This window comes from Lactuca saligna, chromosome 9, assembly GCF_052625555.1.
Source record: "Lactuca saligna cultivar CGN05327 chromosome 9, ASM5262555v1, whole genome shotgun sequence".
NCBI classification, from domain to species: Eukaryota; Viridiplantae; Streptophyta; class Magnoliopsida; order Asterales; family Asteraceae; genus Lactuca; species Lactuca saligna.
The window spans coordinates 1,624,022-1,768,200 of record NC_136425.1 but is presented as its reverse complement, the minus strand read 5'-3'; the positions used below and the strand labels follow the sequence as shown (position 1 = coordinate 1,768,200).

The following is a 144,179-nucleotide window of genomic DNA, read 5'->3' as shown; positions in this document are numbered from 1 at the left end:
AACACGCGACCAAGTCGCGACTCTACTCGCCGAGTCACTCTTTCCCAAATTACACCTTTAGTCCTTCAACTCAACTCTTGCTATTTCGGGATGTTACAATTCTCCCCCACTTGAATTAGGCTTCGCCCCCGAAGCCTACAACAATACATCTCCAAGGATGTTCCCACAACACGCCATATGACCTTAACCGGACCAGGTCCCACAAGGCATACCCGTCGAAACTCGAACACACTTTCCCTTCCTTTACGGTGTCCTGACCACCGTCTCGAACCGAGCACCGACTGTACCCTCTGATGATCACACTCGATAACCGAGAATTACCCAAGATACATTACTGCCCCAAATCTCAATAATCATTCGACCCATAAGGGTTAGAAAACTTTGAACCGTCAGATCCCCGATCCGAATCCCACTTTATCCAATCCGGGATGACTGAGAGACCCATTCTCAATCTCAGAGCAACTCTCACGAGTTCTCCCCTTGCAACCGCATACACATGCTGAACTAGCTCTAACACCCTCAGGTTGGGAAAACCTGATACACTAATAATATCCTCAAACATTCCCCCGGATAAGCCACTAATACATACCCCCATACCCTGATCAGAATCACAATGAGAGTCCAAGACTCTCGCCCTGCATCCCTTCCGAGCCTCTTGGCTCTACACTTGCGGAATTCCTTCCGCGGCCTCAGCAGACATCCCAAACCGGATGAGCTTCTATTCCACTGCCGCAAACCTGCTGCTCAACAACCATACTCGAATCACTTCTAATCATAACTCTGCTCTGCCGCGTTCACTTCCGTGAACTTGCACTCCCTCTCGGAGTTACCCCTCACTCTCTCTTCCTTTACCAAGGAATCCACTCGACTACATTGTCACTCTGACAAGTGCCACGGTGCTCGCCCAACGCTATACCACCCTTTCATAGCGTATCCGCTATCCATCCAACACACATACTCTGACTCTCATCGCAGGGACTCTTAGCCCATGCACTATCTTAACTCATCAAGATCACTACCCGGGGCCAGACCTTCTAATGCAAACACACTGTGACATACCCAATCCATATCCTCAAACTGATCCAACAATACCTGCAGAGTCTTCAGCATGACTGGACCGTCCTACCAGGCCTTCAGCCCATTCTGGACCGCTAGCATTCATCATTCCGGGCTATCACCCCCGGAAACCCTCCCATGCATACCGTTCTAGCCCTCTGGGGGTTCTGAACTCTAATTCCATCATACATACTCGATCCCGGCCTACTCCCCGGCCTCCACAATCAAGTGCCCTAGGTCTGTATCCCGCCCCGCATGCCCGACACTCGCTCCTATCAGCCTATACTCTAGACTGACAGGACACTGCTGAATCCCAACAGCTAAGCACTCTAAAATACTCATCGATCTCCCAGAGAGTTCTCCAATTCTCCCCCACTGATAGCACTGATTAACAACCACCGGTCGCCATCACTGACCTTCCAGAACAACCCTACACAAAGAAAACACTTACAAGCGGACTGCTTCCCACAAGCATAAACAACCTTAACGAGATCTCATATCAACACTGATTAACCCGCTCGAAAGAAACTCAAACTGCATCTAACCACTCCTCGGAAAACCGATGCTACCTGGCCTTCAACCCAATGTCGCATCCCCACTAATAACCCTCACGAATGATAACCAACGAAAGCACAAAACGCCAAACTATAACCATACCAAACCCTCAGGGAACAACGGATACCAAGACAAAAACCCGAAACACGAATCCATAACCATGCCAAACCCTCAAGGAACAACGGATACCAAGACGAAAACCCGAAACATGAATCCATAACCATGCCAAACTCTCAAGGAACAACGGATACCAAGACGAAAACCCGAAACACGAATCCATAACCATGCCAAACCCTCAAGGAACAACGGATACCAAGACGAAAACCCGAAACAAGAATCCATAACCATGCCAAACCCTCAAGGAACAACGAATACCAGTACAAACAATACACCATAATAATCGCAAGATAACACGACATCAAGAAAGAAGCATACCCGCAGCTGCATCCGACACTGCTCTGACCTCCTCAGCCGCAAGCTGATAAGCACGATCCTGAGCCCTTGGGGGCTCCGCTCCACCCTGACCTTCTCCTGAAATCCTCAAAGTGGCCGGTGCTGGAGCCTGCACCGGTCCCGCGGAAAACTGTGGACAGTTGACCCTCATACGTCCAATCTGACGACAATGATAGCAAATCCTCAAATCCCGAACCGGCGCTGACCACCGACAATCCCTCGCATATTGTCCCTCCTTTCCGCACTTGCGGCATGCACCACCGAACCTGCAAATTCCGGTGTGACTCCTCCCACACTTCCCACAAGTGCGGCTGCTCCGATCCCCCATCCTAGAATCAACGGTCTTAGACCGTTTCGTTGCCGGCTCCGACTGAACCGGAGCTTGCCTCAGCTCACGCAACTGCAACTCAATCTCTAACTCACGCCGTCGGGCGGCCTCCTGCAACTCCAACAATGTCCCGCACCTCTGTGCGGACACAAACTGTCTGATGTCTCTCTTTAGCATACTCAGATATCGGGACATCTGAGCCTGCTCCGAAGCGAACTCAAGGCAGAACATCGCCCTCTCAGTGAACATTCTGGTGATTTCCGCCACCAACTCTGAAACCTGCTTCAGCTCGAGGAACTCCCGAGCAACCTCTCCCTCTCTACCTGCGGAACATAATGAGTACTGAACATCTCTCTGAACTGATCCCATGAAATCGCAGCCCTCTGCGCATCCAAATATGACCCCGTGGTCAACCTCCACCAATCCTTTGCCCCGAGCCTCAACAGGTTCAGAGCACACCTCACCCTCTGATCAGCAGGGCATGAACTCATGAAGAAACATCCCTCCACGTCCGATAACCATCCCATAGCAACAATCGGGTTCTGAACTCCATCGAAGGTGGGAGGCTCCGTATTATCAAAGTCCCGATATTGAAAATCCCTATCAGCTCCTCCCCCTGCCGCTGCTACAACCGCTATAGCCGCCGCGGCAGCCGTCTCTGCGAGGGCCGCATAGCGCTCATCAAAATACTCAACCATGGCGGTCTTGACCGACCCAAACAACTCCGGCAACTCAGCCCGGAACAATGCAGCAACCTCATCATGCAGGATCTCGCGGATCCTCACATCCAACTCGCACGAGCTCATCTGACCAATAATCTCGGGTGGTGCTGACCCGTCCGGAACTCCTCCTCCTGCACCCGATCCTAATCCGGATCCGCTTCCAGCATGCCTCGAAATCTCCATACTGAAAATATATTAGAACACCTCAGACTCTTCCCACTAACCCGGGAACCGACTCTCAACCCAACCATAGAGGTCATGGTTTCCCTGATACGCGTATGGGTCCTGTGCTTTCAGTAGTACGGGCCCATACTACCTTCCACACCTACCCATATTTGTATGAAGTACTACCACAACACCCTAGAGAAACATGCATAACAACGCTCAACCCTCACCACTAGGGGAACACTGAGAATCTCCCATAAGGAACCCTAGGCTACAGGCATCACAATCAGGCAACATTAACATGAAATCCTGAAGATCCCTAGCCTAACACTAGCATGGATTTCTATCAAAGCTCAATAAAACAATTTTCATGAATGGTAATTTGGGGTTACTTACTGGCTCCGGTTGATCGTACCTCCGCATCCTCCTTTACTTAATTTAAAAAAAACATTTTATTTCCTCTTTTTAAAACCCTCTTCGATTTGAGACTGGAGTCACACGAGTGTTCCTCCAATTCGCTCAAACCAAGACTCTGATACCAACTTGTAACAACCTCAAAATTTCGAAACAATTAAAACTTTTCAAAAACAACCCATTTTAATAACGTTATTACAAAAAGGTTTTCGATACATTATTTAACAGAGTATTTCCCAGGTCCATTTCATAAAACACCAACGCGAGGAACGGTACGATCATGCCTTTGCCTTGCCACAGACTCCTGAGAACCTGAAAACATAAAACCACAACTATAAGCCCGAAAGCTTAGTGAGATACCCCCAAAATACCAACCACATATACGCCCTTCCAGGCCACAACCTTCCGGTCCAAACATATCGCCTTCCGGCCCATTGCGTAATGCCTTCCGGCCCATAACATAATGCCTTCCGACCCATAACATATCGCCTTCCGGACCGCAACGTAAAAGCATATATATATATATATATATATATATATATATATATATATATATATATATATATATATATATATATATATATATATATATATCATGACAGAACATAGAACAACCGTGCATACCGGGTTACACTCCAGACCAGACGACCATACACATAACATGTAATCATATAGCAGTTCACAGTTAGCAAATCGATCAACAGATCACATAACATATCATTACCCTAACCAAGATACCAGCCTAGCCGATCACTAGCATAACATCACCCTACCACTCAGCCAACATAATAATTATGCACATACGCCTTTCCAGGCCATGACCTTCCGGTCCACATCGCATTGCCTTCCGGCCCGCAACATGTAATGCCTTCCGGCCCATATCCCGCAATATCATACAACAGACAATTACCCGGATTTCCATTCGATAAAAGGGTCGGCCTTGATGCCTTAAACCCTATAGATATAGTGAGGATAACTCACCTTGAAACTGCCGACTGAACAGATAACCCGAACTGCTCCGATCCCTGATACGATCTCCACCACTGGACAGCCACCAATGCACTGAACTCAAAACCATAACCAACAATTACCAAAATACTCCTAGAAACCACTGGTCAACCCTTGGTCCATTACTAGGTCAAAGTCAACCCCTGACTGACCCTACTCGCCGAGTCAACCCTATGACTCGCCGAGTTCCCAACTCAAAACTTCACTCAATCTGCGACCTAACTCGCCGAGTCACCCCGAGACTCGCCGAGTCCAACAACTCTGAGTCCATTCGCACATAACTCACCGAGTCATCCCTTGACTCGCCGATTCTTCGACTCAACCAGAAAATATTGGGACTCTTCGACAAGACTCGCCGAGTCCAAGAACAGACTCGCCGAGTCTAAGGCTATCTTCAACCTACTCGCCGAGTCGTTCATCCAACTCGTCGAGTTCCAGACCATCTTCATCCAAATCGCCGAGTTGTTCTTCCAACTCGTCGAGTCTCAGCTCGTCTTCAAGCAACTCGTCGAGTCCACCCATGTGACTCGCCGAGTACCACCGGTCTGAATCCATACAGAAGCATCCCAGGCCATGCAATTGGTCCAAAACATAGATCTAGCCTCCTACAACTCATCCATCACGTAAAGTGGCAAACTTTACGTGAATCCAAAGAGATCTACGCCTTATTCACTTTGGTTTAGGGTTTGGGACATGCAAGCTTCACTAAACACTCCAACACAGGGACTTTCATGCTCTCTAATTCTTCTTCATTCCAGATCTGAGGTAGCAACCTCAGATCTAACCTCTAGACCTCCAATTACATCCATAGACAAGTTCCCACAAACCCCAAAATGAAGAAACAACATATCAACAGACCAAGAACGAGATAATACCTCCAATGGACGCCCCAACTGTAATGAAATTCGAATCCAAGCAAAGCCCCTTGCTCCAAGCCTTCAATCTCCCAAATTTCCTTCAATAATTATCTCCTTCAAGCTCCCAATTGAGATAGGATCACTCACACACGAAGGCTAAGGGTTTCTGGACTTGGAGATGAATGAAGAGGCTGAGAGTGGGCTGTTATGTTCTTTATATAGGGCTCAACCCCGAGAATTAGGGTTTTCTTCACTCAGCGCCTACTCGCCGAGTCCATCTCATTGACTCGCCGAGTCGGCTATTTAACACGCGACCAAGTCGCGACTCTACTCGCCGAGTCCATCCATGGACTCGCCGAGTCACTCTTTCCCAAATTACACCTTTAGTCCTTCAACTCAACTCTTGCTATTTCGGGATGTTACATTACTCACACCAACGTGGCAAATGAGATGGATTAGTTTTATCTTCGTAGCATTACGTGGCATATGAAAACTGATGATTAGGATGGGGGTCACGGGGTGACCCCTTCGCATTTTCCATAAGGACCTTTTAAAACCTAAAAAAACAAGTTTGTACCCTTCAAAGGAAAAAAATCATGATAGACCATTTAAACTGATATACTATACATTATTGGGGTATAGTGATAATAACTACCCTACATTCTTTAGATTAAAAATTATGTATAGTGTGTAAACCTTGAACAAACTCCGATTAAACCCAAAATCCATGGCTTTATTTTTGTATATTAGAAAAAAGAAAAAGCAAACATTATTTAGATATATGAGAAGCAAGTATTCTTTTAACATATATCTAAGAGTAAATTACACGAATGGTCCATGTGGTTTTGTATAATATGCATGCTTGGTCCCTAATTATATTTTTAACTCAGACGGTCCTTATAATGCATTTTGGTTGCGGGTTTGGTCCCTAACAAACCTAAAAAGACTATATTACCCTTATTTTATTTATTTATTTATTGTTTATATCTTATATTTTAAAACCTTTTTATTATTTATTTGAATTTTGATGTTGAATGAGATCCACTCAACAACCCTTTCTCTACCCATTTTTTAACAGGTAACATCACACACACACACACTCTCTCTCTCTCTCTCTCTCTCTCTCATCCCATAAAAAAGAACTGAAGTACAAAAATCAGTTAATATTATGCTCAATCGGAAAAAGTGGTTGTGAGATGGAGACCTTAGAGGTCATCGGAAAACATGGCTACTCAGAGACTATTGATATCATGCTCAATCTCAAATGACCAGTTCTCATCTTTCACTTATCTAAATGATAAGATATTGCAAAATTCTAAGAACAACAAAGATTTGATCGCAATTGCCGAAAAATGTTTATGATCCTGTCCCCTTGTCGGAAAAGTGTTGATTTTCATATCCAAGGCACATTTTCCGAAAAACACCAATTTCCTTTTGCCTGAAAGCTCTACTCCCACGACAACCACCACATAGCAACCACATGTACCAGAAAAGGCGTTTAACCTGGTTCTATTTCCGGAAAAGTGTCGATTTCAGATGTAAGTTGTTCCGACTTCAGGGTTAGGGTTTACTTCTATTTCAGACCATTGTCAACGACGACTTGCCAAAGAATATCAACGTCACCAGAACGATAACAATGTTCCGACTTCAGGGGTTTGGGTTTGTTCACAGGAATTGAAAGATGGTGAGTAGAGGGTTCTTGCAGATGGCGATGCAGATGAATAAGAGAATAAGAAGAAGGCTCATGGTGACAATAGTGATGGTGTTAGCAAAGGTAGATCTAACCATTTTAGATGAAAAAAATGGTGCATTTTGGGTTTTGGTGGGAGAGGGATAATTTAGGAGTGGTAGGAGATGATTGAAATGTAATGATGGTAAGGGTTTATGTTGGGTCCTACCATATTAATTAATTAGATTTTTTTTTAAAACAAATAAACAATAAAAAATGGCAGTTTAGTCTTTTTTTTATATTGAGGGAACCAACATGCAATGGAAATACATTCGGGACGGTTTGACTTTTAAAAAATAATTAAGGATTAAAAATACAGATTACCCTAAACCATAGGGATCATCCATGTAATTTACTCTAAATTAAAAAAATGGCTAAAAATACTTTTTTGGTTAGATTTGTTTTTTGTTGGTATTTTAATGATTGCTGATTTTGGTTAAATTGTTGCTGTTTTGAACTTTTGATGTCTAAATATCTTTTAATTATTATTATTATTATTATTATTGATACATGTTACTAATGATTGAATGGTTGCAATATTGCATCAAATGGTCACTTATTTTTGTTATTTTGGATGTATGGAAAACAAGAATTACATTAGATGGCTGACTGATTTTTTTAATGTTGACAACGTTAAAGCATGTAGAATATTTTTTGTTATTTCGAACTTGGCACTATTGGGCTTGTTTACGCCCCTATTTTCAAATAGTAAAATGCTTAACAAATTTGTTAGGATTATACAATATATTTTAGTAGATTGGTTGCCATGTGTAGTCGTCGTCCTCAATGGCATGAAGTGAAATCCTGTCATATGTCAACCAACTACCAAGTCGTGGATGCCACTCTATTCATTAGTCGTTGTTGCGAAAACATATATATAAAACCTCTTCAACAAATGTCTCCTCTCAAGACGATTCAAATTCAAATTCTTAGAACATATACGGATCAATATGGCTTCCATCAAAATAACGAGGCTGAATAAGATCACTGAGAATATTTTAATGAAATGGAGAGGCGCACTTCGTATTTTCACAACAACCCTTCTTAGCCTCCTCCTTCCCCTCTCATTCCTCCTCCTAGCTCGTCTTTCCACCGCTGATTATCTTTTGTCCCTGAATGATTTCCCGGCGGCTCAGCCACCCTCTCTGGTCTTCTTCTCTCTCCTCCTAAATTCCATCCCACTCAGCCCTCTCCACATACTTGTTTCCCTTCTCTGCGTTGCTTCCCTTGTCCATACCTTGAATAATGGCCGGATCACTTTCCCAAGCTTTTCCGTTTCACCAGGGACCACCGTCAGACCGCGTTTGTACACAGCGTGGATTGTTCTCTGCACGTTGCAGGTTTGTGTTGGACTGGGGATCGAAGGGAGCATAGGGGCTGGCATCGATGGTTCGGGTTTTGGTCATGAGAGAAATTTTATATGCAGGATTGTGTTTTTCTTGGGGTTGTATGCCACGACGGAGTACTGGTGGCGAACGATAGTGAAGCCGGTGGTGGATGATACAATATATGGTTTTGAGGTGGAGGAGAGATGGGTAGAGAGGATGGTGATGGGGGTTAGTTTGGGTTGTTTGTGGTGGTGGAGGTTGAGAGATGAGGTGGAGTCGCTGGTGGTGGTGACGGAGATGAAGAGAGAGATGGATGTGGGTGTTGGTATGGTTGATTTCATGGGTTGGTGGTTGTATTATTTGGTGGTGACGATTGGGATGGTTAGGGTGTTGAAAGGTCTCATTTGGTTCGGCCTTATTTTACTTTATCGTAAGGTAGAACAAGTAAGAGATGAAAACGATTCCCTTCGAGTTGAAGAAAAAGTCTAATTATCACTTTTTTTTATAAGGTTTTTTTTTTTCAAATTTTTAAAACAAGAATTTCTTGGTCATATGATGTAATGTTCATAGATGGTTGGATGTTTAATTAAATCCCTTTTATTCAAACCCATTTATTTTAAATTTTAATTATCGTGATTAAATTTTAAGGATTAATTATATATGGGTTGGATTCTATTCTTTCATAAACTCTAATCCGAACCAATAAAACTCTAAATCTAAAATTTTGTTAAGGTGTTATCATTAAAACATGTCATTGTTTGTTTAATAGGTTTATATATATATATATATATATATATATATATATATATATATATATATATATATATATATATATATATATATATATATATATATATATATATATATACTACTTATAAAAGAAATCTAACTATTTCTATAAATAGATTGAATATAATAATAATATTTTTTTAAGACGTTCAAACTATTAAGCTTGAAGTACAACCCATTTATAATATAATAATATTAAAACTTTAACCCTATCATTTATCCCCTAAAAATCTTGTATCAAATTAATAGAAGAATTCATTTGCAAATTGAACCCGTCAATCTCAACACTTCAGCCATTTGAAGCGGTCAATATCAACAATTCATAGAGGATCTCTTCTCTCACATTGGTAACAAGTCATCTCATAATATCTATCTTCGTAATCCCTTCAAAGTAAGAAATATACGCACACTCTCTCGAAGAACCCTAACCAGTAACCAAGACAGTATAACCACCACCACCACAGCCGCTCTGCCTCCTTCCTCCTTCAACCAACCACTATCACGACTACCGCCCTTCCTCTCACCCACGACATAAATTTTCTTTTGGAACATAACATTTTTCTTTAAAAAAATATCATTGAAAGAAACTATTTGTCCCCGCCGCTGTGCGCGGGTAACGGCTAGTATATATATATATATATATATATATATATATATATATATATATATATATATATATATATATATATATATATTCTAATCATCACTTTTTTTTATAAGTTTTTTTTTCTTCAAAATTTTAAACTAAGAATCGTCATATGTTGTAATGTTAATAGATGTCCTCTTTGAGATCGAAGGTTCAAGTTTCGTCGTCGACATAGGTGGAATAGATGTTGTTAGCTTAGGAGTAGATTAGATATGTCGGTTCAAAAAAAATAGATGGTTGGATGTTTAATTAAATCCCTTTTATTTAAACCCATTTATTTTAAATTTTAATTGTTCCATTGATTAAATTTTAAGGATTAATTACATATATTGGCAACAAATTATCTGGATTTTATTCTTTTATCAAAACTCTAATCGGGTCCAATAAAACTCTAAATCTAAAACTTTGTTACGGTGTTATCATTAAAACATGTCATTGTTTGTTTAACTGAAATTTTAGTCCGGTTTATGTTTTAATCCTAAACTAATTTTTGTTTACGAAAAAGTCCCAAAAACCGCCAAAAGTTTACATTTTGACCCTTTTTGACTGGTTGGAACCGGTAACAAATTAATTTGGGATTATTTCATAAATAGACCCAAAATATTGAGACTTTTCTGCAAAAACAAAAAATATTAGGGTTTTTCTGCAAACAAAAACCTTATTATTATTATATTAAAAATATAAATAAGTATACTATTTTTAAACTTTGTTATTATTAATATTATTAATAATACATATAAATACATTTAAATTAAAAAAATATTAAAGATATTTTATAAAGGTAAAAGTTGAGCGGATGGTAATGCTTTAAGCTTTGAAATCATGAATGCATGTTTGTATATTCTAACTTTGTATATGGTCATTTCACGTTTGTTATTATTGTTTTTAATTCAAAATATTAACATTTAACAATTTAAAAGAAACTACTGATTTTTCAAATTGTTTACAAATAGTAAGCATGCAATATGCGTGTATGTCTTGTGTGTAAGTTTTTTTGAATTACTAACATGTGTGTTGCTCTTTTTCATTACTTTATTCTTGTGGTTTTTTTGGAAACATAGCAGATAGAGTGTGATAAAGCAAAATAAATCATATTACTTTCTATTAAATAAGATATTTTAATTAATATTTTCGAATTTTGATATGGGCCACCAATGTAAATATTTATTGTGGATCTGTTGGATTTGAAAAGAAATCATTCTACCTTAAGAAATTTTATATAAAAAGTGAGAAATCCTTTTATCTTAAACTATTTATACATAATTTTACAAATAGGCAACTTCTTTTAAATTGTTAAGTGTTAATATTTTGAATTGAAAACAATAATAAGAAATGTGAAATGAATATATACAAAGTGAGAACATACAAGCAATGATGTCAATGCTTAAAGCATTACCATCACCACCACCTTCACCTTTAAATAATTTCTTTAATATATTTTTATTTAAATGTATTTATATGTATTATTAAAAATATTAATAATAATGAATTCAAAAATTAGTATACTTGTTTATGATAATAATAATAATAATAATAATAATAATAATAATAATAATAATAATAATAATAATAAAGTTTTTGTTTGCAGAAAAGTCCTAATATTTTTTTTGCAGAAAAAATCCCAATATTTTAGGTCATTTTGTGAAATAGTCCTAATATTTTAGGTTAGTTTATGAAATAATCCAAAATTAATTTGTTGTCGGTTCCAACCGGTCAAAAGGGGTCAAAATGCATACTTTTGCCGGTTTTTAGGACTTTTTCATAAACAAAAATTAGTTTAGGACTAAAACGTAAACCGGGCCAAAATTTTAGGTTTTTATTGGAGATTTCTCTCTCTCTCTCTCTCTCTCTCTCTATATATATATATATATATATATATATATATATATATATATATATATATATATATATATATATATATATATATATATATATATATATAGAGAGAGAGAGAGAGAGAGAACTATAATTAATTAACGAATCAATTTTTTTTAAAACTTTTAGAACTTATTTTTTATATAAAAAAAAACTAAAAATACAGACATTCATAACTTTTTATCATTTTTCCAATGATATAAAATTCGATTTTTTTACGTTAAATTCACAATGTCAATCTTTGAAAATTCCCACGGTGAATCCGAAAAATATTTTTCACATTCACAATGTTAATATATGAATTTAGATATTTTTAGATTTTATTTTTTCGATAGAGAATAAGATATAAAAATTGAAAAAAATATTTGGTTCTTTGAAGAACCAATAATTATGGTTCTTTATTGAACTTTTCCATATATATATATATATATATATATATATATATATATATATATATATATATATATATATATATATATATATATATATATATATATATATATATATATGGGAAAAATGAATATACCCTCAAAGGTATATAAGCTTAGGTACCTAAACTCACCATAATATATCGTTTTGTTTGATATATTTATTATAATGTTCTTCAACTTCAATCTTTAACTTGATTTACTTTCAAGATTTTCAAATTTTCATTATTATCCTCCTCTTACATCACATCTTTTTAACGAACATCAATTAGACTATATATATTATAGTTGAAAATGAAAATTATGTAAGAGGAAAATAAATGTGAAATTTATAAAAATCTTTGAATGAAATCAAGTTAGAAGTTGAATTATAAGAACATTAGACAATTACAATGTATATATATGATACAAAACGACATAGTATGGTAAGTTTGGGTACCTAAGCTTATATACCCTTAAGGGTATATTCACTTTTCCCTATATATATATATATATATATATATATATATATATATATATATATATATATATATATATATATATATATATATATATATATATATATATATATATATATATATATAGAAGTGTTCAAATAAGAATATTTCTTATTGCAAGGAAAACAAATTTTGACCATACAATTTTTTTAATCAAAATTATAAAACAATATTCATAAAAATCAAAAAATAATTACAAACAATTAAAAAAGCTACTAACCAAAACCATTCACCGCCTACCAGCGCTACCTACCACCCTTCATCACCTCCACCACCCACCATACCCACCACCACTCATCACTACCGACCACCACTACTCATCACCACTACCCACCTCCACCACCCCCCGCTACCACCACCCCCGCTAATCACCCACCAAAACCACCACCTGCCACCACCATCACCACCTACCTCCACCACCCCACCCACCTAAATTACCCATCACCACCACCCGCCACCACCACCACCCATCACCACCACCACCTATCACTACCCATAACCACCACTCGCCACCTCCATTACCACCCACCACATACCACCGCCCAACCAACACCACCACCTGCCAGTGGCGGCCTTGGGGTGGTATCGGTGGTGCGGTCGCACCAAGCCTCCGATCTTAAGGGGTTTCCGATTTTTGTGATAATTTATAGTTATAGTATTGGTATTTTTGTAAAATATATTTTTATGTTTTATAAAAAGTAAGATTAGCCTAGTAACATTTGGTTCCAATTTTAGATGCATTTTAATTATGAAAAAAAATCAACAAAAATCAAAATCTAATCATAAATTTAAAATTTATCAACAATTAAAAAAAATGCAAATTTGTTTTCTTTATAAATTTTTGACAACGTTTTTATACTTTATAATCTCACCAAAAAGTAAGAAAAAATTAGACACTACCAAACCTAGTAATTGTGTTGCTCATCTCTCGTCTTTTGGCTTTTGCTGTTCTAAATATCTCTTTTATTGCTTACTGCAAATTAAGGGTAGTATTTCATCTCTTTTAATTTTTCAACCAACCTTGTCGCTTGATTGCACTGCTTTGCTTTCTGTCATATCTCCGTGTTTAATGCTCCATAAAGTTAGTGAATAATGAAGTTGTTATTGGTTTATTTTTTTATGTATTGGTTTGAAGAGGCTTTGGATTGTGCGAGAGCTATAGCTTCTGATTTGGAAATTGATCCAGTGTTTGTTGAGAAAAATAATAAAAGAAGAGTTGGGGTAATTTAGTAATTATTCAAAATATATATTTATGGTTATGTAGTGGGACCCAATTATTAATTGGGTGATGTTTTGATATTGACAGATCGGGAATCTGTCATCCGGCAACTGGGGTTGAATCTCTAGGACTTCAGCAGTGTGGGATTGAGTCTGTGGGACTTCAGCAGTGCCTGGTGAGTCTTCTCACTATGCTGTACCTGGAAGGGTATCTATGTGTGACCGAAAGGTCTGGTATGCTATAAGATATATGCATTGTATGTGATTAGTTACCTGTTTTGTATGTGTTATGTATGATATGATTGATATGGGCCGGAAGGCATTATGTTATGGACCAGAAGGCATTATGATGTAGACCGGAAGGTCAGGGAGTTATGGACCGGAAGGTCGACACGGGTAGGATCGGAAGGTTTACCGGGTTGGGACGGAAGTCCCCTGAGACACATGGACCGGAAGGTCATGGCCTGGAAGGATGTATGTGTGTAAGTGGTATTTTGGGATTACACTATGTGTTATGTGTTTCAGGTACGTTGTTTCAAAGGAAAGGAGTCGGCTTGGTTGTAGCGCATCACACTATGTTTCCGCACACTGGATCCTTGGGATTACACTCTAATATGGTTTTATGATACTTTGTTTGATTATTGACACTTTGGTTTTTGATATGAGAATTTATTATGGAAGTTTTTATATTGATCGGTTTTATTCAATAACTTAAAATAAAAATGAAATTTTTGGCCTTGAATTTTGGGACATTACATTTTTTTTTATGAGAATGACATTGGGTCATTAGAGCCGATACACGAACTTTCACCTCAATAGTCATTTAGGATTCAATATTTTGTGTACATAATTGATCAACTATTGGTTCATTGGAACGAACGTGTAAATATGAAGACATTGATGGTGATGATTTATTCAACAAACTAGAGTTGTTACAAAAACATTTACCGGCTGAACACAATACATCTAACAGAATACTAAATTTCTTAAAAATGATGAATACTTATCCAGTTTCTTATCTAACATACATAATATTATTGACTGTTCCTATTACAATTGCATCAGTGGAAAGAAGCTTTTCAAAACTAAAGCTTTTAAAATCTTATTTGCACTCGACCATGTCTCAAGAGATTTTAAACGCTTTGACATTGATTTTGATTGAGAAAAAGTTTCTTGAGAATATTGATTATGAAAGTCTCATAGATGAATTCTCTTTTAAAAATGCTAGAAGTTCGATGTTTAGAGAATAGTAATGCGTTTTTTTTTTTTTGAAAAGTTGTTTATAACAGTTTTATAGTTTTATTTGATTACCAACGAGTGAAGACATTATTTTGTGGTAGTGAATTTATGAGATATTTTTTAGAAACTTTATGTTTTGAATTAGTGGTAACAAATTTAGTCAATAATATTTACAATAAATTTTTTATGGGGTCTCACTTTAGTTTTTGCACAAGGTCTCCAAAATGTCAAAGTCGGGCCTGCCACCCGCCACCACTACCGACCACCACCTCCACCACACATCACTACCACCCGTCACCACCACCAACCACCACATCCAACCATGCACCACCACTCATCATTACCGACCACCATACTCATCACCATTACATACCTCCGCTATCGCCCGCTACAACCACCCCCACCCATCACCCACCAAAACCACCACTTGCCACCACCATCACCACTTACCTCCACCACCCATCACCACCACTCCCACCCACCTCAATCACTCATCACCACCACGACCCATCACCACCATCCGTCACCATCCACCACCCGCCACCAACTACCACCACCCAACCAACACCACCCACTACCACTACCTGCCACCCACCACCATCTCCACCACCCATCATGTAGCACCTGGTTCCCGGTACGTACTCCTTACAATTTACATTTTTAAAATAATGCATTTTTGCCTTGGACTCGGCAAGTTGATGGGCCAACTCGCCGAGTAGGAGTAGGATAAGGCGCGGGGACTGAACTTTAGACTCTGCGAGTCCGTCTCCGGACTCGGCGAGTAGACCCTGTTTGGGCAAAAACCCTAATCCGGGTGTTTGCACCCTATTTAAACGCTCTAACTTGGCCTCCTTTGTCCATAACACTTCCAGAGAGCTGTAGAGCGAAAACCTAGCCCCCATATTGTTCTTGAGAGTGTTTTTCGCTTTGTGAAGAAGGTTTGGAGCTTAGAAGAAGAAGGAAGAGGTTGAAGTGTGCAAGGAGGGGAGATAGATCTGGAATCTACACTGTGAGAAGCTTCCATTCAGGTAGAAAAGTTCTTACCTTGACCACTAGTTCATTAGATCCCCTTTTTGTCCCAAATTAGTGGTTTTCAATCCCTAAAACCTCAAGCTCCATGTGTTAATGCTCTATGTTCTAAAAGGACTCCAGATTTGGACCTTATGGGCGTATTAGAAGTATAAAGTTTATGTGGTTGAAGTGATTGAGGTCCCCATTGAGTATATGACCTCATTAAGAGCTTGGTTTTGCCTTTTTGAGCTTATAGGGCCAGGCATGCACGTAAAGTTTGCAACTTTACGTGATAAACATGTTGGATTAGTGTCTAAGTCCATAACTATTTTGGTATGTACTTGACCCGATGGTGCATGGTCCTTTTGGGTTGCCTTCACCAAAGCAACTTGATTGGAGAAATATATAGAGAGAGAGGATAATATGATTTATTAATATGTTATAAGAATAATATATTAAAGGAGAAATCATATTAGTTTAATCAATATTGGTCAATAATTAATTAAGAATTAATTTTGTGATCAAGTGTAATTAATTAAACTAGAGGGGCTGAATTGTAATTATGTGATAGTTACAAAATATGGTAATGGTTATCCTAAATATAGGTTGAACGAATTCAAGGAGATAAGGATCCTTGAAATCATCCAAAGGATAAAGGATAAGGGTTTTCAAAGCTTATCTTATGGTTGCTTGGTGGGCAAGCAACTAGATAAGGATAAGGACTAAAACCCTAATCCTAACCCTATATAAAGACCCCTAAGGCCTTAGAATTCGTGGACTTCTTCCCAAGAGGATCTAAGGACGAATTCCTACCCTCCTCCTCTCTCTTTATACCTTCTCCACTTGCTCTTGGTGTTTGTAAGCCATTAGAGGAGTGACACTTGTGACTCTAAGCATTCCAAAGTCAATACAAGGAGATTTGGGATTGTTATTGCTACATAACAATCAAGGTAATATTATAAACCTATTCTTATGTTAATATGATTACTTATATGCTAGTATTAGGGTTTCTTTATGTGTTCATAATGTTGTGTATCTAATAGTGAAAACATAGATCCAATTATAGGGTTGCATGCACACATAGGATTGTCTGTATAAAAACCAACAGTGGTATCAGAGCCATTGGTTTTTTGTTTTCAATTAGCATGATACAAATGTATGAACTTGAAAAATTAGGGTTTATGGCCAATAAACCCTAGGAAGCTTGAATTTTCGAAATTTGGGTTCTTGAACCCTGATTTTCGAAATTGGTTAGGGTTTCCTAAACCCTTTCCTTAGCCACCAAATTTTTCGAATTCTAGGGTTATCCAACCCTTGATTTTCGAGATTAGCCTCCTCCCCAAGATAAGATCCTAATTTTTAGGGATTTGGATTATCCGATATCTTGTAATTATCCTTTAATGGTTATATATGGTAATTAGAGATTATGAGTTATCCTATCCCATGATTTTCGAAATCTATAGAGATATTTAAGGGATTAGGATATCTTAATTGTTTAATTGGTAATTATCCTTTATGATTTAGATAATCCCTTATGATTTAATAATTTAAATTAATAGTTTAAGATAATTATTAAATCAAGAGTTTTAATATTTGAAATTTTAATTTAAATGGTATTAAATTTCGAAAATTTTAAAGTGAGATTGAAACCTAATTGTTTTGAAAAGTTTCAAAACTTGCCCTCAAGTTTTGGAATTTAAAAGTTGATTAGGAATGTTAAATTCTAAAACCCTAGTTTTGAAAAGTTCAAATACACCCTTATGGTTTTATTAATTAATTAAGGAGTATAATTAAAAGAGATTTAATAAATCCATAAAAGTTTAGGTTAACCATTTAATTGAATTAAAAGTGTAATTGTTAAAGTTAACCACATAGTATTTTAAAAGTATAAAATGCACCCTATACTATATATATAACATTAAAAGTCTAACATTATATATATGTATGAGTAAAAGTCAGTCTTACCGTTAGTAGGCCTCATTCACGAAGCTGGTCTATAAGGGGTGTTTAAGGAAATTGCCTATAATATGGCGATTGAATGGGCATCCACTCTTACCCACCGCACTCTTGACTAGTGGAGGGTCGTTAGCCGAACGGGTAGGATAGGATGAAACCTTCCATTATAAGTATAATGAAATACAAAGTAACTAAATGTTTTTCTAATTCCCAATCTTAGTTACTTAGGCAAAAGTGAATTGATGCAATTCTAGAAATTACACTTTGTGCCCTTGCGAAGACGTTAGTGGAGTGTGTGTGGTTTACCGGCACACTAAATGGTTCTAAGAAAAGGTTGCAAAGGGTGACTCAATGTTTGTCATACTTCGGTGGAGCGTGTGTGGTTTACCGACACATCGAATGGGTGATTGTAACATGTGAGGGCACCATGTAGTTTGCATGGTTATTCACACCCGCTTTGTGATCCTCGGTATCCCAGTCACAAACTAGAGGGGCATATCAAGATTTAAACATGCCATTGAAATGTTCAATGAATCTCAAAGGATCTATGAGTTTTCATAGATTTAAAACTTAAATTTATTTTTTGTTTTTTATGGTGGAAATTAGTGAATCGTCATTCACTTACCTTCAAATATTTTGCAACTAGATTACGGCATCCCTTTTCTAGGTTGTAGCATATTGTGTTGGGTCCTAGCCTTGGAATTTCATTTGGGTGATTTACCAAGGACTCAATCAATCAATTAACTTGAATTCGTTTTTCTCCCGTTTTGTAGATGTCAAAGTTCGACAACTATGGTCTTCCCGAATCCCGTGGAACAAGTATTCCACATGAAGATGATATTCCATGATTCGATCGAGGAACAAGAAATCATGCTTCACTTCCTCCTCCTCCTCCAATTATTCTCCCTAACCCACAAAATTGTAAAATTGAAAGGTTCAATATCACTCAAGCCCCTTTGGCAAGTAAACATAAAGAAGGAAAGTCGGTGTGTGCACACGTCCTAGGGATGAAGTCGCACATTGATAGACTAAAAATGATGGGATCCGTTGTTAGTGAAGTGATGTCTGTTGATTGGGTTCTTCAGTCACTTCCCAACTCGTATAGTGAGTTCGTAAGAGAGTACTATATGATGAACCACGACGTGACACTTATAGATCTCACCTACATGCGTATTGCTGCTGAATCAGCAATGGTTTGGTGCAATAGAAAAGAAAAGTTGATTGGTGAATCTGCCTTCAAGACCTCTATGGATATAGACAATGGCAATGAAAGACATGCAATGATCGAAAAGTTTGATCAGAAGAGAAAGGCGATGTCTGAAGTAGTTCCATGTGTTGTTCCAAAAGAGTCAATTTGCTTTTATTGCCAAGAGAAGGGGCATTGGAGACGAAGTTGCCCTAATTACCTAAGAGATCTAAGAGATGGGAGAGTCAGAAAGTATGGCTCCACTTTAGGTAAAATCCACTATATAACTCCGTTAAGTTCCTATTCATTGATTCTTAATACATGATGTAATAAGATTGCATTTGAGTGTTTTGCAGGATCAGTGAAAAGAAAGGAAGCTTGTTGAGAAAGCAAGATGAATCTAATCACCAAGAGATGGATCTCGATCGCATGAACTAGAAGATTAGATTTTGAGCTTAGATAGTTATGATAGAGTTGTTATAAATTTTCATTTTTTACATAGTTTTCAATGGATTTTGCATTGTAAGGACAAATGTTTTTCCGCTGCGTTTATAAATAAAATAAATTTTTTTGTTTGACTTATTTATTTATTTATTTGTTTATTTCCTTGCAATGAAATCATTATGAAAATTGATGTTAGCATATTTCTACAACGAATGGATATGATTCTTAGTTATGTTATTTATGGAAATGTCGAGAATTTACTAAATAGGGGGAGTTTCTCATCGCCCAAAGTTTCAATTGGACAGAAATTTGGAATCACGCAACTTTGTTGCATGATGAATGAGAAATTTCATATTTGGAAATTAGACTGATTCGTTGACAAAGTGTCAAGTGAAGAACTAGGAAATCAAGCACACAAAGTTGCGTGTTGATTAAGTGCACCATAAGAGTAACAAAGACTTTCGTCATGATTTACTAAAGGTTTAGTAAATATGATTATACTTATAGGATTAAGTGTAATTTTGTATTGATTGAAAAGGTTTAAATCAATAGCAAAACGAATAAGAAGAATCAAGTAGGCAAAAAGATAAAAGTTTCTCCATTCTAAGAAGAAGGGAGAGTAGATTTTATACTTTATGATAGGTCTTAATGATTAAGAACCATATCTCAATTGATCCTCTAAGTGAGTCTTAGTACAATTGTATGTTTAAGAAGAGGAATCAAGGATTGAAGAAATGGTTAAATCAAGAATTCTATCATACTTCGTTCCAATAACAAGTCTTAAAGTTAAGATTGTGACAATAAGTGAAAGGTTTTAAAGGTTTATAACATTCATCAAATGTGGAAAGTTGTGATGTCTTGGATAAGACAAAGACCAACTACGACCAATTTATGAAGTGTTTTGATAAAAACTACACTAACTCTTGAATATTTGTTTGTCAAGAAATGTTTATTGACAAAAGAAGCTTATATGTCAAGGAGTCAGTGGGAGTCTTAATGGTCTTGAAAAGTTTCAAGAACAAATCAAATAAACCTTATCAATCATCACTAGCGCACGAGTTGAGGTTCACGACCTATCGTGTTGACGTTATTTTGTTTCTATGCCATTCAAATTGAGTTAATTATGCATGTAAGTTCTATGAGTTCTCATTTGAACACATAAAAGGCAAAGCACCTTAATCAATGAAAAGTACATTGATAGGAAAAGATGAGATGCTTAACTACTTGGAAGACGTGGTGGGCAGCTGTGCTACCATGAGGCAAGAAATCAAGATTAAGAAAGTTCGGTTCATATGAGTCTGAATTTGTCGTAAACTTTGGTTTTAACAAATTCACATGGATAGGAACACATACACCGTTTAAAATCTAAGTGTCATAAGATTTCCTCCTTCATGAAAATGGTTGTGAGGAAATGCTTTCACTAAGAAAGATTTTAAGAAGATAGTGATTGTAAAATTGCATTCTCAAATTTGATTATGGTTACGGTATCCCTTTCCATGATTCGAATTGTGAGGTTTGGCAATTAGTCTTAATCGTTAAGACACACATATAAACTATCTAAGGAAAAGGTGTATAAGTTCAAGAAGCCTTGATAAAAGGATTATCAAAGCATTAAGTATTAGAAACATGAACTTAAGAAATTCAATAAGTATTATTTTTCTGGAAGTTAAGATGTTTATGAATACATGTCGAAGCTAGTGGGAGTATAAGTGTTATGTTTTATAGTAATCATCATGATAGTGGGAGCATAAAAGTTATGATTGTATGCTTATTATGGAAAGTATTGCAAGTTGGCAATATTAATTATAGAAAAACAAGAGTTATACCTTGCAAAGTCGTAAGAGTTGTAAAGTTGTTTTGCTATAATTAAGGGAGAGAATATTATGCTTCATTTCAAATCTAAAGGATTAGGTTGAGAAATGTTAATAAATTTAGTCAAAGGTACATAGTGTGTTCTTAAAATTTCGATTATGATTACGACATTCCTCTTCATAATTCGAATTTTGAGAACATAGCAAATAAAACATTATGCGTCGTGACTCATACGCTTCGGGTATAGGATCGATTGCAAATGCTTTAATATTTGACCATTCTAAAATTTTCAAAATGTCTAGCGCATTTAGAGGAAAAAGGGACTAGAATTGGTTTTGACTAAAATAATTAAACAACTAACAAAGGACAATCCAAAGTTCAATGAGGATTGGTTGCTTGTGAGTAGTTGGAAGTATAGTATTGGAAATTATGGAAATGTTTCCATATTGGATGGACCATATCAGGAATAGATAAGATTTTATTAAAAATAAGTTGTCATATGGAAAATATGGAAATGTATCTATATTGGGAATTGAATATTGAAAATCTATGTCTAGATTAGAAACTTTTATGCAAAAGGATGTTCAAAGGAATGTACTTTGAGTGAGAGACATCATATCTAAGGATTTGTCTTGTAACAATCTACGTTAGAGGACTTTGTAATATCATTGGCAATAGTCTTTGAGACTTTGGTGCAGTGACATTACAAAAGGATCGTTGCATAAAGTGTTAGAATCTAGTATATTCTATAAGTAACAAGAATTTGATATTCTTACACTTAAGAAAATGGATTTGGAGTTGTAAAATGAGAATGATTGGAAATGTGTTCAATTTGTTTATTTCACAAAAGTAAGAACCATAGGTAAACATTGTGTGCATGTTAGGAGCATGGGACAAGTGTAATAATTCAAGTAAGAAGTTGATTACCCGAAACGACAAATAATGAGTAATCGGTATGGTGATAAATAAAAGGAGTTTTATTTATACTCAAAAGTTTGAGGCCATATGGGATTAGTATTATTCTTGTGTTTCACTTTGCATGTTTTGACTTCCATAATAATTGAGTTTATTAAGAATAATCGAATTATTCGAACAGGCCACAGTCGTTCATATGTTGGAAGTAGATATGAATGAAGACTGTCATAAATAGGTGTGTGGATTGTCTAGAAAAGTATTAGACATAAGCAAATGTTTGCTGCAACGTTCATGAGTGCTTACGAATATGATTTGAGCATTGGATTAAACCCACGCTCACTTGGATCACTTCATGAATTGTATCACGAGTGATTTGTGAGACGATAACATCTTATATTCTTGAAACCGAGATGTGTGAGTTGTATCTTGCGAATCGGTTGCACATTGATAATATGTAAACGCACTAATAACTTGGTGTTATAAAACATATTGTTGTGTGCAATTCGGTGAGTGAGTGCAAGCGAGCATTGTATCAAAGTTTATCCGTTCCTTTTATCCAAAGTAGGATAAAAGCGATATCTTTGGGCCCCTCGATGGTTTAGTGATGACATACGTAAATGCTCGGCCGGGCTAGGTTTAATTTGATTTGTTCAATTAGTCTATCGTTATAAATCAGAAATCGAGAAGTAGTACAAAGAGAATGATTAGAAATCATATCTCATATGATATCTAGAATGGAGGAATATATGATCCCTTATCTAAGGACAAACGTATCTGATATGATCAGAGTTGACAGCGGCTTTGGAAAGCTACGATTGCAGATCGGGATCTGAAGTCATACGCAGAATAGTTATTAGACTTATCCAAGTGGGAGACTGTTGGATTAGTGTCTAAGTCCATAACTATTTTGGTATGTACTTGACCCGATGGTGCATGGTCCTTTTGGGTTGCCTTCACCAAAGCAACTTGATTGGAGAAATATATAGAGAGAGAGAGGATAATATGATTTATTAATATGTTATAAGAATAATATATTAAAGGAGAAATCATATTAGTTTAATCAATATTGGTCAATAATTAATTAAGAATTAATTTTGTGATCAAGTGTAATTAATTAAACTAGAGGGGCTGAATTGTAATTATGTGATAGTTACAAAATATGGTAATGGTTATCCTAAATATAGGTTGAACGAATTCAAGGAGATAAGGATCCTTGAAATCATCCAAAGGATAAAGGATAAGGGTTTTCAAAGCTTATCTTATGGTTGCTTGGTGGGCAAGCAACTAGATAAGGATAAGGACTAAAACCCTAATCCTAACCCTATATAAAGACCCCTAAGGCCTTAGAATTCGTGGACTTCTTCCCAAGAGGATCTAAGGACGAATTCCTACCCTCCTCCTCTCTCTTTATACCTTCTCCACTTGCTCTTGGTGTTTGTAAGCCATTAGAGGAGTGACACTTGTGACTCTAAGCATTCCAAAGTCAATACAAGGAGATTTGGGATTGTTATTGCTACATAACAATCAAGGTAATATTATAAACCTATTCTTATGTTAATATGATTACTTATATGCTAGTATTAGGGTTTCTTTATGTGTTCATAATGTTGTGTATCTAATAGTGAAAACATAGATCCAATTATAGGGTTGCATGCACACATAGGATTGTCTGTATAAAAACCAACAAAACATGCTCAAGGAACATGGATATATGGTTTGGAAGCGTTGCATGTCTCAGATTTAGTCTGTATGGGAAATGGGTCATAGGGACTCGGCGAGTCCTAAGGTGGAACTCGGCGAGTTCTATGAAGGTGCCCTTAGACTCGGCGAGTTGGATGAACAACTCGGCGAGTCATATGGATATTGCCTGGAACTCAACGAGTTGTTCTTGGACTCGGCGAGTCGGATCGCGAGTCGGTTCTATAGTCTCAAGTAGTGAGTTAAGGGTGACTCAGTGAGTGGGAAGAGGGACTTGGCGTGCAGGACCAGGTTAGTAGGAGAAGGACTCGGCGAGTCTGTGCCATGACTCGGCGAGTCCAGTCAACTGGAAGTTGACTTTGACCAAGGAGTTGACCTTGGACCAGGGGTAGGTCAGTCATTTGATCTGAGGGTATTTATGAGTGGTTAATCTATGTTTATGGATTTGTAGCCGAAGGATTTCCGGTGCAGCAGTCAGACGTCCGGCAGCCAGACTTTTGGTAGCTACTTTTCGAGGTGAGTTTCCTACCAGTAGGAACGGGTCTAAGGCACCTAGATAGCGGAGTGTAGGCGAGGCCCGTATCTTTTAGCTATTCATCATATGATTGTATGGTATGTGGTATTATGGGGGAACTCACTAAGCTTCGTGCTTACAGTTTAGAGTTTTGGTTTCAGGTACCTCTTCAGCGAAGGGGAAGGAACTGGCACGGTAGCGGCACATCATACACACCCCTTGTTTTCCGCATTATGAGATTGTTCTGGGATTTGTACTCTGACACTATGGTTGATTCCATGTATTGGTTTTCAGACACGTAACATGATTTAAGAAACGATATGATCGAATGTTGTTTATTTTCAAATGTTTTGCAAGGTGTTTAATTAAAAATGGAATTTTTGGACAAAAAAAAATAGGTCGTTACACATCATCACCACCCACCACCACCACCAACCACCACACCCATCACCACCACCAATCACCCATAACCATGCACCACCACTCATTACCACCACCCACCTTCACCACTACCCGCTACCACCACCCCCATCCATCACCCACCTACCTCCACCACCCATCACCACCACCTCCACCCATCACCATCAGTCACCACCACCACCACCACCAGCCCCCATCACTACCATTCATCACCACCATCTGTCACCACCACCCGTTATCAACCACCGATCAACACCATAACCACCGACCCACCTACCATCCGCTATAATCCCCATCACCACCACCACCACCACCACCACCACCGACCACCACCTCAATTGTTGTTCTTGTGTATATAATCACATACGATTATATGTATTTAATCACATCTGATTTATATAGACAATATATGTTTTTCCTAATAAAATCATATGTAATTAGATACACATAATGACATATGATTAAATGTATATAATCACATATGAATAAAATGCACAAAAAAAAAACAATTACTGAATCGAGAACGCGAAAATGAATACTGTCCACATAAAAATCATATGAGATACACATAATCACATGTGATTATATGTATCTAGTCATATATGATTTTTATATAAAATATTCATATGTGATTAAATACATATAATCATATGTAATTATATTTATCTAATCACATATTGTTTATATAGACAAGATTCATTTTCGAATTTTCGATTCAATAATTTTCTCATGCATTCAATCATATGTTATTATATCTATTTAATCAGATATGATTAATATGAATAAAGAACAACTTTTGAATAGAAAAACACATTTTGTGCACATAAATCATATGTGATTTGATAGATATAATCACATGTGATTAAAGATACGAGAACAAATATTAAATTGAAAACATGAAACAAATATTGTCTATATAAATCATATGTGATTAGATACATATAATCCAATCACATGTGAATAAATAATGAAAAAAACTATTTAATCGAGAAAGCAAAAATAAATACTGTCCTTATAAATCATATTTGATTAGATACATATAATTACATGTTATTATATGTGTATAATCACATATGATTAATATGAACAATATTCATTTTCGAGTTTTTGATTCAATAATTTTCTCATGTTTTTAATGACATATGATTACAAGTATCTAATCACAAATGATTTATATGGACAAACTTGAATCGATATTATCTGTATAAATCATATGTGATTAAATACAAATTATTAAATATACGATAAACAACTATTGAATCGAGAACAAGAAAATGAATATTGTCTACATAAATCATATATAATTAGATACATCTTATCATATGTATATATATATATATATATATATATATATATATATATATATAATCACATACGATTAATGTAGACAAAGAACAACTATTAAACCGAGAACTCAAAAATGAATCTTGTCCACATAAATCATAGGTGATTAGATACGTATAATCACATGTGATTATATGTATTTAATTGCATATAATCACCTACCAAAACCACCGCCCATCACCACCACCAAAACCACCAACCACCACCAACCCCCGCCACCCATCACCACCCCTAGCCTCCACCACCTGTAGCCAACACCCTACCGACCACCCACCTTCACCACCCCCACCACTCAGCTCCACTACCCATCACCAAAAACCACCACTACCACCCACCACCACCCACCATCATCGCCACACCCATCACCCACCACCACCACCACTTGCCACCCCCACTACCACCACCCACGACTAACACCACCCATCACCTCCACCACCTTGACCACCATCCATCACATCACCCCACTCACCATCCACTACCATCACCATCATCTCTTCCACAAACATCATCCCTACTTACCATAATCACCACCCATCACCTACCACCACCATCACCACCAAGCATCATCATACGCCATCACCACCACCTGTTATCACCTATCCATAAACACTACCACCACCGAACCACTTACCACCCCCATCACCATACCTTCATCACCCATGACCCACCACCACCACCATCACACCCCTAACTTCACCACCCATCACCACCACACGAACACCACCCACTACCTACAATCATTAACATTGTATGTGATCAAATACATAAAACGGCATAAATCATGTGTGATTATATGTATTTTTTATGTGTATTACATAAATCACATGTGATTAGATACATATAATCACGTGTGATTATATGTATATAATCACATATGATTTATAGAAACAAGATTCATTAAATTAAATATTTTCCAAATAAATCACATATAATTAAATACATATAATCATATGGGATTAGATACATACAATCACATGTGATTCAATTTTTTTAATCACGTATGATTAAATTTAACAAAGAATAATTATTGAATCAATAATGTGACAATGATTCTTCTCCATTAAAAACACATGTGATTAGATGTATATAATCACATGTGATAATATATATTTAATCAAACACGTGGACAATATTTATTTGCATGGTTTCCATTCAATAATTGGTCTTATGTATTTTATCCCGTGTGATTATATGTTTTTAATCACATGTGATTTATGTGGATAAGACTTGTTTTCACGTCCTTGATTCAATTGTTGTTCGTATGTACATAATCATATGCGACTATATGTATCTAATCAAATATGATTTGTATATACAATATTCTTTTTTCTAAATAAAATCATATGTGATTAGATACATATAATCACATGTGATTAAATTTATTAAATCACATATGATTAAAATGGACAAAGAATATATTAAAGTATTGTTATTATTCAATTTCAGGTTCAAGAATTTTATTATTCTTCATTAGTATTCTATAGAATAATATTCTAGCAAAACAATATCATAGAATAACATTTCTAACAAAATTAAAATTAAATTATTTAAAAAAATCAGAATTCAAAATTAAGATAATCAAAATCTCTAAAAATCCGAAAATTTCCTTTTTAAATTTGTGTTTCCTAATTTGAAAATAACATAAATGTACATTTTTATTCTTCTTTTAATTAAATGGTATTATTCTTTTTATTTATTTATTTATTTAATAATATGGATAAATGTCTTTCTTAAAATAACTAAAATGATTGCTCCACAATCATTCTTACATCCGCACAATAATTAGTTATAATACAATAATCCAAACATATATATATATATATATATATATATATATATATATATATATATATATATATATATATATATATAGACACACACACACACACACAGAGAGAGAGAGAGAGAGAGAAAGAGAGCGAGAAAGGGAGCTAGGGTAGGGAGTAAGGGTAGGGTAGGGTTATATTTTTTTTCTTTATTTTTTTACTTTTAATTATAAAAATATGAAATTAATAAAAAAGGGGGGGGGGGGGGAAGAAAATACCAAGGTCACATCCGCCATTTTAAATAATTGTAGGACAAAATTGCAAGATTGGTCCTTGTGGTATTCAAAAAACTTTGGATGGGGAGCAAAAACTTTTCCACTTGCATAAAAAGTAAAAAAAAAAAAAAAATCAGATAATTCCTGTGATTTTAGTCCCTAAAAGACTTGAAAAAGACCAATTTACCCTTATAATCACTTTTTATATTATTTTTATATTTTTTTAAGTATTTAAATAATTCAGAATGAATAATCAACCCACCATTATCCGCATCACACCCCTACCCCACCAATAAAAGAACATCTCTCTCTCCCTCTCTCTATCTATCTATCTATCTATCTATCTCTCTCTCTCTCTCTTTCTTTCTCTCTCTCTCTCTCTCTCTCTCTCTCTCTCTCTCTCTCTCTCTCTCTCTCTCCCTTGGGACTACAAATAAAACTCTACATATATAAGCACACTTAAATTTGAAACACACCCCCACCACTTGCATGTAGACAATTCAAAATTCCTAGCAACATAACTATACTCAGAACCATCACCACAACCTTTCATCTTACAGAAACAAGAAACCCCTATCTGGAGGTTTACACCAAATTCCTATCAAACCTTATTGAAATCACCGATTTAAACATAATGTTACCAATTACAAATTCGTTCAAACCTTTTTCACAGAATCGTATGTACCCGAATCTACAAATTAACCATATATAGCGTGACAAAATTTAATCACATCCTAAAAACCACATCACAGATACACTAATACCTAAGAATACACCAATTTCTAATGACAAAACGGATGGGTTTGAGCCACAAGCACATTCCTATGTGCACATGCAAACCCTGATGCTCAGATCTAGGTTTCTCTATTGTACATGCATTCATCCAAGACTTTCTAACCCTAGATCTAGTGATAATAACTCGAAATTTATACTGTGAGCAGCTCGAGTTTCAGTCAAAACCCTAATGGACAACTTAAACATTAAGCAGCCTATGGAACCTTCTGGAATATGGCCATGGATGAAAACATGATGGGCTCCCATCATAATTTCGTTCACTCCTTTGTCCCATTGGGTTTCCCAGCCCAAAATTCAACTATCACACATTTGACAGTTTAAGTCCCCTTTCTTCAATTAATCTCTTCTAGTCACCAAATTAATTCCTAATTAATTTATGACTAATATTAATTAAATAATATGATTTCTCTTTTAATATATTATTCTTATAATATATTAATAAACCATAATATCTTCTCTCTCCCCATAAATTACCCTGTCAAGTTGTTATGGTGAAGGAAACCCAAAAGGACCATGCACAACCGGGTCATGTACTTACCAAATATAGTTACAGGCTTAGACACTAATTCAACAAAAACTGGACAAATGGTCCCTATAGTTTGCTTAAAATTGTCACTTTGGTCCAAAAAGCTTTGGACTAGCACCGGAGGTCCAAAGTTTTCATTTTGTTTCTTGTTTGGTCCAATCTGTTTTTGATTTTTTTCAAAATGACGGATTTGCCCTGTTAATATGCTTTTCTTTCTTTCTTATTTGTTTTTCTGATTTTATATTTAAAAAAATAAAAAATAAAAATATAATAAAAATAAATATCTCTCTCTCTCTTATTTCTTTTTATTTTTCTGATTTTAGATTTTAAAAAATAAAAAATAAAAATAAAATCTCTCTCTCTCTCTCTCTCTCTCTCTCTCAAAGACCATCACCTGTCGCTGGAAATCATTGAAGAACCCTAAGGTTTTCTAAATCACTGAAATTGGAGTTTAAATTCTAATCGAACATGCTCTATTCGAGATCAATCGCTTCCATCTTCTTCATACCCCGAATTTCATCAGGAATTTCAAAACTTAAATCATTGAACGAGAGATCAAGCTTGTGGATATCAGGAAGAATAATGTTGGATATTGAGAAAAAATTTGTGGCTTAACGAAGTAATTTGCTTTCTCAAGCCGGATGGCGTATGATGCTTCCGGTGTGCTCACAGCTAAGTGGCCGATAATCGATCCCGTTAGTCAGAGTGTTGAAGATTTGAAATTCATGATCATAATCTCTAAGCTTATAGCATCTTCTTTCAAAGTTACAATGTGTTTGATTTCAATTTTGTCTTCTATATTGTTACTGATCAGTTCTTCTTAAGAACATTAGGGAAATTTCAATACATTCATACAAAGGAACAGAAAATAGATATCGTGAATTAAGTATTCACCTGAATTGTCTGGACTTCCTCCAACATTGCAAAGATTCCAGATAGTAGGAGACCATGAAATCCCTTCATTTTGCTTATCGTAAACTTTCTCCGAGGTTTGTGAAGGAAGTGTCATGGCCGCTAAATTCTGTTTCGAGGTAATCGACGTTGATAGGTGGGTGTGGAATCGAAGTGGCTCTTGGCAACTGGAAATTTGTGGTGGAGGCGTTGAAGTTATGGTGAAGTGGAATGAGATTTAAGGTGATTTTGGTGATGATGTTTGTTGAAGGTTGAAGATGGATGATGTTGAATGAGAAGATACACGAGAGAGACAGACAAAGAGAGAAAGAAAGAGAGAGAGAGAGAGAGAGAGAGAGATTTTATTTTTATTTTTTATTTTTTTAAAATCTAAAATCAGAAAAATAAAAACAAATAAGACAGAGAGAGAGAGAGAGAGAGATTTTTATTTTTTTATTTTTATTTTTTATTTTTTTAAAATATAAAATCAGAAAACCAAATAAGAAAAAAAATCATATTAACAGGGGCAAATCCACCATTTTGAAAAAAATCAAAACATATTGGACCAAACAAGCAATAAAATGAAAACTTTGGACCTCTGGTGCTAGTCCAAACCTTTTTGGACCAAAATGGTAATTTTGAGCAAACCACAGGGACCATTTGTGCAGTTTTATCATTTCTAATCAATCTAACCTCTCTGGTGATGTGTCTTCTTGATATAGTTCAAAGTTTTTGGCTTGATTTTTTCTTGCCTACGACTAAGTGATGTTAAGAGGGTGTTTGAAAGGTTTTTTGTTCATCTGGTAAATGGAAGAAGATCAAAGGTAGCAGTGGGGAATATCACATATTTGTGTTTGTATACCTTCGTCGGACCTGACCAACTTTACCGATGAAGTTCTCCTTCCACCACCTCCGTTCCACTGATGAACATATCTGAAGCGTTCGTACCCAGTGGAGCATGGAAAATTATCGTTCATCACAAAGCTTCTAGTAATTTAACATCCCAAAAATCAAGACCAAAAATATCATTTTAATTATTAATAAAAACCATAGTTATCACACCATTCCATCAAAACATGAGTAAAAGTATTTCAAAACATTATCTTTAGAGTTTCCAAATCAAAACATCAGAGTAAACATCCCAGGATAAACATCATGGTGTATGCCATGCAATTATCTCGAGCTCTTCTCCTTACTACCGGAACTACCTGAAATCAAAACTGAAAACTGTAAGCACAAAGCTTAGTGAGTCTCCCTAAACTACCACATACCATACACATAATCACATATATCCCCCCCCCCCCCATTCATCAGGCCCCGCCGGCATCGGACAGTGTCAGGCATCAAGCCCCACCTGGCATCGAGCCCCGCTTGGTATACAGATCTTTTTATCCTAATCCCTGCCTATCATTGGGCCTTTCCCATTATACATATACAATCAAAATCACATAATCATGCTAGCACATAAATACAACATACACATTACTATAAGTTCCAATCCTAAGGCCTCACTTATCATGGGCCTCGCTCCTACTCTGATAATGAAGAGATATGGAACCTCTACCACAATCAGCTAGTGGTGAGATACGGGCATATACCCACACTCATTTTCCTAACAGACACATACAAGTATCACACAGACAACAAGTATAACTAAACATGCACACATTCATCGGGCACCGCCCGATATCGAACTGTAGTCCGGAACATACATATAAGCATTCCTCGAGCCCGACCCAACATCATACCGTAATCTGGAAAGCATACATTCATAACTATGGGCCGGCATTGGTGCCTTCGACCCGCTCAAACAAGAGGAAACTAACCTTGCAAAGCTGAATGCAGAATCTCACGGTAAGGAATATCTAACGGCTACTCTGACGACTCCTTGAGATATCATTACCAAAATAAAACTTAGTCAAAAACCAATAATCCTTCTTAGGGTAAAATGGCCATTTTAACCCTAATCTAATTTAGTCCAAGACTAAGTAGACTTCCAAAGCCCACCAATGGCCCAATTTTCTAAATTGGGCCCAACCCCTACATGGAACAACCCTTTTGAATCCATTTCGTACTTCATAACCCTCCCAGGGTCAACCTCAGTCAAAGTCAAGTCAAGGTCAAAGTCAACATTCAGGTCAAATTCAAAGTCAACACTCAGAATTGACTCAACTCGTCGAGTCGTTCCCGTAAATCACAAAATCGCGATATTGTGATCCAACTCGCCAAGTTCCTCATTCTCAACAAAAACGGGACTTTCCCAGTACAACTCGTTGAGTTCCCGTATGGACTCGTCGAGTTCCTTCAACAGAACCGCGAACATTCCACACCAACTCGCCGAGTTCCCTTATGGACTCATCGAGTTCATCAATCTTCCGACCCTTCTTAATGCATTAAGTCCTTGTTCTTCAAAACATGACCCTGTCTTCTGGATTCAAGCTGGAAATACATCTGGAAGGGTAAAGTTTCCAACTTTACCCATTAAGGACCTCTCCCAAACGCATAAAACTCAAACCCTAACTCAAAATGGCTTAGACCCAACTCCAAAAGCCATCAAAACTTCAAGATAGACCATGAGGTCGTAGATCTAGACTCAAGGGACTAAATGATCATGTAAAGTCTCAAACTTTATCTACATATATGGCCATTAGAAGCTCAAAAGGCCAAAATGAAGGTTTAGGGGTCGCATGGGACTTCCATGGCTATAAAGTTGGCACATTTATGCCATGAAAACCCCTCAAGACCTTAGATCTGAAGTGTTCTCCACTTGGGACATCCAAATCCCAAGAATCATATCATTTGGATCATAATAAGCAAGAAGCATCCTAAAACTAGATCTAAACATGCCATGGATATGGTTGAAGCTTTATACCTCAGATGAATCTGAAATGAAGCACAACTCCTGGATCTACTCTCCTCACACACGTCCTTGCTCCTTCTTCAAGCTTCTTCTTCTTCAAACTCAACAAGAATGCACAAGATTAGCTCACAATCACCAAAAATAGCTTAGGGTTTCGGGGTTTGGGGTTTGGACAATGGAGGCTGGAAATGAGGCCAAACCCTAAAGCTTAAGGTGTTTAAATAGGGTGCAAAATTCCGGATCTAGGGTTTCCCAAACCCTGTCCAACTCGTCGAGTTGGTTCTTTAAATTCTCTGTGCCCAAATATTCCAATGCGTTGAGTTCTCACCATTGAACTCAACGAGTTGGCCTATTGATTGAAGATTTTCTTTTCCTTAATTAGCCTTCTGGATTCGTGGTGTTACAGTAATCATGGCAACAATAAGAGAAATCGATTATTGAACCACTGTCGATCAGAGAAATTGTCGATAAGAGATCTATTGGAAGCAAATGAGTGGCTAAGGAATTGGATATTGAGTTATTGTCGTCGGTGGAGGCTTGGATAGAGGCAGAAGATGGTCCCATTGGAGATATTTTTGAAGATGAAGACTGAAGAGACACCTGGCAGGTTAGGTTGGAGAGAAATAGGGATAAAGAGAGAAGGGATTGTTTGGTGGGGGTTGGTTGGTGGGCCCAATTTTTTTGTTTTTAAGTTTTAATTAATAAAGTATTAAAATAAATATAATAAAATATACAAAAGAAATTAAAAGGGCAAAAAAGTATTTTTTTTTTCTAGTTTTTTTGGACCAAAATCACGGAAAATTCCTTATTTTGAACCTTCCATGTCCAAAGTTTTTATGAAACTATAGGGGCCAATTTTATAGTTTAGTCTAATTTTAAAATATTTTGAACCAAACTCATAACAAAATCAAAATTTTGGACCAGTTGTGTTAGTCCAAAACTTTTTGAATCAAAGTAGCAATTTTGAACTAAACACAGGGACCAGTTTCGTAATTGAGTATGTTAGAAATATGACTGAATTTTTAGATAAACAATTAATAATGTAATGGTTTTAACTTTAAAAAAAAATAAAAAATAAAAAAAATAAAAATAAAAATAAACAATATTAAGTCTCTTAAGGATGTATTTGACAAAATTAATTAGTACATGGAAGTTGTAATTTTTATTTGTCGAGTTAATGTTTGGCAAAAATAATTTGAAGATTTTGAAATATTTAAATAGAATAATGGAAATTATTTATAAAAGAAAAATATGTAAATATATTTTTAAAAGTAATTCTAAAAATTTATTAAAAATACTCAATAACTTTTTTTTAACACTACATGATGTAGTTTTTAGATTTTAAGTTTTTTATTTAAACTTAAAGCTAAAATATTATGACAACAATAATAGTTCAAGAAAAAAAAAACTAAAATATGGTCTCCCAAATAAAGTTTTTTTTTTTTTTAAATAATTTAGTTTTTTGGTCGAATGGCAAAAACTAGAAGGTAACGAACATTCACTGTAAAATAAGTCTTTTAAGTGTTAACAGGAGGGTGTGGGAGTAATGTTTCACTCATTTTTTGTGGGTCACACCACTTTTTCCCTTATTTTTCTTTCCCTCACCTAAAACCTAAGAAATTGGTGGGAAACTTCCCTCACTATTTTTTTATATTTTTTTTAAAAATATATTTATACATATATTATACTTATTTTGTAGTAGGGGTGAGCATGGTACGGTTCGGTGCGGTTTTTGGCCAAAACCGAACCGAAAACCACAACTTCGGTTTTTTGAAATTTAGAAACGACACCTTTTGGTTTTATGCGGTTCGGTTTTGTGGTTTTTTATTGCGGGTTTTTTTGCGGTTTTTTTTTTTTTTTTTTTTTTTGCCTTTTTACTAAAACTCAAGTAACTCAACGAGTTACTTTGACTCAAATGAAGAGTGCTAATCATTTATTGGAGATAAACCGATACCACCACCTCTCGGTTTGAAATCAAACTACATAACCACTCATCCAACATGTTTCTAATTCTTGAATATAATATAAGTTTAATATAATATTTGTTTCACAAGTACATACGGTAATATCAATTAATGTATTTATAAAAATGAAATTATATCACTAGTACTTTTCATATTTAGATGTTAAAAAATGTCATAAACATTATTTGTTATTGTAAATACCACTGAATGTATGCTTAAAAATATATAGATAAGATAGATATTTATATTCATAGAAATTTTAATTGTCGTAAGTTTTTGATTCTTACGAATATCAACATTTAATATATATATATATATATATATATATATATATATATATATATATATATATATATATATATATATATATATATATATATATATATATATGCGCGGTGTGGTTTGTTTTTTGCGGTTTTTGCGAGACTATAAACCCCATCGCACCGAGTATTTTCGGTTTTTACAAAACTAAAAACCGCACCATCGGTTTTCATTTCAGTTTCGGTTTATGCGGTTTTTTCGTTTTTTTGGTTTGCGGTTCGGTTTTTGCTCACCCTTATTTTGTAGGGAATTAAAAACCATGAATTTTAATATATTTTTTATAATTTTTTAATAGGTATATATATATATATATATATATATATATATATATATATATATATATATATATATATATATATATATATATATATATATATATATATATAAAACTATCCAATAGCATGAAGAGATAGTACGGTACTCTCTCCCCCCATCTCTTTCCTGTGGGATGTTTCCCTCAGCTAAGGAGTGATGTTCAAGAGTGAGGGAAACTATTTTCCGCTCCCACTCTGTCCGGTCTTAAGTGTTAAGGCTAATCAGTATGGGCCTGAAGGTGGACAACCCAATGCCGTTGAGGCAATGGGAACACCCACCGGCCTAACACCTCGTGGCAACGTGTGGGGGGGTTTCTGCTTTTCTTCTTTCTTGGCCTAATGGAGGAACACCATCTCCTCTAGAAGTGGTGGAGAGAAGATAACCATTGATGCTGGTGTGTGAGCAAAGCAGCTTAAAAGATTTAAAAACAAACTAAACTGTTTAGACCGTTATGCGTTAAGAATAACTTGACCGTATCGAAAGAGTAGACCACAACGCCGAGTTTAGTGGGCCGACAACTACAAGTAGGGTCCAGACTTCAAATGAACACCGTCAGGCGTCAGGCGTCAGGTCAGACTCATAAATAATAATAACCCGCAAGCCTTCGTCCTCCATATATATATAACACACATTAACACTCCCTACTCAGCAGTCAGCACCCCGGCCTCTCGATCACCGTCTTCTTTCTTCTCCCGCCTCCTATCGCAGTGATCATGGTTTCCAAGTCCACCTTTTCCTCCACATCTACGGTCTGTTCTCTTTCTCTCTATACAAACAACGCATGATTCTCTCAATACCCATTTGATTGCGTGCTCGGAAATGCACCGATCGCTCGTAATTCTATACAATTTTCATCCATCGAAAGAATGTATTTTCGTGTTCCTTGATATAATTGAATTGACGATAGCTGACGCATGTTTATTAATGTGTCATGTGTGTGTGTGTGTTTTCATTCTAATGATCGGCCTCTATCCGTGTGTCAAACATTTGAGTCTAGGTATATATGAAGGTGCGTGTTGAAGCTACCAAACTTATAAAATTGGTGTTTTTCGGTTAGATTCTGAAAGTAAAATCTAGATTCTAATTTCGGAATAGGTGGAATTAATGTACGTTTGATGAAATGAATTGTTAATTGAAAATTGATTTACAACTGTAATAGGCTAATAGCTAGCCTTGGCTGAAGATTCCATTTTACTGCGGAAACATCTCCATTCTAATATGTCTTAGCTAGATCGCTCTTATTGATCACTGAAATGTTGTATGCTATCATGTGATCGATGCTTAGTTGTTGCGTTCCATGAATTCATATATTAATTAACATGCCATCCATGTGATGTGACTTATCATTCTCTTCTGTTTGCAGGGAGAGGGGTTGGTGGATGAGGTAACATACAAAATAAATAAACTGAAAAAGCGTATTCAAGCAGAAAGGGTTGGTTTTGTTAAAGTGAGTCGATCCCTGTTCTTAATTTGAAGTAATTTGCTTTGCTGTATATATGTACGTTGTTCTTCAGTCTCTTCATCTGATCGAATGTTTGCTGTATATGTATGATAAAATGAGAAATAAGTACAATTTTATGGGTGGAATGTGTGAGAGTAAGCATGATCAGTTATTATATGTATTTACACAGGAAAAAGTCATGAGGAACAAAAAGAGAGTAGAAAGCGATGCCGCGCAGCTTTTGTCATTAGCTGCTTCCAGAAGTGCTACAGCTACCGAAGATGATGATGAGATTGATGGCAATCGCAGCAGCTTAGCTGGCACAATGCTTTCCTCAAGGATTAAAAATCCTCTCTGTGTAGTACCTGGAAAAGGTCAAGGATTAATTATGTGCGACAAAGATAACAACATCACTACTCAAGATGTTGTAGCCACTATTCATGTAACTTCCAAGCTTCCGCTCGTCATTCATAAAATACCACCTTACACTACTTGGACATTTTTGACCAGGCATGTACATGTGATCCTTTTAACTACCTACCCATATATATATATATATATATATATATATATATATATATATATATATATATATATATATATATATATATATATATATATATATATATATATATATATATATATATATATATATATATATATATATATGCATATCATTGCTCTTTTCGTTAATCTGTATGCCTGAGCATTGATCATTTTCATTCTACTACATTAGTTATTGTTTATGAATTCTTTTGGCTTATATATATATATATATATATATATATATATATATATATATATATATATATATATATATATATATATATATATATATATATATATATATATATATATATATATATATATATATATGCGTTAGCGTTACAGAAATGAGAGAATGACTGAAGATCAATCAGTCATAGGGAAGCGATGTAACTACTATGATCAGATTGGGGGTGAGGCTACTATTTACAATCATACTACTGCAGAAGCGATTGCTGAACAAGCTGAAGATCAGCCACATGAATTTTCTGAGGCCGAAAAAGAAATTATAAGGTTAAAACCTCTCAACTGTGTAATAGTATTGATCCAATAACATTGGTTTTATATATAGTTATTGGTGCAAAAATTAGTCGCTTAATTTGTCCCATAAAATTGCAACCATTCATGATTACATATTTGTCCTTGTGCTAGCTGTTGTCTGCTCTACATTTAAAGTTATAACAGTTGGAAACGAAACTACCAATTGCATGCTTCTAATTACTTACTTGATCGATCAGTGCTACCTGTTAATTTTTGCAGGATGGTTTGCCAGGAATATGAACTAAGCGAGGAAGTCGTTACAATACTGAAAAATTTCATTGGTGGAACTACTTCTGAAATCAATGTGATTAAGTTGCACCAATATTATCTTTCAATTTCCTTTTTTTCAACTTCTACTTTTTACTAGTACATATTTCTAGATAATTTGAACTGAGATATTAATTCTTCATTATTATTGGATGTATTTGTTTTATATATATGAATATGATACAGGAGGTGTATAACATGCTGAAGGAGAAGGATGAAGAAACTCTAAACCAAACTAATGTATCTGCAGCAACGGAGGCTGAGCACACCATGAGTGTGTTTTTGGAGAAAAGTCTAACTACTGCTTTAGATTCTATTGATGCTCTCTTTTGTCGATTTTGTCTGGTACTTGTGCTTCTTAGCTTTTTTAATTTGTTTCATATCTGTCTTATATATATATATATATATATATATATATATATATATATATATATATATATATATATATATATATATATATATATATATATATATATATATATATATATATATATATATATATTTGGTTGATGAATTGTATACTCCTCACTCTCTCTAGCTACTCGATTAAATTCACAGGTATTTGACTGTAATCTCCATGGCAATTCCCAGCCCATTATCACTCGTGTAAGCATTTTTGGCCTTCCAAAAGTACTGCAACCTTTTTAATTACAGCTAGCAGACACAACCTGCATATATAATTAACTGATGCATGTATTTTCATTTGCTTTAATTATTGCCAGTTGCAACCACAACAGTACACCCCTGATGAGTCTCAGGAAGACGAGAAACCTTGTAGTGATCAGTGTTATCGGCTGGTATGAAATCCTATTTACTTTTCTTATTTTTGTTGTACGTAATTCAAGGCAGAATCACCTTCGATCTCTTGATTCTTCTAATTTGTTTGCAACATCAAACACGTAATCATGCACTGGGGAGAAAAGATACTCTCTCTATATATATATATAGCAGAATTGATCCACTATTTCAGGATTAATATGGTATGTATTAAGTTGGACCAGGTTTGGCATATCTGTGATTATTGGTACAATAGGTCAATCTTAATTCATGATTAGAGTTGCTGAAGATGAGTACGTTCGGCTTAGAAAGTTAATTAGCAAGTCGATTATATTGATTAATTTGGTCCGTTTGAAGTCAGATTCTACTAATTTTACTTGGAGGTCATTCCAGCGTGTCACCATTCCTGCATCTTGCTCTTTTATGCTTTAATTAAATTAGGTCCATCTAAGTCATGCAGCTGTAAAGGCATCTTTTTTGTTCCATGCATGCTCCCTCTTCTGATACAATTTTGTGTCTCCATTCCTTGTTTCTTCACTTGATCACCCTAATGGACTTGAAGAATACCGGATGTATCAACATTAATTAGTTAATATATAACATTTTCTATCAATAAAGGTGACATGAAGACCTGCAGTGAGAGAATGCATTGCATTTGTGTATTCATATGAAAACAAAGCCTAAAAGGTGGTGAGAAATGAGCAACGTTTTGAGCACTTGAATGAATGGGTAGGGCAAGTGATCGAGCTCACTGAAGAATTACTGATATATAGCAACATATATATATATATAATGGAACATAGGGTTGTTGATTGGGAAAGCTAGCTCTGGGAGCTAGATAGTTGACGCCTGTGTATAAGGAGATCTGTTGAGAACTTTAAGCCTATGCATGGTATTTAGGGACCGGAAGCTAAGTTGGGGGATAAGATCGATGGCTATTATTATGATAGACTAGTTTAAAAATGGTGTCATGAATCAAATACCAGGAATTAGCAGATCGAATCTGTTATGATTTACGGATATCACATGTCCCATTCTTCTCAAATCGTGATCAAGACCAACACCACGGATAAAACTTGAAATGTTCAACCTAAGTAAACTCTATCAACCAATGTACAAATGTCTAACTAATACACAAGAAACACACAAATATAATTAATGCAAACAAATCCAAGAGACCAATTTGATTTAAGGTTGTTCCACTAACAATTTGATGAGTTTTGCACCCATCCATATAGTATTTTTAATATATATTTACTTCATTTTAAAATATACTGCATTTACCAATTCATACTAGTTTCTAATTTAATTACTTATTTTTTTAGTGCGTAAATAAAATATTTTTTCAATCTTTAACTTCAAAAATATTTATATTACAAAATAATGCTGGCATATAAACTTTTTTATTTTAATACAACATAAAATTTTCTTTGTTTTAGAAATTTATATTACATACAAAATACTGAAAGTAGCATTCAATAGAGTGTAAAAATTCTATTACATAAAAAAATAGCATACGGACTAATTTAATGATCGCAAAGAACTTGATTAGGTCCATAGGTCACTGTATTTTTTATAAAATTATTTATATTTATATTAGATGTTGTATTTAGAAAAGTTATAATTTATTATTTTGCAAAAACAACATTTAACATATAACTTTATGATGTTAAAAAATAATAGCATAAATTGACTAACATAAATACTAACAGCTCCAAATAAAATAAAATAAAAAGTTTAATAGATCTTGCATAATCAAATATCATTAACATATATCGAGTAAGAGCAACCTAAAGCACATAAAACTTGAACATCATGAATATAAAAGGGACAAATTTAAAATAGAGTACCAAAAACTTAAACAAATCTTAGACGATTAAATACCATTATGGATCAACATGCATTTGTCTAGGGCCGGATGGACATGTCTTTTAATAACGATCATGATGCCTACAAATTCCACAAAAATTAATTTTTTTTCCTCTACTGTTCATTCCATTTCATAGTCTTGTCGAGCGAGGACAACATTTTTCGTTTCGTTTTAAATCAATATTTGGAAGCATTTCTCAAATAGTCGTCTAAGGCCAATATGCTTCATGACGAACTAAGGAAAACTCATATACCAAAGTAGCTGAATACTTAACATGGAAATAGCATCTTTGACAACTCACTCAATAAAAAAATATACAAAACAATATATATGGTACAAGTTCTTAAATCTATGGTACGAGAGAGAAAGAGATAAGGAGATGAAAGCGGTTCTCCTAACCCGCATGAAAGGCCAAAGACTTAACCCGTTCATTCTCGGGGTAATGCTCTTGGAGGTACAGTCGGTACCACCATCCCCAAAACTCCCAACTTGAGCTACTTCAACCACCATAAGCATTGGCTCAAACTAAGCAAGAAACAAAACCTAAAGTTAGTTTGTCAAACTATGTCTTTACCTCAAAATCTCCTTTGCACATGCTATGGTCTCACCATAGGCTTACATAACATTTGACACATGGACATTCTATCTCTTTATCACATAAGTAGATCATTTTTACTACTCATCTAGTACTTAACTCATTAAGTACTTAATCTCTATCTTCACTCATACACATCATTTCTACTACTCATCTAGTACTCAACTCATTGAGTACTTAATCTTATCTTCATCTCTTACACATAGGTATTCTACACAATAACATAAGCATCTTCACATACCTACATACTTATTTATATGATTATAATGCATATAATCATATTATATCTCTTTTTATCATCTCTTATGTATTCAACAAATACATAAGAGCATTCTCATCCAACCATGTATACTCTAGGTAAACGTACAAGCTCTGATACATGATTTTAGACATGTATTCATAATATGTATTCATCTAACACTATATATATATATATATATATATATATATATATATATATATATATATATATATATATATATGTATAACATATAACCATTATCTAGAGAGAGAGAAAGAGAGAGAGAGAGAGAGAAAGAAAGAAAGAAAGAAAGAAAGAAAGAGTTGGAACTCACATTGTAAGTTAGTGAAAACTTACTACCCTTGGATCCATTCTTCGATTGATGTATCTTGATCCATTTTCTTTGCTCAAGGCTTATTCAAACACATATCAAGTTTCTTAAAACTTGTTCTAGCCTATTAAGAGCTTAATGACTCTTTTTGTCACAATGACCACTCAATGGATCATAATTATATCTTCTAAATTTCTATCTCTTAACATATTTCAACCAATGAATTAACTAAGCATCACATACTACCTAATTCATTACATTTTAATCCTTAATGCATCAATCATAATCCTCACTAGTTAGGGTTTCAAACCCTAACTCTTAATGGATTGATTTCACCATGGAAATCACTTCCAAAACTTGATTAAAGCTTGTAGACACTCTCATTAACATCATAATCAATCTATAGGTTGATCAATTCAACCAATCTAGTTGGATAAATCATACCTTAATGGAAAGAGGATGACAAATCATGTTAGGTTCTGTCTCTAGCTTCTCGTGGTATGATTTTGGCATCAAAATTGCCACCTCTTTGCTCCCAATAGATATCCCAAGAAGAATGATCGGAATGAGCTCTTAACACTATTAAACCCATGTTTTGACCTTGAAACCGTGTCGCGGTAAGGTCCATACAACGCCATGGTGTGCGTAAGTTGGTCATGGTCAGCCACTAACTGATCTGCAATGACTATCTCCCATAACAACCTACTTTGGCTACTGCGGCGTGGAACCCCATAATACCACGCCGCGGGAAAGTACGTTGCCATCCACTTAGGTCGAGAAGTCTCTTCTGAAACCTCGTCACCCTTATTGTGTTTTGGTAAGTCCTTTTCCGTGTTGCGTGGCTGCAGGTCCGCAAACCTCATTGTTGATTCCATTTTAGTCTTGGGGACAACTTTCTTCCAATCTTCTAACGTACATATCTTCTTCGTCTTAAACCTGTTTCCAATGATATTTATATCCATGTGAAGGTGGGGATGATTTCTAAAACTCATTAAGTCACTTCTTATTGACTTAATATAGGCTTAATCTATTAAGTCATAAACTTCGCCTAAAAACATAAAATTTCTCATTTTACCTTTTTGGCCAAAATGCATCTTCTCATGCATTTCCTCTCTTAAAATCATTTATCTAATATCATCTAAGTGATTTAAACTTATCTTATCCATTTTCATAAAATCATAACCTTATAAACTTACAAAATTCTCATAAATAATCATTTTGCCCATTTGGTCACTATATGACTAAAAGTCAAATCTCTCTAAATTTTAGGTTCTTAAAATCTCCCCCTCCTTTAAGAGATTCGTCCTCGAAATCTTTTCTTAACTTCCTTAGCCAATTTCTCACGTAATGGCTCCTTTATAAGGTTATTCTCTTCTTTAACCTCATAACCCAAAATAGCAATCTACTTTCCAATTCTTTGCATTCTCAAAGCAATTACCAAACTCTCTTTATTTATCTACTCATAATGGTTGTTAAGGGGCATCTACTACTATATCTACTCTTATGAAATCATATTTCATACTTAACAACATTTTTCATCCTTTTGTCCCACTTTACTCAATCAAGCATAAACTCACATTTTTCTTTCTTTTTCTCACAAGTGTGGTTTCAAACACACATCTTAAATATCTACTCTTAAGTAAGTTGCAAACCACTATGACTGCACTACTCTAACTCCACAATAGGTGGCAACACCACCACTTTTCTAGCTCTTTTCTAAGTTCTTAGTTAAGTATTACATCTAATCACTTCAACACTCATTCTAAATTTTTGTATGAAAACACAACATTTCTATTCACTAATCTTTTTGTGTTCCTACCCCAAACCTTCACATACACTCTTATGTTATTCACGAGACTCCAAGTCTCACTTCTTATATGGTAAATTCTTCTCAATTTACCATTCCAGCACTTTTCATCCTAAACCACTTGATCCTCAGGTAACTTCATTACTCCATTGAATCGTAATAAGTATCATGTGTCTGTAGTGCTCATACACCGCATACACACCATACTTATATAGTTTCAATATTACCACTTCATTACCTGATTCACAATTATCCTATCTCTTTTCTCACTACCCAAATTTTGAACATGAAAAATCGTAGGTATTCTTCTTTATCCTTCATCTGCTCATGAGCCAACTGTTATGACTTTCATACTTCTTCTTACCTACTCTATATTTGATACATCTAAAAGATGTATTTTCATATACTTACTCATTTTTTACATCGGGAAGTCACACACTCCCAGTGTTTCTAACTTTTCATTTATATATGATACTTGGTTATCTCATCCTCTAATGGGACTCTGCACCCAATCTTGGACTCTTCTCACGAGTCCACTAGCTTCCCACCATTTTATGCAACCTCTTACTCTCTTTCTAATTATCCATTATTACATATAAGTTCCAATCTTTCTTTTCTCTAATAGTTACTTACTAGGAAAGTGTTATATACACACATATATCTATATAATCTCATAAGTCTATCTCTTCCCACCCTATAAGACACATATCTTCTTCTTTTTCTCTTATAGACGCAATACCAATGTTTTCTCTTACTCTACATACTTCCACATAAGTCTACATCTTACTTCCACAGAAGTCTTGACATGTCTTCTCATGTTCCTTAGTTCCTAACATGGCAACACTCGAACATTCCCATGAACTTTCTCTTAAGTGTCAATCATGACTCTTGTTGCACCAGTTTCTCTCTATCTACACATCTATCTCATTTCTCTTCTAATTTATCTTTGGTCAATGCTATCACCATAGCATCGAAAAACATGGTGCAAGCTCTACCCATACATTTCATACTTTTTGCATATAGCTATGGACTTTCTCTTCTGCATTGCTACTTGCTCTCAAGCAATGCCAATATACTCCTGTACTCAGCAGTATAGTCTTTCACCCTCAAGTCTTTATAAGCTAGACTTTCTCTATCTTTCTCTACTTTCTCTGGGGATACCAACCCTCTTACTCTTTCTACTCTTTATGTCCCCTTTCTGGACACTCTTTCTCCACATCTCTATATTTATCTCTTTATGTCCCCATTCTCTCTAAGTCTCCACCATATTTTCTTCTTAGGGATACATACTCTATCTATTTTCCGTCTACTAGGACGCATCATCTGTAACATATATTCCTTTCATGATAACCATAGTATCATTCTTTCTACATACACTTGGCATCACTTTAACTATAGAGCCCATTTCTTTGTCATTTCGGAAAATGACCATTCTTGACACAAACCCTCGCGGTTGGTCTACTTACTAACCTCTAACTTATAGGGTCTTTATCTACACATCTATACCCATGTACCTAAATCTTATAGCATGGTTTATCACAAAACCAACTCATACTCTGATTCTTTTTCATATCCCACAGTTTAAGTCTAGGTGTGGACATATCAAACCTAATTTACTTAAATTATAGCTTTGGTACCAATTCTAATAACCTGGACTTTTCTTATCTAGTTATCTATGAATTATCAAAGTTATTTCTACAAACTGTGGAATTTTATACTTTCAAAAACAAAACACTTTGCATCCCAAGGTATATTCGGGTTTATAATAAAACATAAACATAATTTACAGCAACAAGGTACACGAAAAGTAAAAACTACATCTATACTAGTCCTTGTGCTCTTTCCTCTTCTCATATAATGACTAACAGCTGAATCTATAAAACATGAAAATCTACATACATCGAACCACAGGTCTGGTGAGTTATATCTTTTTTCATGTAATCATATTCTTCTTCTTATCTTTTTTTTCTTTACATATTCTAACATTTTTTATCTTCTTCATACTCTATAAATCTAATTTATTCTTTCTCTTAGAGCTTATCCAACTATTCTTTCTCTTTACATACTCTTTTATTCTAAGCTTGCCTTCTCATCTCATGCACTCTCTTAGCCTCTTCGCAGGCTCGTCTCATACTTTTCTCATACTTTATCCTCACCTCTTATCATCTCATATTGCATCCTTCTTATGCTCTATTCTTCTTTATATCTACCTCAAAATCTTCTTTACACGTGATATAGTCTCACCATATCCTTACATAACATTAGTCATATGGACATTCTATCTCTTTATCTCATCAATAGATCATTTCTATTACTCATCTACTACTTAACTTATTAAGTACTTAATATATATCTTCATCTCATCTACATAGGTATTCTACACAATACCATTATCATCTACATATACCTATTTTTCATTATATGATTACAATGCATATAATCATATTTGATCTCTTTTTAGCATCTCTTAAGTATTTAACAAATACCATTCTCATCCAACCATGCATATTCTATGTATATATATATATGTGTGTGTGTGTGTGTGTGTGTGTATATATATATATATATATATATATATATATATATATTAAAACATATAATCATTATCTAGAGAGTGAGAGAATGAGAGCTATAAATCACCTTGTTATTTAGTGAAAACTAATTATCCTTGGCTCCATTATTAGATTGATGCATCTTGATCCATATTCTTTCCCTTATTAGATTACACATATCAAGTTTCTTAAGAGTTACATTTGCCTTGTAAGAGCTTATTGACTCTTTTTGTCATAATGACCACTTAATGGATTATAATTTTATCTTCTAAATTTCAAACTCTTAACATATTCCAACTAATGAATTAAGCATCTCATACTACCTAATTCATTATAATCTAATCCCTAATGCATCAATCATAGTCCTCACTAGCTAGGGTTTCAAACCCTAACTTTGAATAGATTGATTTCACCATGGAAATCACTTCTAAAGCTTGATTAAAGTTTATAGACACTCTCATCAACATCATAATCAAGCTATAGGTTGATCAATTCAACCTATACAACATATCAATTCCATGCAAAGGTGGGGATGAGTTCTACAACTCTATTAAGTCGCCTCTTATGGACTTAATACAAATCTTAATCTATTAAGTCGCAAAGCTGGCCCAAAAACATAAAATTTCCCATTTTATCCTTTTGGCTAAAATTCATCTTCTCGTGTATTTCTTCTATTGAACTCACTTATCTAACTTATCTTATCCATTTTCATGAAGTCATAGCTTCATAAACTTACAAATTTATCATAAATGACCATTTTTCCCTTTTGGTTCATATTTTGCTAAAATTCAAATCTCTTTAAATTGTCCCTAAATTGTGGGTTCTTACAATGGTGTAGATATAGCCTTCTTACTATCCAAGGAAAACCACAATAACACTTTCTTAACGTTTTCCATTTTGTGAGCTTGAGATTCTCTAGTTCTTGTCTCAAACTATCTATATACCTAAAAGGTTCCTTGCTAACCCAAAGTCCTTTTATTTTAAACTCAAACTTAATGAATGGTTTAACTTGTTAAACCCCAAAAAAAACTCATTGAAAACTATTAACATGTTGTTAACATACAAGTGTAAAGATATTCATATGTTCTATGTGATGAGATAATAAACACATGTATCTTTTACACTACTATTAAATCCGATAGTTAATATAACAAAATAAAATATATTATAGCATTTCCTTGGTGACAACTTAAATCCATCAAGTGATTTCTTATGTTTGGATGTCTAATCAGGTTTTCTAATAAGAAACAAATCTTTCGAGTTGCTCATATCAATTCTTCCAAATCACCATGAAGAAACATAGTTTACACATCCAGCTAGTACAAATCCATTCTAATTTATGTTTGACTCATAAATGGTGCAAATATATGATCATATTTGATATTGTTCAATTGTGAAAACTCTTCTACCACCAAGCAAGCATTGTACCTTCCATCAAATTCACCCTTAATACAACTTACATCCAGTGGTGTGACCCTTTTATATAAAGGATCAAAATTTCATGTATGATTCTTAGAAAGAAATATGTGTTTCCTCTTGCATTACATCGAGCCATTTAAAAATATTGTTAAATTCATTGCATCATTAAGATAACATGGTTCATTTTTCACTACGTGAAGTAAACAACCTAATTGGTCTTTCTTTATCCATTTTCATTATTTTTTTGGGTCAATTGATTGCATGTGTGCTAACACATAAAGTTCTATCACTTGTATCACCCTTAGCTCTATTTTGATTCAAAATAGCTTATGTTTGAACTACCTACTCTTGTGTGTTTTTTAAATGTCTAGTATCAATCTTAGTTATCTTACGTATCATTTTACCTCGTTATTTTAACCAAATAATATATTTAATTTCATGGGGCTCTTGTTTTCTATGTCATATATTATAGACAAATACTAGACGTCCAGAACTACGAAGATAACTAAGATTAAACTTAGTCGTATGTTAAGGTTTCATGAATAAAAATTATTCATAAGACATGTCAATTTAGTGCATGAATGAGAATATTACATCCTTCTTCATCATCATGCATAAACATATAAATATGTCAAACTTTTTGAGGTTCACCAACCATTAAGACCGCATAAGGGTTTTCACACAAGGTTTGTTTTCAAAATATTCCTTCTTCCCATATATTATATGTTGGGTATTTAATGGTTAAACTAAGCATGCTTAATAAACTTTATGGAATATGCGTAAAACACATGCCAATATGATGAAATATAATAAAATAGAAGGTATTATCTGTATAAATGCATCATCATTTTATCTAAGGTAAAAAAAGACAATTAATCATTTAAATATTCATGTATGAAACATTTATATATCACATATGAACAAGATTTATACAGATGAAAGGCTAAGAAAAACATTTGAAAATTTCATGTTGATGATATGAGACTTGTGCAATTGTACTAACAAATGGCATAGACTTAACGGAAATTTGAAATTCATTTCTAAAAAACTTGATTCTCATCTATTTGCACCCTTAATCATATTTACTTGTTTCATTCTCTCCTATAAGGATATATGAATATGAAAATTACTTAAAATATGTCAAGCTAGGATTTTCAAAAGCTTACCTTTATTTGCTATTTCCAAGTTCCTCCTTGACGTTTTTGGATGTTCTAACATTTTTTAGAGTGTTTATTACTTTACGATGAAGAATAATGATCATGTTTCACTTGGCATTCCAATTAATTAGATTGCATTACTTACTTGGTTTTGGTTTCATGAAAGTTTGACACAACATGCTTTAGTTTGTATTATCGTCATGGAATCTTACTATGATGCTTTTATCCTTAGTTTGTCATCAATGGTCTAGCGATCACATGTTTTAATAATCTTTCCATCACATACTTTTAGCCTTAGTAATTCACAACTAGCTTGATTTTTCATGCTTATTGAACTTTTAGGTTTCATTTTTCATGTTTCCTTTAGTATTTTGTAGCTTTTTTAGTATTTCTTAATTTTTGTTTTACTAGTTGTAAATTGTTGTGTATAATAATCCGCCTTTAGCTACACGAGTGTTTTCTTATAAGATTTTTGTGTTTAAAATCTTTAATATCTCCATGCATTTTTTTTATCTTTCATTCCATACTTCTAAGGCTTATGTTCTCTCTAATGTGTATTCTATCATTTTACAATAATTTACAATGGTTTATTCTTTCATTTTACTATAATTAAAAAGGTTTATGTAAATATGAAAGCCTTCATACATTATCCAACTTCATCCAAATACCTTTGTAACTAGCTTCTAAACTAATTTATATTATCACATTTTCTTCCATTGATGACTGCATTGTAGTGATTGTCCATTCCTAATTTCTTTTTAGGTTATAAACCACCAAATGAACATGGTCCCCCTTGTTTCATCTTCCATTATCATTTCCAGAATTCTCTAACTTCGTTCTGTTTTTAAATTTGAAATGAAGAACTTAAATCAAGATATGATTTTATATGAGTACATGTACAAGTACCAACATTTAGTGAAACATTTGCATGCACAACTAAAATATTATTCCAAGAAATAAGAAAGTATTTGAATAGAACCACAAATACAACCCAAATGACTCCCTACCTTTGATACCATATGTTGTAATAAACGTGTCAATCTCAAATCATGATAAAGACCAACAACAATATAGAAAAAAATGAATTAAATATCCTCCTGCATTTTCTTCCTGCATATCCTCATACCTATCTTAAATGATGTCATGTAAATATTGCAGACGTGATATTTACATGACAATTGTTTGACTCATGGAACAGCGTGTCATGATGTGTTTAGCTACAAGATTTGACGTTTGGTTGGTGTTAGATAGGACCATAACAGTAGGGAGTGCGTGTTTACATTGTGATAGTATGGTCCATTAAAGGGTCAATATATTTGTTATATGTGATTTGTTTTGATAATAATCCTAGATGATTACTATTTATGTCTTTTTGTTCTGTTTCCTAAGTAGATGATCATCTTTCATTACCATTTATTGTTATATTTTATTGAGATGATTTGATAATATTTTTCAGTTACAAGCTGCAACGGTGTATCCAGAAAGAGCCAACTCAAGTAACATTGATGCAAGAACATCAAATAAATGTCCGGTTGAGGACTCCTCAGTAGGTGTTGATCCAGGTCATACTGCAGAACATTAACTTAGTGATATATGGGGCATTAACTAGTTCACCTTAACTACATTTATGAATTTTAATAAAATGATATGATACCAAAACAAAGAACGTGAATACATAAAAATGCAAGGTCCAAAAGCAAACATGCACGATGCTTGAAAAAAACAAAACAGATTACTAATCATATACAAGAAGATTCCTAAAAAAAGCAGGAAATGTGTTAATTCTGGTAACAGTTAATATGGCAACTGAAGATAGAGATATGACAAAACTAAAGATTTGGATATTAGCATACCAAACATAATTGAACCATGGATGACAAGCTGCAAGGAAGCCATTATCTTCGTTGATACATTTAGTTTTGCTCTCTGTGTGTTTCAACAGATATTAGTAAAAAAGAAGCATTTTGGAAACCTCTTGAGAAAGATCTATACTTGAAGGGACTCCAGATATATGGTAGAAACAGGTATGAGGAACTTGGTTGTTGGTATTTAGCAGTGTTTTCTGATCTGGTTCAAGTTTTGATGCCATTCATATATTCTTAATACACGAGTTATTGTTTTCCTAACTTTTTATAAACCTTTTGATGACTTACAGTTGTCTCATAACAAAAAACCTACTTCCTGGACTGAAAACTTGCACCCAAGTATACAGCTACATGTGTGATGGAGGCAACGATATGAGAAGCGGTGTAGATCATAAGGTTTATTTTCTGCATTCTATTGGGTTTTTTTCTTTCTGTCCACTATAACTAGATCATAAGAAGCAAAAGACCTCGAAAGATGGAATGGAATTACACCAGCAAAGAAAAGACATACATTGATCAAATATTGCTTAGTTTTGTTTGTTTCACAACATCAACATTTATGTTGTGTTAGGGTCAAGAAATGGCATCAAGATTGCAATTACTTGGTCGTAAGGGTAAAGCAAAGAAAATAAAGTATTCTTTGAAGTCGTCTGGACATCCACCAAAATGGAGACGAATTGCTTATGAAAAGAACCGATCAAAAAAGCAGTATACTCCATGTGAATGCAAGTCCATGTGTGGAAAGGAATGTCCTTGCGGAAAAAATTCTACTTGTGAAAAGTATTGCGGGTATGCAACTGCTTTAAGCATGTACTTCTTACATTTATCTGAGTTTGTCAAGTCTAGTACGTAATCCATCAATCACACACACATACACATTTGCATAAACTAAACCAAAGTGTGTATATGCACAAATCATCTTACATGTGTTTCTTTTGCGGAGACTAATAAATGATCTTTTAGGTGCTCAAAAATGTGCAAAAACCGGTTTAAGGGATGCCACTGTACAAAGAGTCGGTGTAGAAGCCTAAAATGCCCATGCTATGTTGCTTCACGTGAATGCGACCCAGATATTTGCCGAAATTGTTGGGTGAGGTAATGTAATATCTAATATGCATACATGGTTTATCTTTTTGTGAATTAATATTTTTAAAAAAAAAAAAAATAGTTGAGTGAATCTACTATTGATATTGCAGTTGTGGTGGTGGGTCATTAGGTGAGCCCTCAGCCCCTAGAAAAGGAGAAGGTCGGTGTGGTAACATGAGGATCCTTCTAAGGCAGCAGCAAAGGGTGAGAGCACTATGCTTTTTCTTACTCTAGATCTCCTTTTATAAATAATAATAATAATAATAATAATAATAATGCCTAACTTAATTATTCTTATTAATTGTGTTCAGATCCTTTTGGGTAAATCTGATGTTGCTGGTTGGGGTGTATTTCTAAAGGTAAGGAGGAATGTAAACATCCATATATGTTGCCTATATTAAATAACAAATTTAATGACTTGTTTGAAATTTTCATATCCCTAGAACTCTGTCCGCAAAGATGAGTATCTTGGAGAGTATACGGGTGAACTCATCTCGCATCAAGAAGCAGATGTCCGAGGGAGTTTATATGATCGTATAAACTCATCTTTCCTTTTCAATTTGAATGCTGAGGCAAGCACTTCCTTTTCATACGACTTTGTGTGTGTACTATCTCATATCTATCTATCTATCTATATATATATATATATATATATATATATATATATATATATATATATATATATATATATATATATATATATATATATATATATATATATATATATATAGTATTAATTAGCTTTTGAAACTTGTTTATACACACACACAGTATGTGATTGATGCCATGAGAAAAGGAAACAAACTGAAATTTGCCAACCACTCATCAAAGCCTAACTGTTATGCGAAGGTATATATGTTTTGTTTTGGTCTTAATTCTTCTTTAATTTGGTCCAATTATGAACCTAAGCATTGACATTGACATTGACATGCAGATAATAAAGGTGGGAGGTGATCATCGTGTTGGCATATTTGCCAAAGAGCATATTGAAGCTGGAACAGAGCTCTACTATGATTACTGTTATGAGCCTCAGCATTCACCACCATGGGCTCTCAAACCCCCTCGACCAAAGAAGCACCAATCTCATCTATAAAAAGACTTTTTTTTTTTTTTTCTTTCTGGTTGTTGGAATGAGAAGCTTTTTGAGGTCATCTTTTGGTTGAACTAGACATGGTTTGAGCAAGTGTAATAATGTTTCTTGTTGGTCATAAAAGTAGGAATGTGTTGCATAACATTGATTAGAGTTTAGAACAACAACTATATACTTGGATTGGAAGAGGAAACTGGGTGGCTATATAAAAATTGCAGCATTTAATTATGTTACAAAAGGTATCTGAATTGAATCACTGCGCACATAACTACTGTTTGTAAGCTTATTGGACTGCAGATGAAGATACAAGAGGTGATTCCAGATATCTGGAACTCCAGGCAGACACCAATGGCTGCAATCTTCCCCTTTGAAACCACTACTGCTCCCCTTTCTTCTTCCATAAATGGATGGGTGACCATCAGTTCTGTAATCTGACAAACGGGTTATGTTCAAGAAGCTGACAGGGGTTTTCATCTGCTGTATCACCTCTTCCACAATCACATTCTTTTCTGGATAATTATTGATGGTTGCAGTTTGGTGGTTGAGGGGCTGAGAAGCTTCCTTACAATGACCACCAGCATTCCAACTGCCTCCCCTGAAATGGGAAGGAGCAGAAGTTCGAAAGAAAACTTGTGTCTTTCTTGGATTGATGTATTTATCAAGCCATGATCCCCAAGTTACCATGGATTTCCTGAAAGCTGTTGACACCTCAAGATGAGGCACAACATTATCTCCTTCCTGATAGTAAGTCACCCTGTGTCACAGTCACAGTTTTAATTTTAGTAGGAGTTGAGACAAGACAAATGTGATGAAAAGAAAACGTTAATTACCCTGATTTAGTTTTGTAATGGCTCCACCAATGAGCGGTGTTGAATATGAGAAAGTCAGCTCCTTTCCATCTGGATGAGCTCCTATCAACCGTATCGATCCGCAGGGTCTGCAACCGTTTCCTTCCAACTCTTGCCTTCCCCTCATGAACCAAGAAATGGGACACATAATATTCAACTGTGCACTTGTAATCCTGTCACAACAAGAGAACTAAGTAAACGGGAATATATACCAGATCACATTTGACAAAAATCTTGATTACCTACCACAAATCTGAAACAGTAGTTTCCTTTCTCCTTGGTGATACGCCTGCCATGTGTCTCATAGACCTTCTTTGGATCTTTAACAGCACTCATTAGCAAACATAGCATGGATTCCCATTGATTCCTATTGATGGAATCACCCACAAACACTAGCCTTTTTCCTCGGATCAGTTCCAGCATGTTTGTTGCGTTGAACCTATATTAATATACAACATATATAATTCATTCAAAATCAGAACCCAACCAATGTTTGCAGCTTTATGCATATTTTGGAATCAAGGTAATCAGAGAATAACTCTCTGTGTGAAAAGTGCTTGCAAGACTAAGCATTAAAAAAAAAAAAAAAAAAAAATTACCTTGGAATGTAGCAATCTTGAGGCTGCCACCTCCATTTCATATAGTCTTTGTCCAATCTTCCATTGGCCTCACAATTGAAACCTTCATCTATAAAAGGGCAAGTAAAAGTAGAGTACAGAGGATAAGTCTCATCATAAACCCATTTCCCCTTTGTAACATCACACACCGTTTCACCCTTTTCTTCCTGAAAATCACTTGTGTGAACTCCTTCACTTATCGACTTCAAAAACAATCCTTCAGAGACCAAATCCTCGGATTTATTTTGAGGAATCGTGTGATTCGTAGCTATCGAAGTATGGATATGAAAATCTGAAAGTTTAGTAGCATTTACAGCATCAATCTTGTGTGGTTCCAGATTTGGCCGTTCACTCTCACTTGATTTTCTCTGAAATTCATGAAAGCTGAAGGAAATGTTGGCACTTTCTGATGTATTCAACGGTTTACCGAAATGGGTTTGATTAAGATTTGCCACTAAACGTATTGGAAAGTTGGAAACGAAGGGTTGGGAGTGGACTTGAGAGGGGGGTTGAATCTCACTGAACTGAAAACGGGTTTCTCGATTGATGAGAAAGGGATCACTTTTGAAAACCCAAATAGAGAAAAATGTAAGAAAGATGATGGAGAAGGAGATAGTTAAAGAAAGTACAAAGAATCTTGTGCGTTTGAAGGAGAAACTTCTTTGTTTCTCGATGGCCATTTTGGGAGTGTGAGGGTGAGGATGAGAGGTTCAAGAAAAAGGTACACATGGAGATGGAGTATGAAGATGACAGAAGAGAACCGACAGTGACAGTGAAGGGAAGCAGAAAATTAAGGCGGAGTGGTTCGTATGTTGCTCATATTATAATAATTTTGAAATGTTTATGTTTATGTTTATGCTTATGCTTATGCGTATGCTGGTGGCAAGCACATGCGTCTTCTCGTCGATCACAAAGTCATCCCTTCCTTAATCCTTATCGTTTCTTTTGTTTTCTTTGTTTTTTTCTTTGTTTTTTGGTAAATAGTAAATACACCTACCTGGAACTTGTGTAGTTACCATGGGAATCACATGATCACAACCTAAAATAAGATGACCTTGAGACTTTGTATTATATGAGCAATCATCACAATCTGCCTCATTCAGAATTCAGAAAGAAAGGCTGGAAATTAAATTAATGCTAATATTTGTAACCATCCATTATATTCATTTGGTAGGGATTTGGTAAGTTCATGATATTTGACATCACCATCACAGATCCTTATTACTCTGCCATAATTGAATTTTAGTCCAGACTATTCTGTTTATATAAACATACAATACAAGAAAATAGTTTATTGTCAAAATTGCAACGTCGCTTATAAAAAGTTACATGACATGTTTAAAATCTGGATCCGATTGTCACTTTAATATTTGGAAACAGGGTACGGAAATTAGCCCAATAATTTAAATCCATTTAATTATTTCATCATTAAATCTGGTCCCACACGCGAAATGCCAATCTCCTGACCTTCAATTGAATTATCCATAATTTGTCCAATAATTTTCATTTTTTTTTAATATTCAATTAAACTATATATCATATCACCAACAAATTTATTAGCTAGGGGTCCCAAAAATCAGAAGTAACTGAAAATCCGTAAACAAAAAGTGTATAATCTTAGATGTATCAATCGAGGGATAATGATTTGAAAGGGTAACGAACTTTCGACTTTTGTCATATTTAGTCACTAAACTTTTTTTTGTTATCTATTTGCCATTGAACTATTGAAACTGCTCATATTTTACCCTTATGACCGGCTGTTACCGGTCATAAGGGTAAAATGTGAACAGTTTCAATAGTTTAGTGGCAAATAGATAACGAAAAAAAGTTTAGTGACTAAATGTGAACAAAATCGAAAGTTCATTTCCCTCTAAAAAGTTCAATGACTAAATGTGAACAAACTTCCTATTGTATTATGTTTTGGCAAATTATTTATTTTTGTTTAATTGTAGCAACATTTATTGATGAAGAAATCTATGAAATAAAAAAACAAAATGTAACATCCGGATTTCCAGATATCGTAATTTAAGTATTTTTCTTTTGAGTTAAGAAGAGAGACTCGACGAGTTTACGCCTCAACTCGTCGAGTAAGGTTGCGACTGATGACTCGGATTAATGAATGGACTCGACGAGTCGGTGAGGCGACTCGACGAGTCCGCGTTGTTGGCAGAAACCCTAAATCTTTGGGCCCGAGCCATATTTAAAGGCACTTATGGCCTTCAATTGCGACTACCTTTCCTATAAGTGAGAACCCTAGCGAGCTTGAGTGTGTAGAGTGAAAGGAAGAGCTATCTTGAGCTTTTTGGTGTGATAGATCTGGACCCTTCTAGGTCCAGAGAGCCGAGAATATGAAGCTTTAGTAGAGTAAACCTTGGGGTTCGAAGTTAGGAAGCATTTATGGGATTTTTATGGTATATATAGTTATTTTCATCTTACACATAGATATGAAGTATTTTATATAAATTACGTGCTATGTGTGCATATTATTTGAATACTTGTTGTCTATGCTGGATGAACGATTTTATACATGTTTTAAAAGATTTAAACGGTATATTTATTTTATATCTACAAATATGTTGCAGATGAAACATGGGTAGATGAAATAGTTGGTGTGTGATGAAATAAAATGATGAGAGATAAGTGATGGTAGAAAGGTGATGATAATTAGGTAAATAGATGATGATGAATATGTGATGTAGGATGAAAGGAGATACCATAACCTTAACCGAAAATGTGGCGATGTAGTCATCTACCAGAGTATAGATGACGACCATGGACTATTCTAGACAACCCAGTGGAAACACCAGAAGGCCCATAACCTGTAGGTGATGAATTACGAGTTTAGGCGATGTTGTAACTACGTATTCATGCGATGATACTCTAACCCCTTACTATGAATTACGAGTTCAGACGATGTTGTAACTACATATTCATTGGATGTCACAAATTCTGCATGTCAAACTAATGGTCATAATTCACATCAGTGAGAATGATTTATTTTTTTGTAAAACCAAAATCAGATTGGAAATTTTGATTTTTTATTTTGGAAAATGTCAAACCATTGGTTTTTTATTTCGGTTTTAGTTTTTTGTTTTTTTTACATATATTTTCAGTTTTTTTTTTTTTAATATTTTTAATATTTTTTATTTTATAATTTCATAGATTTCTTCATCAACAAATGTTGCTACAATTTAACAAAAATAAATAATTTGCTAAAACATAATACAAGAGAAAGTTTGTTCACATTTAGTCATTGAACTTTTTAGAGGGAAACGAACTTTCGATTTTGTTCATATTTAGTCACTAAACTTTTTTTCGTTATCTATTTGCAATTGAACTATTGAAACTGTTCACATTTTACCCTTATGACCGGCAACAGCCGGTCATAAGGGTAAAATGTGAACAGTTTCAATAGTTCAATGGCAAATAGATAACGAAAAAAAGTTTAGTGACTAAATGTGACAAAAGTCGAAAGTTCGTTACCCTTTCAAGTCATTATCCCTATCAATCGAATATATTCTGTCTATTCATCACATAAAAGATAGGGAATAGGACTAATTAAGGTAATTAACTTTTCGGTATGTTCACATTTAGGTAACTATTTTTTTTTTGTATACATCTAGGTAACAAACTTTTTGGAACTGTTCACAAATTACCATTATGACCTGCTGTAGTAGGTTACATCTGGCTACAGTAGGTCATAATGGTTACATGTGAACACTTTCAACAAGTTCGTTACCTAGATGTATACAAAATAAAAATAGTTACACAAATATGAACAAAACCAAAAGTAACAGTAAATTAGACGAATGGTCACTGTGGTTTGGGGGAATTTGTGCATTTGATCCCTAACTTATTTTTTTAATTCGGATGGTCCCTATTGTTTATTTTTGTTGCACTTGATCTCTGTCTTACCAAAAAAGACTGTTGTGCCCTTATTAATTTATTTATTTTAATTAATTTTCTTATTTATGTATTTTTTATAAGTTTAAAAAAACTAATAGGCCCCACATATATGTATCTCCTCACCATACTATCTCTCATCATCCTCAACTTTTATTTATTTTCCATTTTTAATGATATCGACGTCTTCACCATCCATTCTTTTTCGGTCCTTCAACTCCAGTGAACCAACACCACAAGCCACTAAAGTGATGAGACAATGTGTTATGGTGTTTATTCGCCATAGTTGAAGGACAAAAAAAAGGATGATGAAGACTTCCATGTCAGTAAAGATGGAAAGAAAATAGAAGTTGAAGATGATGAGAGATGAGATGGTGACTGGTGCGACTCAGATTAAAATTTTCAAATGTGGTTTCAGGTTTACGACAAGGATATACAAATGTGGGGTTTATTAATTTTAGTAAACATATAAAAACAAATACATAAATAAGAAAACTAATTAAAAAAAATAAATTAATAAGGGCACAATAGTCTTTTTAGGTAAGACAAGGACTAAGTGCGCAACAAAAATAAACATTAGGGACCATCCGAGTTAAAAAAATAAGTTAACGACCAAACACACAAATTCCCCCAAACCATAGGGACCATTCGTGTAATTTACTCTTACTTTTGGTTTTGTTCATATTTAGGTAACTATTTTTTTTATACATATCTAGGTAACGAATTTGTTGAAAATGTTCACATATAACCATTATGACCTGTTGTAGCTAGATATAACCTGCTATAGCAGGTCATAATGGTCTTATGTGAACAGTTCCAAAAAGTTTGTTACCTAGATGTGTACAAAAAAAAGATAGTTACATATATGCGAACAATCCGAAAAGTTAATTACCTTAGTAAGTCATATTCCCTAAAAGATAAAACCAAAAATTGTAATCCTCGTCTAAAAAGTTTTGGACTTTCACCATTTATGGATGAGCATAGGACGGGGTACCGTTCCCGATTTTTCGAATGTCAAATTTGATCGAAAGTCAATCCTGAATACCATTATGAAATAACGTTGCCGGTATCGTTATCGGGAATGGTACCGATTTTCGGTACTAGTACCGATACCGATGGTACCGAAACCCGGATTTCCTGATTTTGGAATACTGAATACCGTCCCATATTTTTAAATTTGGTACCGGTTACGGTACGGGATCGGGATTTGATACAAATTGTTCATCCATAGCACCACTTGTCTAAAACTTTAATTTTGTTGAGTATTTTTTCCTCTTAATTTATTTGTTTACTTTCTTTTTATTAACTGAACTATCTTTTAAATTAAAAATAAAAAAATACAAACCACCTCTCTCTCTCTCTTTCTCTCTCTCTCTCTCTCTCTCTCTATATATATATATATATATATATATATATATATATATATATCTTCCTCTTTCTTCCCCCAAACTCAAATACCTAAAATCACGGGACCGACTTGGGGAAAAGTGGTATAGGTCTTACTATTTCAATAGGGGGAAGAAATTTTGTGGGAACATTTATCTTGATATTTGCAGCAACAATAGGACCAACAGTATATATATATATATATATATATATATATATATATATATATATATATATATATATATATATATATATATGCAAGGTCGGAGACACTAATCGGGAAGGCAGCATGTGCAGGGCTGGCAATGATGATAATATTTTTATCCACCATTCATATCTCCAGAGCACATCGAAACTCATCTTTCACCATCGCATTAGCAACACTTTGTCACTCCTGTAGGCACAAGTTTCGGCATACATCCTTGCACAAGTACCAACCTCCGTCTATGTTCCTTTTATTCTCAAAGGTATCTTCCATCCCTTCATATCTAGTGGCATCACCGAGCCCTCTATGTAACACCCTGTTCGGGATCATTCCGTGATTCAGGGTTGTGGGTCGGAATTCGATTGTGTAAAGGCTTTGGGCCTTAAGGAGGCGATGTTTAGACCTTTTGGAATGAGGTAATGATGATTATGAGATCTAAACCTTTGAATTGTGTTTTAGAGTCAAAAGGTAAAACGAGAAAAGTCATAGGTCGGTTTTTTGCATGAAATATGGATTTTTGTTCTAGAAGTTTTTAGTCCAAGATATTTAGATAACATTGTAGATCTCTTCAATACCTTTCTGTGGATATAAAGATCGTTGAAAACGGAGTTGGAACAAAGAAGTTATGACCATTTGAAGTTAGGGCGGTTTTGGGTTGAGTCGTGTATGTTGGGCGTACTCAATGTGTACGATGGGTGTACTAGGGCATCCCTAGCACGCTAGGCGTAAATTGATTATGTTGGGCATACGTGATCAGTACCCATACCCTATTTACATGGTTTGAACCCTATTTAAGCTCATTAACTCCCCCCCCCCCCCCAACCCATTTCATTCTCATCCTCCACATCTCCAACACCCTCTCTTGTAACCCTAACCCTAGATTGAGCCTTGTAAGCAAAAAGAATGTGTTTTAAGTGCTTTGTAGTGTTCTTGGTACACCTTGGTGAATAAGGAACTCATTGAAGAAGTTTTTGTTGCATTGGAGCTTGTAGATCCACACTTTATTCACTTTAATCTTTCTTCTATAGGTATAAAGTTTGAATCTTGATGATGAAATTGTTAGATCTAGCTAGCTTTAGGTGTTATGAGCTTTTGCTCACTTTATGTGCATAATGTTTAGATCTTGAAAGTTTGTGGCCTTGTTATGGATAAAGTTGAAAACTTTATCCATCTAAACATCATTTTGATTCGGATCTGAAGGTTGGAGACTTGTACTTAATGGATTAAGCTGACAAAGATGCACTTTCGGGTCACTTTGAGACTTAAAGACTAGATCTTGTTTGTTGGGGCCATTCTAATGGATAAATTTGGAAACTTGATCCATTATTGAACTATTATGAACCATAAAAATGTCATCTTTTCTCTTTTATCTCTTCCATACAAGAGTTGTGATGTATTATTAGGTTAAGAACTTAGGGTTTTAGACATTAAGCACTTTATAGCCATGCAAAGTCATAAAGGTGGAAACTTTATGTGACATCCCCATTTTCACGGCTAAAAAAACCGATTTGTTTATGCTTTATTTAAAAATCAAAGTATATATTTAAGAAATATATTGCGGAATTTGTCCCCAGAAAAACATAATAAATTTATTATCAAAGCATTTCCGAAGAAATGAATTTTCTTGATATTAAAACTTTAGGGTGTCATCGGCAATACAGAAACATAAGCATAAACAGAACTTACATTCATTTATATTAGGGATCTATATCTCTTTAAATCTCTCGGTGTGGTGTGGCTTTATATCGACACTTGTGATACAAATAAACTGAGTGGGTCGGGTTGGGAAACCTGGTGAGTACATAGGGTTTTCAACCCACAATAATAAAGATATTATGTTTTATCATCAAACAATTAACCCAATTACTCATCCCCATTATCTTCTTTATTTCTTAAGGATTTACCCTAAAAATCATCTATCACTCATTCCTAATGATTCCTCCTAAGGAATAGGCACAAAGTCACATCGTCGCTAGGGTTTATATAACAGGCACTAAGTCCATAGTTGTCAGGGTTTATACAGCATGTGCTAAATCCATAGCTCTCATTTATTAAGAATCATCTATCACTCATTCCTAAGGATTCCTCATAAGGAATAGGAACGAAGTCACATCATCGTCAGAGTTTATACAACAGGCATTAAGTCCATAGCTACTAGGGTTTATACAACATGTGCTAAGTCCATAGCTCTCATTTATTGACAATATTATTTTCGAGAGTCCACTCACAATACATGTCAATGGGTTTTTAGAGTACATCCGATGAACATATTATTCACACACCTACAGGTTGCGAGCCTGCTAGTGTTCCACGGACCATCTAAAATAGTCCATGGTTGTCATCCATACTCTGCTAGATGACGGGGCCAACGTTTAGGTAAGAGCTTCTCTCATTTTTCACCTCTCACTCTCATCTCACCTTTCTTTTCATCATCCAACTCATCTTTCTTCACACACCAGCTATTTCATCTATCCATGTTCTACCCAACATATTTGTAGATATAAAATACATATATAGTTTAGATCTGAAAAACAAAGTTTAAATCTTTCATCCAATATAGATCTTAAGTAAACAAATAGTATGCACACACATAGCACGTAAATTATATAAAATACTTCATATATATGTGTAAAATGAAAGTAACTATCCACTCATTTTATTTAACGATAATCGGGCAGCACTTCGTCTCTTAAAACGATTGTTTCCAATAAAATCGGGATGTTTTCTCAAAAACCGGGCTTCACGTGGGCAGAGTTTCGACTCGATTTTTTTTCGGGGACTTCGAGGCTTCGGGACTTGCTTCAGGTATTAGGGAGGTTCCCTAGGCTTTGGGGTGATTTAGAGTGGCTAGAGAAGTGTTTTAGAGTGAAAGAAGATGAAAATTAGCAACCATTTTCGGAGTGCTTCGCTTGCAATGTATAGTAGGAGTCTGACCCTCGATACGTTGGGCGTACCTGCGAGGACGCAGGGTGTTTCGTATGTTGGGCGTACTTGCGAGAACGCGGGGCATTCCGAGAGATGTGTCGTTGGTTCGGTTTTCGGGCCTTGGACGTGCCGATGTGCAAGATACGTGTTATCCGTCCAAAGGAAGAGGTGACATGGCCAACTTCTGACCTAGTCCGAGTGCGCGGGGCGTAAACTCGTACGTTGGGCGTACGGCTTTGGATAAGTCTCGAATTTTATATTTAAAACTTCAAAAATCCATATCTTAGCATACGAGCTCTATTTTTTGACGTTCTTTATATTCACACGTAGGCGAGATTATACTTTACAACTTTCGTTTAGACTCTGTCGGCTAATTTTGACTTTATTTTTAAAGTTATATTTTTAACAGGTCAGGACAGGAAAAATCCGTTAAAAATTCATAACTTCTTTATCTGACGTTCGTTTTCGTCTGTCTTTTTACTGTTGAACCACTATTAACAAGATCTTCGATTCTCGTTTAGATTGTGTCGGCTAAAAATCGCTCGATCTTTAATTCGAATTCCGAACTGCATACTGCTACTCCATTTAGATCGCTAAGGCTAAAAACACTTTATTGTAAATTCACTTTTTACGTCATATAGCGTCTTGTCGGTTCTATCGTGAAACTTCGACATGTCATAACTTCTTCGTTATAACTCGGATTTCGGTATTTTTTATATCTCTAGAATCCTTGTTTTAACTACTACAAATTTCTTTATAGATATCAGGTTTATCTAATATTTATTTTTGACGCTTATTTGTATCCTTAATTTATTAAATCAAAATAATTAAGTATAAGCACATAATATTCAAATAATACATATTTATTATTTCAAAATAAGTTACAAAGGTTGACCTAGACTATTACATCATCATTAGTGTCTAGCCTAGAAACACGGACGTTACACTTTATGACTTAGGACATCATTTTGGGCTTGGATCTGAGTTTTGGATGTAAGGGTTTAATGGAATAAGCTCTTAATGGAGTTTTTAAAGTTGGGATGTGTACATTGGGCGTACCTGGTGGTATGTTGCACGTACGCGGTCAGCTCATTACTTGTTATGTGGAATGATAGTTGTCTTTGTGATCTTTGCATGAAAAACCAGGATCTGGCCCCTGGTAATTGTACGAAAAACCAGGATCTAGCCCCTGACAACTGTATGGAAGACCAGGATTTGGCCCTGGCAGTTATATGAAAGAGCAGGATCTGGCCCCTAACACTTGTATGTAAGACCGAGATTTGACCCTCAACATTGCAAGGAAAGACATGTTGGATTAGGTGCCTAATCCCATAACTATAATTAGTGTATACTTAAATTGATAGTAACATAGTCTTTTTAGGTTGCTCTCAAGACTAGTAACTAGGCATGATTATTTTGGAGAAAGAGGTTGATTAATTATTTGATTAATAAATTGAAATAAATGATTTATTAATATATTATAAGATAATATATTAATTAAAAATAATAATATTAATTAATATTTATTCATAAATTAATTAGAACTAATTTTGGGATTAAAGGAATTAATTAAAAGTGTAGGGACTGAAATGCAATTGTTCAATAGTTGAGCAAGAGGCAATATAGAACCCTCCATAAAGACATAGACGGTTTTCTTGAGGTCTTAGGATTTCTAGAGTAGTCTTTGGTGGATAAACAATAAAGTGGATAACTGCCCGGTTTAAGATAATCTTGGATTAGGGTTTATCTAGGGTTTCCTGACTACACTATAAATAGGGCATAACCCTATGATTTTTAGCCAACCTCTTCATTGGAAGTACCAGCCGAAATTTTAACCTCCTCACCTCCTTCTCAATCATCTTCTATTGCTAGTGTTGGGTGTGAATCATTAGAGATGTGACATTTGTGACACTTGCTCTCAAGGCTTCAACAACACAATGATTTTTTTACTGCTATTACTATATAACAATCAAGCTATGATTCTTATAATCCTAATTGTGTATTTTTGATTATACACTAGTGTTCTAGGGTTTCTATTTTTGTTGTTCAAGTTGTATGTTCAATTAGAGAAAACATAGATCAATTTTTTAGGGTTGCATGCACACATATGATTTATATGTTTTTCATAATTCCCATAAAGACCACGGGGTAGCCCATGACACTTGTATTTTTTGGTATGTGTTATTTTGGGGAACTCATTAAATTCTGTGCTTACGGTTTCATATTTATGGTTTCTGGTAATTTCCATATTGGCAATTAATGATATTACTTTGATGTTTACATGATATATTCACTTTGATCGGTTTTGGAACAACTCGTTTGTATGATTTATTGTTTTAAAAATGAAGAAAAATTACCTTGTATTTTCGGGATGTTACACTTTGTCAGCATCGACCAAGCTTTCGCCGTAGAGTTCCTTATCACCTTTGATCTCCCTTTCCTTGTCACATCAGTCGCCACATATACACATGGCTCATTGATTACCGTAGTTAAAAGGGATTTGCGGTATCTTAGCAAAGATTCAAAGAAAAAGACTCAAAGAAGAAACTAAAGTGCTTTTATACCCATTTCATGATTTAATCTTGCACTAATTAAATGGATTTCTCCAAAAATGCAAAAAAATGAAAAAGAAAAGACGAGCAATTTGAGTGGCACCTAAGTGGTTAGCATTACCATCATTCATACGACATTTGGGGGTTATCTGGTTGGAGATAGGTTTCAAGGTAAGTTTAATGGGTTTCACTTTTGGGTTTAAAGGATTCTGGAAGAAAATTTGGGGGTAAGATTGAATTAATGGTGTTCATGAGGAAGGAAGGGATGGATATATCCCATAATCTAATAAATAAAACCAATTTCGCCACGTGGCAATAGCTAAGCACCATCCCATCTATTTTTCCCACTCAAATCATCAATGTGAAATTATTACTTTGCCCTTATGAAGTCGATCCCGCTCAAATGTTTTAGAACTTGGTGTATTCTTCAATTCTCATTGCAATCAACCCCATAAAATCAACAATTCATATTATCTTTAACCGATCATCAAGCATAATCTCATAAAATCAACAATTCATATTATCTTTAACCAATTCATATTTTCTCTTCATATTATTGTTAGGTTATTGTTGCGTGACTGCCTCATATCGAAGATTGTGGTCAGGTCAGATTTGGATTTGCATCAAGCCAGGAATAACTAGCATTTATGTCAATTTCTACTCTTTTTGTTCAAAGTTTTGATTTAGTATTATGTGTATCATATTTTATTTTATATGATTATCTATTGGAATATTGTGGATTTGAAAGTTTTTATTTGATTTTTTCAATTTTTGGTGTTGATGGTTAAGTTTTCCCTTGTATTGATGCCTTTATTCAATTCTTTATGCTGTAATTGTAATTTGGAGGAAATTATCGTCGAGTCTTTGTATTTGCCTAATTTATGTTGTAGTTGCTTGATAGTTCTTAGTAGTGGCTATGGGAATACTTAAAAGAGTTGCTAGGTTGCTCTTAGAGTGCATCATCTGAAAGTATATTGTAACTGTTGGGTGGATGATGAAAGTACACTGCTATTGGGTAGAATTCCTTTTTTAAGCCTTGTTTCTATTGTCTTATATTCTCTTTATTGTGTATGTATACCTTGCCATTAATGTAATTAGAATATCTTTCTATTGCAATTCGATGATAAACTAATTCTATAACTTGGTAGATTTGGGTATCTCCTGAGATCTAATTGCATTACATTATACACTGATCCATGCCTATTAATATGCTTTTGTAGAATATTGAAATGTCTTAAGCGTAGCGAAACAAAATCTTAATTATGTATAAGAATTCAGAAAGGCGTTACAATCAGGTATACTATTATTTCTATAGGACCAATACAAAAATCATCGTTTAGGTTAGCTTTACTATTATTTTTTTCTTGGTTTAAAGGCGGGAAATATAAATGTTATGAATTTCAATTCAGTATTAAATAAATATATATTGCTAATTTTGCTTCTATTTTCCCTATTTTTGTATAAGCCAATTCTACATATTAAAGAAGGATTGCTATAATAATTTAATGTACACCAACATAATTTTATAAAAAGTATGTACACTTACATTACCTAAAAAGGATTAACATAATAAAAAACAAAAGTCGTAATTAAAAACAAACACGTTATAATGAGCTAAAACCTAGTTAGTTGATAATAATATTCGTTTATGAATAAGCGGAAAAGCTAAAACCTAAATTATTGTTAAAAGCGCAATCATTTACTAATTATTCATTTCAATTAGAAAGAAAATTATCAAATTTGCTATTTATATATACTTGAAAAAGCATGCAGTCATCAACGATCAAAAGACAAAGTTATACAAATGTTGTATTGTGTGTATATGTGTTTTTGTTGATGTCTGTGTGTGTCTTCGTTTCATAGATAATTGCATCAATTTATTGATTAATCCTTTTTTGATGGCTAAGATTCCTTATTTTTTTGGTTTTTTAAAACTAAAATTTACCATTCGTATTGTTTGCATTAAATTTCCAGAATAAAGCATTGCTTATATGATCAAATATTACATAGGTTCTTCTAAAATTGTTTTATATATATATATATATATATATATATATATATATATATATATATATATATATATATATATATATATATATATATATGTTTCCTTTTGTGAACATATACGGAGGAAAGGGATGTGAAGATTATTATATTATGCTCAAAATTGATACTGAGTAGATTTTCTTATAAACATCTCTCATATATTTTTGTAGATTTATATAAAGCAATGTAATTTCTTTTGTTCAATAATAAAAGCAACACACTTGGTTCTCTTTACAAATTCATTATATAAAGTACAACATGAGGAAATAATTTAATTTATTTTTTATTTATAGACATTTACAACATTGTATGTTTAGAGTACTATATATATATATATATATATATATATATATATATATATATATATATATATATATATATATATATATATATATATATATATATATATATATATATATAGAGAGAGAGAGAGAGAGAGGCCGTGGGTAGATGGGGTATTTACTTTTTTCTTTTTTATTTTTGTAATAAATTTTTGAAAAAGTAAATACAAATGGCAAAATCTTCATTTTAAAACAAATATGACCAAAATTGCAACAAAATCGAAATTTTGGACCACTAGTTCTAGTCCAAACATTTTTGAACAAAAGTAACAATTTTTAGCATACTATAGAGACCATTTTGCAGTTTTGTCTAGCTAAAATCACTATACTAATTAGGGTTATTGACATAAAAGTCGACATATTTAAATAAAAAGTGTGGTTATGTGCTAAGTTCGTTTTTGTTTTCATTAATGTCTCATATTTATCTATTTTTTTTTTCCATTTTAACCTTTTAGCAAGTCTTACACCTTCTTAGCTGGTACCCAAACTATAAACATCTACTACCACTAACTTTTACCATCACCACCGCACTCTGCCGCCATCAACATACTCTAACACCACCACCACCCTTTGTCACCAACAATACCATCTGCTACCACAAACCTCTGTCACCACACCATCTTTATCCACAACCACCCTAACTATCCACCACCACCGAGAAATCAACAAAAACATATATAGACAAAAACCACAGCCGCCAATGTTCACCACCATCAGGAAATCGACACAAAAACATACAAATCACCACCACCGAAAATCAACACAAAAACATACAAGCCACCACTATTAGCCACTACTACCTGGAATCAATAACCCATACCTACAGAAAATCGACACACATACAGACCATGAAATCGTCATCACAATATCAGATTCAGAGCTCCATCGCCATTAGAATTATCAAAATCGTATGATGAAATTATCAAAATCATCTGATGGAGGCGACTATGGTTTTATTTGAGGGGATGATGTTGAAGGAGGAGAGGGTGTTGAAGATGGTCTCGGAGATAGGAGGCGATGCTGAGTGTCGAAGACGACGCTTGAAAATGGTGGTGTTGGTGGTGTCGGAGATAGAGATGATAATGGCAGTTATGTTAAGAAGACGAGGATGGTGATGGTCGTTATTATGTTAAGAAGGAGATGGGCATAACCACACATTTCATAAAAGCCCTCATATTTACATTTATATTTACATAAGATCCCTCGGGTGACCGACTACTTATTCACAACCTACTAAAAGGTTAAAATGGAAAAGAAAATTAGGCAAATTTGAGGCATTGGTGAACATAAAAACGGATTTAGGACATAATCATGCACTTTATGTAAATATGAAGGCATTTATAGCAATAAACCAAATAATTATAAAAGCAGTAGATTAGAACAATTAGATAAAGATAATCAAAATGATAAAAAATTGTTATTAAATATAATGGTCTGATCTTTTATTAAAAAATGGGGCTTTAGTACGGAAACAAACAAAAAAATAAGCAATAAAAAATGAAATGTATCCTTTCTAGTTCTAGTACAATGCAACTCTTGATGTTTCTTATGTTATATAATACAACATAAACTAATTGTATTAAAACTAAGAAAAAAAATTGCTTCTACCCCATTCCAATTTCATATAAGGTTGATATACACCTTACCACCCTTCACTATCAGCTCACTTATAAGACAATGCTTAAGCCCCACTAATCACCGACATTTCCCAATCGTTATTGTCAATCTTCCTCCCACCACGATATGTTTGGTGAGTGAAAAATGAAGCTTGATTTAGCACTTATCATGCAAACTTTGTAAGTTTGTTGTCGTGATTGAATACATTTTCATTGAGAATATGAGATATGATTAAGTAACCATACGTTGGGATGGTAAACGATCCCAATAACTTAAGGGTAACCAAGTCTTTATACCACTAGCTTTTCTGCATGGAAAAGTTAGAGTACTCTTTTTTGATAGATAACAACTTTATGTTTAGCCCTAGCTACCTACTTTCCATATTTTGGAATCTTTGGAATCTGTCCGTTACATATGTATTTCCTTCAACATCACCATCAAGTGTTACATCGTCAATAAAGATCTTCTCGTATCATAACTTGTATAACATATATTAAATACGGCAAAAATCTTTGGTGTAAAAAAGAGAGGTATTCTTGGAAAATTTTAATCTGAGAAACTAATCAAGCTGAGTGAAAAATAAATGCTTCCACGAAACCAAATCATATGCGACAACCACATTGTATGTAAGTATTTCCTAGAAAATTGGTCGACGATGGCAACAACAATCCGATTCCTATGTCAGTACGATTAATAAATAGACCACAATGATTGTTCACGACATACAACATCACGAGAATATCGTGGAGAAGCTTGTGATCAATCATCTTGTGGGACATTTCCGAGATCTCTTTCATCCAAACCTTGAGAACGAAACCCTAATTTCCTTTTGCGTGTTTTGGGCTTGGAAGTGACATTTGAAAGTGTTTGAAATTTTATCTACTTTTCAGAACATCTTGAATCTCGTCAATCGGAGTTACGTGTCATTAGATATGGCCAAAACACTTAAGATAAGTCAATCAGTCCATTAACATCCCTTTTGCGTCTTTTTCAGTTTCATTCTCCCTCTTTTGCATCCCAACTCCGATTTTAACCGTAATTGAACATTTCAAAACATATTAAGTATCATATATCTTAAAATATAATATTTTTACTAAAATATATTATGATAATGGCTTAAAATACATAATTAAATAAGGCTATATCAAAATACATTATAGGATGAGAGTATTATATCATATGATTATCCAAAGTTAAATATTGTATGTAGTTAGTTTATAAAATTATGATAGGTTTTATGTTTTGATTGTTTTTTAGTCTTCTATTTTTGGAATTCACATATGCCTTTATTAAAATATCAAAATATCATATTTGTCGAATGTAAATTTAAAGTAAAATATTTATCATTTATAAACTTTCTAAATATCATGTTCGTCCAAAATTTTGTTTTCAATAATTTTTAATATTTAATATTTTAAAATCATTATAATTTAAAAGACGACTTAACCATATTGCCCTTACCTTTTAAATCTTCGACATCTTTTGAATCTATATCACAAACACATCACCAACCAATCTTCTTTTTATCAATACGTACAACTTACAATAATCTGTAAACAAAGCAGACTACAAAGAGAATATGAGATTTTTTGTGGGTTTCTGTTCAATTTGATTTTCAATCTTCAACTTACCGCCATGATGCCATATATAACAAGTTAATATTACTTTCTACATCTTTGTTCATGAATCTTGTCACATGGTACTACAATTACCACTTTTAAATGAAATGCCAAAAAAGACATTCCTCAAATAGTGGTTTGATTGATTTGGGCTTTAGACACCATAAGAAAAGACCTTACAAAAACCTAGAATAGAGTGTAGCAAAAAAATTTAAGCTTCATTGCACTCTAAAAATAAATGAGAGTTTTCAAACAAACTTAAATCATCAACATCGTTAGAATCAAATTCCGGAAAATAATAACCACGATGATCCACAAACGAGTTGGTAGAGATATTGAAAATCTTAGGAAACAAAAAGACTTAATGCAAAGAAGAATCGAGTTTTGCTGAGATAAAGATGCCATCAAAACAGTCTCGAGATTAAATCGTATTAGTATATACTCAAAAGATGTTTAAGGAATTTCCTTTTATGGTTCCCTAAAAGATTCTTAAAAAAGCTTCCATTAACCTCATTCATTGGTATAAAATTAAGACAAATAAGAATGAAATCCGAGAGAGAATCTAAAGTAACTTGTTACTAGCTTACAAAACAATTAAAAAAAAAGGGAGAACATTATAAAAGAGATTTGAAGGGTTTCATTTTAGAACCATGTATTAATATACTTTTAAATTCCTTTCCATCTATGTAATAAAACTGTACTTGTGTTGATTCAACTTAAGGATACAATTGTTTGAAACTCTGGTGAAAAATTTACAATCTATATACACTGAACTAGGGATGAGAATTTGACCCGAAAACCCAAAACTGAACCGAATCGAATTAGGCCCGAATAAACAATTCGATTCGGGTATCTTTGTTATGCTTATTCGGTTTGGCTTACCCAAATAAGAGTTTATTCAGTTCTAAATACCTGACCTGAATAAACATTCCACTTCCCCTTTCTTTGATCAACAAAAATCAAAATCATGGTTCACATTTTTGTCCTTGTCGTTCATAACAGAAAAAAACCTTACACCTGTTCTCGTCGTTTCAAAATCGACCAATCTTCTCATCTGTTACGAAACTCGAAATCATTTTTTCGATCATTCATCTTGTTTCAAACTTTCAAAAATCGACCATTCCTATTGTCGCTAAGGATTCACGAATTCATACTTTATCTAGTCATGAAAAATTGGGCTCTAACTCAAGAAATTCAAGTAAGAAATTAATTCTCATTAATCTACTATGTAAATGTTATTCTTTCAATGTGTTATTATATTATGTTAGTCTTTGAATGTTTTATGTTGATGTATAAAAGTACATTATTATTCTATTATTCAGGTTATTTGGGTTATAGAATCATAATATGGTTTATTTAATTTTTTTTTCCAGTTATATTAGGTATTTAATCATCTTGTATATGTTATTCGAGTAATAACTAAACCGAACCGATTATTACCCGAATCGAACTGAACCCGTACTGGTTAATCGGTTCGGTTTTCGGTTCATGTAATTACCTTTTTTCGGTTTTCGAGTTATTTGGGTTCGGTTTGGTAACATCCCTACACCGAACCAACACATCACTTGTACATGGAAAACTACATAATAATGATTCATTAATGTAATTTACTCTTTTTTGTTTGTAAATGTGTTCTAAGCGGTACCTAATAATTAAGGTCCTTCATCTCTCCACTAATGACCCGTGGCGAAGCGATCTTTCTAAACCTTTAAATTGTCATTTATTTACTACTAGGTGTGAGCTTTATGTATCACATGGGTGTATTTAAAACAATTAAATATGTATAAACATTTGAGAAATTTGAATATAAGAAAAATAAGAAAAATATTCAATTACTAAAATTAAAGTGTTTGTTTTTTCTCTTTTGAACTAAAACAAATCATTTAGAAAAAAATAATCAAAGCAAATTAATAAGATTTTATTTTCAAAATTTGAAGTTATAAGGAAAGTCCATTAATGAAATTGATATGCATTTATTATTAAATATAAATACTATATGTAATTTAATAAAATAGGAAAACCACAAAATTACATATGGAATAAAAATTAATTTAAAATAACCACAAATTGATATGTAGTAAAATAAATAAGAGTATGATAACTGATAAAAAAAAACCTTCATTTATTAGAGAAGATTCTTTGTTTCAAGATCAAGGACTATCTATAATCCCATCAATGCATATATTTTAGGCATATGTAACATGAGCAAAGAAAACACACTCTCAACGTTGAGAAGGTAGGGGCAATATACTCCATTAATTTTTTATAATAATAATGACTTTAAAATATAAAAGATGATTATTAAACATTAAAATCTATTAAAAATAAGGATTTGGGATATTTTAAAAGTTTATAAAAAATAAATATGATATTAAAAAACTAGTTTGTATAAATATGTTATTTTAATGTGTAAGAAAAATATATATGAATTTATTTTTAGTTTTATTATAATTTTATTTTTGGTTTCTAACTTTATTATTGCAAGTTGTTTCGGGGAGAAATATATAAGGAAAGATAGAATGCATCCAGACCCTATGGGGCACGGGCTATGGCATCCAAATCCAAAACCCAGAGCAGAAGATTAAAACATCGTCTCGTTTCCTTTCTTAAATAAAACAGCTAAATAGATTTTCTTCCCATCCCTCTTGGCCCTTACCTTCCTCTCTCTTCGTGTCGCCCCTCTTTCTATATGCAGGAATAGATAGATACGTTCTCTATCCCTAAAACAGTTTTAAGAAGAAAAAAAAAAAAAAACAACGTCGTCAAATAGCATGAACCTAGCTGGTCAAAGCAACAGCTCTTCGATCATGAAACGGGCCAAGAACATCACACTCTCTTAGAAACCCCGACCCCTGCCCATCAATTTTCCTCAAGGTAAATACACGGGATCTTTCTATACATCTCTCACTAGAATCTTGAACTTGCTGATGTTTCCCCTTTTGTCCAAATGTTTTTTTTTTTGAAAGAATGACAGACAAGATCTTTGGATTTTTACTATGTTACAACTTCAATTAATTTTAGGAAACCCTGAAAAACTCGTCTAGGGTGCCTCGCTTCAAGTTCTTTCCATCTATTCTTCAATCAGATCTTCCATTTTCTGTACAATTATTGTTTGGTATAAACTTAAACCCTTAATATCTGTTGGTAAGCCGCCGAATGTTTACGCCCAAATTCAAATTCTTGGATCAACAAGTCTTCCTATTAGATATATTTCAGGTTATTTTTTCGTTGCAAAGTTGGCATGAATTTGATGATAATATGGATTTTCAATCCTAAATATATTTTTAGAATCAGAAATGAAGTAGTTATTCGGGTTGATTTTGGTCATTTTCCAGTGGTAGGCAATGACATTAACTAATTGGTGTAAGCAGTAAGGTTTAACTTATTGAACAATCTTTTAATACATTTGAGGCTTGATTTGCAGCAGCATTATCGCTGTTTAAGTAATAAGTGTTGTGTTAGATAGGCTGCAATATGTGAAAAATTTAAAGGTATGGTGATGTAGTTGTAGGTATACATGGAGTTGGGACATCATACATCTTTTGAGAAGGCTTCAAGCACAAGTACAAGTATGCAGGGTGTGGGGTTTTTAGATAGGCTGCATGCAAAGCCTCAACATCAACATCAACATCAACATCAACATCAACATCAACCTCAACCTCAACCTCAACCTCAACCTGAAAGTGAGATGGGTAGTCATGGTGTTGTGGCAGATATAGATGTTGACTTGAGAGAAATTTACTTTTTAATCATGCATTTTTTATCTGTGGGGCCATGCCAAAGGACTTTTACACAGCTGTACAATGAACTTATGGAGTATCATCTTTTGCCTAAGAGATACCATGCCTTTTATTCAAGGACTGGCGAAGTTACAGGAGATGAAACTGATGATGGCATTTCTTTCCCTTTAAGCTATGAAGGTGCTGCCCAAAGGTATTTCTTATGCATCATCATTTTTCTTTGAGGTAAATGCAAGTGAATCATTCTGCAATTCTAAAGAACAAGCATACAAGTTTCTCTTTCTTATGTTATGTGAATCATTCTGTAAACTTGTACGTAAAGTATTATAATTAGTTAATCAGGGTGTTGATAAGTTAATTTATTATGCGATTTTAATGAATAATTAAATTCCATTAATGACCAACCCAACCAACGGCTTCCTCATATGGGAAGTGAGTTGATTTTAGACTTAGGGCCGGGGGAAGGAATATGAATGAAGTGCATTCCTATTCCTTCTGGCGACTCAAAATTTCCCTTTTTTTTGTGTAGTAATTTTTTTATTCTTAAATCTTTATAACTTACTCGGATTGCGGAGTTTAAATTTATACCATTAAAGAATAGGTGCTTGATTTAAGCTGTTAATGTTGGTTGGACTTATGGGGATGGAGGGCTACTGATAAAATAAAATATAGTATGAATGAGTCAAAAGGCTGACTTGGGAATGAATGTATCAGGTATTCTCATATCGAAAAAGATCACTTGGTGAAGCTGCTGAAGCAACTAATAATGCATGTGGCTCCATCAAGGGGTATATATGGAAGAACAGCTCCTACTGCTGCAGATGTTCCTACTCTGCTTGGAATCGGGCCTTTTTCACTTGTTGGAGTTGGAGGTACGTCCTTGTCATTTCTTCCTTACTTTCTGTAAGCTGTATGTATGAATGTGGTTCTATTTCTGGGAGTCTAAGATTATGTTGTGTATGTGTACTGCTGCTACTATTAAAATGAAGTGGATGCTGCAAATAAGAAGACATTGGGAGTGCCAGCATATCTGCGTTGGCCCCACATGCAGGCTGACCAGGTGCGTGGGATAGGGCTGCGGGAAATTGGAGGCGGTTTTCCAAAACACCACCGTGCTCCATCCATCAGGTTGGCATGTTATGCCATTGCCAAACCATCAACCATGGTGCAAAAGATGCAAAACATTAAGAAGTTAAGAGGACACAGAGATGCTGTCTATTGCGGTATATACACTTATTATATAATATATATATATATATATATATATTATATATTCTTCTTCTAACCTTTGCTTCCATTTCAGCAATATTTGATCGCTCTGGGAGATACGTGATTACGGGATCGGATGACCGTTTGGTCAAAATTTGGTCAATGGAAACTGCGTTTTGCCTGGCCAGTTGTCGAGGGCATGAGGTACGTATGTCACTTAGATTTGTTGAGCATTTATCATCACCCTGTTTTGTTTTAATTTCAACAAATTTACCTTTCACTTGCAGGGTGACATTACCGACTTGGCAGTAAATTTAAACAATAGTTTGGTGGCATCGGCATCAAATGACTACAATATTCGAGTTGTAAGTATGATCTGGTTGCTTTGTGATGTTTACTTGATACTGGTGAAGTAATTTTGTGTGTTATTGTTGTAGTGGCGCTTGCCAGATGGGATGCCTATTTCTGTTTTGCGGGGGCATGTAGGTGCTGTTACTGCCATTGCGTTTAGTCCAAGGCATAGTTCTGTGTTCCAGCTTTTATCGTAAGTCTCTCTTAAAATTGTTTTTGCGTTTATATTTATATCGTATAAATATAATATATTAAATATTTGAGATGTTGCAGGTCATCTGATGATGGTAGCTGTAGGATATGGGATGCCAGGTACTCCCAGTGCCGGCCACGTATTTATGTCCCTAAGCGGACTGATGCTGTTGCTGGTCAGTCAATCAAATCAATACTTTGATTTGCCTTTCACGTATTTATGTCCCTAAGGCTTTTTAAATCCTTCAACTTTTTTTATTATTATTTTATTTAGGGAGTAACAACAACGGTGGTACTTCCTCAACTAACGGCCCTTCATCAAGTAGCAGCAGCGTTCCACAAAACAACCAAATACTTTGTTGTGCTTACAATGCAAATGGAACTGTGTTTGTCACGGGTAGCTCTGATACATTTGCAAGGGTACCAATACCATACACATACATACATACTCCTGATGCACAAAATGTATAGGACTTCTCTCTAAGAGGTCAGGGCTTGCTTGATTGGTTGCAGGTTTGGAGTGCTTGTAAACCACCGAATAACAACACAGATGATTCACAACCAACACATGAAATTGATGTATTGGCTGGTCATGAGAATGATGTCAATTATGTACAATTCAGGTACCAACCAACCTACCTTCCCATTGCCCGTGTATGTATCATGTATGCTTACAAACATCATCCATCTCTTCTGTTTTGCATTGCAGCGGCTGTGCTGTGGCTTCAAGGTCTTTGACTTCAGACACCTCAGCCTCCACAGAGGAGAAAGTACCAAAATTCAAAACTTCCTGGTCAGTTACTTCAGTTGTTAGTCATATCAAGTGCCTTTTTACTTCCTTCAAATCATAATTCCGCTCAAAGATACGATGATATGATTTTTGCAGGTTTAGCCATGACAACATTGTTACCTGTTCCCGTGATGGCAGTGCAATTATTTGGATTCCAAGATCACGCAGATCTCATGTAAGTTTTGAGATGAGTTAAGTTGTTGTTGTTGTTCTGAGTATATATATATATATATATATATATATATATATGCATATGTATTAACTGAGTTGTTGCTGCAGGGAAAAGCTGGGCGGTGGACACGGGCGTATCATCTGAAAGTGCCGCCTCCACCAATGCCACCTCAGCCACGACGTGGAGGTCCACGTCAGAGATTCCTTCCAACTCCTCGTGGAGTTAATATGATTGTATGGAGTCTGGATAATCGTTTTGTGCTTGCTGCCATTATGGGTAATCCACATTCATCCTTTAAAAATATTATACCTGCCTATTACGTTTTATTTCTGGATTCTGGTGCTTCATAGTTTGAATCGATTGTTGTTAAAACTCTATGCATCTTTAATCATCCTTTGAACTACCTAGTACGGTACCTACTATGATTAAAATTAGATAATTGATGTGCATCAAATATCACAATTTTAGAACCGCTTGACTAAAGTAAATCTTATACAAGTTTTTGGAATTTGCTTCAGATGACAATCTTGACCTTTTCCCCTTCCACAATCAATGGTTTACTTTACCAACACATATCAACATCCCAAAAGCGACATTCATCACTAACCACATAAATCAACTAATATAATACTCCTTTAAAACCCTAACACACATTAGATTAACTTAAATCACCATATTACTACTCTATCAAAAACCCTTAACACTCCTAAACAGTGTTATTGAGCTCCAAATCAAAAGACTAACATATTTCTCCCCTCAATAGCATCAATGAACCCGCATATGGGAAATGCTACTCAATGCTCCCACGATGATCATGAAATCACCTCTTTTCTTTTATTAGTTTGGTTTTAGCTCTGTTCATAGGACATATAAAAACACCCTTGTATTGTTGCAACAGAGTTGCCAAGATCAGTACTTTTTGTTATCAAGTCACATTAGAGTGGCTGGTGTATAGGTGATCTATTTCTGGGGCACTTTCGAAACATATTAGGATATATATCGTTGCATCCGAGTGATTCATAGGATGATAAACATGAAGTCACTCTGGTCTTAGGACTGAGATAATTACATTGACACACACACACACACACTTACACTTTCTTTTTCTTTGAGCAATGGTGGGACATAGGAGGCTGTTGAGGAACAGGGATGATGTTGCTTTGCAGATTCTTGAGCTGTGTGTCAAGACTAGAGTAGATATAAAACCAATCTAAATCCGTTTTGTGTATGTTGATATTGGTTTGGAATATTGATGCATTTTTTTTGTTCAGATTGCAGGATTTGTGTCTGGAATGCTAGTGATGGCCGTTTGGTACATTCCTTGACTGGTCATAGTGAATCTGTAAGTTGTGCACTGCACTCAAAATTAAAATTCAGAAATGCTACCATTGAACACAAACGAAAAAGGCCAACTCTAGCTTTTTTTTTTTCTTTCATTTGAGCAATGAGTTTGTCACCACACCAACACCATAGTTTTCATCTGCCTCTTGATGAGGTCTAAATCTATTCTTTCAGTGAGGAATAGATTATAGGTGAAGTGAATATTTTGATTGCCTTTGATGTTGTTGTCCTGTTTGCCAAAGAATTGTTTTTGAATCTTTTGTTTTTATGCAAGCACTGCAGCAAGCTTATATTGCTTGTATATATAATTCTGATTTCTGAGCTTGTTGAGTTTAATGCAGACGTATGTTTTGGATGTTCATCCTTTTAATCCCCGTATTGCAATGAGTTCTGGGTATGATGGGAAGACGATAATATGGGATGTAAGTTAAGTTATGCTGTTTTTTTTTTTTTTTTTTTCTCTGTCTCTGTTTGTGTGATTTTGACAGACGTGTGCTGCTTTTCCTGATATAATTGTAGATATGGGAAGGCATACCTATCCGCATATATGACATTGGGCGTTTTAAGCTGGTTGATGGAAAATTCTCCCCGTAAGTCATCATCTATTATCTATTGTTAATGTTATTATTTGTCAACTTATGTTGTGATTTATTCCCCCCTCTGCATTCTGTTGTAATACATTACAGGGATGGGACTTCAATTGTGCTTTCAGATGATGTGGGCCAAATTTGCTTGCTAAGTACTGGACAAGGAGAGTCACAGAAGGATTCCAAATATGATCAGGTAACCTGGCTTTGGCCCTGGTCACGACTCATATATTTTATATATATATATTATATTTGTTTCTTCATTTTCACCATCACTTGTTTCCATTGACAGTTCTTCCTTGGTGATTATCGGCCTCTCGCAAGGGACGCTCATGGAAATGCCATTGATCAGGAGACCCAGCTTCCTCCCTACAGAAGAAACATTCAGGATGCTCTTTGCGACTCCAGTATGCCCTATATATTTCTACTGATTTCTTTCCAAACAAAATAAAAATAAAAATAAAATGTTTATGTTTATGTTGGAAGGCATGCTTCCATATCCAGAACCTTATCAGAGCAATTACCAGAGACGGCGGTTAGGTGCATTGAATTTGGAGTGGCGGCCGCCATCATTAAAGTTTGCTATTGGGACAGATATCGGTTTGGGGGGTCAAGAATATCAAATATTGCCTTTGGCTGATTTGGATGTGGTGGCTGAGCCGCTGCCTGAGTTTCTAGACGCCATGTTCTGGGAACCTGAAAATGATGTGATTGTTGATAGCACGGATTCAGAGTACAATGTTACGGATGAATGCTCCAGTGAAGATGGGCGTGATGGAAACACCTCAACCGATGATGATGCAGATACCAGTCCGAGTGGAGGTGGAGGAAATCACATGGATCATCATGATGATTCCCGTCGAAGATCAAAAAGAAAGAAACCCAAAGATGTAACTACTACAACTCTTACTATTGTTTTCTTCCAATCCAACATGCTGTAATATATATATAATACATACTAACTGTTACCTTTTCAGTTGGAATGGATGACTTGTTTGGGAAGGGAAAGGCGTGGTGTTAGAAAGAGGAACTCTAACGAGCAGCATCATGAAGGGAGAAGCAAACGAACAAAGAAAACAAAAAACAAGTCAAAGAAAAAAGAGCAAGTCACCACCCCATCAAGACCTCAACGAGCTGCTGCCAGGAATGGTAAGAAGTTGTCATCACAGAGCAGTGAGGATGATGATGATGATGATGATGTGGATGTGTCGGAAGATGATTCCTCTGAAAGCGAGACATTTATGGAGGAACCGTCACCGTTACCATTGGTTCGCCAATCACCAGCACCAGAATCGAGAAAGAAACTGGTGCTCAAGTTTTCACTTTCAAAGAAACCACCAGCTTCTGAAAATACCAATACTTTGAGACATGAAGAAGAAGAAGAAGAAGAAGAAGAAGAAGAAAGCTCAAGACCAATCATAATTAGTGAGCCTGAGCCGGATCAATCAACATCAAGAAATGGGTTGGATGGACGCAGGCCTACTAAAATAAGAATTAAACCAATGATAAAGCTTGGTGGAATGAAAACAGAAGTGGATGATAATGAAGCAGGTCAAAAGAGAAACACAATCAAGTTTAAGTTGAATCAACATAATAGTGGTAGTCGGCAGATTATTAGTTCAAAGGCCAATGATTCATCTGAGCCCGAGGGCAGAACAAGATCACTCAAGTTTAAAGCAATTTGCCATGATGATGAGAAGCCGAATCTGATCCCTTTCAGCAGCAGTAGCAAGTCGGATGGAAAAACCAATTGGCTGTTACTGTCGGCTCAAGAAGAGGGGTGTCGCTACATCCCTCAGCTAGGTGATGAAGTTGTATACGTCAGACAGGTAATGTATTTTTTTTTTTTTTTTTTTTTTTTTTATAAATTTCAGATGATTGATTGATTTTCAGGGTCATCAAGAGTACTGTATGCGGCATTCATCATCGGAACGTGTTCCATGGATATTATTCAAGGGAAACAGTATAAGAGACGTGGAGATTTGTTGGGTTGATGATGTTGTTTATGCGACTTTTCCTGGTTCTGGAGAGAGCTGTTGTAAAATAAAGCTTAGATTTACGGATCCTTCATCCGGGGTGTTTGGCAAAACCTTTACGTTGACTCTCCCGGAGTTGGTTGACTTCCCTGATTTCTTGGTGGAGAGAAGCCGTTATGATGCTTCCATAGAAAGGAAGTGGAGTGTCGGGGATAAATGCTTTGTATGGTGGAGAAATACGGAGGGAGGTGGAAGTTGGTGGGATGGTGAAGTTGTTTCAGAGGGCGATAAGAGTGTCGACTTTCCGGGGAGTCCATGGGAAAGATTTGTTGTCAAGTATGCAGAGGAAGCTGATGATGCTGAGATCAATCGCCATAGTTCATGGGAGCTTCATCCTCATAAAGACACCACCACTACCACCCAATGGGAACAACCACCCCCACCCGCCCTTCATCCTCACATCAGGAACACCATGCTCTCTTTGCTTTCTAAGCTACACCACTCTGCTTCGGCTAGGAGGGGTAATCAGGTACCTACCTACCTAATCTTGTTTCTTTTCAATCAACCAAGCCAATCAATATCTGTCTGATATATACATGCCATTTCATTGCAGGATCAATTTGGGATCATCAAGTTAAAACACAACTCACAGAGAATAGACTTTATAAATAGGTGCATAACATGATTTATTTGCTCCTCAAATCTAAAATCTCAACATACAAATAAATATTGATAAGCCTCAACATTTTGATTTTAGGTTTCCGGTTCCGTTGACTCTGGAGATCATTGAGCTCAGGTTAAACAACTATTACTATAGAAGCTTTGAAGCCATGAAGCATGACATCACAGTGATGCTATCAAATGTGCGTGCCTATTTTTCAAACAATGCAGAAATGTCCGCAAAGATGGCACGCCTCTCAGACTGGTTTGAAAGAAAATTGTCAAAGTTGTACAACACAACACAGGATCTTTTGTAACTTAGAGGAGAAAATACATTATATATATATATATATATATATATATATATATATATATATATATATATATATATATATATATATATATATATATAGCTAGGTCATAGATATAGCTACACATCCATTTTAGGGGATGACGAGTCTTTCAAGCATCTTTTCTTTTCTTGAAAACAAACCGAGGAGAGGAGTACTTGGTTTTGGGTTCTACCAACATTAATCCAACTTCATTTTCTTCAATCAGTAAGCTGATTTAGTTTACTGATGGAGTGGTTTGGGATTTGGATACATGAAAATCAATTCTTCCAGTTTGTTTGCTTCTTTGCCTTGTGCATACATACACTGTTGTGTTGTTAATCCTTCATTTTCATATATATGATATATATATCATATGAATCAATTCATAAATTAAGCTAACAAAATATTAGCAAAAGTAAATTAGTTCATAAATTAACCCTAATAAATATTACCAATAACAAATTTTTATATCCTTTTTTTTTTTCTTTCCATATCATGTGGAAGGCAGAAAGAATAGAAGAAGCTGCAGAACATGACTGATTGCCAATTATTAGTATTATTTTTTTTTTTCAATTTAATAATTAATAATATATCGATTTTTATTGTTATATTTTAAATTGAATTTTGGTTGCAAATAATGCTACTTTGGCACATTCAGAAACGTAGTTAAACATAGGTGGAATAAAACTCCACATATTTTTAGTAGATAGATGAGATGAAAACAAAATCCTTTCATTCCCTATATTTTCCTACAATATATGGTTAGACAAATGTAACAACGAGTGTTTGTCTCATAACTACTACCAATACCTACCTACAAGGCTACAGGAATCATGAATTAACTGAAAATGGTGTGCATATACTTTAATTTGCAGACTAGCCGAATTTCCCAATTTTGATTCTTCTAATACACCTTGCAGTTGCAGGACAAGTTTTGTTTGGTTCACCAACTAATTGGAACAACACAATCTTGAGAGTTTATTTCCAAACTGGTTTCAAAGAGAATTGCCAAATCTAAGCTGCATTTATTTCACTGCACAATAGAGGATCATTTTCTTCTGTCAAGTCAGAGTATTATTTGTTTTCAGTGTTAAAACTTAAACCCAAACAATTAAGTACCGAAATCATTTAATTTCTTCTGTGGAGTTCTTGAATCGCTTTTAGTATCTTCTGCTCGGTTATTGGTTTGGATATATTAATGTTAATTCCCGCTTCAATAAACTTGTTTAGTTCTTGGCCCTCTGCATGTGCTGTTAATCCAATGATTGGGATGTGCACACCATATTCTTTCTCCTTAACTCGTATCAGTCTTGTTGCTTCACAACCATCCATCTCCGGCATCTACAAGTTATATATATATATATATATATATATATATATATATATATATATATATATATATATATATATATTCATTTGATATCATAAGCGATAGATCCAATTTTTTTTAGAGAAAAAATTCCATACCTGACAATCCATAAAGATATATTCATAGGGCAGAATATGTGAAGCTCCGAGATTTGTTTGATGACTTAGCCCTTCGGAGACCATGGTGAAAGCTTCTTTCCCGTTTCTGCACATCTCAAAACTCACGCTAAGCTTCAAAAGGATCTTCTTGGCTATCATCTGCTGCAGAGAATCATCTTCTGCCACCAACACTTTTTTCCCTCTTAAAGGGTTGCTGCTACTTTCGGTTTCTTCTTCTTGTTTTGTGATTTGGTGATGATTTGCATGTGGTGGTGTGGCGGGGAAGTTCCCCCCAAATTCTGGAAGAAGATGTATCAACGAGTGTAGACGTGAGCCATGGAGCGGCATGGGTATGATGATGTCAGACGGGGGAAGCTTCTTCTGGTCGAGGCCTTGGAGTTGAATGCACTTAGAACCTAACCAGACGATTCTAGAACATGCATTCTTGGAGTTTTTTCTGAATTCAGCAACTGCTTTGCATAGCTCATTGAAGTCAACCCGTGTTGTATCGATCACAAGCAATATGAAATTTGGCACACGACGACATGCAGTTTGATTATTATTATTATTCCTTTGTGGGGTCTGCGACACATCAGTCCCAACCAATGCGCTTAAAGGAACTCCAACTCCATTTGATGCTGGTATCGGTGTGGGCCAGTTGAGATACCCAAAACTTAAACTTAAATCAGATGATGATTTGTTCTGTTCCTCTTCTTGTCGTCTAAACTCCCTGAGACTTTCTGATAGTTGTCCTATGCTTTTCACTGCTAAAACTTTAATTCCTTGCGCTGCTATAAATTTTTGTGCCATTTTTCGCCTTTCATCACTGCTAATGAAGAGAACAACTATAGAAGAAGAAGAAGAAGGAGGAGGAGAGCTTTTCACAGTCTTGTCGTCTTCACTGAGATCAGATACACAAACCTTAAACACAACATTGAATCTGAAGCATGTGCCCTTTTCGCCCACTCCCTTGTCAACTATACTTATCTCTCCGCCCATCAATCGTACCTGCAATTAATTGTTCAATATCAGATCTTTTGTTTACTTGAGAATGAGAACGAGAATGTTAAATGTTTAATTAATGTTACCAGAGACTGGACGATTCCAAGGCCTAAGCCAGTGCCTTCAATTTCAGGACCCGTTTCTTTGACCTGGACATAGTTTTCAAAGATAGACGCTTGTTTCTCTTTGGGAATACCTTTTCCAGTATCGTCGACTTCAAATACGAATTCCATGGAATTAGGATCATCATGGAATTCATCTATACGCGCTTCGGTTTTGTTGAAAAATAAGCAGCGACATCCTCCTCTTCCTCCTGTAGATTCTTCATCATGTGTATACCGTAATCCACGCTTCCTGGACCAAGCGCGGACAGACACATTACCCTCTGAGGTAAATTTGATAGCATTGTTGAGTAAGTTGGACAATATCTGTTTAAGCCTGCCTTCATCCCCTTTTACATGATGAGAATATTTGGTCAAAGAAGCATCCAAAATCACATCCACTCCTTTTTTCAGACCAACAGGATAGAACAACTCAACCACACCCTCAACTACTTTTGTCAAGTCGAACTCTTTTTCTTCTAGCTCCATCTTCCCAGCTTCTATTTTACTTGTATCAAGAATAGAGTTGAGTATACCTGATGAGATTGCATGACTGATTAGATTAATCCACATTATAACATATGCAAATGATAAACATACATTCTTATGAGTTATGAAATGGTTGAGAGCTTAATTACCATAAAGATCTCCTGAACATATCTGCACAAGTTTCAAGTTTTTAGCTAATTCTGATCGTTGATCATCGACCTCGTTGATGGACATCTCTAACAATCCAGCAATGCCTGCTAATGAAGCACGAATATCATGGCTAGCAGTAACAAATGCAACACTTTGATTCATGCTCTTTCTTTCTGCTTCTTGTGTTGCTCCCTTCTGTTTTATAAGAGCAGCTTTTAGGCACATCTCTTTTTTTGCTGCTCTCACTGTTAACACCACAAAACTGAAGATAGAGGTGGCAACAATCACAAACAACAGTGAAAGAAGCAACAAACCAAATACTAGTATATTCTTATGCATCCTGCTTTCTGCTCCACCAATACCATCATATGGTAATGCCAATACATATACCTGAATTAAACATTCCATAATTCATGTCAAGAAGAGATCACATTCACATGCATATAAAAAAAAATGTTAAGGAGCATTTTTATACCAACTCCATTCCGATGATGTGATCATCAAGGGAGGAAGAATAGTACAAGATATATTTTGTTCCTGAAATCGTTACAACATGATATGATTCCGGACCATGATTCCTATTCCATAGCTGAAAAGATATCGTCTTATTCCCCTCTGGTTCATGTACAACAACATTACCATGATCTTTTGTAGCCAAGTACAAACCTCCACCAGAAGGTTTTATGCCATTCATTAACGATTTGAGACGAAAGCCAAGTGAGATGACTCCATTTTTATCCACACCAGCTGTATTCAAGACAAGCAAATCATTCACATCATTCAATGACTTCCCTAATGAAGCTGAAGCACATCCATTTGTAGAATTCAAAGCTTGTTGGAACCACGTTTCGTTAGCCAAAACTTGAGATGGAAACACAACTGCATCTCCATACAACTTCCCTGTATCCGAATCAATAGGCTGAGTGTACCACGAATAACCGTTTCTAGAAAACGAAGTGTTGGAATAAATAGCAAATATATGATGTTGGTTGTTGGAGTATAATGCAAAAAGCAAGCCATCTTGTCTGATATATGAAACTTGTGACAGGTGTGGGATCGTTAACAGTGCTTGAAACAGCAATGGAGACACTTGAGATTCTATGTGAGAGAATGAGATCAGGTCTGTTTTACTTTTACCCAGAGAAACGGTTGCAAGTTTAGCTAAGTTGGTTGCTGATGATTTCATTGGAAACAATGTGGTTGCTGCATGTTGTATGACAGACCATGTTTCTTCATGAGATTTCTTCGTCATCAAATCAACTTCTTTTTCAATTGCTTTGATTTTTAAAATCCAAAATGGGATTATTAAGGTAGGAAGCAGTAGGCTGATTATTGCCTACAGATAAATTCGTTAGGACAATGGTGAGTTAACAATAACCAAGTTGAAATCTTGAAGACGATATATATATATATATATATATATATATATATATATATATATCGAGTTGTGAGAGAAAATTAATTACCAATAGGATGAAGAAAGATATTGGGTTTGATGTGATCATTTTATTGAGCTTCATGCAAGTTTTTGGTGATTGAAATGGCACTTTGATGACGTACTTAATTCCAAGATCTGTAAGAATATATCCGAGAGATGAATTCTATAATGTTTTAACTAGGGGTCAAAACCAAAACTTTGGAATAACAGCATATAAACAAGTTTAATTTTGTTCAAAGTTATGGCATGTAAAGAAAGTTAATATGAAATATTCTATCATTGTTCGTTTTAGTGTATTAATATAACTTTTAGCCTTTTTAGATTGTTTTTGTTTTTTTCTTTTTGTTTTGTTTTGTTTTGTTTTTTTGTTTTTTGTTTTTTGTTTTCATAACATAATTTACTAATAATTAACAAAATAGCAAAATAGAATAACAATTTACGATCAGCAGCGGAACACAAACATTGAAAGTAAGGGGGCCGTAATCAAAGACTTTAAAACATAGCTATATAAACAAGTTAATTCGGTTTAAAACTATAGCATATCAAGACAAACATTTTTAATATCGGTTATCAAAAACACCATAAAACTATTTTCATCCAAAAAACATCCTTAGCGGGTTTTGATGTTTTTGTATATAGATGTTTTCTTTGTAGAAACACATCACTAGTAAATTGTTTTTTCATGTTGCTATATATTATATAGCAAAGTTAACTAATAATTAACAAACAAACAAAATAAAATAACAAATAACATAGTCTAACAAACAGCTTTTTACTTTCTATAGGAAGATGATAATGACAACATTAAAATCTTGAAAAGCTAACATATAATTTTTTTTTATCTTAAAAACAATATTAAATTGTCTAAAACCATAGATATCATTCTAGCAAAATAAACAAAAATAATGTATATTTATTGATTGTAGTTATTTCACTCTGCATACATAAATTATAAATAAACATTTTAGTGGTATTTTTATTGTTATCAGATTTTTTATTTGCTCTCAATAATAATAAATAGGGAATTAAAGTAATATATTGTTTCGTATTTTGCAGCTTAACTTTTTCATATCTGATATCTCCCTATATGCATTGATTGTAAATACCCTTTGGTATTTACAATATTTTTCATTTGTATTTGAGAAACGGAAAGATAGAGAGAGAAAAAGACAGATTGTCTACATACGTTTAGTCAGGCGGAGGAGACGGAAGAGAAAGCGGTAACCGGCGGAGCACACAGCGGAATTTAGTGATGAGTACTCCGACGACTTCTCGGAGAGTAGAGAGCGTATACGGAAGAGGATATCAATCCGACGACTTCTAGGAGAGGAGAGAGAATATATGGAGGAGGAGATCAATCCGACGACCGGTAGAGAGGAGAGAAAGAATTCCGGTGTTCTTCTTCTGGTTAGGTTTGAGAACTTTTTTTCCGTCGGCGGCAATAATTTTATAGGGTTTATTTTTTTCTTAAATTCAAAGCTTCAAAATTTGAATTAAAAGATTGTAAATTCGATTAGATATTTCTTTTATATAGTTTCCTTACTTTGATTTCAAAGAAGGTTAATTTTAATTTTGTTAGTGATTTTTTAAACTTTTGGATGATGAGTGATTTAGTTTCTTGCATATCGTTTGATAACTAAATTCCGCGTATACACTACTGAACTTAAAAACGGAGGGGCAATTACTAATTGATTATTTTATTACTAAATTACCGTACGTATCGGTATTAGAAATCCAAAAACTAAGAGCATCCGCCACTGTTTACGATTATATATTGAAACAATTTATAAAATTTGCAATTATACGCTTAGTGACTATTTACAAATACTATGATCAAGTAATATAAAAAACTAGCAATTAACGTACAATCAATAATTATATAAAAATTAGTATGAACATTTAAGAAGGATTTTAGCTTTGGTAGGTGTTGTGTGTCTACGCCAGTGGAGGTAGGCATTGCCAAAGGTTGTTGGCTACAATTGATATGATATAATTGCAGGTTGTATAGTATGATTAATTTTGAGGTTTATATGAATGAAGACGTCGTGGATCATATCGTTTTTGCTTTGGCTAAAAAGAAGGCTGCAAAAGCTATATATATGCAGAAGGAAGTAAAGGATTTTCATTGGCCTTGTAGATGAATTGATAGTTATCATAGAGTGGAATGAGGTAGCTGGAGATTTGATCTTTAAAATTCTTCTTTGATCAGGTTAGTAATCATGCTTTAGACGGTGAGGGGCAGGGGGTTAGCCGGAGAAGTAGGTGGCAGGTCCATTAAGGACATTTCTAACCCACCTTCAAATGTTATTTTTTTTCTTTCATTTTCTCTCTCATTCTTCTCAAAACCTATCTCATTTCTTCTCAAACCCCGGATATGGAATAACACTATTTATTTCTTCAAATATAGGGATGAAGTTTTAGTTGTCGAGTTTAATCCCTGTTTTATACATTTCTAATTTATCTTATCTATTAATTTTAAGGGTTTACGTCATTTTTGGTCACTTAACTTTTGGTTTTGTACTCATTTGGTCACTTAACTCTTTTTATGTTTTAAAAGGTCATCAAACTTTTGATTTTGTATCAATTTAGTCACTTAACTTTTGGTTTGGTCACTTAACTTTTAAATTTGTGCTCATTTAGTCACCTAACTTTTAAAATTGTGCTTATTTAGTCATTAAACTTTTGAAAAAATTTAAAAGTTTAGTGACTAAATGAGCACAATTTTAAAAGTTAGGTGACTAAATGTGACCAAACCAAAAGTTAAGTGACTAAATGAGCACAAAGCGAAAAGTTTGATGACCTTTTAAAACTTAAATATAGTTAAGTGACAAAATGAGCACAAAACCAAAAGTTAAATGACCAAAAATGACATAAACCCTAATTTTAATTTAAATATAATATTTTGTTATATAAAAATTATATTAAATAATCATAAATTTATTTTTATTTATCGAATTCATATAAAAATTTAAATACATATTAAAATCATGAAATACGATATAGTATTTACAAAAGCATGTATAATATTTATTTTTATAAATGTATGTATAATATTATTTATAAGTGTATTAAAAATATAATCTATTTTATTTAATATTATTGTAATGAAAAAAATATAGATTATATATTTGTTAAAACTAAATTAGTAGAATGAATGTATTTGACAATTTATGTAAGTTGGAAGAATGAACTATACTAGGAATATATTTTTGGGGGATAAAATAAGATAAAAATGGAGTAGGGTTGAAGATGAAATACTATTTACCCCATCTTTTACTCCATTTTTGGAGAGAAAAATAGAGATGAGTTGGAGATGGACTTGGGGATGAGCAAAAACCGCACCACAACTAAAATTAATCGCAAAACCCGCATAAATCGTAACCGATAAACCACAATCGCAAAAAAAAAAAAAAAAAAAAAAAAACAATGGTGAGGTTTTCTGTTTTTCAAAAATTGCAAATTTGCGGTGTGGTGTGGTGCGGTTATTAGTTTTCAAAAACTGCCAAAAAACCACACCACACTGCATATATTATATATAATTTTTTTACTAATTATTAGAGCATCCACAATGCATTATTTAATGAGAGAGTTGAATGAGGTAATATACCTAGTTGACATTCGATGAATTAAATTCTATCATTGTGGGATGCCATGTTGGCATTCAATGGATATGGAGTTCAATGACCATTGAACTATTCAATGGGAAAAGGGAACCTTTTAACTATTAAATATATATTCCATTGACCTATATTGAGTTTAATGTAAAGTTGTATAGTACGTAAAATGATTATGTGTCAATCCATTAAACTCTACTAAGTTTAATGCATTGTGGATGCCCTAAGGACATTTAAATATTAAAAATAATACAAGTTTCATGGATGAAAGAATGATAAAATTCTAGAAGACAAAAATGTTGGGTTTTTCTTATGTTTAACTTTTGAAAATGGTGAAATTTGACAATTTTAAGATATTTATTGTTAATTACTAGTGATTTGACGTTTTTAAGATATTAGTTGTTTTTAATTTAAGTTAATTGTCTTATACATTATAGTTTTTTTTATTATTACAAGTAATATGTTAAACTCTTAAAATTGTTTGAAATGTAAACTGCAGTTAAAAACCACACAAAATAACCGCACAAAATTCATGCAGTCAATAACCGAAAAAAAAAAACAAAACCGCACCACAAAAATAACCACCTAACCGCACCGCAAAAATAACTGTGTCAAGCGGTTTTGAAAATAGATTAACCGTATTTGCTTTTAGTGGTGAAGTTTTGGCTAATAATCGTACCGAACCACACCGTACTCACCTCTAGATGGTCTAAGTATGTACCCTAATAAATGAAAATGTTTTTACCACTTGTCATTTCTCAAGATTTTTTCCACATGTGATTATGTGAGATTTTTGAATTACTTAAATTACACATGTTATTATGTGGTATTTTTATTTTTTTGTTAAAAAATTTAATCAATTCTACTAATTAATACATCTATTATATATATATATATATATATATATATATATATATATATATATATATATATATATATATATATATATATTAAATTAAATGTGTAAATCAACCCTATAATTAATGAAACATTTATTATTTAAGATAAATATATTTTTCTCTATAAAATGAATATAATAATAAATAGTATGTTTTTTCTACCACTAAAAATGTTTATTATGATTTTTTTTACGTAATTAGCGTAATGAAATATTATAAAACAATATTGTCAAAATTGAGATATAATAAAATATATTTTGTTAAACTTTAAAATGAAGTAGACATTAAAAATATTTAATGTTTAGATCTTGATATAAAACTTTTATTTTTAATAAATGAGTATAGTACACGTCACAAACCCAATTTAGTCATTTAATCTATTTTTGTAATTTACTCTTAAAAAGTTAAAAGTATGGTAGCCTACTTAATCTTTCAATTTTTTTTTCAACCTACGTAAAGGAGAGAAAGGAGTGAACGATAGACATGAAAAGAGATCAGTTGGAACTTACAAGTCTAGATCTGGTGAACGGCGTTGTAGAGAGATGGAGAGCACCGACAAAAGAAGGGAGTTGCAGAAAACGCACCGGTGACAGACTGTCCGGGGTTTCTCCTAGGATTTGCAGGTCGCTCAACGTCTTCTTCTTGGATTTACAAGTTTAGATCCGACGTAGTAGACAAATGGAGCACCAACATCAAAAGGGAGTTGTAGAAAATGCACCGGAGACAGACAACCAAAGGTTTCTTCTCGGATTTGTAGGTCGGTGTTTTCTGGTGACAAGGTCGACGGAGATTAGCACTCCGGCAGTGACAGTGTTTACCGGTGAGAAACTATTTTTTTCTAGCAGAGTGATGATTTAATCTTGAGTTTTGTATATTCTTAAGAATTGAGTTAAAAGATTTGATAGTAGAATAATTTTCTGGTAATTTTATAGAATTTTTGTTTTGTAGTTTATTAGAAGGAGGTGATTCGTAACAATTTTTTTTCCATTAACAAAAGATTGTGAATTAAAATATTAGAATCCTAATTTTGTTATAATTGATTTTATTGTTCCAATATTTCCAATGGAATCTGTTAGTTATCAATTTGCTTTCCTTTTTTGTTAGGCTACATATGAAATACTATCAAATAAGAATGAGTTTTTTGTTTTTTAGATAATTTTTGAAATTACATATGCAAATATTATTAATGGGAGGCCAAAAAGTTTGTCAACAAATAAAATCATTCAATCAATATTTTATATATACTACTAGTACTTAGGAGGTAAAAAATCCACATAATTGGTAAGAAACTGGTGATAAGTAACATAAGACTAAATCTTGTTTCCTTTTCTTAAAACAAGTTACGAAAATAACTCTTCTATTTTGGAAAAAAATCATCAAAATAAAAGGACATGATTTCAATTAGAGAAACAGATTATAAAACATAGACAAATACGAATGGATATTTCTGTAACTAGGTAACGAATGTATGTTAATTCTGAAACAGTTATGTATATAGAGAAAAATATTTCTTCATTTAAAAGAAATGCTCTTTAAAATAATAATTATTTTTTAGTAAGTAGGAATATTTCTTTTAAAGTTGAATAAACGAAGGACATGACATGTAAGATTAGAATGCTTATTTCAGTTTCGTTGTTTTTGGTAAATTATCTTTGATAATTAGAAACAGAATCACAACTTTTTCTTACTTTTTAGAATAGATTCAATCTGTTGAATGAATCTTGTTTATTTATTTTCAAATTTTAATTCTTTAAAATAAACTTGTTAGTTTGGTTTGAAGGAATTGAATGAATGTAACTTGGTTACTCCGCTGGACATGTGTTCGTGATTGAGAACAAATAAGCACACACAAACATGCATAATAATATATGAGTGTTTCTTGTGTTTCGTCCACTTTTCATCCATGATAAATATCATGAGAATACTATTTTTTACTAATTATATAATCTTTTATGCAATCTCATTGCATGAATAAGCCATCTCTTGATTTCACTTAAAAAAAAACCTTTGACGAGTATAGATTTTATTATAGGCACCACTTATATATATATATATATATATATATATATATATATATATATATATATATATATATATATATATATATATCAAATGAAAACACTTAAAAGGTTGAAAACGCAAGAATAAATCTAGACAATTTAAATATTTAAATCTAATACTATTATCAGACGGACTATTTATGTAAATTCTGAAATTTATTGGTATGTTTATTTAACGCCTTATCGCCTCCCTCATCTACACACCACTACACACCACCAGAGCACCATGTGCTCTATGATCATCTAAAAAAGCAAAACAAATGAGAGAGTACACGAGGATTCAGAGTGAGATTGAGAAGGAGGAGGGTGATGTAGCGGTGTTGGAGGCATGTTGGCGGCGATATAGGTGATGCTACGGCGGTATTAGGACTGCACACCGAGTGTGACCCTGGTGGTCTGAAGGTGTGATTATTATTCTTTTTTATATTTTTTTCTTCTAGTTCATGTTTCGAAAAAAGATGGATAATGCTAATGGTACGTTTTTGATTATGTATACATGAGATTTGATTTTCATATGCCAATTTTGTTGAAACGATTCTGTTTTAATGAAGATCAAATCGGTTCTGTGGAAATGGAGAACGATGAAGAGATTGATGAGGAAGAGGTGATTTGCAGAATATATTTGGTATTTATTTGAATCCCAAAAATTTTGTATAACATATCTCATGTGAGATCTTCATCTTTATCGACACACCGCCAGAAATTGAGAATCAGTATCTCTGATTAATTTGGATTCTAGTAATTCCATATGTTGTATATCTTGATACCATCATCATAAGTGTCACTCACAACCAGAAGGGAGTGGAATTAGCATCTCGACGTTATCGCTGGAAGACATTTATCTTGTTTTAGAAACATAGTTTACTGGGTTATATAAAATCATGGATTCAGGTTGCAGTTGAAGTGGGAAATTGATAATGAAGAACATCAAGGATAATAACTTTAATTCATCTACAAATTTTAATTTTCATTTGGTACATCATGAGGATTTGGTCGATTTTATCCCCATACTTGTTCAATCATGCAAAATAGATTCATCTTCTTCTTCCTTGCTAATTTTTCCCTAATTTTCGAGGTTTTCCCTTACATGTATGTAACTAGAAAGTGGAATGTTTATGCTTGGAATGTTTGAGTCCCTAGTTTTTGAGTAATAATAAATGATTAAAGGTGTAGTTTTCTAGTTTTTTGCCCTAATCTTTTAGTGACTATAAATGATTCGGTTGTTAGTTTTCCCTAATACACTTACATAATCTTAAATGATTATGTAAATAGTTTTCAAGTTTCTTTCTGTAATTTTCGATTTAACTCCATACACTTACTTAAATCATAAATGATTAAGTATGTATACATTTATACAACTTCCATTACCATCACATAACGGGTTACATAAACATAAAGCTTGATATTTTTGAGTTTTCCCCAAGTGACTTTTCTGTAATCATAATTGATTATGTTTGTAAACAACATAAAGGTATTATGATAGCTGGATTTGCGAGGTAGCATACTTGGGTATTTGAAAAATCAAAGTCGATATTGGTTGGGACTTTTTAAGCATTGTTACAGCCATTACCAATATAAGAAATATATTTACCTTTTTTTATGAGTAAATTGCTGAAAACAACAATGAAATTTACATTTATACCAAATTAGGCAACATAGACATGAACATCTTCGCATTAATTTATTTTCTTAGTTTCAAATTTATCTTCAGTTCGATTTTTTAATGGAAAATTGTGACATTTGAAACCTTTTAGTTGGAAGTGTTTTGGAAATGTAAGATAATGATTGCTATTATGATCAAAGCTTATGAACATATTAAGAATTGGGGATTCAACTTGTAAATGGCCTAATAGTTATATAATTTAGTTATTCTTCACTTATGATTATTAAAACAACAGCCGTATATTCACTCATGATTCTTTTGTCAACTGTGTTATTATATAAAATATATTAATCACCATTTTAATCATTTATTAATAAATAAATGGGAACTATCAATCATTCTTTTATTTCTATATATCTATCAAAATTACTGTAAAATATATATTTTTTCTGGTGAAATATGTAATATCCAATTACAAATTTATTGCTAATTCGTTTATGATTAATATGGCGATGAAAGAAACACTAAAAACGCTAGCTAGTTATGATTGGAAGCAAGCATAATGTTAGAAATAAACGCCTTCGTGATTGTTGGCTGTGAAAATTTGAAATTTTGATTAGATACACAGACAATTTAATGTTGTAAGGTTCATCTACTAAATTGTAATATTTACCTACTACATAACATCCATGTAAAAATCAAAATAATTACAAAAATACTTTATAATCATAAATGAATAGCTAATAAAAAAAACCCAACTAATGTAATAAGAAATATACCACCCACATTATTCTTATCAGTAATGTGTGTACATTCATTTTTATTCTTAAAAATCTTAAATATTTGCATCTAAACCAATTATTATAACTTACATTCCTTCTACGTTATTTTTTCATTCATGATCATAAATAAGAAGTTGGTTTTACATCAAAATACCCATCAATTTTAATAACTCATTCACATTGGGTATTCATTTGTTATTAAACATGTTAATCGATTTTATAGATAACAAACCATTTGGCTGATAAATTTTTGCATTACGACTATTCGTCGATGAATATTGGTTGATTAAATTAACCTAATGAATGATAAATGCTGATGAAAACTGTAAATACTTAAGCACATGTATTCACCGATGAATTTTTGGTAGACTACAAAACATGTCACAAACATAGGAATTCAACAACTAGGTTAATGTATTCGACTGTTACCATTTGATTGATCATCCCATTCATCAATTGTAAAAGAATTAAGAAATTGAAATTAAGGATTACTTTGTCTATCGTTCGTTTTCGTATTTGCACGGCTACTATTCAATTGCGATTAAGAAGTATACTTCAGAAAGAAAACATTATTTACTTCAACATTAATCAATTGGAAATGGTGATTTCTTCTTTGAAACGTGAAATCGATAAAGAATATGGTGTGTGGAATTGTGATATCTATAATCATGGAAACTGAGATTATATCCCATGATTATATCAACAATTTAATTATCCTGTGCTAATTCATAATTAATTAGATTGTAAAAAGCTTCCCATGATTTTCGGAATTAATTATTTACTTTCCAATTATCCATATTTAATTAAATTGTAAAATACCTCTAATACCCTTATAAAATGATTGGTCCACGACTGTTCTCGCGTTCTCAACCTTTTAGGTGTTCTCATTTGATCATTTCCATATATATATATATATATATATATATATATATATATATATATATATATATATATATATATATATATATATATATATATATATATATATATATATATATATATATATCCTAACTAGGTTATAACTTGTGTTTACTTTTGACAAAGTAAACAACATTCAAACTTTAAAAAGCATAATATTAATTATAGATTTGCAAACAATTATTTTTAAAGATAGTTACATTTTTTTGTCTGTAACTGTATAATCTTTAATTTAAATTAATATGTAAAAATGTTTGAGATAGGATCAACATTCTTTATATCTAGATTTTTGACAAAATGATTATGTGGTACAACAAAATATAAAATTTATAAAATTGAAAAAACATACCCAATCAAAAGGTGAAACATTATATGTTTTTGTGTACACTTTAGTTCTAAAACCACTCAGTTAGAGAACAGTCTTGAAAATATAATGACATTTTTGCTTTTGTGAGTAACATACACACGTCATTATTTACCTGTATAATGCAAACACTTTACTACACACATACATGGATATGCTCATATACACATATTGTTGTATATACATATACACCCACAAACAAAAACACGTACAATATTTCTTGTCTTATGACATTGTACTTTCAAAGTACATTGCTTAATACAAAAAATTAATTGAAAATAAAATAAGAAAAAGAAATGAAAGTAAAATTCTATATTAGAAAAATAATCAAATGAATGTACATTGCTATTTCTTACATTTAGCTCATCCATGGGCTAAATGAAAATAATAAGAATGCCTTACATTTTGTTTGTCCAATCAGGGGCTAAACTTGATGGATATTGCATATGCCTGTTTATCTAACTTGATTGTCATGTTACATACCACTATTGAATAATTAAACATCGATGTGAGAATTGCCATCTTTAGTGAGAGATTGTACAACCGCCCTTTCCCATATATGTCAACATTTGAAAAGAATAATGGCTGCAATATAAACCTAAGAATCAACATTCATTAATAGGTTCAAATTACAATATACTCGCATAAGTTATAATATAAAGAACCGCATGCATGTCAAATCTAAAAATTCATGGGCCATTAATTCCTACATGATGATCCTTCATTATGTCACATCTATCTTTTTTTGCCATCAACAACACCATCAATAATGAGAATAAGTGAGATGAATACAATCACCTGTCTTACCAACCATATCAAATCTCTCGACAATCAACATAGAGAAATTAACAAAAAGCAAACAATTACACAAACTAAACCTAACTCTAATACTATTAGCAGTTTTACGTTTGAATGTTTAAATACAAAAGGCAGAGCAATTAGTAAAAACCAATAAATTTCACAAACTAGCCCTAATTTGCTAATTTTAACAAACAATTAAACATTAATTGTATATTGAAAGTTATATATTGATTTATAATTTAACAACTACAAACTTACAGTTAGTAATTACCTGAGTCAGTCAACAAATACACAAGTACTTTATTTGTGACTGAGAGTTGAGTGCTTACAAGTCCTACTGTGAGTGAATAAGTCAAGATTGGGAATTGAAAATATTGAAATAGAAAGTCAGAATAAACCAGAAAAGTAGTGGAAGAGTAACTCCTAAAAGAAATAATTTATTCAAAGTCCATACCTAATGAGGACATGAGGATGATGAGAAAAAGGACAACAAAGGTGCCATGTTTGAGCATGGAAGCTCATTTCTATTGGCTGAGCTCAATGGAAAGGGAAGTTGTTGCGTTGGATGTAACGTCCCAAAAATCATAGTAAAAATTTTCATTTTTAAAACCCTTTAATAATCCATAAACCATATAGAAACATTGTTATCAACATAGTCAATTAGAGTATCCCAAAATCACCAATCAACAAAATATCCAAGGATGATGTGCACAATCATGCCTTTGCATTGCCCCGATCATTTGATGTATCTGAAACCATAAAATCAAAATGTAAGACAAAGCTTAGTGAGTTCCCCCAAAAGCACCACACACAACCAAACAAATAACAATAATAAAAATAAAACAAATAAATAGATAAATATATTACACAAAATAATTAGTCAAACAAGGAAAATTTCCACAACGATAACCATACAACTTTTTTAGAAAGGTAATAAAGACTCGATCCAACAAAATTTTGACTTAAAGGGCCATTATTAAGCTTCCTTTATCCGAGATATCCGCCCCTTAGCATAGTCTATAAAAGAGATACAAACAAGATCAGGAAAATCACAACAAATAACAAAACATAGAGAAATGCCTCGACTCATTGAAGTTATGAAGATGGATTCCAAGCTTCATGTTTACCAAGAACAGAAGAGATCCGACCAAGCAATCTTTGTAACCATCGAGTTATAAGGTTTGAATCTTTGTAACCTTCGAGTTATGAGAGTCACCAAGACAATGCTCGAAGGTTCCATTCATTGTGAATCGTGATAGAAGTGATGAGGACCATTGTCTTGACAAGGTGTTCTTTGAATCTCTAATGGGAAGATGTGAGGTAGTGGAAGCGTCTACTAAAAATAGTGATGCCATGCTACCTAGCTTCACATTATCCCATTGCAACATAAATAGACCGTATAAAGGAGCAAGAGGAGTGACCATAACAACAAGTTTAGACATAATTCTTTTCTTTTCTTGTGTCAATCATAATACACTTCATGTCGCACAGTCTAACCATCGACTTCATATTATAAGGAGTCAGTGATAAAGGACAGATGGATAGTCAATTTTAACAAGACCTTGAAACAAAGAGAAGAAAATCTTTGACAAGCTGGTCTTTTCTTTGAAGAGAATGAAGTGCTCATCAACGTTATAATGAAGAAGGAAGATCTTGATATAAGATAAATGGAAGAGAAGATAACTTATTGTGATAATTTGATGTGCGCATACAATGTGTAATCCTTTGGTAACACAAGCTAAAAGTTTGTATTTGTAGTTTTTATGAGAGATGTAAGTAAATAATATTGGCAAAGAACATATTTTTGTGATTTTTGAGAATTTTATAAGTTTTAGATTCAATATAATAGTATAGAATTTTTAAGACAATATATATATATATATATATATATATATATATATATATATATATATATATATATATATATATATATATATATATATATATAAAGAAACAAAAACCCTTGGGACATAGAAGGCATGCCCAGTTCATCAGTGAGAAAGGTAGCTTTCTGATCTATAATAGGCTTCATGAAGACATCGGTGTCAAGTATACTAAATGTCACAACAACATTTCTTAGTGTGGAATTCATTGATAAAGATTATTAGACTTTTTCTTTTTAGCCCTTTACCAACAAAATACATTTCTCTATCTAGCACAAAAGTTGGTTTTTCAATCATTTCTTGCGTGATTTGCAACTTTGAATCAAATAAAATTATGATGAAGATGGTTTCTTATGGCAGATCGTATTTCATCGAACAAAGAGATCTTGATTGCAGTAGAGAATTTTGGATAAAAGGAAGAAGGAATTACATCTTGAATGTATTAGAAAACCTGCTATGATACTAGTTGAAGGTTCGATTAATCGGATACAAACAAGTATATACACAAGGAAAAACAAAAGAACAGAGAACAGTAATTATAAAAGATTGGTTTTCACTAAGAAAAAAGTTCTCACAAAGACAACGGTACACAAAGCAGACAAATACGATCACTAAGATACATTAGGGTTTGGCCCTAATACATGACTATATACAATTACAATAAATAGAATTCCCTTTATTTTAGGGATGTGATCTAATCTTCATATAGTGTGATCCTAATCACTAAGATTGTAGATCAGATATCTATATTTTAGGGATGTGATCTAATCTTCATATAGTGTGATCCTAATCACTAAGATTATAGATCAGATATCTATTCTATAAATACAAAGCTATATATAATTACAATATATCTAAATGACTAATAAACAAAGGAATCAGACTATATACAAAAGACCATGCTTTTGCTGAGACAATGTAGATGCTGGCACTAATGTTGGTGTTGGTGTTGGTGCTGGTGAAAATGTTGGTGGACAACGTATGAAAGATGATTGACTCATCAGATCCTAAGGTGTGACATTATAGAGTTGTAATACACGTATCCTCAAGTATGATTTCTATTAATTATTTTTGTGATTGATGTGATTTGGGTGTCCTACGCAAGGCGTAGGTTAAAAAGTCCATGCGAGGGTTTAATGTCCTATGCAAGATGTAAAAGCATCTATGTAGGGCGTCTGAGTGCAACTTCCAAAACCTAATTGAGTGGTTATGAGCCAAATTTAAAGGATTTAATATGTTATGGCCTTCCCATATTCAACCTTCATCCCCATTTGCAGTCATCTCGAAATCCTAACCATCTTGTGAGAGTTTTGAAGCTTTAGTGTGTTTCTTTGCGTGTTTTGTGGAGAAAGAGTCCATTGAAGAAGATCTTTGGATTCCATAACTTATAGATCTAGACTTTTCACTTAATCAATCTTCACTAGGAGGCATAAAGCTTGGATCTCGATGTTCCTTTTGATTGATCTAATTAGCTCATGGGTTTTTATGCTTTTTGTCTCTTAACCTTGCTCTTTATGGGTATGAGGTACTCCAGAACTTATGAGTGTCATTTCTAGATGTTTTTTGAGCATATTGAGTCATAAAAATGGGAGCTTGGTCACTCCCATCCATCCATGCATGAGCTCTTGAGCATTAGAGTGTGCTTTGGACTTAGGGTGTGGTATTATGCTCCTTTAAGCTAGATAATGGTGTAAAGTTAGAAATTTTATCACTTACGATGTTTATTATGTCCATATCTAAGAATTAGATGGTTAGTCTTTGTGCATTAAGAGCTTAGTGAGACGTTGGAAAATAACGTTATTACGCAGGCATAATCTAGGCTATGCATGGTGTAGCGTGAATTGTCCCTGATTACCATCAAAGGCTCTGTGTTGGGTTTAGAGCATGGTGTACATGGGGTGTAGCACCAGAAGGGGGGATTTTTTTGACAAATTAGATTAATGGTTAAGTGGAGTGGGGTCTAGTCTTGGAAGGCTAAAATGGTCTTTTACCCCAGAGAGAGAGAGAGAGAGAGAGAGAGAGAGAGAGAGAGAAAGAGAGAGATTTTGGGCTAAGACCCTTGAGTCTGAATTATTACCTTAATTTCTAATTAGGTCTTATTATGTAGTGATTAGTGTGGGGAGTTCTAGTTTTGGTAGCTCGAATGTGAGATTTTTTTGTCCACAAATTGTGGTGAGTCTTCTCACTATACTCATGGGTTGAAGACACTAATGTTGACTAGATTGTGTTTTGTAGCGAGTTAGTTGTTCTTGTGATATTGCATGTGTATGTTGGGTTGGGCCCATTTACCTGTATGTTGGGTTGGGCCCATTTATATGTATGTTGGGTTGGGCCCATTTGCATGTTCAGTTAGGCCTATTTATATGTATGTTGGGCTGGGCCCATTTGTATATTGGGGTGGACCCATTTGTTTGGAATGTGGTATTTTAGGGAACTAACTAAGCATTGTGCTTATGGTATTAAACCTATGGTTTTATGGTTTAATATTTTCAGGTACTTCCAGCTCCAAAGGGAAGGGCCCGACGTGATTGTACAACATCCCCTTGATTTTATTCCACATTGACATTTGACTACACTCTGATAGTGAGAATATTTATACTATGGTTGATTTGGAATAATTTGGTTGTATTTTTCAGTATTTGAAAAATGAAAATTTTACTACCATTTTTGGGACGTTATAATATTTAACCGTACGGTAAGGGGATTTCGGTAATCCAATGTATAGGAACACATTGTACCACCCATACAACGTGGGAGGCATGAAAATCAATTGATGTTTAAGAGCCGCTATAGTAAAAACATACAATAGTGAGCATCAAAGTTTTAAATGTCAAAGAACACCTGTATTACACCATACAATGAATGAGACATAAATAACCCACCCTTTAACTTTTTTGATATTTATATGATTTTAGGTTTTTGTTTAAAAAAGCTAGGGTTTTTGATGTTGTTAAAAAGGGTGAAAAATGATTTGTTGTACTATGATGTTACTTGTTCATTCATAGAATCACATACATTTTTGAAAAGAGGGTTATACATCTAACAGGAGAAAACCACAGATGTTTATCTGAAAGGGGGGGGGGGGGGGGAGCATAAATCAATATTTTACTTCAGATGTATTTAGTTCATTTATTTTTTCATTCTTTATTAGTTTAGTTTTGATGTCATCAAATAAGGGCATATTGTTGGTAACATATTTGTAGAGATTTGATGATGCAAAAGATACACATCATAGTTATAGTTTATCTACTCACTGTAGACATTCAGTCTTGTCTAAGCAAGTGTAAATAATACAACTTAAACAAGTTGATCTACCATAGTTTATTTATTTAGTTAAATTGAAGGTATGCTGATGTTTCTAAAGATTGATATTGAAGATATATGTTATTTCTCTACTGAACATTGAAGTTCAGATGTTGAAGACTGGAGACTAGATCTTAGATGCCTTAGCTAATCAGAGCTATCATGTTTTTGGTGGTACTGAAGATCATCCCATGATGACCAAAACACACTGAAAGCACTATCATCACCAAAGGAACTGAAAGTTTTATCAACACGAAGAGCACCATTCACTAAAGACTTGATCCATTGGCACTGATGACTGATCAATGTGTCTATATGTTGATGTTCTTACATTGATGACACACTAATGATATGATACAATGATACACTAATATGCTGATGGTTATACACTAGCTGCTGAAGCTGAAGATGCTTGAGCTAAAGCTAGAGCTGGTCAACGGATTTCTTCCTGATGCTGATGTTGATGCCCGGATCAACATGTGATGTCCTAGTGTTGATGTTTGAATCTAGATCAGATCAGAATTACTTGGTGAAGAAGTATTCTAAAGATCTAATATGATTTTTTCCTTATTACCAAATCTACATTTATATTAGAAGATTCAATCCCATCAAATTAGGGATTTGATTTAAATGGAAGATCTAGAGAAACTGCATAATTCTTATCTCTTAGGTTTAGACTAGTATTTATACTAGCCTCTCTTATTAGTTGAGAGTTGATGATTTGTATTGTATTTTGAGAGATAGAATGAGAGAAAGTTTCTGTAGAGAGATCTGAGAGTTATTTGTGAGTTCGTGGAGAGGATTCAAATTATTTGTTATTTCTGAATGATTATATTTGTTCTCTTTGGTTGAGAACCCCGACAAATAAAATTGTTTTTTATTTGTTAAATACTTGTGTTATTATTCCGTGTTTCTATTAGATCCCTACTCAACTGTTAGTATTTAGGACCTATCATTAATAAATATTAAAAAGAAATGGGATAACATCTCTCTCTCTCTCTCTCTCTCTCTCTCTTTTTCTCTCTCTCTTTCTCTTTCTCTCTCTCTCTCTCTCTCTCTCAACCCAGATTTCTTGTTCTATTTGTCAAAACTTAAGAACACATACATGCACACTCCATTCTTGTATATACCAAGAATCGTAAATTCAATTCCATTATTTATTCATTTTCAAATTTAAAAGAGGTGTGTGTGCGCGTCGGGGGGGGGGGGGGGGGTATTGTTTAATTGTTCAATCGTAGGGATTAGGGATGAGCATATGGACCGAGGAACCGGCACCGGAACCCGATGGAACCGGTCGGGCCAGGACCGAGACGTTATTTTTGTGGATTTTTGGAACCGGGAACCGGTAGGAACCGGAACCGGTAGAACCGGCAAAAACCGGTAGAACCGGCAAGAACCGGAACCGTATGATGCTATTTTTCAAGGATCGGTTCCAACATTTGAAGAGACGACAAGAACTGGTAGAACCGCCGGGCCGGTTCGGTTCTTGATTTTGGCCGAAGTCGGTTCCCGGTTCCGATCCGGTTCCGGCCGGTTCGATCCTTTTGCTCATCCCTAGCAGGGATAACATGTTCAACGACTTATTTTAAAGAAAAGATATCAATTTCATTAGAATATAAAAGATTGAGGATATGGGAAAGTTGTAAGGCTCAATTGTACGAATATGCATAATCATGAATCTGCCGGTAGAGAAATGGGGTTGGATCAGAGTTGTGATTGTTATCGTTAGCAGAATCATATTTGGGAAGACATTTCGCAGTTGATTCAACACGTTCACATGATTTTCCATCTTCTTTGAGAAAAATGACTCAAAATTCTATTTCTAAATTTAGTTCAAAATCGATGGTTTACTTTTATCCTTTTGTCGGCTATTATTTATATGTTAATAAATGGTGTATTTGTAATTAGCGTATGATTATTCGAGCTTGTGTAATGGGGTCAAGATCAAATGGGCAACCATATGCAAGAAATTAAAATATTAAAAACTAATCGATGCCAAAAAAAAAATTAGAATTCAAACTCAAAAGGCGAATTTGTGAATACCACATAGATGATATATTGGGCGTGTTCGGCACGGAGCATTTGAGTGCTTCTAGCTTCTAGCGCTTGACAAAACGCTCTGTTTAAAACAAAAAACCTCGTTAGGCACTACAACCACCTATCTATCATTACACTTCATTAGGGTCCATTTTATGATAGTAGATTGCCATTTCGTGCTTTTATCCCATGATTTTTCAACTATAATTTCTAATTTTTAATTTATAAACTATAATATATAAATTACAGATGCATTACTTTATGATATCCAATCAGGTTACACATGACTGTTCTGTACGAAATAGTAATGTACTTATATACTGAAATTTTGGTTATACCCTTGTGCTACTTAAATTTGGTTATTCATCCCTGATTCTGTGCAATTAAACAGTATAAACAATCACATTATTCCCATTAAATCAGGAAAAAATAATTCTAATTATTGCAAAACTTACTCATATTTACCTATCATTTAATTCAGATCATTTTAAATTGGGTATTTGTAACATCCTGAATTTCAGGAGTACGACTTAAGAGTTTAAAGTGTAATTTCGAAGAAGGGACTCGACGAGTAGGTACGCTTACTCGCCGAGTCAGAGCGGGTGTGGGTCGCAAATTAAGTGACCATCTCGCCGAGTCGGAAGTTGGACTCGACGAGTTGGTGTTGGGATGAGAAAACCATAATCTTAGGGTTTTCATCCTATTTAAAGGGCTTAATGTCCTCCCCTCAGCTCCCTTAGCCCCCTTTGAGATCCAGTAAACCCTAGCTCGTGTGTATAAGGTCATTGGAGGTAGATTAAAGCTTTGAGAGGTGTTCTAGTGGAAGAAACTTGAAGATCAAAAGGGTTTGCATCAAGAAAGTAGTGTAGATCGAGAATCTACTGCAATGTTGGGCACATCTTGGAGGTAATGAGCTGTTACCTTTCCTTTGTTGCTCCTAGATTTATTCTTGAATGAGATTAGGGGCCATTTTGGTAGGATTGGGATCCACTTCGGGTTTGGAGTCCAGATCTGAGGTTGCTACTTCAGATCTAGACTTGTATTGGTCCAGAAAGTCATAAAGCATCAGTTATTGAATTGTGGGTGAATCCCTTTTTGTCCAAAACCCAAGCCCTAGTGTGTTTTGGGAATATATCTCCTTGATTCACGTAAAGTTTGCAACTTTATGTGAGGGTTAGACTGTAGAAGAGTGGATCTATGGATTGGAGCCCCTACATGGCTTGAAAAGCCACTATATGGGTTAAGAAATGGAGAGACTCGGCGAGTCACATGGGTCTACTCAACGAGTTGTATGAACATAAGCATGGACTCGACAAGTTGGAAGAACAACTCAGCGATTCAGTTGAAGATTGCCTTGGACTCGGCGAGTCTGGTCGTAAAACCCAACCCCTTTTGGTTAAAGCTTTGGATTAGTGAGTCGATTGGCGACTCAGTGAGTTGGTCAGGATATAATTTGGAGATCGTTGGATTCGACGAGTCTCGGGGCGACTCGGTGAGTTGAGTCGTGTTATGGGAGTTTCTGAGTATAAGGACTCGACGAGTCGACGGGTTGACTCGGCGAGTAGAATCAACTAGGAAGGTTGACTTTGACTAAGGACCTTGACTTTCACCAAGAGTTGACCAGTTTGACTTCTAAGGGTATTTTGGTAATTTTGGTATTTATGAAATTGGTTCTTTGGTAGTGTTCTGTGGTGAAGTTCGTGTCGGTGGTCGGAGCAGCTCGAGCTTATCTCTTCAATCGGCGATTGCAGATGAGTTATCCTCACTATATCAATAGGGTCTAAGGCACCAAGACCGACCCTTTTAGTTATTATCATGGTTACAGTATGCTACATGTCGTTATGATATCTTAGATCGGTATTCGGATAGACAGTTTGTTGTCATGCTCTTATGATCCGTTAGGATTGGTATGTTAGTGACCTGGTTAGGTCGGTGTTTTGGTTATGAGAGATTACAATGATCGATGATCCGTGAGATATTTATATCTGATATATGTACTTGTACTGTTTGATATGCTTATTGATCTGTTTAGATCGACGTCCTGGTAATTAGGACAATATTATGTAAAGTGACCTGGTTTAGGTCGGTATCCTGGTATATAGGATAATGTTATATTAGTGGCTGGTTAGGTCGGTATCATGGTTAGGATGATTGCTATGCTTCATGATCTGTTAGATCGATTTGTTTGTCGATGGATTGTTATGTGATTACCTGTTATATTTGTACATGGTTATTTGCTTGATGCTTGGGTTAAGGCGGTCTTGCTTTGTGCTGAAGGCCAACATACCCTACGAGCGGTCCGAATAGATTGTAGGCCAGTATGGCGGTATAGTCATACCGAAGGCTCAGGATAGATCCATGTGGATTGAAGGCTCGGTGCGGGCGGACCAATCACACTGTAGACTCGATGTACATGGCTAGACTAGAACGGTGGACCAGGTGGACTGAAGGCCCAATGTGGGCGGACCAGTCGCACAGTAGACCCGATGTGCAGGGTTTTTCTATTTGCGTTATGTTATGAGTATGTTGTGGGTGGGTGGTATTTTGGGGGTAACTCACTAAGCTTTCGGGCTTACAGTTCGGTGTTTTGTTTCAGGTACTTCAGGAGATCGTGGCAAGGCGAAGGCGTGATCGTACTGCTCCTCATGTTTTATGATTTATGTGATATGGTTCTGGGGAAATACTCTGATGTTTAAACTATTTTGAAAACAAATGTATGAACTTAATGGTTTTTGAACGAATTAAAATGTTTTAATTTGGCTTGAATTTATGGTTGTTACAAGTTGGTATCAAAGCCTTGGTTTGAGTGAATTGGAGGAACATTCGTGTGAATCCAATCTCAAATCAAGGAGGGATTTTTAAATTGGTTTTCAAAAGTTTTTTCGAAATAAGTAAAGGAGGATGCAAAGGGTACGATCAGCCAGAGCCAGTAAGTAGAACCCAAAATACCATACTTTTATTTGATATTGTGATATGTTAGAACAACATGCTAGTACTAGGCTAGGGATCTTCAAGAATTGCATGATAGAATTGTCTGATTTCATGATGCATATTAGCCTAGGGTTTTCCTTATATGAAATTGACATCCTTACTATAGTTGTTTAGTGTATGCATCACGGCTGTGCATAATCAAGATCTTATAGCCTGAGAATGTCTGATTCAACCTTAAGGTAGAATTGGATATTCGAAAGTCTATCGGGTCCAGCGTTATGTGTGGCTAGTATACACTAATACTGTAGGGTTGGTGGAAGTTTCATGGATTGGGTGGGTAGTGAGAGGCCGGGAGGCCAGTTATGAGATGTTTAGCATTCCTCTAGGAGTGAGGATTTAAGAGCTCTTTATATTTATGTATATTGTTAGGGTGTTGTGATAATACTTGAGACAAATATGGGTAGGTGTGGAAGGTAGTATGGGCCCGTACTACTGAAAGCACAGGACCCATACACGTAGCAAGGAAGTCACAACCCCTAGGGTTGGGGTTTCGGAGTTGTTTCCCTGTCATTATAAAGGTTATTAGAGATCTTTTGGTGTATTGCTAGAATGGTGGTCACGAGATGTCTTGTGACCGGATCCAGGTTAGGATCGGGAGCTGGCATCCAGGATAGGCCAGCATTGTCAGAGGATAGTGTCAGGGAGATCCTCCGGGAGGAGACGATCGAGATTGTTCGGGGATAAATTCCGAAGATGGTTGGGTCTTTTAAAGACTGCTATGGTTGAGTATTTTGTCGAGCATCATGCAGACATTGCCGAGACGGTTGCTGCGGTAGCTTTAGAAGCTGTAACGACGACAGGGAGAGGAGCTGGACGAGCCTTCGAGGACCGGGACTTGTTATTGGTGCATAATCTGATGAGCAGAAAGATACAGTTATCTGGGAGCAGGAAGATGACCCGTACTCGTTATATTTCTACGGGTTGATCGGGAGAGTCTAGCTTGTGGGTTTATAGATTTGAGGCTCGAGGGTTTTCTCGAGGCCAGGATATGGGTCGTGGGAACTCGGAAAGGAGTGATGATTATGTTCAGCTGGGGTTTTGCAGCTGGAAGTGAAATGGTTGATTGATGAATTGGACTGTCGCTTTGTAGGGCAAGGATTGCACCCCCCTCAGTTTCCGAGCTCGAAGGAGTGAGCAGGCTTGTGACCCCAGGATCAGGCGTATTCCAGCTCGGGGTCAGTTAGTTACATGAATAGGAAACATTATTTCAGAACCGATGACCTCAGGACGGTCGGTGGGGCATAAGTGTTTGTGAGGTCCGGTTTTCCGTGGATCTCTTGTATCGGTTGGAAAGGATTGATTGTGTGATCCATTGTACTTTTGGGACTGTAGACTATGTCTTGGGAGTGGTTTATAGCCCGGTTTAGGGCAGAGGTTGTTTTAGCTATGGGCGTTTGAGCTGGTGAGTGAGTCAGGGTGTGAACCCTGAAGAGAGTGATTTCTAAAGCTCGAAAGCGGGAAGCTTGTTTGGAACACCTTTGAAAAAAAAGTGTTTTTATGTAGGAGGCATGCGGATGGGGTCCCACAAAAAGGGTTATTCATCATTTTCAGGATTCAATGGTTAGCAACCGATAGTGATTAAAAGGACTAAAAGCGCCAGGAGAAGTAACTCGTTGCCGAGGTATTAGTTGGAGCATCTATTTGGTGGTCTTCAGGAAGTGAGTGTGGAGTCATTCACGCATTAGCAGCTGTCGGTTTCACTGGGATTCAGAAAGTGATCATCTGGTTCTTAGAAGTGTGGGATGAATCGGGTCTAGCTAGCAATGGAACACTAGTGGGAAGGAATTGGTTGTCATCTTATAAATCATTGGGAAGTGAGGAGGATTGAGAATCCTCCAATTTTCATGTATTATGAAGGCTTAGTTGAATATAAGTGAGGGAGTGTTACCCCGAGATGCTGAAGTGGGAAAGGTTTTGAAACGGGGATAAGTTTCACAACCTAACAGGGAGAACAGAGTCCCTATTGGCTACTTAGTTTGAAGGTTGTGTTGTTTGGGGGTTCGGCAAAACTCCCCAGCATAAGAACACGTCTTTTGGATGCTTGATAGCCGAAGTTGGGGAACTAGGTTGGGATCCTAGTCAAGAATCAAGTTCAGTTCGAGTTTTCGGTCGAGGGTGTGCTCGACTTTGAGGGTTTTGGATTGACAGATCGAGGGTTTTGTTAGATGCCAGGGCTCAGCAGTGCATTCAACACGTGAGTGCGGGTTATTTAGCATGTATGGTAGACACGCGGGCCAGGGAACAGACCTCGAATTTCCAGGAAGGTGGACGATCGACTGAAGGCCTGGTAGGGCGGTCCAGTCATGCTGAACGCTCTGTTTATGTTTGTAGATCTATGTTCGGGTATTGAGTAGGATGCTACGCTTTAGCACTCAATAGGTTTGTTCCACGTTTTGAGCATGCTGCTAGAGTAGGCTGAGGACTCCGGTGTATTTTGGTTGATCGGAAGTTGTTATTAGTGGTCGGGCGGAGTTCAAAGGATCTTGGTGATCTCATCAGTTCGGAGTGTCTCCGAGTTTGCATCTTCTTGGATCGGGTAATACTCCAGTTGGGGACAGAGAGTGGATCCGAATGGGTGTTTTAATTAAAGTGATGGATCCAACAGTGTTTTAGCTGAGAATGTGGTAATACACACGCGGGGGGGGGGGGGGGGGGAGGGGGGGACGACCATGGTTTTTAGAGAAAATGATTGATTGTTGTCAGGCCTAGTGTTAGGCCGGAATCTGAGAATATGGAATGGCGCTGGAGTTCGGAACCCCAAGAGGGCGAGAACAGTATGCATGGGAGAGATTCCTGGAAAGGATGGTTCAGGGTGATGTACGAAAAATTTTGAGCGGTCCGGATAGACTGAAGGCCAGTGGGCATACCAGTCAGGTCGAAGGCTCGAAGAATGGTCCAGACAGGTTGAATGCCTAAAAGGGCGGTCCAGACATGCTGAAGGTTCTGAGGGTGGTCCAGATACGCTGAAGGCCTGGTAAGGCGGTCCAATCATGCTGAAGACCCTGTGTGTGTGTTAGTCGATCGGTATGCGGAGAATGAGTGAGTATGTCGCCATGCAATAACAATCGATAAGGTCTGGCCCCAACTATTGATTAGGATGATGAAGTTAGCTAAAGGCCGTGTATGGGCCTGGTTAGTTGCGATCAGATTTAGAGCATATGAGAGTTAGAGAGTAGCAGTTTCTTTACATGGGTTGCGTAGAGTGGAGTTTTAGTGATGTGGCACTTGTTGGTGTGATAAGGGTTGTCGAGTAGATTTCCTTGAAGAATGGAGGAGGAAGGTATGTAGCTCCGGGAAGGAGCGTTGGACATGTGAAAGGAAAACAGTAGTGTAAATGAATGAGCGAAAGTATTTCAGTTATTGATACTGAGCATTGAGATTGTACCAGTTATGTGGAAGCACATCCGGGTGGGATGTCCGTTGAGGTTGTGGAATGGTTAGCGATGATGATGAACTAGAAGAGCTCGGAAGTGATGCAAGGGTAAATCCTTAGGTTCTAATTTAGGGTTGTGGTCATAAGTTATGTATGTGGTGGTGTTCCATCTTAGGGATGGCTAGACCCATCGTTGGCATGCCTGGTTTTCCGGCCTGAGGTTGTTTGGGCCAGGTACGATGTGTATATGCGTTATAGATGGGTATTCATGAGATTTGCTCGAAAGCTGTGGAATGTCTATCATGTCAGCGCGGTAAGGGATTTAATCCAGGAAGGAAACGAGATGCGTTTTCATCAATGCAAGTTAATAGAGGTGGCGCCAGATGGGCGAGAGATAGCGGGATAATATTGGGTCAAGACCCGGTGGTTTAGAATGGTATCCAGTTTTCGCAGGTGGAGAATGAAGGCGTAAGACGGAAGTAAGGTAGTGTCTTCTGGTGGCACTTAGGGATGACTGTTGTGATTAGAAAAAAAAACCCGGTGGCCGGCTGGAAGCAGTTATCAGGACCCTGCAAGGGAAGAGATGGATTTTAGGGATTCGATAGCAGTGTTTGAAGGAATCTGGGTCGGTTCGAGATCAGTGGATGCTTTGTGGGAATATCATCCGGAAGTTTGTGTTGCCGCAGGCTTCGAGGACAAAGCTTAATTTAAGGGGGGGGGGGGGGGGAGTTGTAACATCCTGAATTTCTGGAGTACGACTTAAGAGTTTAAAGTGTAATTTTGAAGAAGGGACTCGACAAGTAGGTACGCTTACTCGCCGAGTTGGAGCGGGTGTGGGTCGCGAATTAAGTGACTAACTCGCCGAGTCGGAAGCTGGACTCGACAAGTTGGTGCTGGGATGTGAAAAACCCTAATCTTAGGGTTTGCACCCTATTTAAAGGACTTAATGTCCTCCCCTCAGCTCCCTTAGCCCCCTTTGAGATCCATTAAACTCTAGCTTGTGTGTATAAGGTCATTAGAGGGAGATTGAAGCTTTGAGAGGTGTTCTAGTGGAAGAAAATTGAAGATCTAAAGGGAGGGTTTGCATAAAGAAAGTAGTGTAGATCTAGAATCTACTGTAGTGTTGGGCACATATTGGAGGTAATGAGCTGTTACCTTTCCTTTGTTGCTCTTAGGTTTATTCTTGAATGAGATTTGGGGCCATTTTGGTAGGATTGGGATCCACTTTGGGTTTGGAGTCCAGATCTGAGGTTACTACTTCAGATCTAGACTTGTATTGGTCCATAAAGTCATAAAGCATCAGTTATTGAATTGTGGGTGAAGCCCTTTTTATCCAAAACCCAAGCCCTAGTGTTTTGGGCCTATATCTCCTTGGTTTCACGTAAATTTTGCAACTTTATGTGAGGGTTAGACTGTAGAATAGTGGATCTATGGATTGGAGCCCCTACATGGCTCGAAAAGCCACTGTATGGGTTAAGAACTGGAGAGACTCGGCGAGTCACATGGGTGTACTCGACGAGTTGTATGAACAGAAGCATGGACTCGGCGAGTTGGAAGAACAATTCGGCGAGTTAGTTGAAGATTGCCTTGGACTCGGCGAGTCTGGTCGCAGAACCTAACCCCTTTTGGTTAAAGCTTTGGATTGGTGAGTCGGTTGGCGACTCAGTGAGTTGGTCAGGATGGAATTTGGAGATCGTTGGACTCGACGAGTCTTGGGGCGACTCGGCGAGTTGAGTCGTGTTATGGGAGTTTCTGAGTATATGGACTCGATGGGTTGATTCGGCGAGTAGAATCAACCAGGAAGGTTAACTTTGACTGAGGACCTTGACTTTGACCAAGAGTTGACCAGTTTGACTTCCAAGGGTATTTTGGTAATTTTGGTATTTATGGAGCTGGTTCTTTGGTAGTGTTAAGTGGTGAAGTTCGTGTCGGTGGTCGGAGCAGCTCGGTCTTATCTCTTCATTCGGCGATTGCAGGTGAGTTATCCTCACTATATCAATAGGGTCTAAGGCACCAAGATCGGCCCTTTTAGTTGTTATTATGGTTATAGTATGCTACATGTCGTTATGATATGTTAGATCGGTATTCGGATAGACGGTATGTTGTCATGCTCTTATGATCCATTAGGATTGGTATGTTAGTGACGTGGTTAGGTCGGTGTTTTGGTTATGAGAGATTACAATGATCGATGATCCGTGAGATAGTTATATCTGATATATGTACATGTACTGTTTGATATGCTTATGGATCTATTTAGATCGGCGTCCTGGTAATTAGGACAACATTATGTAAAGTGACCTGGTTTAGGTCGGTATCCTGGTATATAGGATAATGCTATATTAGTGGCCGGTTAGGTCGGTATCATGGTTAGGATGATTGCTATGCTTCATGATCTGTTAGATCGATTTATTTGTCTATGGATTGTTATGTGATTACCTGTTATATGTGTACATGGTTATTTGCTTGATGCTTGGGTTGAGGCGGTCCTGCTTTGTGCTGAAGGCCAACATACCCTACGAGCGGTCCGGATAGATTGTAGGCCAGTATGGCGGTCCTGTCATACCGAAGGCTCGGGATAGATCCATGTGGATTGAAGGTTCGGTGCGGGCGGACCAATCACACTGTAGACTCAATGTACATGGCTAGACTCGGAGGGTGGACCAGGTGGACTGAAGGCCCGGTGCGGGCAGATCAGTCGCACAGTAGACCCGATGTGCATGGTTTTTTCTATTTGCGTTATATTATGAGTATGTTGTGGGTGGTTGGTATTTTGGGGGTAACTCACTAAGCTTTCGGGCTTACAGTTCGGTGTTTTGTTTCAGGTACTTCAGGAGATCGTGGCAAGGCGAAGGCGTGATCGTACCGCTCCTCATGTTTTATGATTTATGTGATATGGTTCTGGGGAAATACTCTGATGTTTAACCTATTTTGAAAACAAATGTATGAACTTAATGGTTTTTGAATTAATTAAAATGTTTTAATTTGGCTCGAATTTTATGGCCATTACAGTATCAGTCCCTTATAATCCGAAAAAACATATATGCGAGTGCTACTTATTTGGGATAAATTAATTAAATTTTAAAAATTTACCAACTTCATCCCTTAAAATCTTATTTTACAGAGCTCCAATGTACATGTCTTCATCCCTGCATCATATACAACAAATAACAGGTTAGTTTTCTTTGTACTTAGATTAATCATTTCCTGTGTATTTTATATGTAATTTGTTCATCTTCTATTTCTCAGTCAAAAACAAAAATATGCTTAATATATGTTAGTGTATGTGTGTAGTGTATGTTTCTATTGTGTTGTGTTTCAAACTATTTTCTAGAAAAACATAAAATAGACAACAAACTTTGTATCATATTAAGAAAATAGCATTGTACTTTCAAAAAAACCGATTTCTTAACTTTGTTCTTATTAAACCATTCTACTTTGAATGACCATTCCCGAAAATAAATGAAAAATAGTTCAAAAAAGTTTATGTATTTTCATTGTCTGACAAATAGTAATATTATAGCTTTCAAATCCCTATTGATAAGTTTTTTTTTTTTCAATTTTACCAATTTTAGCTTTGTTCTTTAAATTTATGATTGGAAGGGGTAAATTCGAGCATGTGAATTTTTTTTAAATGTTCAGTCCATTTTTCGTTAATAACATTTACAGTCAATCAAAAGTAAGGAAACCTTAATTTATGTAATAACTAAAGGACTCGATTTAATAAGCTCTAATACTTGAACTCACTGCAACTGAATCAAGAGGAATGTGGGGCACTTTTGTCGATCTGTTGGTTCATGAGGAAGAGATGATAGTTGAGAGTTTGAAGCATAACGAACACTCTGCAAAATCAAGTTAAAATTACACAAACATTTAAAGTAAAAGAATTTTACATACCTATATAAATAATAATAAAAAACCATAATGAAAAGTTAATATATAATGATTATAAGTACTATAAAAAAATAAAAAGTCCTTAGACTTACTGATGTGTATAATGAACCTCCAGTATGATTTGTCTTACCTGTACCTTTATCCCTAGATCACTATTCCTGTTTATGTAAAATTATGAGTATAAATAAATGGTAACAGTTGTATCAACTCAACAACCTTCTAATATTTCTAGACCAATGGAATAATTGTCTCTTTGATTTATAGTTTCCTCGTGAGTTAAGATCCTAACATAATTAACTGCTAATTATGCAGATTTTTAGTAGTGATTTTTAACATTCCTCAATCGAAAAAAATTAAAAAAAAAAAGTTTTGTGCATAAGTGGAATATGTAAAGTACTTGAAATCGTATAACAAACAAATTCCCATTTTGAAGCGTACGGATTAATCAATCTCACAAATCAACTCCATATCAATATGTTGAAAAATTAAATCTCAATTCCACCATAAACAAAGCAAGTTGTTGATATCAAGCTTGAGAACGTAGACTAAATCAGAACAAAAACTAAATCCACACTATATGGTCAACCAGACAAATGAAATGAAAGTCATTTCACAAAATTGTACTCAACTTCATTCTCAATGAAAAATTAGTTACCGATTAAGCAAGTGAAGTAACAAAATCAAACCCTATATTATAGTAGATACTTGAGCAAAATACAACGATTGAATTCATTTTGCTTATTGGAAGTGAGTTTTAGAACTTACAACGAAGGGGTTGACTTCACCGACCTTGTAAAACGGATTAGGATCAAAACGACTAACCACCAGCAGTGATTTTCGGGATACGACCAACTGGAGAGCAAACTAAGTGATTTGTAAGTTGTAAATGGTGAAATTAACGACAAAAACTTGAATTTAGAGCAAGATTTGAAGAACCTGTGTAGAGTAGAAGAGATGCTGGATTTGTCTACAATGACCGACTTCATGCTTCCTTTTGTCACACCTTCTCCCCCTTTTCTTTTCTTTTCTTTTCTTGTCTTTTCTTTTTCTTTTCTTTTCTTGTGTTTATCTTTGTAGAAGATATAATTGCAACATTAATTTCCTCGATTTTTATCGATATTTAAATTTTGATGTGTTTTTTTAAGTGATTATTATCACTCAATCGAATATATACCATCTTTAAGGTTAATTATCAATTTATTTCAATAACTCCTTAACCACTTTTTTAAATCTAACTATTTTTATTTTATCATTAATAAAATCATAACTATAAAGACATTTACAACAGCTACACAGACATTCTTCATCTTTCTTTTCCTTTTCTTATGTTTATCATTTTTGGAATATAAAATTACAAAATATTGTTTATCTTTGTTAGAATATAAAATTGTAATCCTCTAAACTATATTACTTAAAGACTTGCAATATCTTTGATTATCGATCATAATAGAATTTACGATTTACAATTATTAATAGTATTTTTTCTAACTCGTAGTTTCCACGGGTTTTAACCTAGTGAATATAATAAAATCAAACAAATAAATTTTATCAGATAGATTCGATCCTGAAAAATTAAATATTGTCAAATGTTCATGACGAACAAGAAAAACAACCCTTATTTTTATTATACTTTTTTATTTTTAAATAAAAATATATAATAAAAAAATTAAGCCGTATACAACTGTCTACTTTACCCTCACTCAACGCCGCTCATAAACTTTACACATGTACATACTGTCTACTTTACCCTCACTCAACGCCGCTCATAAACTTTACACACATGTACATACGTCCCTTGCATATATAAAAAATATTCCTTGATAACTTATTTAAAGATATATTAATAGTTAGTTAAGTAAAATATATAATAATAATAATATAATATATTTTTTATTATTCTTTAAATTTTACCTTCAAGTGCAAAATTTAAAATATATTGTCAAAATCTATTAAATTTAGGGGTGTCAATTTATGACACGACACCACAAAAATACACGACACGAAACGAAATCGGGATGAAATCAAAATTCGAATTCGTTTTCGTATCGTGTTCGTGTCAAGTTTAAAAAACACGATGTCATGTTTACAAATCCACATGAAATTGACACGATTGAGCATGTGTTTATCGTGTTTTTTGTGTTTGTCGTTTTTATCGGGTTATATATGATTAAATATGAATTAAATAAAATAATAGTTATGTAATATTATCTTTATCGTGTCGTGTCGTGTTGTCATTTTTTAATTGGTTTGTTTTCGTATTAGTGAAAAAAAACACGATATCGTGTCGTGTCGTGTTCGTGTTGCAAAAAACTTTGTCGTGTCGTGCCGTGTCAGACAAAAACACGACACGACGGTCCGATTTGACAGACCCCTAATTAAATTCACCACAAATCCGTTTCGTCACAAATAATTAATAAGTGTAAGTTTAGTGTAAATTTGTCGGTGAAACATTTTTAGCGACGGATGTAACAGAAAATGCCTTCGAAAATTAGATTTTTTTAAAAGTACAATATTTAAAAAAAAAAAAAAAAAAATTATAGAACCCCTAATATTTCTTTCTATGTCCACCACTACTATGTCTATTGATTTTCTACTAAAACTAACTTCGTAATAATATAATAGAGATTTTACAAATATGATTATATTTCGTATGGAATGATGGATTGGAGGTGGTAATTTATGATGTAGACACAACAACCTACTTGTTAGTATATATCTCTTATCAAAAAATTTGAAGACTTTTGACTCTAAAATGATTGATTTGATCGGCACAAGCTAATGTTCGGAAAATATCGGTGGAATGCTGCTAACAATTGTTATGTACAGGTGAAGCAAGTGAAGTAACGGGAAGAAAAAAGATATATAGCATCATAAACTTATATAACGGAATATGGAAAATCAATTAATAATGATTGACCTGGGATTTTGGTTGGGTTAGGTTAGACCCAAGAACGTATCTAGGTAACACCGTTGCAACACACACACACACACGTACGTCATCAGTCAATCCGCTAAATGTAGTTTAGTCATTCACCAAGTCCACTTCTACCGGTACTAGATGGAGCGGTTTAACTAACACTTGCTTTCCATTTATAATAAATCCACAACCAGGCCAACCATGCATTTACTTGGCAGTTTGAATTATTAAAAAGTTAATTGTAACAATATTATATATATATATATATATATATATTACTTCCGATCAACTTGTTTGCTATGGGAAACCACATCTCTCAAGGCTCAGGCTCAGCTGGGAGGGTCATACTTCCAGATGGGACAGTCGAAGAATACACCAAACCAGTGACCGTGGCTGAGCTCATGTTAGACCACCCACAGCAACTGGTGGTGGAGTTTCAAACGCTCACCAACGGAAGAAACCTGAAACCGTTGCCTGCAGACACGAAGCTGGAGAACAACAGAGTCTACATGATGCTGCCAATGAGGAGAGGGAAGCCGGTTGGGGCAATGTCATCTGAAGAACTTCTCCTGAGGGCTAATACGCTTCTGAATTCCGATTCCTTTGTGGCTGCTTACACTGGCTTTCTGCCGTTGTTTGCTAGGATGTGTCCTGCTGCTGTGATCAAGAGTAGCAAGAAAAAGGAGAAACAAGACAAATTATCAGCGCTAGCGGTGATGGTTAAACCGGCTGGCCGGTTATTGGATTTGGGGGAGATGGATTCCGAAGGGAGGGCTGATTATTATTTGAGCAGGCAGTTGTCTGGGAAAGGTTCATGGAAGCCTAGTTTAGATACCATAAAGGAGAAGGGTGTCAAGGCCAAGATCCGCCATTGGTTGCATTGAATTATAAAGTTTCAAATATTATATAGTATTAAAGAATGTTAATGCTTTTCTAGTTAATAACTGATTAAAAGGTTAATTTGTTGGGCGGGTGAGGTACGTGTGAATTAATTACTTATATGCTACTGTGTTACTTTTGCATCAATTTGGAAATTGAAGAACATTTTGCAATCAAACATATATGGCACTGTAGAGGCTCTCGAACATGAGAGGAACGATAAAATTAAGTTTGAAGATGGACCAAATTAATATTCAAAGAATATTTCGTTTTCTATAACATTCCATGATGCTTATCAAATTTCCAAAACTTTTGGTTTCAATATAGGGAGATTCTCAATACACGAAACATTTTCCATTGGCACCAATGATCATTGATTGATTACATTCAATTTAGCGAAATCCTACATAAATTTTCAAAAACCAGTTTATACTTAAATATATTTCCATTTATAGCCCTTCTATTTGTATAATAAATTCATTAATATATTTCAGAATTTTATTTAATGTTTGGTGTTTTATTATAGTAGTATAATATTATTTCAAAAATCCTATTAATATATTTAACATCCGTGTTTTAGGAACTTTTCAAATTTTGGCTTTAAGTATAAAAGTATGGCTATTTTAGTCCTTATGTGGGGCGTACCTGAGCGTAGTTCATTAAAAGGTGATGCGGGTTCTTTTGCATACGCTGGGGATACATATGAATAAACTGGGCATACTCACGAAAATTCCAAACCCTAATTTTTAGGGTTTGGATCTTATTTAAAGGGCATTATGATCGTAACTTCTTCTTTACCTTTAAAAATCGACAGTAAAATATATAATAATCCTAACCTTGTTAAATCTATGGGTAATTCTAAATGCACGATAAAAATTCTAAATACACGAAACTGGAGTAAGGTCAATCATATATCAATCATTATGAGTGAAAAGTAGTAATAATTTAATATTTCAATTCTTTCCCTCCTACTTCTACAAAACTTTCAAAATTTGCCCTTTACGTTTTCAATATTCATACATCTTTTGTATTGTTATATTAGAATAAAAAAAATATTATTAATAATATATTAAATTACGATTGTTAAAAAAGATAACGTCAAGGATATTAACATCATACAATTATTTTTTTTATTCATTTTTTTATGGAATTAAAGGCATTTAATAATCAATGAAAGTTACTAATTTAGGTTTATCTTTTATTTATTTTACTATTTAATGGTTTGTCTTGAACATCTCTCTCTCTCTCTCTCTCTCTCTCTCTATATATATATATATATATATATATATATATATATATATATATATATATATGGGAGAAGTGAATATACCCTTAAGGATGAATATCACATCTCTAAATTAGTCTCTATTGGATGAATATCACATCTCTAAACATAAGACATAGAAAAACATAAATTTAACAAAAATACAATAAAAAATAAGAAATGTTAAATACAAATATCTCATAATATGTGACTCATCCATTCTTCCCAACCATTTAATAAAATCTATATTTATAACAAATATTCTAGGTTTGCTTTTAATGAAAGTTACTTTTCAAAATGACATTGCAAGTCGTTTTCAGTTTAACAAATAAGAAATATCAATCGTCTATATATAGAAAGAAATTGAAACCAAATTTTTATTTTTATCCCTTTTTTTTTATTAATGTTTCATAGTTTATATTTCTTATTTAACAAATTATTTTTTTTATTAGTATTTAATAATATTCAGTATTACTCTTCTTGTAAATATATTCATAAGATCATTTTAATTATACAACTTTTATGATTAAATAATATGTTTCTTTCTGTTAGTTTTCAAAATTAATAAAGTTTCAAGGGTTTAAGATATAAATTAAAAAAAAAAAAATCTATGGTCTTTTCTAAAACTACAATGTAAACTGAAGGTATAAATTTGTAATATTACATTTTGTGGATAGATTGATTGGCACACATTTTGACACGATTATTACAATGATATATGCCAGTTGCCATTTTTAATTTATTAAATTGAATAGATGTTGCTAGAACGAGTTAATAGCGGTTCTTTTGTCATTTTTTAGGTTTTTCTAATACACATTAAATTATGATTAATTTACTTAATTTTACTTAAATAAATGTTGTTACCAATGGGTTAGGAAAGTTATAAATTGGTCGGTCGTTAATAATATGAATTTTGAAAATAATAAAATATATTATTAACATTTTGATGAAAAATAAATTTACTGAAAATGCTACGATACATAGTAATACTAAAAATAAAATACAGAGCCTTAACGTTTTAATTGATATTATTTTGAAATTTTATATAAGACTAATCGTATCTATTTTTTTCGGATCTATATATATTTTTAAGAAAATAAACCAATACTAGCCTATATAATAATAAAAGTAAACATTGCAACCGTATAATTATTAAGATTTAAGATTATGTTTTCATCTATATATTTGAAATAGATAATAAAAGGGTGTGTTTTGTAATTTATATATAAGTGAAAGGGATTAATTTAGAAAAGATATAAAAACAATTGAAATCATGTGATGTGACAAAAGTAACGGGACTGTTTATGCAGTAATCAAATCAATATTCTAACAATGAACCGATCGAGGTGCCGAAGAGAAATTCACTTTATGCACATAACATTACACACTAGAAAGGTGCAACTATTGGGAAGAGTAGGAATATGATTTATTAAGGTAATTAACTTTTTGGTATGTTCACATCTGGGTAACTATCTTTTTTTGTACATATGTAGGTAACAAATTTTTTGGAAGTGTTCATATATGACAATTATGACCTGCTATAGTAGGTTAAATCCTATATGTGAACGCTTTCAACAAGTTTGTTACCTAGATGTGTAAAAAAAAAAATAGTTACCCAAATATGAACAAAACGAAAAGTAAAAATTAAATTACATGAATGGTCCCTGTGGTTTGGGGGAATTTGTTGTTTTGGTCGCTAACTTATTTTTTTAACTTAAATGGTTCATACTGTTTATTTTTGTTGCGCGTTTGGTCCCCGTCTTACCTAAAAATACTATTGTGCCCTTATTAATTTATTTTTTTTTAATTATTTTTCTTATCTATGTATTTATTTTTTACATATTTATAAAAATTAATAGACTACACATATTTGTATCTCGTCGGATGATCCCTACTATTTATTTTTTAATTAATTTAATTTTTTAACTCGGATGGTCCCTACTATTTAATTTTGTTACGAACTTGGTCTCTGTCTTACCTAAAAAGACTATTGTGCCCTTATTAATTTTTTTCAATTAGTTTTCTTGTTTATGTATTTATGCTTTATATGTTTAAGAAAAATTAGTAGACCTCATATATCTGTATCTCCTCACCATCCCATCTTTCATCATTCTTAACTTCTATTTATTTTTCATCTTTAGTGATATCGACGTCTTCATCATCACTTTTTTTTTCGGTCCTTCAACTCCGTCGAATCAACACCACAACCCACTAAAGATGAAGAGATAGTAGGTTATGGTGTTGGTTCGTCAGAGTTGAAGTACCAAAAAAAAAGATGGTGAAGACGTCGATGTTACTAAAGATGGAAAAGAAATAGAAGATTGGGAGGATCAAAGATGAGATGGTGAATGGTAAGATTCAAATTAAATTTCTCAAATGTGGTTTCAGGTTTACGGTGATGATATACATATATGTGGGGTATATTAATTTTTTTTTTATAAAAAATAAATACATAAATAAGAAAATTAATTAAAAAAATTAATAAGAGAAAAATAGTATTTTTAGATAAGACAGAGACCAAACGCGTAACAAAAATAACAGTAAGGATCGTCCGAGTTAGAAAAAATAAATTAATTAAAAATAAACAGTAGAGATCATCCGAGGAGATACAAATATGTGTGGTTTATTAGTTTTTTTAAATATGTAAAAAATAAATACATAGATAATAAAATTAATTAAAAAAATAAATTAATAAGGGCACAATAATATTTTTAGGTAAGACGGGGACCAAACGCGCAACAAAAATAAGCAGTAGGGACCATTTAAGTTAAAAAAAATAGCGATCAAAACCACAAATTCCCCCAAACCACGGAGACCATTCATGTAATTTAATTTTTAATTTTCGTTTTGTTCATATTTGGGTAACTATTTTTTTTGTACACATCTAAGTAACAAACTTATTGAAAGCGTTCACATTTAGGATTTAACCTGCTATAGCACATAATGATCATATGTGAACACTTCCAAAAAGTTTGTTACCTAGATATATACAAAAAAAGATAGTTACCCAGATGTGAACCTACCAAAAAGTTAATTACCTTAATAAGTCATATTTCCTGAAAAGAGTGGATGTGACTTCTAAGCACCAAATATCCTACAAATTAAAAAAATGGATCTTAGATAACCCTCGATGTATGTGTGGGGCCACACACATACACATATCCCAATCCCATTGTTTGCGTTTTTTTTTTAGCGAACACCTATAAAAAAAAGTTAAGGTAGGATAAAAATATTATAAAATACTATTAGAAGTTAACGACTTAAAGTACAGATAAAATACTATTAGTTGCCATTTTATAATACTTTTATTTTAAATAAAGAATTTGTCATACAATGCTTACATGTTTATAATTAAAAAACATTTTACTAGCTTGAAACTAACATAAAGTTTAAAAAAAATGCCCAAATAAGTTTACAAAATCTCATATTATGGGCTCTATGTAAGTATCACATGTAATTTTAAAGTAGATGTACCAAAATACACGTTTAACCTCTATTTTCAAAAATTAACTAGAACCGTGCATCGTTTGGTTAAAAGTTGTACGCTTCATCCCTTCGGACATAAAAATACAATTTTGTTCTTATTTTTCTTCTATGATTTATTTCTATTTAGCTGTCATTTATTACATATTTATTGATTTTTTATTATAAGAAATAAATATGTATTTCCTTTAATAAAAGAATTAGATTCTAAACCCTAAACATGTCATCTCTCTCCCCGCATTTCTTCTTTAGTGCGTTGTATCCGGTGCGTATCCTCGCCGGACCAGGTCACAAGTCCATTGGAGAAGAGGGAGATTTAGATCAGATAAGTAGGTTCAGATCGAACACAAATCGTCTCCATCGACGACCCTCCTCTGATTGTTCAACCTTTCTCCCACCATATACAGTCTCCTCCTAAAACCACCAATCGAACTCCAATTGTGATGGCGACACACAATGGAATAAGAGGTTACCAGTGGTGGTGGTGATGCCTTCTCATCTGTGAATGTAGAGGTTGTTAAAGTATGCTTGTGCATCAGGGAGTTGTACGTTCGTAGATGGACATGTCCATCTGTGAACAAGAGATACCATTTGTGATTTTAGCTTTTTAAAGTATAAATACCTTAATTTTTTTGGAGCAATCATTTTCTTGATTTTTTTGTGGAAAAATCTCTCGGACAGACTTTTCCAATTGAAAAATAAAATGTTAACGTACAATACAAATGTACAACCTGAATATACATCATAAATCAGTTTTTATAATACAAATCATATCTATATCACAATTGTCTAACTTAGTTATATAATACTTGCATCAAAAATCATTTGGCTACAAACATAAAGTATGAAAACTGAATGTACAACCTCACAAATGCAAAGGTACAACTTCAAGATGCATTAAAATTTAGATTTTTTAACACAAACATATTATTATCACGATTCTATAACATAGCTCCCTCTAAGAGACTTTTCCCTAACAAAAATCCAGAAAAATGAGTGCTCCAAAGAAAATTAAGGTATTTATACCTTGAAAAAGCAAAAATAGCAGATGGTCGCATGTCCATATGTGAACGTACAACTCGTTTATGCACGACACCGCTTTAACAACTTGTACGTTTGAAGATGAGAAGACAAAATCGTAGCTGACCCTAATCCATCTGCGGTTTTATTGACTATTTTTGTAATCTTTGTTTTTTTATTTTGGCAATTTTTTGCAAAAAGATTAAGAAAAATGACTATTTTTGTAACTTTCTCTATTTTACGTGGTGAATCTTAACTAATTTTAGTTTAATTATTAGATTATAATTTGCGTTAAACGCGGAGGAATGCATAAAAAACATACAAACGTCTTTGGAATTTATTATTTAAATATTATTTGTTTTTTTTTTAATTTAGAAGTGTACTTTGTTATTTTACGGTTATGAACAAAACCTATATAAGTTCAATTGTTATTTTAAGGTTATGTCCTGAAATATATAATTTTATTGAGTTCTAAAAACTATAAAAAAAATTATTAACAAAAAATAGTAACATGAACAATTTGTGTTATTTATAGCAACATACTTTCAAAGTACATTGTTATTTTTGCTCATTTATGTTAATAACATGTGTATTACACAAATTTTAACCTATAAATGGATCTTAAAATTATATTATGTTTCTATAGGGCATAATTATATTAAATGTCCTAACATACATAACATATATCAAATATTAAAATAAAAGTATATATTAATTTAAAATAATTAGTATAACAGTCTAAAAAAACTTATATCTTATTAATTTTAATGAACGCATCTGCAATTGTGAGGTTTGTCTAATGTGATATGGTAATAAATCAAAAGTAAGCAATGTCCATTTGTTGAACATATGGAAATAAAAATTTTGACAACACCTCTAGCAAATAGAGTTTTTGAAGCATTTATAACAGTCATCATGATTATACAAAGAATGAAGAGTAAATTACACGAATGGTCCCTATGGTTTGGGGTAATTTGCATGTTTGGTCCCTAACTTATTTTTTTAACTCGGAAGGTCCCTACTATTTGTTTTTGTTACGCGTTTGGTCCCTATCTTACCTAAAAAGACTATTATACCCTTGATTTTTTTAATTCATTTAAATAAACACTCCCCTAATCCCACCCCCTCACATTACCTCACCTACCCCATTATTTTTTTCTCTTTAAATAATAGTCTTTTTAGATAAGATAGGGACCAAACGCGTAACAAAAATAAACAGTAGGGATCAAACGCGTAACAAAAACAAACCATAGGGACCTTCCGAGTTAAAAAAATAAGTTAGGGACCAAACATGCAAATTACCCCAAACCATAGGGACCATTCGTGTAATTTACTCAAGAATGAAATTAAAGAATAGTGGTGAAGATAATAACGAATTTAAGTTGGTTAACAAATATAGAGATATAATTGGAAAACATGTGTCATGATTTTATATTAAATAAAAATATATATCAAAAATATGAATTAAATCCTTTTTAATAAGATTAAATTAAATGATTGTTTCTAAATTGATAGGGGTACATGATTTTGAAAAAATTTAAAGATAATATTTACTTATTAAACGGTTTAATCATAAATGTCTGCATTCTATATATTGAAATACGATCAATATACATATAATTATTTTAGAAAGTGTTTATGATTGACAGTATAATTGGAATGATAATCTGTATAAATAAGAATATAAGATTCATGAAAGAAATTAAAATTTGTAGAGTATGTGCTCGTGTTGACAATTATACCATTGGTCATAAGAAATTACTTTTAAACTTAAAACAAATTGATAATAATAGACTTGGTAAACATAGTTTGTTATTTAAACTTAAAACAAATTAACAATAATATACTTGGTCAACATAGTTTGTTAGAAACAATAAAAAATAATTGCTATAAAATCTTGTTTGTGGAATAACAAACTCGATGTCTTAAGCTAAAAATTAAGGAGATTACCTATAAACTTAAAACAAACTAAAAAATAGTAGACTTGGTCAACATAGTTTGTTATTTAAACTTAAAATAAATTGATAATAATAGACTTTGTCAACATAGTTTGTTACGAACAATAATAAAAAATTATTGTTATAAAATCTTGTTTGTGGAATAACAAAGATTAAGACATGAAGAAGTGATTTTTAGACCAAAGTTTAAGCGGTAAAGTCAAATATTGGGATCCTATTATAAATTTGCAAAGTAGGATGATATAATGTGTATTTACTTTTAAAAAATAGTTGAAATATAATTGTTATTAATGATAATATGGGACAATATTAAAAGTGAAATTGTATTATGATCCATGTAGCAGAATATATCGAATACATGTTCATTTAGGAGATTGTAACATAAATGGTCCATATTATTTGTAAGCATTGTTGCCTAATACATCTATAAAAGTGTAAATGCACCTTCACCAAAAAAACACTTTTCAATTCAATAAAGACGGAAATCAAATAGCATTCGGCAAAGGAAGTTCGATGACAGAATGGGAATTAAGAAGAGTAAGAATTATTAAATATTTTAACAGAAAAAAAAGAAAAAATAAAGCAGTTTGCATACATGATAAACATATTCAAAACACCATTCCATACATGATTCATAATATAACAACAAAAATAAACATTACAGAGGATAATGAAACTTGTTATGGATGATGGATGATGGAAGTAAACAGCAACGAGTGTAAAGAGAGGTTGAAGAAGTAATTTTTTTTTTCGTGATTTGTATGATACATAATATTATATAGGGTTAATAAGGATATATAGAATGATAAACAGTGATTTTATAAGATATCTATATCTATATATCATAACAAAATATGGAAAATAGTATAATTGGAAAACAAGATTTCATATATTATATTAAGTTAAAATAATTATAAAAAATATATAATTTACATCCATAATTAATAAGATATAATTAAACGACTGGATTTGAAATTGATAATGGTACATGAATTTGAAAAGATTCAAAGATAATATTTCCTTATTAAACGATTTAATCTTTAATGTCTAGATTCTATGTATTGAAACATGATAAATATATATATATATATATATATATATATATATATATATATATATATATATATATATATAATTATTTTAGAAAGTGTTTATGATTAACGGTATAATTGGAATGATAATCTGCATAAATAAGAATATAAGATTCATGAAAGAAATTAATATTTGTAGAGTATGTGCTCGTGTTGGCAATTATACCCTTGGGCATAAGGAAATTACCTTTAAACTTAAAACAAATTGAAAATAATAGACTTGGTCAACATAGTTTGTTATTTAAGTTTAAAACAAATTGATAATAATAGACTTGGTCAACATAGTTTGTTACGAAAAATTTAAAAAAATTGTTGTTATAAAATCTTGTTTGTGGAATAACAAACTCAGTGGCTTAAGCCAAATATTAAAGAGATTACCTTTAAACTTAAAACAAATCAACAATAATAGACTTTGTCAACATAGTTTGTTATTTAAATTTAAAACAAATTAACAATAAGAGACTTGGTCAACATAGTTTGTTACGAACAATTAAAAAAATTATTGTTATAAAATATTATTTGTAGAATAACAAACTCAGTGGCTTAAGCCAAAGATTAAGGGATGAAGAAGTAATTTTTTGGCCAAAGTCTAACCGGTAAAGTTAAATATTGGGATCCTATTGCAGATTTGCAAAGTATGATGATATAATTTGTATATATACTTTTAAAAAATAATTGAAATATAATTGTATCATGCTGTGAAACAGAACTTATCAATATGATTCCAAACAAAATTTTCTTTTAATTAGGGTAAAGATCCTAAATGTTGACGAACTATAAGAAATTTTGGTAGTAGAAATCAAAATTAGTACCTCCAAATCAGTAAGATTGCAACGATGGATGAATCTAGAAATATAATCATAGTATGTGTAGGTGATAACAATGTCATTCGTTGTGTTCTGACTACTGCTGTCTTTAAATTTGAAGAACACATTAGCGTTTTTTTTACTTAATACATACTGAACTTAATTAATTCAGAAAGAATGAGTACCAAATATGCAGCCAACAGATCACATGTCAACATAGTTTGTTATTTAAGTTTAAAACAAACTGATAATAACAGACTTGGCCAACATAGTTTGTTACGAACAATAAAAAAAAATTATTGTTATAAAATCTTGTTTGTGGAATAACAGACTCAGTGACTTAAGCCAAATATTAAGGAGATTACCTTTAAACTTAAAATAAATCGATAATAATAGACTTGGTCAACATAGTTTGTTATTTAAACTTAAAACAAATTAACAATAATAGACTTAGTCAACATAGTTTGTTACGAATAATTAAAAAAATTATTGTTATAAAATCTTGCTTGTAAAATAACAAACTTAGTGGCTTAAGCCAAAGATTAAGGGACAAAGAAGTAACTTTTTGGCCAAAGTTTAACCGGTAAAGTAAAATATTGGGATCCTATTGCAGATTTGCAAAGTAGGATGATATAATGTGTATATACTTTTAAAAAATAGTTGAAATATAATTGTGTCATGCTGCAAAACAGAATTAATAAATATGATTCCAAACAAAATTTTCTTTTAATTAGGGTAAAGATCCTAAATGTTGACGAATTATAGGAAAGTTTGGTAGTAAAAATCAAAATTAGTACCTCCAAATCAGTAAGATTGCAATTATGGATGAATCCAGAAGTATAAACATAGTATGTGTAGGTGGTAACAATGTCATCGGCTGTGTTCTGACTACTGTTGTCTTCAAATTTAAAGAACACATAAGTGTTTTTTTGACTTAATACATAACGGACTTAATTAATTCAGAAATAATGAGTACCAAATATGTAGCCAACAGACCACATGTCAACATAGTTTGTTATTTAAGTTTAAAACAAATTGACAATAATAGACTTGGTCAACATAGTTTATTACGAACAATAAAAAAAAATTATTGTTATAAAATCTTGTTTGTGTAATAACAAACTCAATGGTTTAAGCAAAATATTAAGGAGATTATCTTTAAACTTAAAACAAATCCACAATAATAGACTTTGTAAACATAGTTTGTTATTTAAACTTAAAACAAATTAACAATAATAGACTTGGTCAACATAGTTTGTTACGAACAATTAAAAAATTAAATTGTTGTTATAAGATCTTGTTTGTAGAATAACAAACTTAGTGGCTTAAGGCAAAGATTAATGGATGAAGAAGTAACGTTTTGGCCAGAGTTTAACTGGCAAAGTCAAATATTGGGATCCTATTGCAGATTTGCAAAGTAGGATGATATAATGTATATATACTTTTAAAAATGAGTAAATTACTAAAATCGTCCCTGTGGTTTGGTCAAAATTGCACGTTTGGTCCCTAACTTTTTTTTGCACTCGGATCGTCCATGTGGTTTGATTTTGTTGCGTTTTTTGTCCCTATGGTTTGGTAAAAATTACATGTTTGGTCCCTAACTTTATGTATGTAAGGGACGAAAAATGCAACAAAATCAAACCACATGGACGAAAAACGTAACAAAATCAAACCATAGGGACGATCCGAGTGCAAAAAAAAGTTAGGGACCAAACGTGCAATTTTGATCAAATCACATGGACGATTTCAGTAATTTACTCTTTAAAAAATAATTGAAATACTTTTAGTTAGGATAAAGATCCTAAATGTTGACGAATTATAAGAAATTTTGGTAGTAGAAATCAAAATTAGTACCTTCAAATCAGTAAGATTGCAATGATGGATAAATCCATAAGTATAATCATAGTATGTATAGGTGGTAACAATGTCATCGGTTGTGTTCTGATTACTGTTGTTTTCAAATTTGAAGAACACATTAGTGTTTTTTTGACGTAATACATAACGAACTTAATTAATCCAGAAATAATGAGTACAAAATATGCAGCCAACAAACCACATGTCAACAACTGTTGAATAATGAGTAGCACCCAAAAGGACTTCTGGAGCTCTATACCAAAGCGTCAATATCTGAAATGATACAAGCTATTTAAAAATCTTCAAATTAAGTTGTTTTTTTTTTTAAGAATTTTAACCATTTTGTCAATCGAAATGGTACTTTCTTAAGATTTTTCACCCAAGATGATTGTCTTCCCATGTTTGTTTACACCTTGCTTCACATCCAACAGTCTGCTTGATTTCATTAATCACAGTCAAATCCAGAACGAATCAATACCATTTCGATTTGATTACTACAAAACCATAGATAGAAACATAAATCGGATACGCAAAATATAAACCTAAAACCCAAATAAGAGTGATTCAAATCAAAATTCCCGTTAGAATAATCAAAATGGAAAACCAGTTGCAGATTCATAAAAATTCAAATACCTGGAGAAGAAGAAAAGCGCAATGAGAATAATCTTTGGTAGTGAATCTCAATTTCAAGTTGTTGGTGACAAACACGATGCAGGAGATGTATTGATGGAGAAGAACATGGATAGAAATTGGAGAGATCATCGACTCTTAAGGAGGAAGAACATTGATAGAAATTGGAAAGATTATCGGCTCTTGATATTATCTTCATTAGAGAGAGAAAGAGGAAGAGAGCAATCCCTATTATGGAGGAAAAATGGTTATAGACGGTAACAAAGGCGCATTTGGAGTTCCATTTTGTTACGATAACATCAGCGAAATTGATCTAGTGGTTTAAAATAATCAATGAAAAACATTAAAGGGATCAGATTGTTTTAGAAGATGTAATTAGGTTTCTGCTTTGATATATATAGAGATAGAGATATTCCATGTCGGCAAAAAGGCAATTTGTTATTGCCAAATCTTTTTACTCGTCATTAGATGTGTTTGTTATTTATTTTGCAAGTCGGCAAAAGAGCCGTTATGTGTCCGATCTATAATCAAATGAAGTATGTAAATCCTGCTTTTCGTAAATACAAACACATCAAGTTGTTTATTTTTCAACAAAATTTTATTAACAACTTATACATACACACGTTATATGAAATTCTAATATGATATAAAATTAAGATGAATGAGAAGAACATTTATCAATTGATTGGTTGAGAAGGAATGTTGTTGGGGGTGAAGTGAAGGTGGTTGGTGATATAATTAAGAATACCACCAACATATCTTTCACGTTAAGATTTGAGCCTTGCGTAACCAATATTTATTGTTTACTCAAATGCACCCAAACCAATTCACCAATTTTCAAGTTACTAGTTACAATCGGCTTTTCTATGGTAAAATTTTTGAAGCATTTAAAATACTCAAACAGTCTTATTAAGTAATTACATTTTAAAGTTACTTTACAATTAGCTTTTTTTTTCGTTTGAATTTTATTTTAAAATTTTTGATTTTTTGAAACGGTAGGAAAATATATTATAAAACTAGAACATATGGAAAATATGGATGTTCCTTTGAATAAATCAATTCAACCTAAAACAATTAAATAAATACAAGATGATTTCAAACTATAAAAACTTAGATTCTAATAGTTCAAACTAAATTTATATATATCAAACAACCAAGTTACAATTTTGTTGTTGTTGTTGATGTGTGATAATAACAAGTTTTATTCGGGGCCTCGGGACTTGCTTCGGGGTTCGGGAATGATATCGGGGCTTCGGGATATTTCTTGCACGAAAAACGATACAAAAATACAAGAAAACGGGAAGAAATGAGCAAAGAAGTCGTTTGCCCTCAACACCCTTTTATAGGGGCTGGAAGCCCATTTACGCTGGTCGTAACTTCACATTACGCTGGGTGTAACGTGGATCAGACCGCTGACTCCCCCCATGGATAATATCGGTTAATTTATAATTAAATTAAATATCGAAAATATTTAATAAACTTCAAAAATTCATATCTTCCTCATACGAACTCCGTTTTCAACGTTCTTTATATCCCCGCGTAGGTGAGACTACGCTCTACAACTTTCGTTTAGACTCCGTCAGCTAATTTTGACTTTATTCTTATTATTTATTTTTAGTAGGCCGGGATAGGAAAACTCCGTTATAAAATCATAACTTCTTTATCCGACGTCCGTTTTCGCTTATTAACGAGACCTTCGATTCTCACTTAGATTGTTTCGGCTAAAAACCGCTCGATCTCAAATCGAGTATTCGCGCTGCATACCGCTAAGTCGAAACTTAGAAAAATCATAACTTCCTCATACGAAGTCAGATTTTGACGTTCTTTTTATGCACGCTCATGGTTTAATGAAATCTACGACTTTCGTTTAGATTTCTAAGGCTAAATATCGCTCTAACGTAAATTCACTATTTACGTCGCGCTGTGTCGTGCCGGTTCTGTCGCGAAACTTCGACAGGTCATAACTTCTTCGTTATAACTCGGATTTCGGCGTTCTTTATATGCACGGAAACCTTGTAACATATTCTATAACTTAGTTAAGATTATTCCTTCAAAATAATATTACATCAAAAAGTCATTTTTGACGCTTAACGTCTCTAATTGACTAGCTCGGATCTATGGGCGTTACAGAATTTGCCACGTGTTTCCTCCCTATTCAGGCACGTCTCTTGCAATATGATCGAATCCGATGTTAGGTGCGCGACGCGCGATGGCGCGCAAGTAAAGATTTTTCAAAAATCTTTACTTCCTCGTGTGTGCTCTAATCCAGACTCTCTCTCTATATCTATGTGATGATTTCAACAGGTACTACAACTTTCATTTTGGTTGTTTTGGTTGGTTTTTACTTTCATTTTCGAGCCCAACGGGGGTAAGAATTAATGATCTTATAAAAACCATAACTTACTCATATGGATACCGTTTTGGACAAACCTTCTCCTAAATTTTATATCTCGAGGAATACTACAAAACTCCTTTTTGCACTTTTAGTAAAAACTCAACCATTCTCTAAGTACCATTTCGCCATAATTAATTCTAAGTACGCAGTTGATTTCTATTTTTATAAAATCCATAACTCTCTCCTTTGGAGTCAGATTTTTACGAATCTTATATCCTTGAGATCTCGTTAGCGAGTACTACCCAAGTATGTTAACCGAATCGGAAAATGTTACAACTTTTTGATCGCTAAGTTTTAGAGCCTAATGGACGATTTTTAGCAAATATATGTAACAACATATCTGATTCTTATTATCTTAAAATTTGAATATTACAATGTTTTTTGTTATATTTATTTTCCTACTATTTCCTAATGACGACTAGTGACGATTTTACCTTGTTGATGGATTTCTATTAGAAAAAGTGAGGGTACTTGTTCTTCATTTGGTCTTCTCTTTCTCATGTATACTTTGGTCCTTGCTTAGAGTTCCATCATACATTAAATATACGAATCCGACTCTGCTTTGAGTTGTTTGACTTCTCTATCCATTATTTCGATAGGCTCTTCGATGAAGTTCAACTTAGGGTTAACCTGAATTTCATCAAGTAGAATGACGAGCATATCGTCAACACGATATTTCTTAAGATTTAACACATGAAAGATGTCGTGCACGCTATTAAGCTCTAGAGGTAATTTGACTAATTCATAGCTTTTATGCCCTAGGATATAGTCATATTTCCTAAGGAATTACTAGTTCGCTATAACCTGAGGCACTGATACCAATCTGTCACACCCTACCCAACCGTTGGTGGAACCACCGACTGCAATGTAGGGATAATTGGATCTTAGTAACATGTACAATCAAACACAAAGGTATATTTTAAATATTTACTTATTATTGATTTTGAAGGATTACATTATTTTAGGGACAGACACAAACTCCTAAAATAACTATACTAAACTTCAAAAGCTTCCTTGCAGATTTCCTTCATACTCGAGGGATACTTTTCCACACTCATATTCATGAGAACACATGTATTTTGAAAGTCAATATAATGTTGGTAAGTGCACGTGTTTTTATTTTGGATTTTTGAATTCCTTTTAAGAATATTTTTCTTTAGTTAAAACCTTTCTTAATTAGGATTGTCATTTGTTAATCCTAACTTACTATCTTTCAAAGATTTCTAATGATACTAACATATTTTTAATTAGGATTGTCTTTTGTTAATCCTAACTTACTATCTTTCAAGGATTTCTAACGATCCTAACATATTTTTATAGGATTGTCTTTTGTTAATCATAATTTACTATACTTCAAGGATTTCTAACGATCCTAATGTATTTTAATTAGGATTGTCTTTTTTTAATCCTAATTTACTATCATTTAAGAATTTCTAACGATCCTAACGTATTTTAATCACTATACCAGGCGTCCCTAATGGTAATCTAAGCTCTAAGGCAATTTTTAATATATTAACGTGAGCCACCATAATCGACGCTATGACTGTAAATGTACCTCTAATCATGATGCTTCATTGGACATCAAATAGTAAATTATATGGAAGACATCCTGTCGGGATTGTAGCTAGCAATCACGTGTGGGGTTGTCACGGCCTCGTATAGATCTATACATAACTTCCTAGCTATCGCAAGATTAATGATTATAGGTATTTGGGATATGCTGAATTTAATCAAAGATTTTGGATAAATAACCAACTCACTAACGTATTAACCATAGGCTTTTATCTTTTATCTTTTAATCTTCTATCTTTATCATAATTACCCCTATATATATCATAATTACCCATATATATATATATATATATATATATATATATATATATATATATATATATACACGCACACACACACATCACACTATCTTTGTATATACCTCTTCCGGGTATATATCATCAAATAATCTCTCTCTCTCTCTCTCTCTCTATATATATATATATATATATATATATATATATATATATAATTATGGTTATTTTAACAGGATATTTAGACAGCGTAACAACTAAGTACATTGCATATCCTAAATCTTGTCTAGCATAACTCCTAGGTACTTAAAGTTTCCTAGAGATGTGGCCACTATAACATCGAGGTAATACTTACTCCTAGATTATTATGCATCATATCTTTTAGACATAAATCATAGCTTATATCTAGGCATAATATCTACAGTTATACTATCCTAAGGCATCTTGCTTATAATAAAATGACTTAATACTTATAAGATAACTATCTTTATAAAATCATTTGTTAAACATGTATTCCCCCCTAAAAAGCATTTTAAAACGTTAAAATAGGGATCGTGAACTCACTCTAAGTTTTGAAACCGCTGATGTACAGTAGAGACGAGCATGGAACTCTGGGGATGGCTCCACAAGGCAACATACGAACCGAAGAGAAAGAAAGGAGTGTTTTGAAGGTGTGTTGGAGTGAATGACACAACCCTCTATTTATAGTCGAGTTTTGGGGGTGCGTGTCGCACCTTTCTTGTATGCGATGTGAATTTGAACACTGTGGCTCCACGAGAAGTTGCCACATGTTCCCTCCCTACTCAGCCACGTCTCTCGCAATCTGATCGAATCCGGTGTCAGGTGCGCGGCGCGCAAGTAAAGATTTTCAAAAATCATTACTTCCTCGTGTGTGCTCCAATCTAGACCCTCTATATCTATGTGATGATCTCAGTTGGTACTACACCTTTCCTTTGGGTTGTTTTGGCCGGTTTTGACTTTCATTTTCGAGCCCAACGGGGGTAAGAATTAATGATCTTATAAAAATCATAACTTACTCATATAGATCCTTTTTTCAACTAACGTTTTCCTAAAGTTTATATCTCGAGGAGTACTATGATACTCCTTTTTGAACTTTTAGTCAAAACTTAACCAATATCTAAGTACCGTTTCAACGTAATTAATTCTAACTACGCGGTTGATTTATATTCTTATAAAATCCATAACTCTCTCCATCAGAGTCGGATTTTTACGAATCTTACATCCCTAAGATCTCGTTAACAAGTACTATCCAAGTATGTTAACAAAATCGGAAAATGTCACAACTTTTTGATCGCTAATTTTTAGAGCCGGATGGACGATTTTTAGCTAATAAGTGTAACAACATGTTTGATTCTTATTATATTAAAAATCGAGTATTACAATGATTTCTATTGCATTTATTTTCCTATTATTTCCTAATGGCGACTAGTGAAGAAATTTCTCAGGGTTGTCACAGTGGCTTGGATCTGAAGTTTGGACGTCTGGTTGTAAGCATTAAGTGCTTAAGGGAAAAAGTGTTTAATGGGCGCATACACTAGGCGTACACAAGCGTACACATTCGAGTCCCCGATCAAGCACGCTACCTAGTACGTTGGGAATACGTCTCGTACACGCAGCGTAGCAGGACTGGTCTTGGGCTTTGCGGTTTGGGCCATATTTTGACTATTAGGGTTTTGGGCCTTGTTGGGCCACTAGTCTTTTTGAATTTGGGCCATTTTTAGGCTTTTGTGCCTTCTTAGATTTTAACCTATATTGGGCCTTGGTTAACCTTTAGGAAATTGGGCCACTATTGGGCTTTTAGTGCCATTAAGTTGGGTCTTGGATATTGGGCCAAATGAGGAAAGGGTAAAATGGTCTTTAACCCTAGGTATTGGACCAATGAACTAGATTCCCAAATTTTATTTGGTTGGTTAGTGCGGGGATTCTTCGATTTAGTAGCCCGAGCATCTATTGACTAACAATAGACTGGGGTGAGTTTGCTCATTATACTGTAGGACAATATGGATTGTATGTGCTTTTAGTCTTTATAACTCCTATTATATGTGTTGTATGCGTGTATGCCTGTTTGCTATATGTATGTATGGTGAAATAAACCCAAGGGTTAAATAGACACGATACAACCGTGTACTGACATATAAATTGAAATAGACTCGTGGGTGAAATAGACCCGACACAACCTTGAGTTGGCATATATGTATGATATGCGGTATTTTGAGGAACTCACTAAGCTTCGTGCTTATGGTTTCCAATTTATGCTTCAGGTACTTCCGGATCAAAGGGAAGAGCTAAGGATGATCGCATCGCACACACCAGAACTTTTTCACTTATTTGAATCTGATGTGTTTTGGATGATTATGAATACATTATGATTTCCATTTGGTTTTATTAAACACGTTTGGTTGATGTTTTAATTAATATGAAAACAAAATTTTTTGGTTTTGAATTTTGGGAAGTTACATTGTTTACCTGACTATTTGTATAAGTTCAATGATGATATTAAATATAGAGGAAAACACATTCTTCAAAAGTATAGAAAGTTAAATACTGACATAACGGAAACTTATAGCAAAGTTGCTATATAAAGTGGCAAAAATATTATATGGTGAAAATTGCTACTTGTTAATGCGAAACCGAAATGCTATATGGTGAAATATGCTAGTAGGTTAAATCAACAATGGTATATGGTGAAAAATACTTCTTTGTTAAGGCAAAATTAATGTATGATGAAAATGGCTACTTGCTTAAAGCAAAACTAATGTATGGTGTAAATTGCTATTTAGATAAGTCAATAGATGTTAGAAATGTTACAAAATTTGGAAAACAATATAACTTCTCTCTAGCAGCAAATAATTTCCAAAATGCATGTTTTTTGTCATCTTTCGGGTGAAAGGAGTGGTGTCACAGAAACAACAATCTTTTTACCATAAAAGAGTGCTTCCTTGCCACACAGAAGGATTGGTGCTACAATTTATTTTTTATCAATTTAATTTAAATAAAAAGTTTAACTTTAATAAAAAACATAAACTTCATTACTTAAAAATTAAAAACCATTACATTGCATTACTTAAAAAACATAATATGACATTAAAAAAAAAATCCTAAAAACTTAGATAAAAAACTAGAAATCTTAAACCTACAAACTTGAAAAAAAATACACACGATTACAAACTTAGAAAAAAAAAACTAGAAATCTCAAAACCCATTTAACATAACGTTTTTTGAGATCGACTTTTTAATGTGTGTATTTGGTTTTTGAATTGTTAGAAGAATACATTTTGAAAGTTTTTGAGAAAAAAACAGTAAAAGATAAAGAAATTTGAGTGAGGTTTGCTAAAAAAAAAAATAAGTATTATATATAGGTAAAATAGAAAAAAAAAATGAATTTTGAAAAAATGACTGTTCAAACAGTTAAAGAATCTCCAACCAATAAAAAATCATGGTTATATTCTACCGATGTGCAGTTAAATCGCACCCAAAACCGCACATGGGGCAGTGTTCCCCTGCCACGGTGGCAAAGGATGAGGCCAAACCCCATCCCACTCCCCTAAACCTTATCTATTTTCTAGATTTCATAAATATAAATAAAGCTTATAGTCCATTTTTTTAAATAAAGTATTTCATAACATCTCACAATATAATTTTAGTTGCTTTCTTTCTTGTGACTGAAAAAATGTGACTGTTATCATTTTATCCTTTGAAAATACATGTCGGCCCAGACATAAAATGCAAATATTTTTCAAGGAAACTAAATAAACACTGATCATTGTGCAAGCATTTTCGGTTTTGATCTGCATCTCATCCTCTTTTATAATTTGCTCAACGTACAGATGTTGTAACTTTACTTATATTATAATGTATATTTGAAAGTGACATAATTTTTCGTAAAATCAATTACCCACAAAGTCTTAAAAAGCTCCCCAACCACAACGAGTGGACGGAGGTCTGGCGAAAGAAAAAAACAATGGCGGATTCTGGTAACATTAAGGAATTAACGACTTTCTTCATTGGTGGAGTTCCTTACGGAATCAACAAGTCAGAAATATGGAAGCCATTCAGTATGTATGGAGGAGTGACTGACGTTACCTAGGGCAAAGGAAGACTACAAAGGACAACATTATGCCTTCGTGAGATTTGCAGGGAGTAGTTGATGCGAAAGACATGGAGAATAAACTACAAGGGTTAACATGCAGGAACGCGGGCCTAGCCATCAACTTGTCAAAACAACAAAGGAAACCTATGAAGATCCCAAACAACTTTGTACAACAACAACGGAACTAGAATACCATTCACCAAATAGCCTCATCTGGTATTATAGATATAAGAACCTTTGCTCAAGTAATCTCTAACACACACAATGAAAACTGGGATGAACCCAATACCTTCGATAGCATTAAACCCACATACACTAATGAGCGAATGGCTGAAAAAGGGTGTTTTGGTTGGTGAAGCTCATAGTCTTGACCATATAGCTAATCTACCAGCTCCAATCTTAATGAACGAGCACACCAAATACCTTGGCAGACTCAACATGGCACTCAGTTTCGGTCATTCTGTGGAAGCAAGAGAATTTCTAACAGACAAAAACAGATGGAAAGAATGGTTTAAGTAGCTTGTACGTGCTGATTAGAAAGTACTTCATTACGAAAGAAAGGCATGGATTAAGATCCTTGGATTACCACTGAAACTATAGGATGAAGCCAACTTCTCACAGATAGCTGGTAGATTTGGTAGAGTGATTAATCCTTTTGACAACATATGCAATAGAAGAGACTTATCTATGGGGAAAGTTGGAGTACTCACGTCACAACATAAATGGATAAACGAAACAGTTATGGTCACGGCAGAGGGCAAAACATACACCGTAGGAATTGTTGAATACACCGATGACTGGTCCCCCTTTCATCCTGCTCCTTTCGACAAAGTAGAAAACGACTTAGCTGTAGATGGTTACAACGACACCGATGAAGAGGAAGATGAAAGTGACGTGGATGGAGTATCTGAAACCTAGGTAGATATGGAAAACAACATGGAGGAAGGTGAGATTCTTACTGAGATTAATGATACAGAGGTGAACAGTTGCAAGATTGGAAGCACAATCCACAGAAGTGAGGCACCGGAGAAAATCTTCGGCATCGAGGTGAACAACGGTTGCTCGGAATCCGTTCCTCTGACAACGGAGGGATTTGAGGTAATAATTAATGCAGTTAATAATGACTCGTCATTTCCCAATAACCGACAACCGATTGGAATTGAAACGACCAAAAATACGACCCAAATTTTTTTTTGTTTTTAATATAATCAAAACTATAATCAGAGTATCATATAAATAAACCATGCGTGATATGTCCCAAAATATAATAAAGTACTGTGCGGAAACTGTATCATACTACATCAAATCAACAACTAAATCAATCCCAGACTAAAGCTGAGGCGGTGGTGTGTGCGATGCCGTCACCCCGAGCTCTTCCCTTTGCTTGCGGAAGTACCTGAAACCAAAACTGAAACTGTAAGCACGAAGCTTAGTGAGCTCCCCCAAATTACCACATACCATACAAAACATATAAACACATATTGGGCCTTGCCCACTGCATCGGGCCGGGGCCCGGAAACTGCATCGGACCGAAGTTCGGAACTGACTGGACCTTGTCCCCTGCATCGGACCAAAGTCCGGAACTAACTGCATCGGACCGGAGTCCGGAACTGACTGCATCGGACCGGAGTCCAGAACTGACTGCATCGGACCGAAGTCCGGAACTGACTGGGACCGTGTCCCCTGCATCGGACCGAGGTCCGGAACTGACTGAGCATAGTATAGCATATCATAACAATTATACTGCATACTGCATCGGGCCGTAGCCCGGAACATAAACACATACACATAGCGCATAAATTATGTCTGAACCACGGAGGCATCAAACATACTAACTACTACATTGGACCGAAGTCCGGAACTACTACTAACTGAACGGGCCGGCATTGTGGCCTTAGACCCGTCCCTACTGGAAGGAAACTCACCTCGTAAGCTAGCGGATGAGTGTGTGGCTCGGAAAGCTAACGGCTGCTGCTCCTGAATCTCCTCGGCTACAAATCCATAAACACACTCAATCAATCACTAACACTACACTCGGGGTAAAATGACTCTTTTACCCTTGGTCAAAGTCAACTTACTCAGGGCTGACTCGCCGAGTCGGGATACCCAACTCGCCGAGTCCTAGACTTTCCTCTCAACTCTTACACGCTGGTACTCGTCGAGTGTGGCATCGACTCGACGAGTACCCTCTGGATCCAAGAACTCAGATGATCTTCATCCGACTCGCCGAGTCGGATGAACAGACTCGACGAGTTGTTCTTGATCCCCAAGAAGATTGCCTTGGACTCGCCGAGTTGTATGAACAAACTCGCCGAGTCCCTCCATTACTGAGTCTACTCTCAACTCGCTGAGTCCACTCCCTAACTCACCTCGTCCACTCGACACTGATAAAACTGAAGAACTCAGGACTCGCGACCCGACTCGTCGAGTCGTTCTTCCGACTCGCTGAGTCGCCGCCATGCAACATATTTTTACTCGATTTCTCTTGAATCCAACACATGCAAATGATAGATCTAGGTCCAATAAGCTGTGTTACCACGTAAAGTTTCCAACTTTACGTGCACAACCTCATGAATAAGGGAAATAAGACTAAAAGATGCACAACAAGAGTAGATCCATGGCTAATATGCAATGTAACCCCAAAAAGACAGTAGATCTGGGCTCTACAACACCCCAACACTCAGATCCAAAGGTATTTCGACTTATTAACACATTCATGCAAACATAAGGCTTGGAACAACATCAAATAGCCCTTAAAAGAGCTCTAATGGAAGTTTAAGCATGTAACCAGAAGGGAACTCCGAAAATACCTCAATAAGCTCAGATTTGACCTTGGATCTTTGCACTACAACTCGTTTCCTTGCTTCCTTCTTCTTCTCCTTCTTCACACCTTCACAAAATGGAACTAAGTCACTTATAAGCTCTCAAATGGAAGGGTTAGGGTTTCTCACAGAGCTCACAGGGTGAAAGTGGCAAGAATGAGGCTATAATGGGGTTTAAATAGTGAGCAAACCCGGGGATTTAGGGTTTCACCCAGACGGACGGACTCGCCGAGTCCGGGATATGGACTCGCCGAGTCGCCGGCTCCCGCGTGCACAAAATGCGCGACCCAACTCGGCGAGTCAAGCTAGAACTCTCCGAGTCCCTCTTGAAGACTTAGACCATTAACAATTAATTAACATACCGGAAACGAGTCGTTACAATTCTCCCCCACTTGACTCAGACTTCGTCCTCGAAGTCTGCTACGGCTGGATCTGCGAATAACTCCGGGTAGTGCGTTCTCATTTCTTCGTCAGCCTCCCATGTCCATTCAGACCCCTTCCGGTGCTGCCACTGCACCTTTACCAGCTGAATTACCTTGTTCCTCAAGGTCTTGGTCTTCCGTTCCAAAATTGCTATCGGCTTCTCGATATAATTCAGGCCGCTATCAACCTGTATGTCCTCCAAGGGAACGACTGCTGTCTCGTCCACTAAACACTTCCTCAAC

The 144,179-nt window shown here is 34.3% G+C and overlaps 6 protein-coding genes and 2 long non-coding RNA genes across 9 annotated transcripts; 5 read left to right on the top strand and 3 right to left on the bottom strand.

The window, feature by feature from the left end:
• The first annotated feature begins 8,113 nt into the window (after positions 1-8,113).
• On the top strand, positions 8,114-9,221 carry LOC145014366 (uncharacterized). The gene has a single exon (XM_078972742.1). The coding sequence runs from the start codon at positions 8,238-8,240 to the stop codon at positions 9,102-9,104; it is 867 nt and encodes a 288-aa protein (XP_078828868.1). The 5' UTR covers positions 8,114-8,237; the 3' UTR covers positions 9,105-9,221.
• A 28,595-nt stretch (positions 9,222-37,816) lies between these two features.
• LOC145014780 (histone-lysine N-methyltransferase EZA1-like) lies at positions 37,817-53,907 on the top strand. Its single transcript, XM_078973221.1, has 15 exons — positions 37,817-38,203; positions 38,714-38,820; positions 39,067-39,151; positions 39,301-39,459; positions 39,837-39,911; positions 51,320-51,425; positions 51,806-51,887; positions 52,019-52,124; positions 52,300-52,517; positions 52,692-52,823; positions 52,925-53,018; positions 53,126-53,173; positions 53,258-53,386; positions 53,586-53,663; positions 53,749-53,907. Exons 1-15 carry the CDS (start codon positions 37,817-37,819, stop codon positions 53,905-53,907), a joined length of 1,965 nt encoding a protein of 654 aa, XP_078829347.1.
• A 177-nt stretch (positions 53,908-54,084) lies between these two features.
• Positions 54,085-56,212, bottom strand: TBL6 (TRICHOME BIREFRINGENCE-LIKE 6). Its single transcript, XM_078975210.1, has 4 exons — positions 55,352-56,212; positions 54,999-55,191; positions 54,735-54,925; positions 54,085-54,658 (listed from the first exon to the last, which is right to left on the bottom strand). The coding sequence occupies exons 1-4, from the start codon at positions 56,047-56,049 to the stop codon at positions 54,130-54,132; spliced, it is 1,611 nt and encodes a 536-aa protein (XP_078831336.1). The 5' UTR covers positions 56,050-56,212; the 3' UTR covers positions 54,085-54,129.
• An 18,296-nt stretch (positions 56,213-74,508) lies between these two features.
• On the top strand, positions 74,509-83,603 carry LOC145014282 (uncharacterized). Of its 2 annotated transcripts, none has more exons than XM_078972667.1 (23): positions 74,509-74,837; positions 75,475-75,896; positions 76,418-76,575; positions 76,693-76,926; positions 77,007-77,116; positions 77,200-77,277; positions 77,350-77,456; positions 77,537-77,631; positions 77,730-77,875; positions 77,969-78,078; positions 78,165-78,248; positions 78,342-78,420; positions 78,525-78,693; positions 79,689-79,759; positions 80,100-80,180; positions 80,278-80,348; positions 80,445-80,541; positions 80,638-80,752; positions 80,832-81,235; positions 81,323-82,174; positions 82,239-82,850; positions 82,935-82,993; positions 83,079-83,603. In XM_078972667.1, the coding sequence occupies exons 2-23, from the start codon at positions 75,481-75,483 to the stop codon at positions 83,296-83,298; spliced, it is 4,368 nt and encodes a 1,455-aa protein (XP_078828793.1). In that variant the 5' UTR covers positions 74,509-74,837; positions 75,475-75,480; the 3' UTR covers positions 83,299-83,603. The 2 variants fall into 2 exon arrangements, with proteins under 2 accessions (XP_078828793.1, XP_078828792.1); XM_078972666.1 differs by having other exon boundaries at positions 75,469-75,896.
• A 455-nt stretch (positions 83,604-84,058) lies between these two features.
• LOC145017178 (histidine kinase CKI1-like) lies at positions 84,059-88,089 on the bottom strand. The gene is made up of 7 exons (XM_078975247.1): positions 87,989-88,089; positions 86,998-87,858; positions 86,522-86,912; positions 85,869-86,419; positions 84,781-85,788; positions 84,433-84,654; positions 84,059-84,346 (listed from the first exon to the last, which is right to left on the bottom strand). Exons 1-6 carry the CDS (start codon positions 88,040-88,042, stop codon positions 84,442-84,444), a joined length of 3,078 nt encoding a protein of 1,025 aa, XP_078831373.1. The 5' UTR covers positions 88,043-88,089; the 3' UTR covers positions 84,059-84,346; positions 84,433-84,441.
• Positions 88,090-94,631: 6,542 nt separating this feature from the next.
• Positions 94,632-95,713, top strand: LOC145016846 (uncharacterized). The gene is made up of 2 exons (XR_013666305.1): positions 94,632-94,935; positions 95,085-95,713. It is a non-coding gene; the product is annotated as an uncharacterized LOC145016846 (long non-coding RNA).
• A 19,818-nt stretch (positions 95,714-115,531) lies between these two features.
• On the bottom strand, positions 115,532-117,569 carry LOC145014080 (uncharacterized). Its single transcript, XR_013665387.1, has 5 exons — positions 117,416-117,569; positions 117,245-117,331; positions 116,572-116,637; positions 116,333-116,427; positions 115,532-115,734 (listed from the first exon to the last, which is right to left on the bottom strand). It is a non-coding gene; the product is annotated as an uncharacterized LOC145014080 (long non-coding RNA).
• A 2,071-nt stretch (positions 117,570-119,640) lies between these two features.
• Positions 119,641-120,356, top strand: LOC145017510 (multidrug resistance protein ABC transporter family protein). The gene has a single exon (XM_078975531.1). The coding sequence runs from the start codon at positions 119,696-119,698 to the stop codon at positions 120,278-120,280; it is 585 nt and encodes a 194-aa protein (XP_078831657.1). The 5' UTR covers positions 119,641-119,695; the 3' UTR covers positions 120,281-120,356.
• Positions 120,357-144,179: the final 23,823 nt, after the last annotated feature.

Coding starts and splice junctions, on each gene's coding strand:
- LOC145014366 (XM_078972742.1), top strand. CDS start 8,238: ATGGCTTCCATCAAAATAACGAGGCTGAATAAGATCACTGAGAATATT.
- LOC145014780 (XM_078973221.1), top strand. CDS start 37,817: ATGTACGTTGTTCTTCAGTCTCTTCATCTGATCGAATGTTTGCTGTAT. Junction 51,426..51,805: donor CTCAGTAGGTGTTGATCCAG/GTCATACTGCAG, acceptor GTGTTTCAACAG/ATATTAGTAAAAAAGAAGCA. Junction 52,125..52,299: donor GAAGCGGTGTAGATCATAAG/GTTTATTTTCTG, acceptor ATGTTGTGTTAG/GGTCAAGAAATGGCATCAAG.
- TBL6 (XM_078975210.1), bottom strand. CDS start 56,049: ATGGCCATCGAGAAACAAAGAAGTTTCTCCTTCAAACGCACAAGATTC. Junction 54,926..54,998: donor ACTACTGTTTCAGATTTGTG/GTAGGTAATCAA, acceptor TTGTTGTGACAG/GATTACAAGTGCACAGTTGA. Junction 54,659..54,734: donor CATTACAAAACTAAATCAGG/GTAATTAACGTT, acceptor ACTGTGACACAG/GGTGACTTACTATCAGGAAG.
- LOC145014282 (XM_078972667.1), top strand. CDS start 75,481: ATGGAGTTGGGACATCATACATCTTTTGAGAAGGCTTCAAGCACAAGT. Junction 82,851..82,934: donor CGGCTAGGAGGGGTAATCAG/GTACCTACCTAC, acceptor ATTTCATTGCAG/GATCAATTTGGGATCATCAA. Junction 82,994..83,078: donor AGAATAGACTTTATAAATAG/GTGCATAACATG, acceptor TTTTGATTTTAG/GTTTCCGGTTCCGTTGACTC.
- LOC145017178 (XM_078975247.1), bottom strand. CDS start 88,042: ATGAAGCTCAATAAAATGATCACATCAAACCCAATATCTTTCTTCATC. Junction 86,913..86,997: donor ACATCATCGGAATGGAGTTG/GTATAAAAATGC, acceptor TGTTTAATTCAG/GTATATGTATTGGCATTACC. Junction 84,655..84,780: donor ATATCTTTATGGATTGTCAG/GTATGGAATTTT, acceptor TATAACTTGTAG/ATGCCGGAGATGGATGGTTG.
- LOC145017510 (XM_078975531.1), top strand. CDS start 119,696: ATGGGAAACCACATCTCTCAAGGCTCAGGCTCAGCTGGGAGGGTCATA.